Genomic DNA, 144,179 nt, shown 5'->3' with positions numbered 1-144,179 from the left:
TGATCTGCCTGTAGCCTGGAGATAAAAATATTTTTCACCAATATGTTTAGCCAATCCCAAAAGAACAAACACCATGCTTTCCTTGCTATGTGACAGTTGACATGGAAAACACACACACACAATGAAATGAAATGGTCACTTGAGGATGTAATTGTCATTTTTAGCCTATATTTACACTCCAGTGGAAATATGGTCTTGCAGTCTTTTTACTTTACACATGTTGAATATTACGATTTGTAGTAAATTAAGCCGGTAAATATGAGTGCATTATAATTATGTACATACAAATATGGTTGAATAGAGACAAGGGAGGAGTACTGTAGGAGAGCAAGGGAAATGGAATTGTGTTCTGGCTACCCATGAAACTCATTGAATCAACTCTCTTTAAATATGCAAATTTAAGAAATAGTTTGATTGGTTTATCATGCCTTCAATCTGGAAATGAACATACCATTTTAGCTCCTGTGTCAAGGTTATGAAATAGCAACACAACCTCAGTCAGGCGGGAATTTTGAGAAAGCATGTTGAGTACTTGGTAGGCAGCACTCTTTTTTTGCAATTGACCTTCTTTCTTTCCTAAGACATAAAATTTGTAGTGCTGGATAATACGCCTTTGTTTCTCTTTGATTCATTAAGTTTAAAGGAATGTAATACATACTATTCTTACCTATAAGCAAATGTGAAACAACCAAGAACTACTACTCTATGCCTCTTATGAATCATAAATGAGTAGATGTCTACTGAAGTAAGGTCAAGTGTTTCATGGCAATACAAGGATTCAGATGTGAGTGAAGTGGTGCCAGTGTTCTCTTGATATGTGACAAAATCACCATGAATTTAAGAGCTCAAACTACACACACATGCTTCTTACAATTTCCTTGGGCCATAAAACTAGGTAAGCGTAGGTGATATCTTTATATCAGGGTCACACTGTCAGCAATCAAGATATTAGCTGAAGTGGCAACCTTCTCTGGACTCTATTGAAAAGAAATGCCTGCTTTTATCTTTCCTCAAGCAGAATCTGCCTCTTTGCAGCTATAAAAGCTAGGTTCTGATTTATTTGCTGACTGCTGGCTAGGGACCTGCTGAATTCCTAAAAGCCATTATCAATTCCTTGTCATGGAGCTCACACCAGAGGCCCTCAGAAGTAGAAGCATATTTTAAAACCAGAAAGGGGAATCTCCCCATCCAGTCTGCTCACAGGAATACATGTTTAATGTAATGCAGCCCAGAACAAGACATTACCTCACCTTTAACATATAGTGTAGTTAGAAAAACATGGCTGGACCGGTCCACAGTCTGGTCTGGATATGGCTGCAAGGTCCTATGGCATGGATGTGGCCTGGGTCTGGGATGTACCAGAATGGGCTAGACTCCAGCATCTACTGGTACTCATGAGAACCAGGGTGGGTATAGGACAAGCTAGGCTAGGTTTCTGCCTCTGCTGAGCCATGTGTGCTGTGTCTGGGTGTGGACCAGGCTTGGCTAGACTGTAACACCCAACAAAAAGATCCGGACTGGGTTAGGGCTGGTCAGGAAAGGCCATTGTTCCTGCTAGAACAGGAAGTGGACTAAGTAGGGCTGGCCCATGGACCCACTGGTGTGTACAAGATCTGTCCTTGGGAGCAATCCAGATGGAGGAGGTTGGGGAATTCTTCTGTTGGAACATATTCCCTGCAGATGAGTGCAAGAACCAAGACAAGGAGCAGCCCAGACGAACCCAAAATACGGAACCCACTGGCATACATTTGGCACAGGTCGGAGGCCAGGCTGGGTCAATCCATATCCCCCACAGGCAAATCTGAGCACCAGAATGGAGTGTGGATTGGGCCATATTGGGACGCAATACCAGCCAGTCCACATTAAGGCTGGGAGTGGGGGCTGGCAGGGCTTGGCTAGACTTGAGCTGAAATTAGGGGTGGTCTGGGCCTGGCCAGGCTACAGCACCCACCAGCAAATGCCAAAGTGATGTGGGCCATGCCAGACTGGGCCATAGCAGGCAATCAGCACATGTGAAATTCAGGCGCTGGTGGGATGGACTCAGTGGGAAGATGCAGGGGCCTCCCTACTGGGCCACTAATCCCAGTGGTGAGCATGATAGCTAGAGTAGGGGGTAGAGGCAGACCAGGCCAGGCAGGGCCACAACACCTGATGGCCTATATGTGAACTAAATCAGGGAAGAGTCAGGCTGGACTGACTGTACCTTCTAGTACATGCACAAGCCAGTGTCAGTGTGGGTTGGTTGAGCTTTGCCTCAGCATCAGCTGGCAGATGCTGGAACAGGGAACAAATTCTTTTAGGTGCAGGGATGGCTAGACAGATGATGGCACCCACTGGCACCCGTGTGGATTGGATAGGGGGGCTGGTTGCGATGAACTGGACTTCAATGCCCATTGACAGATACCATGGCCAAATGGGATATGGAACAGGCAGGACCAGTCTGCTGCACATACTGCAAACACAAGAACCAGGGTAGAGGGCAGGTCTGGTGGAAGTTATTGTGGTTTGCTCCAACTAGACTTCAGCTCCCAATGGTTTGCATGAAGTATGTGGTAGGCAGGACTGAACTGGACTCCAACACCCATTGGTTTGCACAAAACATGAGGCTAGAAACAGATCTGACCTAGCATTTGCAAATGCCAGTGTGTATGTAAGCTGATTGGGACGACAGTTTGTGCCAGACCTTGTATTGGCAAGCACACACAACAACCAGGTCAGGGATCACTTCAGATGCGTTTTCTTTGGCAATTCCATACCAACTGAACTGCTGATCTCAGAACCCCAACCATGAAGAGGATTGCAGCTTCCACGGTCTGACCGTGGAGTGTGTGTGTCAGAGCTGGGCCTCCTCAGTGACTCAGACAGAGCAGTAGACAGCATTTCCAGATGCACATGGAGGATATTGCACTAGATTGAAGCCTGCAGAGAATACCTGGTACCATGGCAGAGGATGGAGGTCAGAACAAATTGCTCCACTATCCCAGCCTATCATTGGCAGTGAATATCAGGGTTGATAGAGACTCCAAAGTGGACTGTGTCAGCGAGTGGTTCTGGAGAGATTTCATCGTCATTGACATGGTGGGATCACCAGCAATTCAGGACTGTTGAACTATCAAAACCTCTTGAGAACTTCATGAAGTTGCAAATTTCTATTTTGTTTCCTGTTGTGGATTTTGTTTTCTGGCTTTTCATGTAAGAGAATGTAGAGTAACTGTGTAATCAAGACTATCATATCCAAATGTGAGGATAAAATGCAGTATGCATCTCTACTTCCAGCTCAAAGATGGACTCCCAATGAAACTGCTAACTGTATCTTGACAATAGGATGCTGGGGTCTCTGCCATCGTCGTGCCTTCAATGATGGACATATGGCTGTGAATGAAGAACTATACTATAGTAATAATATTGGGGAACTTACTGGGAGCGGGGCTAATGGAAGGAATAACAGAAATCCCAAGGCCTATGGAACTATATAATAAAATGATAATAATAATAATAATAATAAAGAAAATGTGCATCAGGCACCATTGCAAAGCCAATGACATCCCAATCTGAATGGACACACACATGTGTTGACTACATGCAAGCTATGATTATGCTTATACTTTATTGGTCTGAATGTGTCAAGGTGTACAACCTCTTTCTTGCTCTAAATTTCAGGCAGGAGTAGTCAAAATATTCTATGAAGTGACTTTTGAAACTCAATGGAGAGTTTTGCAATGTGTCAGAGTACAAACCGAACACACATAAATCTATAGCTTTTGTATACACAAGCAGTGTTATTGTTGAGAAAGAACTTGTAACATCAGTCCCATTCATAATGGCCACCTGAAATTAAATAGATTAAAATAAATTAAATGGGATCTGTGAAATACATCTAGAAGGAAAATTACAAAACATTTTAAACATAGAAGATATAGTGGCAGGTATAATAGCTCAACTGACTATCCCTCCACCTCCAAGGGCCAGCATTCCATTTGGGTACCAGTTTATGTCCAAGAAGCTGCTCCACTTCCAATCTAACTCTCTGCTTGTGGCCTGGAAAAGAATTGGGAAACATCCAGGAAGGACACAGAACTCCCAACAGACTTGACCAAATGTGATCTTCACCAAGACACATGATCATCAAGCTCTCTTCAATCAAACATACAGAAAAGATCCTTAAATGTGCACGTGAGAAAAAAAAATCAACTGACATTAAACTCATGGGAGACCTCTCACAGGAAACTCTACAGGCTAGAAGAGAATGGAGTGACATATTCCAGATTCTAAAAGAAAAAACTGTCAGCCCAGGATAACATATCCAGCAAAGCTTTCCTTTGTCTTTGAAAATGAAATAAAATTCTTCTACAGTCAAGAAAAGAATATGCCTCTTTCAAATCTGCCCTACAAATGATACTTCAAGATGTTCGCTTCACAGAGAAGAAAAATAGCGCCCATCAAAACCAAAGGCAAATGGCAAGAATATCCCAGCAAAATGACAACAGAAGACTAAATCAATGAGCAACCTGTTGCTAAAAGGACAGGACCAAGTTACTGCCCATTCCTATTAACCCTGAATGTAAATGGCTTAAAGTTATCAATCAAACATGGATTAGTAGACTGGATTAAAAAACAAAACACAACTATTTGTTGCTTACAGTAGACACATTTCACCAATGAAAATCAGTGGAAACTATCTCATGCGTTTTGATTTTTTTGCTAGTTTCATCTCTTCAAAACACTTTCTTCTCATTAAATTCTTCAGTGACTCATAGATCATGCAGAAGCATCATTTTCTTGAAGAAGATTCTTGATTTTCTTTTTCATTTCTTCAGCGACACGTTAGTCATTCATTAGCATGTTACTTAAATTCATGTCACTGTAAACTTCTATTTTACTTCCTGTTGTGGATTTGTATTGTGGCTTTTCATTTAAGGGGATATATAGTAACTGTGTAATGCAGACAATCATTTCCAGATGTGAGGATACAATAGAGTTTGCATCTCTACTTCCAGACAAAGATGAACTCCCAATGAAACTATTTGCTGTATCTTGACCATAGAATGTGGGACTCTCTGCCATTGTCCATACCCACAATGATGAACATATGACTGTGTATGGAGAATTGTGCTGTGGTAATGATATAGGGCAACTAAGTGAGTGAGGAGGGTATTGGGTAGGGCATAAGGGAAAATCCCAGGGTCAATGGAACTGTATCATAAAATTATAATGATAAAAAGAAGTAATAAATAAATAAATATTACCTCAAACGGATGAAGAATATGAACCTATGATCTGACACTATTAATTAGTACAGGCAAACTCAGTAAAACACTAGAGCAAGCAAAGACTTATTGGAAAAGGCAGCAGAAACACAGGTAACAAATAGACAAATAGAAAATTGGAATTACATTTGGCTAAGAAGCATCTGCATTGCCAAGGAAACCATTAACAAAGTTAAGAGGCAAATGAAAAAAATGGGGGGGGAAATGCAGTTTATACCACTGATCTAAATAAAATAAGCAATCTAGTTGAGAACTGGGCAAAGACCATGAAAATAAATTTTAAAAATGGAAATAAAATGGCCAGCAGACTTATGAAAAAATTCTCAAGATCACTAGTCAACAGAGACATGCAAATAAAAACCACAATGAAGTTCCACTTTACACCAGGTAGAGATACAATTACCATCAACCAAAAATCAAAAACCAAAAATCAAAAAACAAAAATGCTGGTAAGAATACACTGCTGATGAAAGTTTAAACTAGTACAAATGTTATAGAAAACATTATGGAGATTATTCCAATTTTAAAAATAAATCTACCAATTGACTGAGCCATTCCACTCCTGGGAATTTACACAAAGGAAATGAATTTAGTATATGAAAGAACATTCATATCCCCATGTTTCTTGAAACTCAGTTCACAGTAGCAAAGATACAGAATCAATACAAACTCCAAAGGCAGATGACTGAATAAAGAAAATCTGGCATATAGACACTATAGAATAAAAACCAACGAAGTTCTGTCTTTTGCAGCAAAATAAAAGTAACTGAAAATCATTTTCTTCATAAAATGGGCCAGTCTCAAAAACATAATCATCTTATGTATTCTCTGATATATGGCAGTCACAATAGGATCTAAAATAAGCATAGCAATGAAACATTCATTTTGAGTTATGATTGTCATTTTTAGCCCTTGCTTATACTTCTGTGACACTGCGAGTCTTATGACTTTGCACTTGTTCAAAGTTATGATTTATAGACAATTAAGCCTACAATGGAGTGAATCAAAATTATACCTTAGCAAAAAATAGATGAAGGGAAAAGAGAAAGAATTAATGATTGAAGAGGGAACAAGAGTTGGGATTGTTTTCTTGAATTCTGCTTATGGAATGTATAAAATTGGTTATTTCTATTAATTACATTCTTCTAAATAAAATATTTTTAATTGCAAGTATCAATCTGATGCTTAACTGTATATTAATCATTCTAACTTTAGGAATTCTCTACCAACTAAGTTGTAGCAATAAAAAAAAAATAGCCAATACAACTGCAACATGGAAAAGTATTTAATTGCTGCTAGTTTAGATATTGAGTTGTGTTTGAAACATTTCCTCTAACCCATCTCCACCAAGAAACAAATAAATGCTTTAAAAAATCAAACACATGTAGAAGCCTGAAAGTTGTAAATTTTAAGAGATTGAAAATCCTTTTTTTATCTTGTATGCATGCTTTACATACCCATAACTATCTATCTCAATGTGTTATTCATCCCTGAAAAAAAAAGACTTAAACCCTATTCCTCAGTAAAGTAGCTGAACAGACCATTTTCAGTGAGAAATCACTCAGTTTTGCCAAGTAGCATCCATTCTATCTACCACCAGTGTGGCCTCATTATCTGAAAGGTCAATAAACATTTCTCTGACCCTATCAATATAACATAACATTTTTGGAGACTTTAAAAGTTATCTTGAGCATTATGATTTCACATTTATTTATTTATGCTTTATTACATGCTTTAATGTAATTTTGGATAATTGCATATTATAGTTGATAAATGTAACATGCTTATTAAAGTAAAAGACATAATCTGAATAGTTTTTAAAATGATATAAAAGGGTTTTGCTGGGGTCTGTGCAGTAGGTGTGGATGGCACAATGTGTGAAGAGAACAGCTCCCCTGGTGGCAGGGCCCTGCGGATTTCTCTCTGATCACCTTAACGCAGTCTCACCCCCTTTTCACATGGACACTCAAGCACCCCGCTAAGAATTCTGTAACCTATTGAGGCATTGTTTGCCCATGTGAGATGGCTTTTACCACCAACGTGAGCTTGAGAGTTAATGTTATTGATCATGTCTTGGTGAATGGGCCTTTAACTGCGCACAGGAGTACAATTAAACCCATTCCATTTCTAGACACCTTATTGTGTGCCAACCCATTGCCCTGAAATCGGGCCCAGACATATAGCATGCCTTCTGGGAAATGGCTGAATAAGAATTTTACAAAGTTAAGAGAGCTGAAACTGCTATGGCAAAAAATATTGTTATCTCAAAGGCTAGCCTGTCTTTGCAATTTTTTGGAGCATAGAAAATGTAATTGTTTTAGCTGCTTTTATAAATTTTAGCTAGAGGAATTAAGGGTGCTTTCATTAAAGAAAAATGCTTTTGATTCTTGTTTCATTGTTTATGGGGTTGTAGAGCCTATAGATATAGGGAGATTTTACATTTGAAACTTTTGTTTTAGATTTTACTTTTTTTCTCTTGTAACCTATTTTCCCATTAAATAATGGGAAAATTGTAGAAACAGACATGTGGTAGGAATGTACTACTGATTAGCAGGCAATCACATGTGCCTTGGCCTTGGAGTTCTGGCTGCCGCTCCATGACTACTGCTAAAGAACGAATAATGGCTTGCTTTGAAGAATATGAATACAGTATTTTACAGAATTATCTTTAGGGGCACCTGCTTAGCCCTGAAGTGCATACGGAATGACCAAATGTCTGTACATGCCCTCTTAGTCTTGAAGTAAAAACTAGAACAGTTAGTTGCTTGTGCAGAAGTTTGTGAGGTGTGTGAGTAAATAAAACGGACAGCTTTTTCTTGAGCTGTTATGAGAACGCACCAAGTGTCAGTTTCTGTGTCTTTCTTTATCGCCGACTCCACACACCCTTCCCAAGCTCCGAACTTGGCTGGAGCTGGACTCTGGCAGGTTTAATATTTGGATAGTACTGCCAAATTATTAAGCTACGAGGGCTTGGAAACAATACCACCCACGGCCATGTGGATAACACATAATTCTTTAGCATTGATTTTTCTCCACTGCCTCACAGAATTGGAGGGCTTGTTTTACAAGTTGATAGGAAAACTACAAGCCAGATATCAAAATTTGTCCCCTGCCTTGCACCAGAACATGACTTTGGTTTTGTTTAATGTTCTTTTCACTTAGAAGAAATCTCAGAATTAGAGAAAAATCATAGCAAAAGTACAATAAATTTCTGTGGATTCTTCATAAGGATTCCTCAAATATTATTCTCTTATAACCTGTGATATAATTATCACAATGGAGAACTTAATGCTAATATAATAGTATTATAACCTAGAAATCTAAAAGGTTTGCAGTTGTTCCACAAACTTTCTATTTCTAATCCAGTCTAGAACCACTCATTGCATTTATGTGTCATGTCTGACTATTTTAATATGTAACAGGTCCTTAGTCTTTCTTCATCTTTCAAGTTACCTTATGGAATTGTCTTCAATATAAATTGATCTGTCATTTTATTATTATGAAATTAACATTATGCATTAGTTATAAATTCTCACAGAAGTAATATTGTGTCTTCCTTAGTACATTCTATCCAGAGCACATCATGACCGTTTGTTCACTTACTGCTTATGCTAACTGTAACCATTCAGTTAAGATTGTGTGTTAACTATCTAGGGTTGTGGTAACAAAGTACCACAGTTGGAGTGACCATAACAACAAAAATGTATGGTCTCAGAATTGTAAAATCAACAAGTCCAAGATCCAAGGTCAGCAGGGCGGGTTCCTTATGACAGACACAAAAATTCCAGTCTGCTGCCCTAGTTTTCAGAGGTTTCCCACCGTTGTTCTTTGGCAACATCCAATCCCTTCCTTCATCTTCACCTCCATTTTCCCGGTGGGTCCACCGATATTTAAATATCCCTATTTTGTAAGTACATCAATCACTCCCAAGTAAAGGAGCACCATAGGATGACTTCATCTTAATCACATGTACACCTAACCTGGTTCTAACTAAGATCCTACTCTGAGATTCTTAGCTGAAAAGTTAAGACTTCAATGTATGTATTGGGAAAGAACATAATTCAACATATACCAAATGATTTATATCTAATTTTTCATCATATAACTACTTCTCTTTTTAAATATGGTGTCTTATGAGAAGATAAATTGAGATAGTCTCGAAATCTTCCTTTTAATTTTATCTGGGACAACAATGTTAGGATCCAGTGATTATCTGCCCGAAGCAATTAGTACAGTGGGAATCATCAAAAGGAAAATTGCTGTTCACTTAATTCTTCTATATTTGAAATTCTATTATAAGAAAAATTTCTCTTTTCATCCATTGATTTTTTTTAAATTATCACTATTGATATGTATGTTCATATTTTATTCAGTGTATTAGAAATGACTGTAAGTAGTATTTATTATGTTACTAACTGGGTCATCACAATCTACTTTGAGTAGATTCTGGCTATTTTCTTCCTTAACATTTTCCAGCAGTTTTGATCACTTCTTATTTCTTTTATAACACAAAATATTGAAAACTAGTTATGTAGTTTACTACTTAGCTCTAAAATCAACCATATACCCAAGAGGTCCTGGTTCCTTTTATTAGAGAGTGATATTTTCACTGTCTATATGGCAATAACCATGCTTGTTGATACCAGAGATTCATTAGCTCTAGTCTTGTCCAACAGACAGAATCAATATGCATTCTGAAGACTCTCCAAAAGTTTATGGAAAAGTGCCTTTAAAATATGTTTATTTTGGTATCAAAAAATTTAAAAGCCACACATTTAAGAAGCCTGGATGAAGTTTATGGAAAACATACATTAGGACAAAAGTATGGATTTTAATTTTTTGCACAAAATAAAATATTTACTTTTTAATTCCATTTTATATTAGCTTTTAAAAGTGCCTTATGCATACACATATACCCACTGTGTTTGTATTTGCAACTTTTAAAATTTATCTTTATATCTAATTGTATTTCAAATATATATAACTGACATAAATTAAATTTTAAACATCACTTTATACTTATAAAATAATCTCAAAATCATATTTCTATATCTACAAGCAAAAAAATATAAATCATATTTTAGAAATATTTTCTTTCATTCTATCTTGTCTAAAAGTGATACTCTTCTTTATGAACTTTCAGATTTTGGAAGCAAAAACTGCCCACATGTTTAGACAGTTCTACCACTTCAAAGAACTCAGTGTTGATTACTTAAGAAACTGGAAGGAGGGTCCAATTGGCCCAATGGCTCAATCGGCTAATTCTCCCCCTTTAAATGCTGGGAACCCATATGAGTCCCAGCTGCTCCACGTCCCATCAAACTCCCTGTTTGTGGCCTGGGAAAGCAGTGGAGGATGACCAGGATAGACCCATGTGGGAGACCCAGAAAAAGCTCTTTGCTCTGGGCTTCGGATGGGCCCAGCTCTGGCCATTGCAGCCACTTAGGAAATAAACCAGAAGATAGAAAATCTTTATGTCTTTCCTTCTCTCTATAAATCTGCTCTTCCAATAAAATCAAATAATTTTTTTAAAAAAAAAAAGAAGAAGAAACAAGAAGAAATAATATCAGCAAAATTGAATCACTGTTTATGTTGACATTCTTAAAAGATAGTCTGCCTTCTATTTAGGACATTCAATTGTGATTTGACTTATATTCTTAGGGAAATTAACTGAACATTGTCAGTAGTGAGAAGTATACAGAGTCACACACTCTAGAAGGAATCTATTCTGAACAGTGTGAGACATCCACCTATGTACCCAAAGAGCATGATTTGTTCGACAAAATTGGTGTTGGGAGTTTGTAATTTCATTCAGAAATTTGAATTTTATACTCACAGAAAGAACAGAAGCAAGTGACTGACAATAATAAATGTTAGCAACAATGCATTTTCACTTTCAAATCCTTCTTAGAGACTAATAAAAATTCATTCTTCGGAAAACAGTAAGCATTTTGTCTGCTTACTTAACTGGTTGTTCTTTTGCTGACAAGATAAAAATATTAATAACCTGGCCTTCATCATCTTTGGAAAAGCAAATGAAGAGGAGTATGCTTGCACTTTGAGAGTTAGTGGGGAGCAGAGGACATTTATTTCTGAAGGAAATGTGCTCAACAGGAATATTGCCAAAGGCAAGAATATACATCGCCCAAAAACCCTAAACCCAAAACTCTCAGGGAAAAGCAACATTTCCTGTATCTGTAAAATAGGCAAGAGCACTTGCTTGCCAGATTTAATATGTTTTTCTTGAGATAAATAAAAATTGATATCGAGAATCAAGTGAGCTTAGTGATACATACTGGTGTCACAGAACTATGACTGTTTTATCTCTTAATTCTATTATATGATGCATTAAAAATAAACAAACCTGAACCCTAAAGATGTATGAACAGATGTCATGAGTGAAATACTGTTGAAATAATGAAGCCAGGCATAAACTGAACTCATATTCAATTTGTAATTTCTACAGAGATGACTGGTGTATGGAAGGGAGTATGTAAGGGACCATCATTATGGCAGAGCAGGTTGACCTGCTGTCTGCAATGCTGGCATTACATAGATATCAGTTCATGTCCCAGCAGCTCCACTTCTGATCCAGGTTCATGCTAATGTGCCTGGGAAAATAGCAGAAGATGGCCCAAGTGTTTGTGATTCTGCCACCCATAGAGGAAACCCAGATGTAGTTTCTGGCATGTGGTTTCAGCCTAGCTTTTGCAGCCATCCAAATAGTGAACCACTGGATGGAATAGTTTTCGCTCATGCTCTCTCCTCTCTGTAACTCTGACGTTAAATAAATGATTTTTTAAAGAAACAGGGAAAATAAATTAATCAGAAGCTTATCAGTCAGGAGACTGAAAAACCACATGGGTTGATCAGTGAGAATGCCAGTTAGGCCAACTGTATCAATTAGCTTCCACTTACAGAAGACAAGATTCTATCTCCCCTGAGAGGCTATGAGACAGGGGCTCTGTCCTTGCTGGCACTTGTTTTTAAAGGAATGGCTTGAGAAAAATACTTCTGAGCTGAGGAAGACACACAGACATCTCAACGAGACAATAAGAACTCAAAATTGTTAAGTAACTCTCATAAAGCGCTAGGAAAAAAGTGGTCAAGCATCTACCTTCAGCTGTTGGGTAGGACATATAATAAAATAATTTGACAGCCTTGAGCTTTCTCAAAAGTTTCTTTATCAAGGACTGAGATCATCCTAGAAGTGTAGATTTGACCTGTTCGAAACTGTATTCGTTTATCTCTTTTGTGTTGGTGAAGGGAGTAGCTAAAATAACTTCTGTAGTCAACCTACAGTCTATAGTACTTATAGGCTCCAGATGACACCTGAAGAAGGGGGCAGCATGGGACTTAAAGGAACCTGGCTAGCCCCCAGCCAAAGAGAGAAGCCAATCAGTAATTACACACACGCTACATTTAGCTACTGGAGGACACTGTGTGTAAAAGAATTTAAATGAATCATCAACTAGATGTCATACACAACCCTACATTACTTTCTATTTAGAATATAGTTCTATTTCTATATATATATATACATATATGTAGTTTATTTCTATTTTTATTCAGAATATAGTTCGCATGTAAAATTTGGACCCATCTATAACACCACTTATTATAGCAAAACCTTCATGAGATAAGCAAGACTTTTAAATTATTTTATATTTATGCAGCCAGAGACTGTGAAATTTACAGACCCCCCACAAATCTGCAACTCAGATATCTTGAGCCGTGAAGTGCTAGAGAAGCAGAGACAATACACCTAGCCCTGGTCCTGAGGGCTCCTAGACCAATGGATTCATCATCAGATTCTGCCAGGGCACTCCTACTCATGAGGTTTTTTTTGTTTATTTTTAAAGACAGAATCCCAAAAACTGGAGGGCAACACCACTAATAATTCGGCCAATGCATGTTGAATTGCAATGAATAATTATTTTACTATAATCAGAATGCCTATTACCAAAAAGGCAAAAGTGAGAATAAGGAATGAAGAAAAAGGGAACTCAGATACACTATTAGTGAGAATATCAATTAGTGTAGCCAACATGAAAAACAATTTAGAAGTCTCCCCCGAATTAGACACATGACTATTATAGGATGCCACAATATCACTTCTGGATAAATATCCAAAGGATATTATCAACATACCCTAAGGGAAATCTACATTTCCATTTCTATTTCAGCACTGTTTATTACAACCAGCTAGACATGGAATCAACCAAGTGTCCATCAATGGATAAATAGACAAAGAATACATGAGGTATCTATGAATATTACTCAGTCATAAAAAAGAATAGAATCGTCATTTGCAGCACTGAAAAGACAAACACTACATGGCTTTGCTCCTTTCTGCAATCTAGAAAAGCTGCCTGCACAGCATCCGAAAGTATGATGGTGGTTACTAGAGGCTGAGGAGGGCATTAGAAGCGACAGAATGTAGAGAGATCAGTACAAAATTACAGTTAGGAGAGACCAGATCTGGTGCCAGTAGTGCAACAATATGATAACAAAGAACAATATTGCATATAAATTTCAAAAATAACTAGGAGATAGGCTTTTGAATGCTCTCACTGTAAGGAATAAGTATCTGAGGGAACAGACATGCTAAGTACTCTGATTTACGTGTGTTTGTTCTGATTTACACCATATTCATGTATCAGAGACTAACACTGTACCTTGTTTTTGTATGGTTATTATCAACTAAAATGATATCCTTAAACACTAAAATTTAATATTCTAAAATTTTTAAGTCTGTGTTTTATTATTTCTACTGAGTCAAACAGAAGTGAGTTACCTTTGTTGCTGCTCGTAATCTGATTTTAATTACTTCCTATGCCTTGCACATTAGGAAAGATTTATCTCAGGCAGTCTCTGAGTGCGCTGGTACACAGCAACCAGCTACAATTTAGGATTATGTCACATCTACCTCACCCACCTCCTGCTCTACTCCAAGCCACTAGCTCTACTTTTAAAATTATGCTCCATTTCTCCAATTAATTCTTGGCTCAGTATTCATAATATGAATTGCAGTTTTATCATACATGTTAATCCCCAGGGCAAACCCATGGCACCCAGCAAAATGCCACACTGGTTCCATTTTTCCAGTCTAATGGTGCCCATCTTGAGTCTAGTTTTCTTGTATATAACTTACTCATTCTATATCAAAAATTCACTTCTAATACTGAATGTGTAATTATGGCCAGTTTTTTCTCAATTTATTTTCGAAAAAAATCCCTGGGGCGTAGAGATGCTTTTTATTATAACTCATGAGGTTGTGGAGAATCCAGTTCTCCGGAGCTGAGATGTTCATCTCCTAGAGAGTATCCTCTGTGTGGGCAATCCACATCACACATGGCTGACTACTTCCTCATGGCCATCAGGAAAGCAGCTTTCCCTTGAGCAAGGGCCAACCCTCTACTTTAAAGAGCTTTCATCTTATTGTCAGATCTGCATAGAGATTCTGCATTCTAGTTAACCAAAATCACCTTCTTTTGTCCCTTTGTTACATCTGTAAGTGCTGCCAGTTTTGCTACCTCCTGTAACTTAGTCATAGGGATGCCATTCAATCTTAATGATAGGTGCTGTCCACAGCGGAGGGGAGGGGATTATACAGGGTGTTAACACAGAATGAGAGAAGAATCACAAGTGCTGTACACTCATCTCATTTTCAGTTTCCCGAATTAGATTCATGTACAATAGAGAACATAATGAGAGCAAGTGCAAATGTTTCTAGACCACAGAATGAATACTTTTTAAAAGCTAGTGAGGTCAAGCTATGATGAAATAATTATTAGATTGATGTGTCTCTATATGACTAATTTGTTTCATTGTGTTTGTTATTTATTCCTCCCAGAAGAACACAACCACATAATCTTTGCACACAGTAAGCCTCCCACTCCGAATTTTAGTCCAAGAAATACCATAAGTAACATTAGAAAAATCTTTGTTTAAAATAAGCACATCTTCTGCTTTATAGTCCTTGAGTCCATGAGTAAACTGTGAATTAATAAAAAGAGAAATGACATTAATTAATCTTAATTCTATTTCTCATCAATTCAAAACTCATCTGTTTTGTATCAGCATTTAGATCTTAAATACAATTTATAGGAAAATTTTATTACAATGTCACTGCCTTTAAAAGGTAAACGGATAGTGTCTCATTAGGTTGCAGTAACACTGCTATCCACTCAATATTTGGCTCCTTATTGCCAATGCCCAATAGCCTATAAACAACGATGTTTTAATAATTGGTAATCTTGACTGCTGGTCTGACAGGCCTTGTTGGATTAAATCTAAGTACATTGACCTAATTTCAAAGATGTTTAGAAAGTATTATTATCATTGATGTTATATTGATTGCATTATTAAGATTGCCTCTGTGAAAGCTCTGCAGAATAAAACTGGATTGAGGACTTAACTTTTGCAATTTGTGATAGCAGGTTAATTATTCTGCTATTAATGAAAAGTGGTTTCTGACTTTCAGGCTACAGCAGGCCAGACATGTCCATTTACTCTGCCATTGCTATGCAGAATTGCCATCCAATTTATCCTGCACAGTCCACCAATGTGGCATCTGTAGAACCTCCATATTCCATTATTGTGGAAAGCTGGCCAGAGCACCAGTGAACAGAAATAACAGTTTCTCGCTAATTCTAAGACTGGTAGGACTTGCATCCTATTCTTTTCTGCTGGGAAAGGAACGTTGTGTAGTTCTGGTTATCTGTATCCCTACAACCCACATTGTGTCTGGTACTCAGAATTATTGGCATCAGCTTGGATCCCCTGGCCCACACACTGAATCATACTTTGCAGTGGAGCAGGATTTCCTTGTGTGCATTAAAAACTGAAATACAGTGTTAGTGTCTCAGGAGGTCCTCGTCCTGCACTGATAATCAGGATTACTATAATTATTAATAATCTGGAACTTTTCTGAGAGTCTGCATGCTTTAAGATAATAAGAACATCCCCAAGAGAGTCATTTCTTAAATGGCTCAACCTTACAGCTGCACAGGAGCAAGTCAGCTTTGAGCTCACTTCTCAGGGTTGGAGATGACGAACACTCCATTCCCCAAGGGACATAAAGGAATAGATTTCCTGTAGATCCTACCTGATTGGGTATCCAACTACATCATTTCTTGCCTTGGTTCCTGCCACTCACATATGAAACCTGAACTGACTGCTTGGCTCCTGACCTCTGTCCAAACTGTTGTAGCCATTTGGGGTGAACTAGCAGTTGAAAAATTCATCTCTTTCTTCTCCCACTCACTTATTCATTCACTCATTCCACCTCTCAAATACGCAAAGAAGTCTTGCAGAAAAGCACAGATGATTGGACTCCATCCACAGAGTTTCTGATTCAGGAGAGGTGCTGAAAATTTTGTGTTCCCAGAAAGTTCCTTGAGGGTGCTGATGTTGCAGAGAGGCGTCACACTTTGAGAATGACTGCTACAGAAATTGACTGCTAGACATTGGGAGGTCTAGTAGTTGAGGAGGCCTGGATTGACAAGTCCACCTTGCAGTCCTCCTTGAGCACGCCGTTGCTCTCAGCAGCACACAGGGAGCACAGGCAGTACACTCAGTCCCCAAAAAAGCTACAGTCAGGGCGCCGTCTGATGCGATGACTCGTCATGCTCCACCCATCTTTATACTGTTAGCTGTTGTCAATTCCCTAGTCTACAAAAAGTCACCAGAAACATTCTAGCAGCAACAAACTCCTTATTACAGATATCAAAGTAAGAAGACCACTTTATCATTTCCCAGTCAAGACTAAATTTGGTGAAACTCAGCCATCTTTTAAAGGACTTTTCATTGCCCGTTTCTTATATTGCATTACATATCTGCAATAACTTACATATTTCCTGCAATTCATGATCAAATGTTGCCAGGGCTACAGTGAAAATGAAGGTGATAACAACTGTCATGGGGAAAAAGATTAATGTGTGTATGCATAGGTCAATCTATTAAAATAATAGAGACGTTACAATTATATTTTATTGTGGAAAGAAATGAATATGGCAAGTTCTCTTCATATTTCTTTGGATGCCTTCTCACATGTACAGTTGAAACATGAACCAATGCATAATTAGAAACACTGCTGTACATGTGGACTGGAATTATTTCAGTCTTTATGCACTAAATTGAATTATGTAATGAAAAGATAAAGGTGCCTACTATGACAGTTTTAATCAGTGTTTTGCAAAAACAGGAAAGATATGAGACATTATTAAACTATGTTACAAGACTTATAAAGGGCTTTGCTTTTAGACTTACTAGTTAACCAAGAGAGCATGCATGTATGGAGAGATAAACCTTAAAAGTTTTTCTTGGGATTTTAAGTCAACCTTTATTATTTGAGCTGTGATCGCCTTCTAGAGTTTTGAAACATCAGGTCTGCATGGATTAGGTAATTCATATGAGTTTCTAACCCAGTCATATCCTATCTTTGTGAAGTATCAGAAATTACTGTCTGTATTAGAAGAGACTAAACTATATTAAGTCACAAAGAAACCACATATCTCAATGGTATGTATAACAAAGTGGTGTTTTTTTCTTCACATTACAATTCAGTTTTGATTGGCTAACACTGAAATAACTGATTCCTAGTGGCTGTAATCACATAGACCACTTCCTAAAGCTTAGCATCTGGAAATGCATTGAACTCAGCTATCTGGACAAACAGGAAGGTGACACACATTCTTCACTATTTGTCTTCACTATTCCCTTGTTGCAGATGAGTTACACAATGCCACATTGGAATGGGGAGAAGCACATGAATATTCTCCGAGCACTGAAAGAATCACCCACCCCCGTAGAACCTCTTCCTTCCCACCCGCTCCAGGGAAAATGCTGAGGGGCCTCAAAGCAGTCTCATGGAATCTCAGATCATAGGCTATTGTGGTCACCACACAAGATGTGTAGCCAGAATTCTCTCTGTGCAAGAGAATTCTAACTCCTGCTTTCCTATTTTTTCTATGCCTTTTCCCACTTCATTACAGAATAGATTAGTTCTGGGTTTTTGAAAAGCCCATGGCCTAGAGAACCTATTCTATATTTCATAACAAGATCTGGAACCCAAGAACAATTTTGGCTAGAATTGCTTTATATCATTTATTCCCCTCATTCCTCTCTTCCTTTATCCTTGTTTTATGTAAATTGCTTTTCAAATCTGTTGCTTCTTATTTGTTCACTGTTTGCTCAATGCTCCAAAGCCAGAGTGCTCGTGTGTGTGTGTGTGTGTGTTTGTGTGTGTGTGTGTGTGTGTGTGTGTGTGGCCAATGAGGAATGAACTGATACAAATGAAGTGCTGGGGGAAAAAAATAGCTACATAAAAGTTCTCTTGCCAAAGTAGAACAATACTCCATGAAAGTATAAAGGCAAGAAAATAATTTTATCACTGAATAGGCATTAAATCAGTACGTGATATGCGTGCCCTCTGCAACCCACTAAATAGATTACAAAAACTGAAAGCAATCAAATCTGCTCCTGTAACCAGGGAAACGTAGCATCTTACACCCATGTTCTCAAGCATTGCTTTGCTAAGTTAATAGTATAGGGAGATATGGAGGAAAAAATGGCATAGTCAAATCTGATATTGTTGATCTAAAATCATGTTGAGACAGTTAGTACTTGGCAGTGAGTGTAAAACTCCATGTGATTATAAAATTGTAGTGGGAATCCCAGGAATAAAAAGGCACACAGAGTTTATAACTAATTTATTCTTTGTTAAATTTTAATAATAGTATTATCTTACAAATGGTACTCAATTAGGATGTGACTCATGAATTACTTGGGGATAGTTGGCTAAATGCAGATGGCTCTCTGCCACAACATAGGATTTCGCAGACACTTCAGGTTATACCAAGAGAGAAGCCAACAAAAGCTTGAAACTTAGTAAGCAGCACTTAGGAGCACTTGGAGTTGTTTTTCTTAAAACCAAAGACTTGTTTAGGTAGAGCTGTTTATTGGTTCACATTGTCATGTGCTGTCAAGAGCTCTTCCTATAAAGCTACTACTCCAGATGCAGAATCTCTTAGCAATGCACAGCTCCTTGTGAATTGCCGCTAAAAGCCACTTCTCACATGGAGCTCTCAGTGATCCACCCTCTGGAACTGTTTTTTCAGTCCTGGTGCTGACTGATGCTTAGTCCAAGTTCTGCACTAGGCTTAATGGGGATTCACAAAACTGTCTGAGCAAACAGGAGAAGGGGACTGCCAGAATGTTGTCTTTTTATTTGTAAAAAGGAAAAAATTTACTTATCTGATACACAATTTTAAGACCATAATGTTTTCCACCTGTCCTTTTCCCTCCCCAACTCCCGTCATCTCTCCTCATTTTCATTTTTTCCATTAAGTTTTACACTGACATACTTTTAATTTTCTTCATAATCACATTTGACCATTCATTACATTTTTTTCAATTCAACAAATAGTAAATAGAAAAGCTACTGCTCTTCAAGAGTATAGACAAGGGATGTAGATAAGCATCAAACCTCAAACTGTCAATTTCGCTCATATGTTTTTAATACTCTGTTAGTTTCACTATGCCAGAAGAATCCTACAGCTTTCCCCTGCTTCAGATTTAATGTGGAATATGGAAAAGAGGAATAAAAAGAAGCGTGCAGTGAAGAAAACACCTAATGTCACACCTGGGCTCCCAAGACCAGAGGAATAAGTTAAAAGAAGGTGCTTAAGAGACAAACGTTTCCACAGAGGCTGAAGAGAGTAAGAGATTACGAGAAGGAGAAAGATTTCAAGAGATGTTGCTGAAGGCTGTGAATGAGATGTTTAATTTTCTTTAGGAGATACAAGTCATGATTTGTTTTCATAAACACATCACCACTGCACACTAACCTATGACCCTAGAACATGATCATGATGTTGTTCTAGAACATCACCGGAGGTGATTTGTTTTCTTATTGTGTGGAATGAAAAGTGACAGTCATTATATTTAACCTGAACACTTATGGACCACGTAGAAGATCTAACTCTTCTAACTTATTCACAAAGTGGAAGAAAGGCAGCTCAAGAAATAAAGACAGAAGAGGTGGGGAAGGTGAGAAGTTAGTTTATTTGGAAATGAAAATTTGTCACAACTCTTTGGATTTGAAATGCTAGAAGTTGGTCAAATATAAAGTAACAAATAGGGATAGTAGTTATAATTGCAATGAACAGGAATTGATGTTTAAAGTTTAAAAGTTAATGTAAAACTTTACATAATTTTAAAACTTACTATACCCATAGGATATATGTACATGTATATGTCACTGAAGTTAAGGCTATCTTCTCTGAAAAATATAAAATATGTGAACATCATGATGTTTCTTATCATCCTTGGTATGTACATGTATTGACATATGTGGTGATTTATATATTATATATGTATGTATAGATGAGATTATGTAAATGAAACAGAGCAATTGGATGTGGGTGGAGCCTTGAGTGGTGTTTAACATTGAGTGGATATAAATTTTTCCTTCCACAACTGAAGAGATCCTAGAAACTGGCATCGCAAAGCCCAAAAGAAAAGAACAGAAGGTGGACAAGGTTAAAAACAACTTGTGTTGGTGAGATGTGTGAACCACAGTTGGGAAGCATTTGGCTTTATTGTACATACCTCTGTGTTCACAGCTGTACCTGAGGTGAACAAAACATATGGCGCTGAAAACTTCCTTCTCCAGAGGATTGCAAATGGAGTTTCCTTCCTAGTGCTTCAGAAAGTTCTGCTTGTCTATCAGCCGGCAGAGTCTGGCTCACAACAGGGAGAACCGAAACCCTTTGTCCAATTCTCATGTCTTTTACTCAAGCCTGTTCCAGAAGAAGTCCTTGAATCAACATCCTCCCTCTTTTCTCAGTGTCTCAGTGTCTTTCCTGCTCTAAAACTTTCTATTTCTGTAATAATGATGCAGAAACTTGCATCTCGCACAAGCACACGTGCTTTGCTCTCAGGCCTCCACCCATGTGGGCCAGAGTAGAGAAAGATAACCTCTCAGGTCATTGTTCTGCTTCTGCTTATCCAGCTCCATCCAGAATATTTTTTATTTTAAGATTTATTTATTTTTATTGAAAGGCAGATATACAGAGAGGAGGAGAGACAGAGATCTTCCGTCAGATGGTTCACTCCCCAAATGACTGCATCTGCCGGAGCTGAGCCAATCCGAGGCCAGGAGCTCTTCCGGGTCTCCCACAGCTTTGGACCGTCCTCGACTGCTTTCCCAGGCTACAAGCAGGGAGCTGGATGGGAAGCAGGGCCTCTGGAATTAGAACCGGCGGCTATATGGGATCCCAGGTGTTTCTAAATTATGAGTGATGATCATCCTTCAAACTTCTGATATTACTTCCTCTACTGACCTGTATTCCAACAGTTTTGAAAAATAACCATCACTCAAAGCTCCAGCATGAACACTACCCTTTTTACTTTTGTTTGTTTTCCCTTTTACCGATATTAGATTTTACATCCCTTTGCTACAATCTTTTTTTTTTTACGTACAGTCCTTATTTTTCTTTTTCTATCATAACTAAATTCATTTAAAAAATTGTGAAATCCAAATAGCTGCCTAGTCCACCATAGCAATACATGGCAATTAAACATAATTAGAGAAAAACACGAAAGTGTGCTTTCTGATCTTTGGTCACAAAGCTCAAGTGGACACCTTGCACTACTTGGCAAGCCTAGTACATTGTTTAAATGACTTTGAACTTTATTTCTGAGATGGTAATTTAAAATCTTGCTTTCTCTTCCCTCTTTTTCTGTTTCACAGTTAGCTGATACTTTATTTTCACTGGACAAAGTACTATTCATCAAACAAAAACTGCATCATTATCCCAGACAAATTTAGCAACCTTCTTATGTTTGAGCATGTTCCTATAAATTCCACCTTCCCTTTAGTTATAATAGGACTGGCTCCTGGTAAATTGGATGAATAAAGGCATGATCAGAGCGTTTAGAAAATCTAGTGGTGTTAACTGCTGTTTCATCAGTGAGGAGATATTTTCCCAAGTTCTCTAAAAAAATCTAGGGGTCAGTCTGAACTCATTCATTATCCTTTACAACTCAAAGATTCAATTAAGAAAAATCTAAAATTAGTAGAGAAAACTACCTGCAGATTTATATCCATGCATTCATTCCTTAGATATGCTAGGACCTGCTTTTGGATTAGTCAGACTTACACCAATACATCTGTCTTATCATCATATTTATCCACTTTTATACAACAACATTTCATATGTATACCAACCTAAGGGAGAATTAAGATGGCAGAATAGGATAAGAACACATTTAAACTGAGAAAATCATGAGCAAGGGTGAGCACAGAGGACACATTCCAGGAAACAGGAGTGGACAGACTGATGGCAAAGGAGCACAAGGAGACTAAGAACACGAGGAAGCAGAAAAGAAAACAATATGGTGCTATAGTGACCAGATACCCCAGTGGCAGTCAGCGAGTGGCAATCTGAGCTCGCCCAGCTGTGGGAGCTCTACCTGCAGAAAAGTAGGAAAGAGAGTTCACTGGGAGCTCAGCAGATAAAGCTAGAGAAAACAACTGCCCATCCTGCTGAACTGCTTCATTCGACCAGGAGCAGAGACAGAGCAGAAGATCCCAAACAGGTGGTGTGGGAAAAGGGTGTTTTTCAAAGCCCAGACTTCAACCAGAGCCCCATCAGGCGCATCAGTGCAATGCACTGGTCTCAGAGGGAAAATAATACCACTTTGGTAGCCTATGGGTCCAAATAAGTCCAGGTGGCGCTTAGATCTCACAACCCGCAACATCAGCACTGCCAACAACCTAGCTATTTATGATCCCTGGTTCTCTCTAATCCTGGGAACTGCTTGGACTGGAAGTGGGAGAAAGGTTGTTCTGACAATAGTGCAACCATGGCATGGGTGAAGAGTGAAGAGTGGTAAGCCAGGAACTGGAGCTTCAAAGACCATGGTGGAAACCTAACACAAGAGCCCAGACCTGAAACTCACTGGAGGGAGTGGCACAAGTGATTGCAAACAAAGAACTGGGCACCAAGTGCAATAAGTAAAGTTGAACTATAGACCTGTGGGTGATACAGCTTAAAAACCTGCACCAAGGAGAAGAATCTGCTAACCAGAAACGCAATTACTAAGAGAAAAAGAAGAGACAATGGCACAATGAATATTACTGAAGATTCCCCTGCAAAAAAGTAAAAGCCTTTGTTAACCTCAGAGTTAACTGACGAATACATCGAGGAAATGGGGGACACAGAATTCAGAAAACTTGTTATAAAGTTTCTTATCAACAATGAAAAGTACATACAGGAGCTCAAGGAATTTAAGCAATATGTCACACAAGAAATAGCAACACTGAAACAAAATCAAGTTGAATTATTTGAACTGAAACCTACAATATAGCAAATTAAAAATACAGTGGAAAGCCTCAACAATAGAATGAATGAGGAAGAGGAAAGAATCTCAACCTTGGGAGATATTTCTTGTCACCATGGGAAAATAATCAAAAATTTGGAAACAGAGCTGGGGAAAGCTAAAAAAAATCAAGAATTAAGACACACTATTAAAAAGCCAAATATAAGAGTTATTGGGGCCCGGCACGGTGGCGCAAGTGGTTAAGGGCCTCACCTTGCACGCCCTGGATCCCATATGGCCGCCGGTTCTATCCCAGCAGCCCCGCTTCCCTTCCAGCTCCCTGCCTGTGGCCTGGGAAAGAAGTCGAGGACGGCCCAAGGCTTTGGGACCCTGCATCCGCGTGGGAGACCCGGAAGAGTCTCCTGGCTTCGGACCAGCATAGCATCGACCGTTGCACTCACTTGGGGAGTGAATCATCGGACGGAAGATCTTCTTCTCTGTCTATCCTCTATGTATATCTGCCTTTCCAATAAAAAAAATAATAATAAAAAATTTTTAAAACTTAAAAAAAAAAGTTACTGGAGTTCCAGGAGGCACAGAAAGAGAAGCTGGTTTTATAGATGTATTCAGTGAAATAATAAAGGAAACTTCCCTAAGATGGAGAAAGCATTGAGACAGTATACATTAATGGTACAGAACTCCCAACAGAATTGAGCAAAAGCAGTTTTCACCATGACACATGATAATCAAGTTTTCATCAATTGAACATAAGGAAATTCTTCATTGACAGTGCAGGTGAGCAGGTCAGGGATCAGTGACAGGCTGCCATACTCCTGCACCGGTGAGCCGACTTGGTGGCATTGTGAGGATTGGGGTTTGGGTATAGGGCTCAGCTAGAGGCATAACTCCAGTGGGCATGTGGAGACCTGGGAGCACACCTCTAGGCAGGGTGAGTGAACCTTGGGATTTTCTCATGTACTTGGTCCTGGGAAAGGTGAAGGGAGGGGAGCGGAGTGCCCCTAGTTAGCATGCTACACTGGCTAGCTGGTGGACTAGCTGAAGAACTTCAATGGGCCTGGATCTTGGATGTGTGGAGGGGTAAGGCACAAGGCCAACACATGAACCAGGAGCTTGGGACTCTGGCAGGCAGGCAGAGTTCCAGATCAGCACACTGGGCTTCTGAAGGCAGGGCTGGAGTGTGTGAGCTGAAGAGTGTGGCTGGTTGAGTTGAAGTAGGCTTCAATGCCCATTGACATGCACAAGTGCTGAATGAAATGTGGGACAGACTGGACCAATCTGCTGTACATACTGGCAAGAATGTGAATCAGGGCTGGGGGTGGGGTTGGTGGGTATTATTGCTGTTTGTGCTGACTAAGCTTCAATTCCCACTGATTTGCATAAAACTGAGTGTGTACAGGACAAGATCAGGTTAGGGTGCAACACCCATTGGTTCGTGTAGAAGACAGAGCTGGAGACAGAACTGACAAAGCAATTGCAATCACCAGCATGTGCATAAGCTGATTGGGACGACAGTTTGTGCCAGACCTTGTATTGGCAAGCACACAAAACAACCAGGTCTGGATCACCTCGGATGCGTTTTCTTTGGCAATTCCATACCAACTGAACTGCTGATCTCAGAACCCCAACCATGAAGAGGATTGCAGCTTCCACGGTCTGACCGTGGAGTGTATGTGTCAGAGCTGGGCCTCCTCAGTGACTCAGACAGAGCAGTGGACAGCATTTCCAGATGCACATGGATGATATAGCAGTACATTGAAGCCTACAGAGGACACCTGGTACCATGGCAGAGGATGGAGGTCAGAACAAATTGCTCAACTATCCCAGCCTATGGTTGGCAGTGAATATCAGGGTTAATGGAGACTCTAAAGTGGACTGTGTCAGCCAGTGGCTCTGGAGAGATCTCATCGTGCTTGGAGTGGCAAGATCAGCAGTAATGCAGAACTGTTGAAACATCAAAAACTGCTTGAACAGGACCCTCAGAGCCTTCCCTACATCAAGTACCCCGGGATAGTTGCGAATCTGTGTGTGAATTCTCCCCCGTCTTCCCACTTCCCCAGATACATGATGGAAAAAAGAGAATGCAGAAACAACAGTCTCACCCACTTTCCTCTTGTCCTTGACCCTTTGCACCCTAAGCAACTATGTAAAAATCATCCAAAATAGCATTTTAATTAATTAATTAATACAATAACCCTCAGGAATATTGTCAGGAAAAAGACTATCAAATGTGTAAGGGGAAAAATGTTGAATGCATTTTAAACCAAATGGCATACATTACAAATAACACTTGAGGGACAGGTGTGGTGGCATATCAGGCTAATCATCCAGTCACAGCATTGTCATCTCATATGAGTGCCAGTTCTAGTCCCACTTCCAATTCAGCTCCCTGCGTACAGCCTGGGAAAGTGGCAGAGTATGATTTGTTCTTTCACCTCTGCACCCACACAGGAGACATGGGAGAGACTCCTGGTTCCTGGCTGGCTTCACACTGGCTCAGTTCTGGCTGTTGCAGCCATTTGGAGAGTAAACTAGTGGATGGAAGATCTCTCTGTGTGTTTCTCCTCTTGTAACTCTGCCTTTCTAATAAAAATAAATAAATCTTTTCTATAAAAATAAAAAATAAATAAAATGTAAAAATTCTTCACCGATTCATAGAACATAAGGTAACGTGATTTTCTTCAAGGAGGTTTTTGATTTTGTTTTCATTTCTTCAACGGCACATTAGTCATTCATTAACATGTTATCTAAATTCATGGCACTTTAAATTTCTATTTTTCTTCCTGTTGTTGTTTTTGTTTTATGGCTTTAATTTAAGGGAATGTATAGTAGCCATGTAATGGAGACTATTGTGCACAGATGCAAGGATACAATGCAGTATGCATCTCTACTTCTAAATCAAAGACAGACTCCTAATGAAACTGTTAAATACATCTTGACAATAGGATGCTGGACTCAGCCATTGTCCATGTCCACAATAATAGACTTATAACTGTCTATGAAGAACGGGGAAGAGAGGATTTGAGGAGGGGGGTCAGGGAAAGCCCAGGTGCTATGGAACTGTATCATAAAATAATAATTTTAATAATAATAATAATGAAAATAATAACCTGAATCTAGTGATATAATATGATCAATATCATGAAATTTTTCAGTATATTTACTCAGAAAAGTACTTGTCGTGCAATTTTTTCTTTCTTCTTACAATTGCTCCATTATTTCTCCCATGATTTTTCATGTCAATTGGATTATTATTTGCAGTACAAGTTTATCCCGTATCATAAAAGGAAACCTGTCCTTGCCTACCCATCTTCTACCAAATACTGCCACATTTCTCTTTAAAGCAGAAAATCAATGATTTTCTTCACTTATCATCTGTACATCTTGTCCATCTATTCAGTCTTGAATTCACTCCAATCAAGATTGTATACACACATTGGCAGTAAAAATACTTTTGTCAATTTAAGTAATAATTGTGGCCTCTGTTTGACAAATGTGCTGATCAGTTCTAAATTATTAAAGTTGATCATTTCATCCAAATTTTAAGTATCCATAAGATAACAACTATTGAGCTTCTTCACTGTCTACACATACTGATTTCACTTGGTTCCATAATTCAAACAAAATGCACACTTTGGAGAATCCCAATTCTATGCCTCTTGCCTTTAAATCTCTTCTGATATTTATACTCTAGCAATCATCTGCCTTTTTGCCTATCTATCCACTTAGATGTCTGTCAACACCTCAAACTTATTCCAAACATTTCCTACACCCCGTAAATGGCATTTCAATTCTTCCAGAGATCCAGTAAAAATCCTTGACCATTGCGTATTCCTCTCTTTCTCTAATACTCCATCAAAAATTACTTCTGTCCATATTTGAAAAATATTCTGAATCCAAACAGCTCCCTACATTTTGACAGTGACCTCTCTGATGTAAACCAGCATCATATCCTGTCAGACTCTTTTTCAGAATCCTGATCTGCCTATACCCATTTATTGCATAATCTCAACTCAGCAACCACAATAATCTTCCTCAATAATCACTTAGAATAAAATGTTCCAATTTTTTCACGATATGGTTCCATGGTCACAGGTATTTCCCCCTCCCCATCCTTCCCATTCCCCCCCCCCGTTTTCTTGCATATTATGTGTTACAATAGTATATTATTTCAGCAAAAACCACAAGTCCAACATTCTGCTGTCTAAGTGTGTCAGGGTGTTGTAGGTGTACACAATGGTAGAAAATCTAGCATTCTATTGTCAAGATATATTTAACAGTTTTACCACTACTGTGATCTTGGAAGCAAAGTGGAATCAGGTCTGGTTAACACTTGGGGAAAAGAATGAAATCTTTTTCTCTCCTTCCTCCCAGTTTCATGGATCTCTGTGTCCCTGACAGAGCACACCATCCTACCTCAGGGATCTGGTACTTTCTTTCATGTTTTCTAACATTGATTCAAAGAGAAGTCTTCAGTGTCGACACTTCTGCATCTTCTCTCTGTTTCTTTGCTTTCTTTTTTGCTTCATACAATTGATCAATATTTGGCATATGCATTTTGTTTGTGTTTCCACTATAAAGTAAATTTTGTGAAGGCAAGAATTCCTTCATTTTGTTCATTACCACAGCTGAAACATCTTAAATAGTGTCTGAGATACAAGGACAGTTCAGACCAGGGATGGTCTCCCAAAAGAAATTGTTGAATTTATCTGGACAATAAGAGGCTGGACTCTATAAATGGTACATGCTCACAATGAAGGAATCATGACTGGATATGAACTGTACTACTGCAACAATGTGGAGGAATACAACATGGGGGGGAGGGCATGCGGAAGGATTGGGGGAATCCAAGAGCCTATGAAACTGGGTCATAAAATGAAATTTTAAAAAAGGCAAAATTAAAACATAAGTTAACTTTGGTACAAACATTTTAAAATACATGCAGATACATAAAATGTATATTCCATTAATTTTCTAATGAACCCTTGAATGCCAGGATTTCAAAATTTATTTTAGCAAATTAATTTTTCACTATTTTAATTTTTTGAACATTTGTGTATTTTTATTGGAAAAGGAGAGTGAGAGAGAAGAATCAAGATGGCAGAATAGGGTGAGGACACGTTTAAATGGATGGAAAACATTTAATCAGGATAAAGCAGAGATTACATATTCCAGGAAATAAAAAAGGACAGAACAACAGCAGAGGGGTATCTGGAGACTGACAGACACAGGAAAGCAGCAGACACAATGGTGTGGTATTGCAGTGACTGATAATCCAGCGGTATTCAACTAACAGCGATCTGAACTCCACCAGCAGCCGGAACTCCACCAGCAACCAGGTGGGAAAGAGACTAACACTGGGAGCTTGGGAGATAAACCCAAAGAACTGTCCATCCTGATGGTCCATTTGATTTGTCCAGAAGCAGAGACAGAGCAGCAGATCCCAGATGAGCATTGTGAGAACAGGGTGGATTTTATAGCCCAGTCAGCCCCCTAGAGCTGAATGGGGCGCCATTTTGCCTAAGGAGGCAAAGGCAAGGGAAAGGACTGAGCATAAGCTGAGCTGGGAGTGAATTCATTTCTGACTCAGTGAACTGCATCAATGTGGCATTCTGCAGGTTCTGCCCAAGACAGGCCTGGGTAGCCATAAGACCTGATGGCCAGCAGATTAAGAACTCTAGTAGTGGTACATCAGGTGCCATTTGTACAGTGCACAATAACTTTAGGACTTCAGGGGACAACAGTGAACTGCACATGTGCTGAGTTCACGAGAACTCACTGAGTTCCGTGGATTGCACTGGTCCTGCAGGAAAATAATACTGGCTGTGCCATCATACTGATCAAAATAGGTCCATGTGGCACCCAGACCTAGTGTCCAACAGGATCCGACAAGATCAGTACCACCAAAACTTAACTAGATAGAATGCCTGGTATCCCTCTGATCCTGGGACCTGCTCCAACCGAAAGTGGGAGAAAGGTTGCAGAGACAATGGTGCAACTTTAGCATAGTATCACAGGAGGTGAATAATGGTGAGCCAGGAGTTGGGGCTACAAACACCACAATGGAAATCTAACATAAGAACCCAGACCTGGAACTCCCTGGAGGGTGTGGCACAATTGGCTGCAAGCAAAGAGCTGTGTACCAACAGTAATAAGTAAAATCGCATTGTAGACCTATGGGTGACACAGCTTGGAGACCTGCCCCAAGAAGAAGACTCTGCTAACAAGAAGAACAATGACCAAAAGCAAAAGAAGAGATAAAAGCACAATGAATATTACTGAAAACTCCCCTGAAAAGGAGCAAAACCCTATGCCAAATTGAGTTCACTGAGGAAGACACCGGGAAAATGGGGGACACAGAATTCAGAAAACTCATTTTAAAGCTTCTGATCAACAATGAGAAGCACATACAAGAGTTCAAAGAATTTAAGGAAGCAATAAAGCAAATCAAAGCTGATACATCAGAAATGAAGAACACAGTAGAGCAAATTAAAAGTACAGTGGACAGTCTCCAAAATAGAATGAAGCAAGCAGAAGAAAGAATCTCAGAATTGGAAGATATTTCCTGTCATCAGAGGGAAGCAAACAAAAAACTGGAAGCAGAGCTGTATCAGGCCAAAAAATGTATTCAAGAATTGAAAGACACTATTAAGAGGCCAAATATAAGAGTTATGGGAGTCCCAGAAGGTGCAGAAAGAGAAGCTGAGTTTGCAAATGTATTTAATGAAATAATCAAGGAAAATTTCCCTAATCTAGAGAAAGAATTGGGAAACAAGATCCAGGAGGGGCACAGAACTCCCAACAGGGTTGAACAAAAGCAATCTTCACCAAGACACATGATTTTCAATCTCTTTCCAATTGAATATAAGAAAAAGATCCTTAAATGTGCACATGAAAAACTGACATATAAAGGAATGCCAATTAAACTCAAAGGATATCTCTCACAGGAAACTCTACAGGCCAGAAGAGAATGGAGTGACATATTCCAGATTCTAAAAGAAAAAACTGTCAGTCCAGGATAACATATCCAGCAAAGCTTTCTTTTGTCTTTGAAAATGAAATAAAATGCTTCCAAGGTAAAGAAAAGCTAAAAGAATATGCCTCTTTCAAACCTGCCCTACAAAGGATACTTCAAGATGTTCTCTTGACAGAGAGGAATGGCAAGTACCAAAACCAAAGGCAAATGGGAAGAACATCAGACAAGATCAGAGAGATTCTTCCATCGGCTGGGTTGCTGGCTAAATGGTCACAATGGCTAGAGCTAGGTAGGACTGACACAAGGAGCCAGGAGCTTCCTGTTAGAAAGCCCTTGACTGTTGTTTGGGTAGTGAGCAAGAAAATAAAAGATGACTCTCTCCTCTCCCCCTCTCCTTCTCAACCTTGTAATAAGTAAATCTCCTATTTAAATTTTTTAAATTCTCTAATGAATCAGTGTGCCAAAGAACTCACTTTTAGTTAGTTCAAAAGCTTTACATATTTAATTTAATATAGACTAATTATAAATAAAATTCTTATTAAAGTTTTGTGAAAGAGATGTTCAAAGGAGATAAGTTCTACCACAGCTCTCAAAAAACAGCTATTTTTAATGTCAGTAATTTTCTTTTCATGAATTTGTCTTAGGATTCTCACCAGGTATAAAATTAACAAAAATGTCAGGCTTGCCAAACTTGATAGATTGTGTTCTAATTGTAGCTTTGTATATTATAGCTTTATTTTGTCTCCTTTCCATCAGAGTCAGTTTTAGAATCACTTAACTTTATATAAAGCAATAAAGCAACGTATGTGACAGACATTAAGCCATGTGAATATTTTCACTCTATAGAGCAATAGAGCCAGTTAGGATCAACAAGGAAGTTAAATTTGACAGACTGCCCAGTTTCAGTTTGTGACATCATCACAGGTGTTATTAGCAACCCAGCTTTTTCATTTCCTAAAATGGTTCTAAGAAATAACTGCTGCTGAATCTGTTCCATTTAAAACAGGTTGACTAAGTCATAATGACATGAAGAACTCAAGACATAGACTGGTCCTAACATAGAATTTTCTAGTTCAAATATTCCTTCTCTTCCAAGTTTTAGGATTCCAACATAAGAATTTTAAGGGACAGATTCAAAATATCTCACTTTGGAACTCGAATATTTCTAGGAAACTGGTTCTGCACTAGGAATCTTTTTTTAAAAAATATCAATTTATAGGTTGCCAATGAATCACAAACCTAGGGGTTTGGTGATTTAGGATTCATGGCATTTTTTTAAGGTCCAAAGAACTCCATTAGCACTGAAAACTGGAACTATTGCTTGTAATTCTTGGTTTTGGTGTGACTGGATTCTCCTAATCTGATCATTTAAAGGTCATGTGTTCTAGTCTCATGGTGTAGTGACAGATCAGATAAATACTTCAACTCTTCTCTCCCTCTACATATTTGTCTCATAGATGTGTGGAATCTTCCCCTTGTGGGTGGGCCACACTTCAAACACCCCGAGCCCCTATTTCTCCATGTGTCCTGCTTTAGCCAGTAGAATTTGACCATATGTGATAGTGCAGAGGCTTGCAAAGTATTGGTGTCATCAGGCCTACCCACTGGCATCTCTATCATAACCTGGAGATCAATACGCTCTGTTTAGCCACACCATCTTATTTGAAGAGCATGTACAGAATCAAGTTAATCCTTCAAAATTCTACCTTCATAGCGTATCCCAGCCAATATCATCTGAGCTAGAAGAACCAAGATCATCTAGTTATGCCTTAGAGCAGGCCACTTCTGTCAGCCTGCAAATATATGAGCAAAATTGTTCATTGAAATGTCATGGTTGTAAGGCAACTCATAGAATCCACTTTAGCCAGGATTCACAGAACTAATAGAAAGCTCACTCGTCAACACAGTGGACACAGCTACAGGGACAACAGGACTCAAATATGTAAATGGCATTTTAAGAAACGTGGTTTATTCCCAGGCAGGTTCTACAGAAGTGACAGGTATCTTCAAATAAGGGGGTCACTAGAAGTTCCAAGTTTGCATTCCACTAGTTGTGCCATGTTAATGGAAAGAAAACACCACTTTATAATGTTTTTGTTAATATAAAGATAGTTGATATTATTTTATTTGATACAATTCTAAAGATGTAACCATATTTGCCTCCATTCCTTCCTCCATCAGCCATGGAATTGTTTGAAAGCAGATTTTATATCCTGCAACTTTGCCAAATTTTCTTATGAGTTCCAAAAATCCCTTAGTGGAGTCTTGCTTCCACTATGTATTGGATCATGTTGCAAACAGGGATAATTTGACTTTCTCTTTTTCCCATTTGTATCCGTTATATTTCCTTTTCTTGTTTAATAAATCTTACTAAATCTTCCAGGACTATATTGAAAAAGTAATAGTGAGAGTGGGTTTCCTCGTCTAGTCCTAGATCTTGAAGTAATTGCTTCCAGCTTTTCCCCATTGATTCAACATATGCAAATCAATAGGTGTGATATATCACATCAACAAACTGAATAAAAACCGCATAATCTGAATAAATACAGAGAAAGTATTTGATAAAATACATCATCTCATAATAAAAACCTTAAATTGGGTGTAGAAGGCAAAACAATCAAGGCAATATATGAAACCACTTTCGAAACAGTTTCAAGAAAAATCCAAATGCGATCATTTTCATTGGATTTAACTGGATCACTTGCCAATTTCAAAAATAATTATTAGAACTCTGATTTACCAAGCAGGGTATCATGTCTATTTGTTAAGCCAGAAAAGCATTGTTATATAGAGGAGGGAAACACAATGTTTCATCAGAAATTCTTGCAGTAGTTGAACAAAGTCAGCATTGTATTCATTGTCATAACTGATAAACAGTTATTTTGTAAGATAGGTAGAAGCTGCAAAACTTTCACTACTTGTCATTCCCTCTGTATATGGACTCAGTTGATACTTTAGGAGATTATAATACAAGGATCTAATTTACAGGAGCCAGTACATAGTCATGTTGTGAAATGTGGAGTAGTTCACATTTACAGTTATTGTTACACAACAATTCTGGAATCCAGGTAGGCATACATCAAGAATTCCTTAAATGGTTTGAAGTTCTGTTTGCTAAGGGTGGTTTTTCATTGAGCTTGGCTTGACCCCTTCGTTCTGGCTCGGAACACTGTGTTATTCTTCATGTGGCAATCACAGATCTGATTATTGTCTCTGCAGTGTTTCCTTTTCCAAAATGCCATACAAATACAATTCTTTTCTATTTCTTTGAGATCAACTTTAACTTTCACATATAAATGAAGACATTTGACATTTGTCTTTCTGTGCCTAGTAAATATTTATCTTTCTATGTATAATAAATGCAAATAAAGCATCTGATAAAATATCCTCTAAAATGATAAAAAAAAAAAACCTTAAACAACTTAGATATAGAGGGAACTTATCTCAACACAATCATGTCATTATACAAAAGCCACAACTTCCAAATACTTTCAAGATAAATCCAAATGCAATTAGTTCCACTGGCCTTACCTGAATCACCGATTTTTAAGTAATTATTAAAACTCGGGTTTACCAGATATCCTGTCTATTCCTTATGCAGAGGAATTATTCCAAACAAGCAAGGTGAACTGAATCATTTTCATTTTGTCATGAGCTTTTTGAAGAACCCTCATTCAGAGATTCAGAGATTGCTGAATCCATCAGCAGTTCTATTTCTAGTTCCTAATTGTTCATATTGTTTTTCACCATCATTGTGCTGATTTGCATTCCTAACAACAATGTATGGGACTTCTCCTTTATCTGCATCATCACCAGAATGCTTTTCTTTGTTATTTTGGTAACAACCATTCTAACTGGTGTGAGATAATACTGTGAATTCAAATTTTCTTGATAGTGATGTTGAGCAATAGTAGTTTTGATACACCAGCTGGTCACTTGTATATTCTCTTTTAGGAAACCTCTATTTAGATCATGGTCTCATCTTATACTCTCTTTTTGTTTATTTGTTTCTTCTTCTTTTGCTGCTGCTACTGCTACCTTGTTTAAATTTTTTTGCATATTCCAGAAATCAATTCATATCCAGGATTGAAAATGTATGAAAATATTTTCTTTCATCTTGTAGGTTGTCTGTGCACTCTGTTGATTGCTTCCATCACATTGGCCACGATTTTTTAATCTGATGCAATACCTTTTATCAATCTTTGGCTTTATTGCTTGTCATTTTGGAGCCACAAAAAAAAAAAAATCCCCAGATGAATTGCATGATGCATTTACCATATACTATTGCTTAGTAGTTTCATAATTCTGGGTCTGACATTGAGTCTTTATTCATTCTGAGTTAACTTTTTTAATACGTTGAAAAACAAATGTTTAATATCTTCTGCACATCCAGTTTGTCCAGCTCTATTGAAAAATTTTCTTTTCTCCAGTGAACAAACATTGTAAAACTCTGTTAAGTATAAAGATGTTGATGGATTTAGTTCTCCTGGGCTACATGTCTCTTTATATGCCAGTGCCACACAATTTTCATTGCTGTCACTTTGTAGAATGTCTGGAGGTCAGTAAAGTAATGTGTCCAGCTTTGTAACTGCTCAGGAGTGCTTTAGCTCTTCAAAGCCCTTTCTGGTTCCAAGTGTATTTTGTGATTGCTTTTCTAGATTTGTGGAAAAAAAAAAGTCCTTGGTATTCTGGCAAAAAATTGCATTGAATCTGTGGAGTAGAGGAAATAGTGGAGATATGTTTAAAATATTAATTAATTCTTCCAATCCACAAAAATGAGGTGGTTTTTCATTTTTGGCATGTTCTTCAATTTCTTTCCTTGGTGTTTTGAAATTTTTACTGTAGCTGTCATTCGCTGTCTTGGTTAAATTTATTACTAAGTATTTTATCATACTGTATTAAATACAAGTGGTGAAAAAGATTATCTTACTGTACTTTTGATCTGAAAGTAAATGATTTTAGCCTTTCCTCATTCTGTGTGAAATAAGATTTGTCATATATAATCTTTATTCTATATAATCTTCATCATATTGAGACACATTCCTTCTATATATAATTTTTAATGTTATATTATGAAGGATGGTGAATTTTATCAAATGTATTCTGCATCTATTGAAATTATTATGTGCTTTTCTTTATTGGTATGGTGTATTATATTTATGTTTTTCATGTGTTTCAAAAGTCAGTTTGATTTCTCCCTTCTTTTCCCTTTCTGGTACATCTATAATGTGAATATTTGCTCAATTAATAAGGACCCATAAGTCTTCATGGCTTTCATACTTCTTCCACATTCTCCTTTTTCTCCTATCTGGTATATTTCAAAAGACCTGTATTCAAACTCAGAAATTCTGAGACTTTCACAGCTGTTTTTTTAGCTTGACTCATTGAATTTCACATTTCCAGGATTTCTTCCCTTTAAAAAAAAACATTTATGGGCCTGACACAGTAGCCTAGCAATTAAAGTCCTCACCTTGCACACCTGGGATCTGATGTGGGTGCCTGTTCTAACCCCTGTGACCCCATTTTCCATCCAGCTCCTGCTTGTGGCCTGGGAAAGCAATTGAGGGTGGCCCAAGGACTTGGGACCCTGCACCTGCATGAGATACCCAGAAGAAACTCCCGGCTCCTGGCTCTTGGTTTCAGATTGGCACAGCTCAGGCCCTTGCAGCCACTTGGGGAGTGACTCAGCAGATGGAAAATCTTCCCTGTCTCTCCTTCTCTCCATATATCTAATTTTCCAATAAAAAATAAAACAAATCTTTAAAAAAATGATAATAACAATAATAAATCTTATGAATTCTTTGCTAGGCAATCGTCAATTCCAATGTATTTTTTATCTGTTGCTAGTTTTTGTATTTCTTTGGAAGCAGAAAATTACTTTGTCTTTTGGGTTTACGTAAATTGGCTTTGTGCATCTTGATTTAATATGTTTGTTGCTTCTACTAATTTTAGAGACTGCCTTGCATAATTTTCCACTGGTAGTGTCCTAGGGTGTTAGGTGCAAATGCCTTGCTGGCTTTGGCTACAGTGGGCACTTCAGTATCATTTCCTCAGTTGTAAGCAATGGTGGTCATGTGTGTATGTATCCCAGTGTACTTACATACAGGTGGAGCAAATTCACTGGCAGATCGGGTGAAGTGTGCCTTGTTGTGAATCTGGGGTGCCTATCCCTTTTCACAGGTCTTATTAGGGTGGGATGATCTTGTAGGATGCCCACCACTTGAGCCCACCAGGGATAGAGGGCTGCACAAGCAACTGCACAAGACCTTCACTGGCTGATCTGCACAGGGAGGTCTTTCCACCTTATTTCTAAGTCCAAGAGTGGCTGTGTAGAGCTCAGCAATTACTTCTCAAAGCTCCCATATATTGAGTTTTTGAGGATAAGTGGCTTTCCTGCTTCCTGTGACCACAGGATGGTATGTAGCCTAGCCAGCTTCTTCTTGGTGACTTCAGACTGCACATTAGGGAGGGCAATCTACCCTTCTCAAAGTCCTCAGATTTAAATGTTAATTTCATCCAAAATGCTGTCACAGAAACATATTTGAACAAATATGTGGATGGCCCATGAACCGATCAAGATGACACTTAAAAAGAACCACCACAAACTTGGATTGACCTTTACATAAAACAAAAATATAACTATTTTTACACTTATTAATAAGTCCTCAATCACATGATGGATACTGTGAGAAAACCATGCTTTAGGATATACTTCTGGAACAACTTGCAAGCACACACACTAATGAGCCTGAGAAAGTAACAGAAGACAGCCCAAGTTCTGGGTCCCCTGCACCCACATGAGAGACCTCAAAGAAGCTACTGTTTCCTGGTTTCAGATTGGCTCAGCTCCAGCCACTAAGGCCATTTGGGAAGTGGTCAACAGGATGGAAGATTTCTTTCTCTATTTGTGCCTCTCAAATAAATGAATCTTTCAACTATATGTAATTATTTACTTTTTTAATTGTTTATTTTTCAATAATAAAGGAAGTACTGAAAATGAGAAAACTGCCATGGGGATTAAGTAATATACAATGATGGCTCTTCTCTTTCCTCAGGGTAAGTCCACCATGAGGGAACTTGGAAACTGGGTTAAAATTCCTAGCTCTGCCCTGCCACTAAAATCTTGAGGCTGGGCAAGTTTGAGAAGGGTTCGGGCCTTGGGGTTGGGCCAGTGTGGCAGCTGTGGGGAGTGCCCCTGCAGGGTCAGACCCAATGCTGGGGACTCAAGCCAAAGACACTGCCACAAGGCAGTGAACGAGTCCTTGGCCTTGGGCGGCCAGTGCACCAAGTGGTGCCAGGCTTTGGCTCCTGACTGCCTGGTGGTGAACTCTGGGGTTTTTAAGATATGTAGTTGCTGCCTGGGTTCACCCATGACTAAGGCCAGTTTTAGTGTAGATGAGAAGTGAATTTTGGGTGATTCCCAGTGACAGGGTCATGAAAGTTTCAAGCATACATGGGGACTGAGACCTGGTGGTTTGGAGGGAAGTATCCAGAAGATAATTTGGGTTAGACAGATTCACCAGCCCAATTAGGAATCCAGAGATGAGCTGTTAGCATAGAATATCACTGATCGCCACACACCAGCCCACACCAAAGCTAAGGATGGGGGCCTCTTTGGCAGTGTTAGGTACCATTACCTAATTGGGTGGTGGAGTGGTGGAGTGGTCACATTTGGCAGGGTCAAGACACTATCCAGCACGTGAGAGAGCTTGGTCTAGGGGTAGACTCTGTGGGGTTGTGTGTGGGCCCAACCCTGTGGAAATATAAGTCCCCTGGTTAGCTTGCAAGCTGGGGTTGCGATGGACTAAGCTAGGCATGACCATGCCACCTGCCATCACTCACAGGTAAAGGAACTCACAACAGTCAGGGCAGGTCAAGGCAGCAGCAACACCTGAATGTGCATCCTAAAACAGAATGTGGGGTAGGCCGGGCTGCCACTGGAAGGGGGTAGAATGGACAGGGCTGAACAAACCTTAACTCACAAGGAACAGCAGAAATCAGGTTGAAGCATAGGTCATGCCAAGTAGGTCCTTGCACCTACTGATCTACATGAGACAGGGATGCTAAGCCACAGCATCCAAGGAGCCAGGACAAGTGAGGGGCTCTGCCAAGCTGAGTCAGAGCAACCACTGGCCTGCAAGTGATCTAAGACTGTGAATAGGCCTGGTTGGGGAGCTAAGGGGATACCCTAGCTGGGTTGAGTTTCCCACCAAGGAGCACATGGGCTGGAATTGAGGCTGCATTCTGATCAGGATACGATTGTAATCTCACTTGGCACAAGTGTGGACTAGGACTGGAAGCACCAAGCCAGGCCAGACTCCAACACCATCTGGTGCTCTGGAGGACCAAGGGAGATATGTGACAGACTAGGCTAGGTCTCAGCCCTTACTGAACCATGTGTGAGCTGTATGGGGGTATGGAAGAGCCGTGGCTGGATTGAAACATCCAACAGTAAGAACCAGATTGGGTTGAAGGCCAGTCAGGAAAAGCCACTGTTCCTGCTAGGACAGGAGGTGAACTGAGTAGGGCTGGCTCATGGACTCACCGGTATGCATGAAATCTGGCACTGGGAGAGTTTCTGATGGAGGAGCCTGGACAACTTCTCTGGCAGGACATAGTACCTGCAAGTAAGCGCAAGAAACACAATAGGGAACAGCCCAGAACAGGCAATGGAAATTATCCCACTGGCATACACGTGGCATGAGTTGGGGCAGACAGGCTGAACCTGTTCGCATCATCCGCTGGTGAATCCAAGCACCAGAACACAGTGTGGGTCGAGCCAGGTTTGGTTGCGGCACATACCAGTACACATTAAGGAATGCCAAGGTGAGATGAGCCATACCAGATGTGATTGCAGTAACCAAACAGCACATGTGATAATCAGGGGGAGGAGGCAAAGCCAACAAGGGAATGTGGGCTCCCCTGCTGGACAACTGCTTCCATTGGAAACTGTGAGTCGGGATGGGGACAGATCAGACTAGACAGGGCTATAACATCTGTGGGCCTCATGTGAGCTAGATAAGGGAAGGGCCACGGTGGGCTGACTGTTCCAACTGGTGCAAGCAAAAATTAGAGTGGGTGAGGTTTGGTTTGGGCTTAGCTGGAGCATTGCTGAAAGAGGCTGGCACTGGGAGCTAATTCTGTCAAGTCAAATGCCAGACCACCTGGAGACTGCATAATCTGGGAGTGGGTGTGGCCTAGAAGGAAAATAGTGGGCACTGCCCTTGGGGTTACCACTCTCATTGGACAGCATGAAAACCAGGACAGGGGCAGGGGTGGCTAGACAGAAAGGCACCTGCCAGTAGGTGTATGGGCAGGATAGTAGAGCTGGTTGGGTTGAACTAGGCTTCAATGTCCATTGACATGTGTGAGAGCTAAATGGGATGTGGGACAGACTGGACAAGCCTGAGGTACATACCGGCAAGTGTGGGAACCAGGGTAGGGGGCAGAACTGCTGGGGGTTGTGGGGAGTCACCCCAACTAGGCTGCAGTTCCAATTGGTTTGCATGAGGACCGAGTATGAAGTGGGTGGACTACAATACCCATTGGTTCATGAGGAAGACAGGGCTAGAAGCCGAACGGACCCAGCAATAGCAAGACCAGCCTGTGCATAAGCTGATTGGTGTGACGGAAGGTGTTGGAGTCTGTACTAGCAAACTCACACAAGAATCACGTCTGGGATCATCTCAGAGGAAGTTTCTTTGGAGATCCCTCCAACTGAACTGCTGATCTTGGAACCCCAACCATGAAGAGACTGTCAGCCAGTGGACTCTGAATAGGTTTCATTGCGATTGGAACTACAAAATTGGCAGCAATCCAGAACTGATAAACTATCAAAACTGTTTGAGCAGGACCTTTGGAGCGTGCCTCCTGTTGGGGATCGGGGATGGGTGGGAGGTTAGGTGGGGCTTTTCCCTTTGTTACTCCCCTAACCCCAGATATAGGGGAAAATGATAGTATTAGTGTGGAAACAATGGTATTACCCACTTTCACCCTGTAGCCCTTGACCCTTTGTACCTTAATCAACTAAGTAAGATTATTAAAAAATAATTTTAAAATAATTTTAAAAACAATTATGGCTCTAAGTCTTTGTGTTCCCCTTCATATTCATTACACTTACAATCTGGCCTTGCAGTGCCTCCTACTGAATAGGCTATCTATCCCTCACTCTTTTAATCTGATTTGATCCTATGATTTTCTATGACCAGTGTAATATAAGAAAATTGACATTCCTAGGTCTGAGTCTATTCTTGTTTTTATTGCTCTCTGTATGCAGATGATCATGAATGCATTTCTCAGCTACCCAAAAAAAAAGAAACACATAGAACAAAGTTGAGCTATTCTGAGCCTCTACTTATATCAGTATATTAGTTTCCTATGGTTTCCTTAACAACATACCACAAATTCACTCGTCTGCAAAACCATTTCACACTTCCAGGGATCAGAAGTTCAACAACAGGATGTCAGCAGATTTGATTCCTCCTGAGTACCACAGGGAAAATCTGTTCCATGACTCCCTGCTAGAATGTGATGGTGTCATGGAAATTTTTGCCATTTCTTGGTTTATAGAAACACCATCTTGATGTCTATTTTAATCTTCATGTGGTGTTTTTTGTTTCTCCTTGTGTGTATGTGTGTGTCCATATTGTCCCCCTTTACAAGTATACACTCGTACTGAGTTAAGTCCACCCGAATTTCTTCGTTATACCTAATTACATGTGCAACAATGTTTTTTCCAAATAACATCATATTCAGAGCTGTTTGGGGATAGGAATCCATCATCTGAAACTTGAAGAGACACAGTCTAATCCATGGCAAACAGCCAAGACTAATCAATAGCAAGCCTAACCCTAAGGATGTGAGCCAGTTCAGTTAAAGGTAGCAGAGCTAACTCGACTAGCGACCCAAACAACAGAGCAGTAACCAGTTATTGTTGGCATTCTCTGTACAGCACCATTATGACAATAAATCACTGATACATTGAACTATGGCCATGATCTTAGATATAAAGGGTTTTTTTTTTCCATTTCTTAATAGGACCAAAATATCTTTTTATACCAAAGAAAGTTTTTCTGAATAAGGCAAAATCCCTTCCTAGATTCCTAAGTAGCCAGGACAAGGTTGATAAAGATCTCTGAGAAACACAGGAAGACCAAGATGAATTTTGACTGACTCCCACAGAGCATGAGTGACGTCATCACCAGAGACTCTCATGGGCATTGGATAGAGCAGCCGAGGACTCATGAGTTCAGGTTTCTTATGAAAGAAACATGGAGGTTTACTTCAGTGATGTGGTACACTGATAAGCAGTATGCTAAAGGGATTTGTTCTGTTCTTGTGACTTCTTTATCCATGTGTGTATTAAAAACTCTTTTAATCATGGTGTTCCTGCAGAAATAAAAATATTCTGCTTCATTTCTCTGCAACCATTTCTAGAGAAAAAGATCAATTTCTCTGAGTATAGAGCTTACCCAATGACAGGCATCATCTCTTTCCAGGAACTACAAACTTGAATTGTAGCCATCACGTTTGAAGGAATTCAGTTTACACATTTATGATAGGAATTGTGCACCAACTTAAAAAAATAGAGGCCAATTTCATAACCACAGATCAATGCCCACCTAGAAAACTCAAGATACTGCTGATATAATCTGACATAATCGTAACCCAGCATCAAGTAATACAATGATTTGGCTGCCCCACCAGAAAAGCCACACTTCCCCATGGAACAGCCACATCCAATGAATCTGGAAAGTTAAATTTAGGTTCTGGCACAGTTAGCCTGTTTCCAGATATAAAAATCAATTTTTTAAAATGTGCTGATTGAAACACACTTCATTGCTTTTGGCAAGGCAAGGCAGGGGTGGATGTGTTTGTTGAAGCTATATTTGCTGATGAAGGATTAGTCATATATTACAGGATTTTGTTTTCCTCCATAATTAGTAATAGCCTCTCTTGGGTCCTGAACAAAAATATAACCATCATGGAACACCAAAGCCAATTGTAAATATTATGATTCATTTGACTTATCAAGAAGGTATACAGAATGTTACTATAATAAAAATACGTTCACCACAACACATTTTCAACTTCAAATTATATTTTAAATGTATTTTATTGTTTTATGATACAGTTCATAGGCTCTGGAATTTTTGTTACCCCTCACCAAGAACTCACCCACTGATTTCCAATACATTATTACAATAGCATGGTTCTTCATAAACAGTTATAAGTCTATCATTTTACTATTTAAACGTAACTTCACATTGTTGGCATGGACAATGGCAGAGGGTCCAACATCCTATTCACAACATATATTCAATGGTTTCATTGGGAGTCCAGCTTTGATTTGAAAGTAGAGATGCACAGATGCACACGGCGTTGTATCTTCACATCTGGATGTGGTAGTTTCTACTACACAGTTGCTATATATCCCATAAATGAAAAGCCATAAAACAAAATCAACAACAGAGAAAAATAGAAAATTTACAACATGAAGTTAAATAACATGCTACTGAAGGACCAATGTGTTACTGAAGAAATGAAAAAGAAAAAGAACCTTCCTGAAGCAAACAATGTTATTATGCTATGCTATTATGTGATCAGTGACAAAATTAACAAGAAAAACAACAATGTTTCTTTGAATGAATGAAAATAAAAATAAAAATATTAAACCCCTGGAGATGTAGCAAAAACAGTATTGAAAAGGTGATTGAGCTTGTATTTTGCATGAAGGTTGCCTTGTATCAGAGAGAATATATGCTATTTGTCTTTTTGGCATTGACTTGTTTCACTGAACATCATGGCCTCTAAACAGGACCATGTGGGTGTAAATGGTACAATTTCATTCTTTTAATCGCTGAGTAGTATTCTATGACGTACCACTGTTCCTTTATCCACTCCTCCTTTGAAGGAAATTTGGGTTGTTTCCATGTCTTTGTGCTGCAGTAAACACAGGATTACAAATTGCTTTTTCAGATGCAGATTTCATTTCTTTTGTATATATTCCCAGGAGTGGGATAGATGGATCAGACCATAGGTCAATTTTCAATTCTCTTAACAATCTCCATATTGCCTTCCATAGTGATTGTACTAGCCTACACTCTCACCAGCAGTGAAGGAAGGACCTTTCTCCACATCCACACCAATAGATGTTGTTTCGTATATAGGTCAGTCTCACTTCGGTTAGGTGGGACCTCAATGCAGTTTTCATTTGTATTTTCCTGACAGCTAGGGAGCCTGAACATTTTTTTGTATGCCTATTAGCCATTTGAATTTATTCTTTTGAAAAAGAAGTCTGCTCACTTTCTTTGCCCATTTCTCCATAGTATTGCTTCTTTTGCCACTACTGAGCTTCTGAAGCTCTTTGTAAATCCTGGATAATAATCCCATATCAGTTGTGTAGCATACGAAGATTTTATCCCATTCTGTTGGTTTCTTCTTCACTTTGTTGATCATTTCCTTTGCTGTTTTAAAGCTTGTTAATTTGATGTAGTCCCAGTTGTTTATTTTGGCTTTGATTTCCTGTGCTTTTGGTGACATTTCTAAGAGGTCTCTCTCAACTCATATATCTTTGAGAGTGCTATCTATGTTTTTCTCTAATAGTCTGATAATAACCTGGGTGTAGATTTAGGTCCTTGATCCATTTAGAGCTGATTTTTTAATAAGGTGACAGGTTAGGGTCTTTCTTCTTGCCTCAATGAGCTGCTATCCAATTATCCCAAAAGCATTTGTTGAAGAGACCAGGCATTTTCCCCGGATTATTTGCCTGAACATGTGTGGGCTCATTTCTATTCCATTTCATTGATCTTCTTCTCTGTTTCTGTACCAGTACCAGACTGTTTTGATGACTACTTCCCTGTAGTATGTCTGGAGGTCTGAAATTGTGATTCTTGCAGTTTTATTTCTGTTCTTCAGGATCCTCTTATGATTCCAGATGAATTTTGGCAATATCATCTTTCCTATTTCTGAGAAGAATGTTGTTGTCCTTTCACTTGGGATCTCATTGAATTTGTATATTACTTTCAGTAAAACTTGACATTTTGATGATGTTGATCCTGCCAATCCAGCAACATGGTAAATTTCATCATTTTTTTATGTCTTCTTCTACTTCCGTTTTAAATGTTTTGTAATTTTTATCAGAGGTCTTCCATATCTTTGATTAGGTTTATTCCAAGATACAAAAGGATCTTCTATACTGCTTTAAAAGAGATAGTACAAGTTCTTTCTTAGCCATGGAGCTATCTGTGTCATTAATTTTGTATCCTGCTACCATGCCATGAGTTCTAATACTCTATTAATTGAATTTTTTGCTTCTCTCATCAGAGAAACATGTCATATGTAAATAGAGATTATTTTAATTCCCCAGTTACAATTTTAATTCCTTTTTTTATTTTTCTTGCTTAATAGCTTAAGCATGGACTTACAATGCCATATTGGAGAGCAGTGGTAAAAGTGTACATCCTTGTCTAGTTCCAGATCTTAGTGGAAAAGCTTGCAGTCTTTCCACATTTAGTATGATGCTTGCAATGGATCTTTTTATATATTGCTTTGATTGTGTTGTAGAATGTTCCTTCTATGCCTATCTTGCTTAAAGTTTTTAGCATGGAAGAATATTACATTTTGTCACATGCCTTCTTTGCACATATTGAGATGATAGTATGGTTTTTATTTTTCAGCTGCTTGATGTGGCTAATCACATTTATTGATGTGTAAGTGGTAAACCATCCCTGCATGCCAGGGATAAATCCCACTTGATTGGGTGTGTGGTCTGCCTTTTGTACTGTTGGATCCTGTTGGTAAGTATTTTGCTGAGGCTCTTTGCATCTATGTTCATCAAGTATAATGGTCTGTAGTTCTCTTTTTCTTTTGTGTCTCTATCTGGCTTTTGTATTAAGGTAATGTTGGCTCCATAGAGTTTTGAAGGATTTCCCCCCTCTATGGTTTGGAATAGCTTGTGAAGGATTGAGGTCAGTTATTCTTGAAACACTTGGTAGAATTTTGCAGTGAAGCCATCTGGTCTGGGGATTTTCTTGGTTAGGAGTGTTTTAATTACAGATTGTATCTCATCCCTGTTTATAGGTTTATTTAGATTATTAATTGCCACATGATTCAATTTTGGTAAATTTTATGTGCCCAAAAATTTATCCATTTCTTCCAGATTTTCTGATTTGCTAGCATATAGTTGCTTGTAGTAGTTCCTAATAATTCTATTAATGTCCAAGATATCTGTTGTTATATTTCCTTTTTCATCTCTGATTCTATTGATTCATATCTTCTCCTTCATTCTTTTGATTAGCTGGGCTAGTTGGATGTCTATATTGTTGATTTCCTCAAAAAAACAGCTTTTTGATTCATTGATCTTATATATTGCTGTTTTGGTCTCTATCTGCTGCATTTCCGCCTATGTTTTGGTTATTTCTTTTTTCTTGTTATTCTCTGGATTGCTTTGCTGTTGTTTTTGTGTCACCTTCAGATGTATGGCTGGCTCACTTGGTGCTTTTCTAACTTTTAACATAAGTACTGATTGAGATGAATTATTCTCTTAACACTGCCTTGATCATGTGCCATATATTTTGATATGTTGTGTTGATTCCTTTATTCATTTCAAGCAAGTTTTTAATTTCCCCTTTGATTTCTTCAACAACTCATTGCTCATTTAGTAGCATATTATTCATTCTCCAGTATTTTACATACCTTCTGGGATGTTATTATTATAAAAATGTGTCATGTTTGACACAACATGTTTTCAATTTAAAAATAGAGTTTAAACAGTTTTTAATTAAAATCTGATGTATAAAATAAAGCTAGGAAAAATTTGAAACTGTTTCTGCATTTACAATATTATAAATCTTATCAAGTGCAACCCAAAGAGAGGAGACAATGTCAACCATAAGATGAAGTCTGAAGAGTCTGAATTATGAACAGCAACAAATTTCTCAAACTTTAGGTGATTAAGAAACTTTCTGGAGTCCATGGTGGTAGAAAATGGAAAGAAAATTTGAAATACTGGCAAAGGAAAGCAGTCTTCATCTTATTTTGGAGAGAAAATGAGATTAAATAAAAGCATAGTAACAGAATCAGAATTATGAACTCAAAGTTTTTTGAGCACTGAATTTCTTCTTGACCAAAGAAACTATACCTCAATACCAACACCTGTTTTATCATGGAGCTTCATTTGTCAGATTCCCCACTGTAGGTCTGTGTTCTTGTCACTGAGGTAGAATGGGCATTCCAGGGTGACCTGATTTAAATTTGCTCAGCAGAATGTCATCAAATCATCATTAGCACACTCCTCACTTTTCCATTGCATTAGAAAAGCACTCCACGCATATCTTAAAACTTGTGTACGTTTACCTTTGATGGCATAAATTAATAGAAAATTAAGGAGAATCAAGATGGCACAATAGGGTAAGGACATATTTAAACAGATGGAGAAGTATAAGCCAGGGTGAAACAGAGAGGGCAGAGTCTAGGAAAAGAGGCAACAGGCCAACAGCAGAAAGGCACCAGCAGACTGATGGACATGGGGAAACAATGAACACAATGGAGCAGTGCTGCAGTGACCAGTCACCCCAGCAGCAGTCAGTGAATGTTAATCTGAGTTCTACTGCCAGCCAGAGCTCCACCAGCAGCCAGATGCAAAAGGCAGTTCACCAGGAACTCAGCAGGTGAACCTGGGTAAAGAACTGCCCATCCTACTGATTTGCTTCATACAAACAGGAGCAGAGACAAATCAGCAGAGTCAAAGCAGATAGCGCAGGAACAGGCAGATTTCATAGCCCAGAACCCCACCGTTGCCAGCCACAATCTGCACCATTTTGTGTAGTAAAGCAAAGGCTGCAGGACTGGAAAGACAACATGAAGTTATGCATGAATTAAATGGGTAATGAACTCATTTCTGGCTCCATTCATTGCACTGATCCCACAGGTAAAACAGTACCAATAAGGCGTCCCATAGGCTACACACAAAATGGGTCAGGGTACCCTCCAGACCTAACAGCCAGCAGATCCAGAACTCCACCAGTGCCTCACCAGGTGCCTTTTTGTACAATGTGGCAAAGGCTACGGGACTTAAGGGACAACAGTGAGCTGCACATGTGCTTAAGCTGGGGAAAAAACCCACTTCCAGCTCAGTGCATTGCACTGGTCTCACAGGGAAAATAATACCGTTTTGACATCCTATGTGTCAAAATAGGTCCGGGACACCCTCAGACCTAATGACCTGCAGGTTCCGCCAAGATCAGCACCACCAACTGAGTTATTTAGGATGCCTGGTGTCTCCCTAATGCTGGGAACTGCTTAAACGGAAAGTGGGAGAAAAGTTATACAGGCAACTGTGCAGCCACAGCACAGCATCACAGGAGATGAAGCGTAGTAGCCAGGAACTTGGGCTTCAAAGACCATGGTGGAAACCTAACACAAGAGCCCAGACCTGAAACTCACTGGGGAGAATGGAACCAGTGATCACAAACAAAGAACTGGTTACCAACCACAATAAGTAAAGTCAAATTGTGAACTTGTGGGTGATACAGCTTAGAAACCTGCCCCAAGTAGAAGAATCTGCTAGCCAGAAATGCAAAGACCAAGAGCAAAAGAAGAAACAGAGGCACATTGAATATTACTGAAGACTCTCCTGTAGAGGAGCAAAAGCCTTTGTGAACCTCAGAGTTAACTGAGGAACACATCAAGCAAATGGGGGATACAAAACTCAGAAAACTCATTATAAATCTTTTTATCAACAATGAGAAGCACATGCAAGAGTTCAAAGAATATGTCATACACGAAATAGCAACACTGAAACAAAATCAAGCAATGTTATTACAAATTAAGGACACAATGGAACAAATTAAAGGTTCAGTGGAAAGCCTCAACAATAGAATGAATGAGGCAGAAGAACAAATCACAGAATTGGACAATATTTCTTGCCACAATGGGGAAAAGCTGAAAGTGGAGCTGGGTCGAGCTTAAAAAGCATTCAAGCATCAAGAGACACTATTAAGAGGCATATAAGAGTTATGGGAGTTCCAGAAGGCACAGAAAGAAAAGCCAAGTTTAAGAAGGTATTCAGTAAAATAATAAAGGAAAACTTCCCTAATCTGGAGAAAGAATTGAGAATCAACATACAGGAGGACCAGAGAATTCCCAATAGGACTGAACCAGAAACAAAATTCTTGTATCTGTTGCTTGCAGAAGATACATCTCACTAACAGAGGTCAGTGGAAATTGTATCTCATGAATTTTGGTGTTTTTGTTTTTATTTTTATTCATTCAAAACAGCTTTTTCTCATATTAAATATTTCACTGACTCATAGGTCATAAGGTAGCACCATTTGCTTTGTGAGGGTTCTTTATTTTCGTTGGCAGGAAAGACACAGAGAAAGATCTTTCATCTTTATTCCCCAAATGACCACAATGGCAGGAACTGAGCACACTGAAGCTGGGAGTCAGGATCTTCTTGTAAGTCTACCCAAGGCTTTGATATGCTACCACTGCCCTCCCAGGCCACAAGCAAGGAGCTGGATGGGAAATGGAGCAGCCAGGACAAAGACACGAACTGGCACAAATATAGAACACTGCCACTTGCAGATTAGCCAATTGAGTCATCACACCAGATTTGAAAGAAAATTATTCTAACATATACTTTGGGAGGAGAGGAAGGGAGAAGACAGAAGACTTGGGGAAAGATTTCAGTGAAAGAATAGAAATCTCCTCACCAACATTTCGTAAGTTTAGCATAAGAAGGAAAATATTCAGTATTGCTTTTATTTTTATCTTATTCCACTTAGTATGATATTTTCCAGTTCTACATGTTTTGCTGTACATAACAAGATTTCATTCTTTCATGCCTGAATAGTAACTCATCGTTTGTTTATAGTACATTTTTCTTTATCCATTCATCTGATGATAAATGCACACTTTGGTTGATTAAGTATCTTGGCTATCATGAAGAAACATGGTAGAATAGATACTTTTTGATAGGATGATTTCTTGTCTTTCGATTAAACCAAGGAGTTGTGACTGCCAGATCATATAGAAATCTTTATGGATTTTAAGAAATATCCATCCCATTTTCTGTAATGACTACATTAATCTACATTTCCATCAATAGAGTTGCCCCTCACCACCAACCCCCAACACACACACACCCTGGTCAGCATCTGTTACTTTGTGTCATTTTTATACCAGCCATTCTAACAAGGTGAGGTGATATATTTCACTGATTTTGATTTGCATTTTCCTGATGTCTACTGATCTTGAGTTTCTTTGTATATTGCTTGGCAATTTGAATTTTTTCTGTTCAGATGTTCAAGAGAGTTTGGTCAAGTTACAAATGCTTCAGGTCCTTTCCCCATGCATTAACCATTTCCTAACTGGGTCACTTTTTTTATTATTATTGGCTACTTTGAGGATGTAATATATTATGCATATTAATTTTTTGTCAGATAGGTTGCCTGCAAATATTTTCTCTCATTCTGTCAGATACCAGTTCGCTCAACTAATTTCTTAATCTGTTTTGCAGAAACTTCTGAGTTTTAAATAATCCTATTTCTATTATTTCATTTTCATTGCCATTACTTCTGGGTCTTATAAAAAATGTTTTCCTTGAAGTGTTTTCTCTGTTCTACAAATTTTATAGTTTCAGGTCTCACATTGAGGGTTTTTTTTTTAATCTAACTTGCTTATTGTAAATGGTGTAAAGGATCTAATTTTAGTCTTCTCCATCTGTATATCCAGTTTTGCCAGAACCATTTATTGAAACACTAATCCTTCTCCAATGTATATTCTCAGCATCTTTGTCAAATACCAGTTGTCAAGGAGCTAGAATTAAGAGTGAAGCTGAGAATCACATCCAAGCAATTTTATGTGGGATGCAATCAACTTAACCAGTGTCTTAATTGCTGGGCTAAGTACCTGTCCCCTATCTAAGTAGAATTAATCAAAATATGCTTCCAATTTTTTTGACTCTTCTTTTGTCAATCTGTCACTTCTCATGCAGTCTTTAAGTCATTTCAACTAATAAAAATAAAATAGAGCAGGTGAAATCTTATAAATTCCTTAATGATGCCAGCTTGATCACCAATATGTCTAGCTATCTTATAGCTTATCAAATCCATATTATCATCATGAAAAGAAGCCATTACCTTCTGAGTGGGACAACTCACACCTATGCCTGCCATCATTTTCCTTCTGCCTTCCTGTTAAGCCATGTATTTCTATTTTTGCAAAGACTCAAGGATTTTCCTAATGCTTTACTTTGCTCATTGTAGGAACAAATTCTCAAAAGTATTCCATATTGCCACCAAAAAAATGTTTCTTTTACATTTTATTTTATGTGAAAAATTGTATTCATCCGGTCTTATGTAAGGAAAGACCTGTCCTGGGGAACTGAATAGCTACTTTCATTGTTCCTCTTACTTCATCCTCAACTTACAAATCCAAAGTTTTTTCCTCTTTGTATCTGTGCCCAAAGAAGCAATTTGTAAAATTATTGACTCAATTTTCCATGTCCATTGTTTACTTACATGGGGCAGGTCTGTGGGGCAAAGGCTGGCTATGACTTGATCCATCAATCGGAAACTTCAATGATTTGATCACTGCACATATAGGGATTGTTATGTCAATGGATAAGAAATTAGATACGATAATTAAAACAGATAACATAACCAGAAGAGGCACAAGTTGTGCTTGATTTGTTCAGAATAAGTCTGATAAATCTGAGTTCTTTCAATTTCAGTGTTTTTTAGCATTGTTTGAAATGACCCCATTAAGTGGAGACCAGTGAGTGGCAGGTGAGTTGCCCTGGGCAAATAGACATAAGGATTTAAAGTAGTTTGTTGAACATTGGCTCAGGAAGCGTGATAGCCCCTTACTAACCTTTCTAGCTACTATATGAAAATCAGGCATTTTAGGAGAAGAGGGCTTTCACTATTAGTGAGGAACAAAGTCAAGGTCCACAAATTTAATTGGAACTTAAAATTCTGATTAAGTAATAAGATGCAGAACCAATTTTTAATTTTTCAGATTGTTGTTATACGATTCAGCCCATAGAAACCTTTTGCCAAGATTTTAGAGTGGGAGTGGGAAACAATGTGCAGAGGGAAAACAATAAATTAGATTAATTAGCCATTGAGTAGAAAAGCATCCAAAAAATACACAAGAATCTGAAAGGTCTAAGCAAACTCTATTTTTGGTTTTGAACAAGTGGTGTTAAACAGATGAGAGTAAGGTGGATGGAGGTCACATCAATTGGAGCAGTCACCATAGCAACAAGATAGGTACTCCTGAGGCAACATCATGAAGAAGAAGGCATACACTAGCCATTCTGTAATTGTTGGGAAATAAAGGATGCCCCAAAGTGGTCAAGAGAAAGGTGACATTGCACAGCATACAAAAACATCCTCAAGGGCTCTAAATGACAAAATAGCAGTTAGCATCAGGCCATGAGTGAAATGACTGAGGTTTTGAAAACATGGCCAATTAATAAAACTGGGATGCGGCGCGATAGCCTAATGCCTAAATCTTCACCTTGCACATGCCAGGATCCCGTATGGGCACCGGTTCACATCCTTGCTGCTCAACTTTCCATCCAGCTCCCTGCTTGGGCCTGGGAAAGCAGTAGAAGATGGCCCAAAGCCTTGGGACTCTTCACCCTCGTGGGAGACCCAGAAGAATCTCCTAGCTTAAGATCAGCTCAGTTCTGGCCATTGTAACCACTTGCGGAGTGAGGCAGCAGATGGAAGAGCTTTCTCTCTGTCTCTCCTTCACTCTATAAATCTGACTTTCCAATAAAAATAAATAAACCTTAAAAAAAGAATTCATACTAACCTTAAAAATGTTGAAATAAGATACAAACAATTCACTTACTTGGGATTATGCAATTATGATGGATAAGAATTTTGTTGTATTGCATTAGATGAGAAAAGAGAAAAACATAATATTATCTGCTTTACCCTTAAGAAGACAATTTATTATTTCAGTGAAATTATAGGCCATTTAACATCTCTCCAATGAAGCTGAAAATGGTATTATACTACGAAGAGCAGAAAAAAGAAACTTCTGAGCTTGTGTTATAACCTCTGATACATTAACCTTGTTGCAACTGCACAACACTTGACTCAAAATTACTTGTAAATAAAATATGTCATAAACCTCGAGTCTTATCTAGGGAACAGAATTATTCATCTTACCTGGGGAACAGAATTAGACCACAAAAATAGATAACAAGAAGAGAAAGCAGGAAAAGGTGCCTTAACCTAGATTTTAACTCCCTATCCAAGCAAAAATAGAAAATATCTGATCTAAGCAAAACCAGATAATAGGATAGAAATGTAATTAGTATCTAATACATGTACCTTTTAAAACTCAGTAGTCAAATTTGCTTGTTATGAGCCTAAAACATACACAGCTTTTCCTCCTTGACTGTTAAATCCCAAACATGAGTTGAAGTGGCATTTGACTCCTTTGGAGTGACAGCATGGTGATATATAGCCCTGGCCTTGAATTGTAGTGCACTGAGCTTTCTGTCACTTATTTATTTCTTGACCCTGGGCAGTTCTCTTAACCTTGATGGGTTTTGTTTTTCCAACTGAAAATATCAATGATATTCTCAAGGTCATTTATGTCAAAGAACTCTGAAATTAGGATCTAAACTAGCTCAGGCAGCCAAGAAAAATAAGCTTGGTCTTACAAGAAGAAATGTTTAACATAAATAATTATGAAAAACAAAGAGTATACAAATTACATAGTATAGGGGCCAGCATTGTGGACAATAGGCTAAACCACTGCTTGTGATGCCAGTATCACGTGTCAGAGCACCAATTTGAGTCCCCGCTGCTCTGTTTCCAATCCAGGTCCCTGCCAAAGTGCCTGAAAATGTACAGAAAAGGGCTCCACCCACAGAGAAGATTAAAATGGAATTCCAAGAGTCTAGCAATGGCCTTGCCTGGTCCTGTAAGGCATTTGGTAAGCACATCAACAAATAAAAGTTATCTCTCTCTCTCTCTCTCTCTCCTTCTCTGGCAGTCTTTCAAATAAATAAAGTTAAAATTCTTTTTTTTTTTAGAAAAATGATATATTATAAATCACTGTATAGAAATGCATTATAATTATAAAGAATAAATACTGAGTAAAGAAAAACAAATATAAAGACTCTGATATATTACATTAGTGGCCCCAGTTCTTCACGCCCCCCTCTCCCCTAGACCAATACAATATATCAAAGCACATGGAAAAGTGAATGTAGCAAAGGTAGTGAGAAATGTTGAGAATATAATTCAGGAGATTGATTTCTACTTAGTCGTGTTGATGATCAAACTCATAATTCTAAGCACTGGGTCAATAAATTTACGTGGAATGTTTTATAAATCAATACAGCCATAGATGCTGAGTCGTTTACTCCTGGAATTTATGGTATTTCACACTGTGATTCTTTCCCTTGGCTCTTTGAATGATCCATGTCCCTTTCATCCCTGAAGGCAAAGAGGCAGACGACTTTAAATCAAATGATGAATTCCATAGTGGATTCAATTAAAAAGAACTCAACACTTCTGATGTAAGAACTCTCTGGACTTACAGATAATAAAGAATATCAGCGTTTTGAGACATACAGCCTGGAAAGCTTTTTAGAGAAAGATAAATAACAGCTGTATTTAAGTAGTTTCACAGCTGCTTTGTTCAAAAACCTAGGGAATGAAATTAAAGCAAATATATTAGATGAAGTAATTTCTAAAAATTCACTGAGGAGAGATCCAAGATAACCAAAAGGAGTTGCCCAGCACCCACCTCATCCACAGAGAAGAATCAATGAATCAATCAATAGCTGCATCTCAAGATAAATGTCCAATGAAGAACACCTTAGAAAGCAGGGATGGCTATGTCAAAAAAGATTAAAGGTGAATAGCCCCATGACCCATGGCAATCCCAATTATAGGGAAAAGGGTCATCAGGGAAGCAGAGTCTGCATGTAAATTGATTATGTGGAAAATCATAGCTATGGAAATAGTGCACAGTCATCATAGACTAGGAACCCATCAGGACACGACTTAGGAGTCAGTCACTATGCTTCAGAGAAGGAAGTCAGCATTGAATTCTCCTTAATCCCCAGACTACAGGCTGTAGTAGAATGATACATCTTAATAAAGGAATGGCAGTTTGAATCCACACTGCTGTAGGAGAAAGAAGCCCCTCATATCTCCATCCCTGGCATTCCAAACACTTTGCCAAACACTTACCAGAATCAATAGTCTCCTTAAAGCAACCAGTTGTAACAGAAAAACAGGGATCTTCATGCCTGGCTCACACAGCACTCTGCACTACAAAGAGTTGGGGATTCAGAACAAAGCCAGGATCTGACTCCTCAGATTCTTAAACAGTAACACCTGCTCCCTCACATTTGGGTTTTTCCTCCCTCCCTATTTCATCCTCTCTTCCTTCCATCCAGGGAATTGCATGCTGCAGTTAGGACCATGCAGGTAAATACCCCACAGTCACATCCAGTCTGCCTGCACTCTCAAACTCTGAATGTGTCCAGTACTTTGTGCACAGCACTAGAGTTAGGAGTGCTTGGGAGTCTCTGAACTCAGTCTTCCCCCATTACCTGTCTATTCCATCCCCAGCATGAGCACTGATCTCATAGCTCTGGTTCCTAACTTAAGTAGTGGCCCTAAACTGGTAAGCCTAGACCATTCACAGCACCAGCAGGAAGTGTCTGTGCACCTTAATCAAGATGCAGCTGGGGACTGTGTGATACACACCACCCCAATGAACATGAAAAACATCCCAGAACCCGATCCTCACCTCTGCCACCACCAACCACAGCAAAATATATAGGGAGACTACACTATGGCATTCAACTAAAACTTGAGCCAAATTAGCTTCACAAACATCCACCTTCAGGAAAAAACCCTCAATATACGACATTACAATCAGTCTACCAAGACTACAAAATAAATGGAGAACTCTAAAACTTACAGGAGGAAAGCACAAGGACGGGAACACTTTTCAGAAACTCTTTCCAACCCCTTTATATAAATAGCAGATACCAGAAGAGAAAGGAATTTCATATTTCAAGTTCTGAGCTAGAACACAATACCATAATAAGTAATGTAATTTGTCAAAATGAAAGATTTTATCACCATAAGAACAAATTTACAAAAGATACTTACAGTATCCTACAGTCAGAACACTGAAAGATAGCTTCCATCACAAAAAAAATCAGGCAGAAGTATAAAACTCACTAGAAAAAGAACAAATGATTTGCAAAACAGAAGAAACTGAAAGGGAAAATCACAACATTGAGCCATTATTTGTCATTCAAAGTTTTGAGTAACAGCCCGGCACAGTGGTCTAGAGGCAAAAGTCCTCGTCTTCAATGTGCTGGGATCACATATGGACACCAGTTCTAATCCCGGCACCCCAGCTTCCCATCCAGCTCCCTGGCTATGGCCTGGGAAAGCAGTCAAGGAAGGCCCAAAGCCTTGGGACCCTGCACCCATGTGGGAGACCCAGAAGAAGCTCTTGGCTCTTAGCTTTGGATTGGCGCATCATCGGCTGTTTTGGTCATTTGGGGAGTGAATTGTTAAACGGAAGATACTCCTCTCTGTCTCTCTTCCTCTCTGTATATCTGACTTTGTGATAAAAATAAATCTTTAAAAACAAAAACAAAAAAAATGTTTTGAGTAACTAAATTTGCTAACTGAAATACATAGACTGGGCCTGGTAGCTTTAGCCTAGTGGCTAAAGTCCTCACCTTGCACTTGCCAGAATCCCATACGGGCACCGGTTTGTATACTTGCTGCTCCACTTCTCATCCAGCTCCCTGTTTGTCACCTAGGAAAACAGTCAAGGACAGCTCAATGCTTTGGGACCCTGCACCCACATGGGAGATCCAGAAGAAACTTCTGGCTTCAGATCAGCTCAGCTGTGGCCATTGGGACCACTTAATGACATCTAATTGATTTCCTAAAAAAGATAAGAAAAATTGTCAAATGAGAAAAGAGAAAATTCAAATAAAATCAGGGATGAAAAGGAAATACTATATATGATACCATAGAAATACAAAAGATCATTAAAAACTACTGTGAACAGGATTGCTTCACCAAATTAGAAATCACAAAAGAAATAGATAAATTTCTAGATGCATCTAACTTAACAAAATTGAACTGTGAAGACATAGAAAACACCAACAGATCAATAACGAGTAATGATTAATAAGACTGAATCAGTAGCTGAAAGTCTTATTCAAAAATCCAGGATTAGGTAGCATCAAAGCCTTACCTGTCTTCTAATCCAACCAACTACCCCTCTTTCAAATGTGTATCAAAGGAAATTACATCAGCACATAAAAGAACATCTGCAGCACTATTTACAAGAGATAAGGCATGGGACCAACCCAAATATCCAAAGATATGGTTGTATGTGTGCACATTTCTGTATATATACACATATATCATGTCAATGCAAAAAGAAAAGCATAAAATACTTTGCTGATGGAGTTGAAGATAATAAGCATTTTTATTCAAAATTAGTCCATAATCTATTTCTTTCCTTCCTATCCAAATCCTGATGCAAATGAATGAACTTGACCAATTCCTTAACAAATATCTAATATCTACTAGTGAAAAATCTCTGCCTATAAAATGCCTTTTAATTGCCTCTGTTTGACGTAAGTAAACCTGTACTTCATGCATTCAGGGAGCACATCTAGCTGAAAGATATATAAACTATGTAATTAATGAAGCATGAGATTTAGGTATTCCAAAATCTTAATGACTCGAAGGAGCAATATTTCCAGTACATTGTTCAGAATTCTGAAACAAAAATGTGTAATACGGACAAAAGAGAGATTTAGGGTAAGTAAATCCTATGGTTCCGGGCTCCTATAGGAGTAACCCATTAATCCATGTTCAATTCTTTCCTATATCCAGTCAGTTATCCTGAATTTTGATGTTGAATGATTTCAAGTTTTATATAAGTCAACTTTGACAACTCAATGAGCTTTTTTAGCTCACAGAGCAACATACACAATAATTAAGTGTAAGTTTCAGCATTTTGCACTCAGAGCATCATGTAAATATGTCTTAATATTCACCAGCTATTTTCTTCCTTGACTCTTTTGGGGATATAACCAATTAAAATTTTACCTTTTCTATTTTATATAACTTTGATAACATATAACATGAAAACATTGATAAAAATGACAACAAAAATCAAATGGAAATGTTCTAGCATATCACAATTTGGCTCTGACAAAAAATCAGTTTGCTCAATACAAATAAAAATGGGGTACTGAAAGTATGATAGTTGTAAAATATAAAATTAACATATGATCTCAATTTTCTCCAAGGTAAATGACATCTCAAATAATGAATTGTGTTTTATTGACAACAAAAGTCAAGGGTAGCAGTAATACATGGAGAAATTTTTGTTTGAAATTGAGAAATTAAAACCAATTTAAACACCAAAGTAATCCAGCTTTTTGATATTCTAGTCCTTTTAAATAAGTTTTAAATAAGTTTTGGAGAAAGACTAAAAGTAATGCAAAAGCATCTCTAAACAGGTAATGAAGAAACCTATTTTATTCCTGACTTAGATGCTAACAAGATGGGTGTACATGAATGGGTTATTACCTTAAAGCGAAATTCCCCAGAAGAAAGCTCTGAGAAATTGTTTAAGAGCAAACAATTTACTACACATGAATTCAGTATGTCTAAGAGTTTGTGGAAATTTGACAAGCAAGAGAAGAAGGCCAATAGGTATGTTAGTATAAAGATTATTGCTTCCAGTGAGCAGAGTCACTGCAGCTGAGACTCGGCGACAATGCATAGAACACTCTAGAACATGCTTTGGAGTTTTCCCACTAGGGATTTAAATGAACTGCAATATGGATTGCCCAGCTCCCTGCATATTTGGTTAAGAGGAAAATGGTGGTATATGTCAAAGACAGCTGTAATGTTTTGGCTGAAATACACATTAAATACTACATGAAGGATAAAAAATAAGTTATACAATTCCCAGATTTCCCAGCCATAGATCTTGCACATGACAATGATTGCTGTGACCCAGCTCTGCATAGCTCATCACTTATCTTGACCTTTGCCATTGGATGCTGCAGCCTGGCAAGGCCCAGCCTGCCCTCAGTTCCAGCTCTTGCTAGTGAGGGCTACAGCCTGGCCCTGCCCGATCCCTGACTCACAGAAACCAGTAGGTGTGATAGCCTAGCCTGGCATGCCCCACATTCCAACTTGGCTCCTGCACTTGCCAGTGAAATAAAATTGACCTGACCTTGCCCGTTCCTCCCTTTCCAAAACCACCCCACACATGCGTGGGCAGGTGGAGCTACCATTGCTGGTCTGATCAACACCCAGTCCCAAATCACATGCTTATCAGCAGGAACAATGGCCCGTCAGAGGAGTTTCCCTAGTTCCCCACCAGACCCACTCTCAGGTGCTGATCTTGCCCATGCCAGTGGGTGCTAGGCCCTTACCCATCCTAGCTACCCCCACCATCTTGCATATGTGTAAGTGGTGAATGTTGTGGCCAGGCCCAGCCTGCACCATATTCTTGGGCATACTACAGGTGCTGCAGCCTGGAACAACCCAACAAAGCCAATCCCAGTACCCATGAGTATCTGGGTGTTCCATGGCCATGCCTTGCTCAGCCTGTCACCACACTTGGCTCCAACCAAATCAGCTGAAAATGCAGATCACAGTGGTTGGCCGACACATACCCCACCGAATCAGCCCCCAGACCCAGTTCTCTTGTGTGGCTAGTGCCATGCCCCAGCCTAACATTACCCATTCCCTGTTTTTACTCTTGTTGGCAAATACTGTGATCCAGCCCTGCCAGGTAGGCCCCCAGCTTTAGCTTTAGTGTGCACGGATGGGTGATATTCAACATTAGTCAATGCTAACTTCCCCAGCTCTGCTATCCCACAAGGATTGGCATTTCAGTTTGAACTGTAAAGGTCCTTGTGTTCCCCCCTCAAATCCCACCTGGCCCCAGCCCTGCTGCCTGGGAACCCACTTCCCGGACTATCCAGCCCCTCCGGCTCCGAGCATCTGGCAGGCTAAGCTCAAGCCTTCATACCCAAGCCCTAACCCTGGGACGAACTGAGTGTCTTTTACTTTTAAACTAGTAATCCATCTTTTCTAACTCATATCTAGAAATACTCCAAGCTGATCAGATTTCAGATATCTAAAATATATGATTTATACTCTATCACGGTACACAAAGTACAGATTGGAAATGTGTATCAGAGAGAGTGCTATATTGCTATTTCTGTAGCTTATGTGACTCATAGTTTAGGCTTTATTTGGAATTACATCATTTCTAGCTAGAAAAATTCAGTCTCTGACACAGGTCTTGCATTCTCCCTGCGCTCAAAGATGTTCTTTCGATTAAGTTCTCTGCTTTGCAATCCATCTCTAGTACCTATAGACAATGGAGAAGTTTTAGAATTGAATCTCAAAGCAAACACAAAACAATCCTTACTTTTGCTTCTTTTCCACCAAAAAAGACTGCTTTTCTCTTTTTAAACAAATAGGGAAACAGAATATACATCATTGCTGCATTTGTTTTTCTTTTCTCACTGCAAGCCTGAGTCACTGGAGTGATTATTATAGCTAACTGTCCAACTTCTAGTAGAGGATCGCACTGAAGTCTCACTGTCAAAGCAGTACGTCCTTATCGATGACAGGAAAATCACATGACTTATTTAAGGCAAATTATGAACATATTCTTCAAGTTTTCTGGAATCACAGTTTTAAGTTTCTTTATTTTATCAATTACATTGATAAAATACACTGATGTCAAAGCCCATCTTTCTCTCAGTGTAACAATTATGACACCTATGCAATTATTCACTAATATCACCAATTATATTTTATCATTTTCCAATTTTTAATTTTTACTCAATACTAAGGAGAAAATGAAATTTCTGAACAGTACTGCAATGCTGCCATACTGAATCACTGACAGGAGATGCCACCAATTCTACAGAGTGAAATAGCAATTTGTGAATTGTGTGTAGAAGTATCACTTGAGTGAGTAAAGAAAGATATTTGCTTATGTTACCAGAAAAGCTCAGTGGGTTCTTTCCTCAGCATAACATAGAAGTAAGAAGCTGAAAACCAATTGCAGACAGAGAAGTTTATTTGCAAAGTGATGACCAGGGAAAAGGGAAGGGAAAAGCACTGAGAGAGAGAGAGAGAGAGAGAGAGAGGAGGTGGGGTACCTTTTGAAAGGAGAGAGATCAAAGGCTTGAGAAAGAGTCTTGGGATTTTAAGCATTCCCTGACCCCTCCTTGTTGGATGGAAGCCTACAGGTAAACGGTTCCCCATTGGTGGTCTCTTAACCAACAGGAAATGCTTGGGCAATACTTATGCCACAATTTTGAAGGTGTGGCCAAGATTTCAGCAGGCTTGGAGGGTCTCAGCTTAGAGGTGCGATTATATAAAACTTCATTACTGGGATTTCACAAAGCTTAAGCACATAAGTAAAATACAAATATCAATACAAGCTAATATAAATATCAATATAAGCTAATACAAATATCAATGTAAGCTAATTATTATTTATATTGTCCATGTTAGCTTAAAAGTACTTTGGGAAAAAAAGGTTTAAAATTAATTGCTGTTGCAATAAAACAGAATCTTGGAATTCTGACTTTTCCACATCAGACAAAACTGAGTCTCCTGAGTTCCTTTGGTGCTGACACATTTCTGGCATGTCTAGAGGGTGAATACAGACATGTCTTACACTGCTGAAAGCATCTGAGTGTTACTCATTCCCTGTCAAGGAGAGTGCTTCTAAATGCTTCTTCCAGTGTTACTGTCCATTCTTGTATTTGCATGGCAGATCTATTTCTCTCTTTGAACATTGTTGCCAGAGCACACAGCCTCCATAATAAATATAAGGTTTGAAATTCTAAGATGATTTACCTCTTAAATTCTGTTAGGATAAGTTAAAGTCATGGTCCTTAGTGAAATTTTCCTTCGAACATATAGAATCTTGGTTGTCCTGTATTACTCTTTCGAAAGACAAATTCCTCCTGCTCACTGTTGTATGTTAAGGATTCAAACATCTTGGGAAGCCAGATGCAGCCCCTACTAAGATGCAAATCCTTCTTCCCTGAATTTCCATCTTTTTTTCACAAAACAGCAAAAAGGTCATGAGGTCTTTTGAGGGAATTTAAAGGACCTGTCTCCCCAAAACTATCTCTGGCAGACTCAAGGTGTCAGTCCCATTTCTTTGAAATTTTATCATGAGGAAGCAAAGAAATGGTGCCTGAGATTCCAATTGATGATAAGAATGGGAAGGAGGCTACCAGTTACACAGTTCGGATGGCCTTGATGTTTTGAGCAAGCTAGACAGTATTAGAATTTGGGCTTGTGATTGTTAGTTGCTATTCTAGTTCCTTTTCAGTTTTCTCTCAAACTTGTTCTTGAAAGAAACCAGTTCTGCCATAATCTTGGGTAGAAGTCCGCCTCCTCCTGCAGCAGGAGGTTTTCATCTTTACTATCTTTGGTAAATTTTGCTTTAATCAGTGAAATTGTCCACATGAAAATTTTTCTTTTATGTTGAGACAAGAGCTGACATTGCTTTCATCTTTCCATGTGAAATTCCCTGGAACAATTGCACCTCAAGATAAGTTTTATCATTTCTCCTTTCATGCTGTGGAAGTTTTTCTGAGTAATGCAAACTGCTTTAGACCAGCTGATAACACATTAAGTCCTTCAACAGCTTCAACAAATCAGAAACAGAAAGAATGTAACAGAAACAACCTAGAACATTCCCAGATTCATATTTGAATTGTCAAATATGGGGTCAGAGTTTCACAACTATGTCCCTCAAGTTGGTTCCATACTTTCCAGAAGACACATCTTCTAGGTAGGACACAAAGATTAATTACTCTTCACTAAGGTGTTGAAGATTTCTCTGCACACCCCTCCTAAAACTGTCCTGCACCTCAATTGTTGACAATTGTCTTGTTAGAGTTATAAGCCAGTTTAGACTACCTGAAAATCTGCCAAGTTCAGCAAAATTATGCTTCAACACTATAAACTGCTAAATACTAAAATGAAAATAGACATGAGACAGCTGAATAGTGCCCTATAGCCATTTTAAGGTGTGTAACAGCCGGTTCTGTGTAGAAACTAAGATTGAAATGTCAATGAGGTAGTCACAGGATGTGGTTAAGAACTTGCACAGTTTTAACAGATTTGTTACTCAAAACCATGTCAATTAATTCCATAATGTTGTAAAATGTTGTTGATGTTATGTTGTGGCTTTAAATTGATCGGGATGATATTCTGCCGGCTCTGCCTTCAGACCAGAGATGGTCTCCCCAAGAAACCATTGAATTTATCTGGACAATAAGATGCTGGACTCTATGCTTGGTATACTCTTACGATGAAAGTGTCTTGACTGAATTTGAAATGTAATACAGCAACAAGGTGGAGAAATCCACCATTGGGGGAGGGTACAGGGAGAGATTGGGTAATCCCAGGACCTATGAAACTGTGTCACATAATGCAGTGCAATTAATAAAAATATATATATTTTAAAAATAGAAGACACATCTTTTCACAAGGTTTCCTTGTTTGTTTGTTTGATTGTTTCTGGAGAATCACCTGCACCATGTTAACCTGGTGGATTTAAATCAAAATCTACCTTCTCCTCTGAAATGTTTTTCTACTAGTAGACAAAATAAATGAATGGAAAAATAAGTGAGCTTGGAGATAAAGGCCATCCCCATCTTGTTCAAGACAAGAAAGGATCCTGGCGCAGTGGCGCAGTGGTTAAGTCCTCGCCTTGCACGCCCGGGATCCCATATGGCCGCCGGTTCTATCCCGGCAGCCCTGCTTCCCTTCCAGCTCCCTGCCTGTGGCCCGGAAAAGCAGTCAAGGACGGCCCAACACCTTAGGACCCTGCACCCGCGTGGGAGACCCGGAAGAGGCTCCTGGCTTCGGATCGGCATAGCATCAGCCGTTGCACTCACTTGGGGAGTGAATCACCGGACGGAAGATCTTCCTCTCTGTCTCTCCTCTCTGTATATCCGCCTTTCCAATAAAAAAAAAATAATAATAATAATAATAAATCTTTAAAAAAAAAAAGACAAGAAAGGATCCACAGAGATCCACCGCATGGTATCTTCATTGTTAGACTCGGGGAGAGTCCAACCCCGTGGAGGGGAGCCGCACAGTCATTGGCAAAACAAGTCAAACGCAGAGGCTGCAATAAGCATGAGGGTTTTATTGAGCATTTGTGAGTGGGCAACAGAGTCTCTGGAGGCACCCAGGACTCTGCGCGCCTCACAAACATTTTGGAACAGTTTTTATAGGGCGAAATCATAAACTCTGCATAACAGTCAGCATTTCTCACTATCAGATTAGATAGCCCGGGGGTCCCTTAACTTTGCATATTTTCCCAACTGTTGACAGTCTGCATTCCTCGTCTTAGGACTAGGTGACCCGGTACTTTCTCACACTTCTTATTTCTCTGTAACTGTCTCACTTTCTTATTTTTTAATTTCTTGCATCGGCCTTGTTGCATTGGCCTTGCTTCCTTATCTTCTCCATTCTTGCAGCTGCCTTGTTCATGTCTGGGAAATTGAAACTTTACTTGTTTCATGAAATGACTTTTCTATACTTATTCTAACATGGCTCTACTCTTGCTCAGCAGAAAGCAATATACAGAAGCAAAATCAAGCGGTTATTCTAAACTCTTACACATGAGGACTTAGTCACAAGAGCATAGTCATGGAAAAAATGCCTGACTTCTACAAATATATCTTTAAAAACATAATCTCTACTAATCCAGAAATAATACAGTTCAGACATTTACTCTGGAAAAAAAACCATGTATGTTATTAATCACAAAACTGTTTGGAAGCTAAATTACTAGCTTCAGTGGAAGTTAGAGAGAAAACTAAAATTAAAAAAAAAACCTTGGTCCTAGGCATTTTCACTTTATTTTTTAAGATGTATTCTCATAATAGACAATGTCATGAAGACTACCTAAAATACATACTGGAGACAATATATCTAGAATTACATTTCCTCAGTGTCTTATTTTAAGGACAAAGATATATAATCCTGTGCTTTAGTTGGCACAATGTATGTTCTAAAAGCATCAGATCTCAAATATTGTGGTCTCAAGACCTTTTTTGCAATTTAAAAGTTAAGAATTCTCAAGACATTGTATTTGTGTCAAGTACATCCATATTAATTTCCACATTAGAAGTTAATAACTGTGGCATTTAGAAACATTTATAAATCATTGAAAAATCATTATATATATTAAACATACTATGCCTATGAATTTTTTGAAAATACTTAATATTTTCCTTACTAATGGACAGTTGGTTTCGTGAATTGCTTTTGCGTCCAATTTACTATGAAGTACTATTTTTAAAAATCTGATCTTATCCAAATACATAGTTGGCCGAAAAGAGAACTCCCGGGCCCTGTGAAAGGGATGTGGGGATACCTCAGGGGCTTCGAGAACATAATGGGTACAACCAGACCAGCTGAAATGCAGAAATCATTTTACTGCTACAAAATAAGAGTGCTTTCCACAGTGTAATTCTAGTAGTCATCTAAAACCCTGGCTAGTGGTGTTGCTGACAACAAAGCTGAAGGCCTTGTTTCGCTTGCATGACAGTGTTAGTCAATTTTGCATCATTTCTTCCCTTTTACTAACATACTTGCCACACAAGCAGAATAACTATCTGCACAAGTGATTTCATGTTTCACGAGTCTTCACAGCAGTTGTGTACCTGTGTCAAGTCAAAAAGGAAAAAAAAAAAGAAAGCACAGAAACAAAGTAGCCCCATTGTGGCCTAATTTGGTCCAATATTTATTGCTTAGGGTCTGGCCTCATGCTTCAAGAACATTTTACGTACGGGTACCGACATGACTTAAGAGAGTGGTAAGGTTTATTCAGAGTGAGGTACATAGACATACCCCGGCCATATTCAGGCAGACTCAGCCCGGAAGGAGAAAAGGGTAAAAAGGCTACTCTGTCCTCAGAGTCCATCTGCAGCATGCAAGAGAGCAAACAGGTACTAAAAAGGTCGAGAGACTGAGTGCTTGAGCAACGAAGGAAGTGAGCAAGCCCTCCTAGCACAGGCTTTGAAGGGGCTTTAAAAGAGCATGGTTATACAACACCCTCCCACCCTGAGCTTCCAGGTAATGACTCACAGGTGGGCAAAAAAGAGTAACAGACTGGAGGGGGGCGGTCCCACTGTGACCTCGAACTAGTTACCTTCCTCAGACCACGTCAGCATCACAAAATGAAAATGAAACGTATAACTTGAGTTGCTAGACAACTTTACAATATTACATGTTGGGGAAAGTGTATTTAGGATGATGATAAAATACTGTGGTAGATTTATGCTGAAGAATAGACATTTTCAGCCCTAATAAAATCACAATAGTCTCCATTATATGATTTTTGCTGAGAGTAATATAATGGATAGCACCAGCCCTGAGAGTTCTTTAGCTGATTTGGAATAAGAAAAAAAATCAAAATATTGACATATGCTCAGAAAACCAAGCTTTAAAAGCCCCATTCATGTGCCCTATTTTTCATGAGAGCTTTCCTTTTTCTCACACTTTTAAATCATTCCCCCCTTGATTTGGAAACATTTTCAATAGCCTTTTCATTTTCAAATGTGAGGCTTATAAAAGATGGAGAAATTACTATATCTTTTATTTGTAAAATAATATACTGCTGAGAAGCGCAACAAATGAATTTGATTATAACACACAATGCATACAATCATGCAATCCAAAATCACATCAACCAAGGACCCCATCAACAGCAGTGGTCCTATAGATTACAATGAAACTGAGAAATCCCTGTCACCTAGTGACATAGCCACCACAATGTTACAAGATAGCACGTGACCCATATGCATCCTGGATCTGTAACTAACCAACATCTTCTCTGCCCTGTAAACATGCCCCCTGAGTCCCATCTTCACACATACACATGCACCAATGTACAAAAATACAACAGAAACGAGGAAGAAGGGAATGGCTTGGGCCTGCTTCCTCTGTGTCTGCTTTTAGTTCTTACTAACTGGGGGTAAGAGCTGTTCTCCATCACTATAATCATAATATAGTCTCTTCAGATTACTCACAGGTAAGCGCATCGGCCTCACGTTGTAAGACACTGCTCTACAAAGTAGGGAATGCTCTTCGGCATTTCCCAGAACCGTGCAGTCACACAGATTCCTGACATTGCCACTTTTATTCCATTTTAACATAGGATATACCTTTTCCAATGTGAATTATACAGAATTTGCATATGATTGACAACTATATGTGTCTGTTACTTCTCAAAATCTTAAATGTATACAAAGTTAACCTCTTGCCTTAAAGCCTTAAGATACCCTCTAAGTTACTAATCTCTCACAGTTCTGACAAAAAAGAAGTATGCCTTATCTTGTCTGTTATTCCTGAGTAAAGGCTAAGAAATTAGCCTCAATAGGCCGTAATATATTTTCTTCAATTACAATTCTGTACCTCACTATATTCAATTCCTTTTTCCTTCTGGTTTTCATTTTGATGCTAAAAAAAAATAGATGTATTGCTTACATATCCATTTTGACTGTTTCAGGAGAACTGAGGTTTTAAAGTGTTGCTATGGTTACACATGAGCCATCCTCTTACATGTTTTGTTTCACGTACTGTATACCAAACAGTGTAAGACTGAAATGTGTCCTTGCAACTCAGGATTTTCCAGTAATGAACATCTGTGTACAAAATGGACCCACTTGCTTACTTTTTCATGTTAACAGAAGTTTGCTATTCTGCAATGCATATGTTAAGCTCTATGTCTTTCAGAAAGCCCTTCCCAGTGACATCTCTTGCCTGGGACCCCTCTCTGGAATTCTTTCTGCTCATAGTTCTCAAGAATGACCATCTTCACAGGGAGTGCCTGACCCAGACCAAGCAACCGGAATTTCTGCTGTGAAACAGGGCAACTTAAATATTTAACAGACACCCCAGAGAGCTTAAGGAAATAAGTTAAGAGTTAAGGAAATATACTTTCCCAGAGTTAAGGAAATATACTTTCTAAACTACATATGTGTTGAATTTCATGATATATTAATTTTTGCTTTGAATAGCAAAAACACTTTCAAGAAATATTATCCATGCAGTTTTAACACGTATGTATACCTCATAACTTCCATCTGTATTGTGAAAGAAAGCATTTCCACGTCCTCAGAAAATCAAATGCATATGCTCAGCTCCCCCGCCCTCAGAGCCTTGTTTTGGTTCTGAGTTCCTCAAAACTCCTGCTTGTTTTCTATCAGTGAATGTGCTGCTGAAATGTTTCCTCCCACTGGTGTTTACGGCAAGAGACACACTCACCATTCCCAAGCAAATGGCTCTAACTTTTTCCATGGCTGATATGAAAAGCTGTTCTTTTCATTCAACATAGAATTTTACTAAGAACCCAACTCATTTTTAGCAGTTATGGTAGATTTCGGTGCAAATTGAATATGACTATATCTCAAAAAATTCTGCCACATCTGCTTTGTTATTCATTTTGAGTGAAAATTACATAGAATATTGAATAAAGGATGATTGCATTTCATGGTGGAAAAGCCCCAAAACTGCCATCAATGTTATTACCAATCTGTGCCTCAATGACTATTGCTACAAAGATGTATGATTATCCAAATAATTGTTGAGATCATCCTATGTTAACCATAATTAATCTTTTAACAGATATTTGAGTATATCCCCTTCAAGTAAATGTGGAACACTGACAAAATTAGACCCTACAGTATTCCAAAAGTCAAATTTCCAGAGATGCAGTGCAGTAGTTCAGAGTATGTTCATATATCACAATGAAATTAAAGTAGGAAAAAACAGAGGAATAAATCTGGAAAATTCCAAAGTATCTGAAAACAGCGTAGAATGTTAAGTAAACCATTAATTAAAGAACTTACAAGACAAAACAGAAAATATTTTGCAAAGAATAAAATGAAACTCAACATACCAAACCATGCAATCTTAGTAAGTAGTGCTTAAACATAAATTTCAAGGGCCCGGCGCGGTGGCGCAAGTGGTTAAGTCCTCGCCTTGCACGCCCGGGATCCCATATGGGCGCCGGTTCTAATCCCGGCAGCCCCGCTTCCCTTCCAGCTCCCTGCCTGTGGCCTGGGAAAGCAGGCGAGGACAGCCCAAAGCTTTGGGAACCTGCACCCGCGTGGGAGACCCGGAAGAGGCTCCTGGCTTCGGATCGGCATAGTATCGGCCCGTTGCGGCTCACTTGGGGAGTGAATCATCGGACGGAAGATCTTCCTCTCTGTCTCTCCTCTCTGTATATCCGCCTTTCCAATAAAAAATAATAAAAATAAATCTTTAAAAAAAAACATAAATTTCAAAACAGGAGGAAATTCTAAAATTAATAACTTTAATCACACTTCATGGAGCTACACAGGGGAGGAAAGTAACCTAAAATAGAAAATTACAAGGAGAAATGAAAGCTGTCAAATAATAAGGAAAACCAAGGAAACTAAATGCTGTTGCTTTCAAAACATTGAAAGAACCAGCATGGTAGTATAACAAAGTAATCTTCCACCTGCAGCATCGGTATCCCATGTACCACCAGTTCACGTCCTGGCTGATCCAGCCCCTGCTTCTGGCTTGGGAAAGAAGCAGCAAGTGACTCAAGTCCTTGGGCCCCTGTATCCACGTGGGAGTACTGGAGGAAGTTCCTGACTCCTGGCTTCATCATCTCAGCTCCAGCCAATTAAAACAGCTGCAGCTCTTAGGAGCCATTTGGGGAATGAACCAGCAGATGGAAGAACTTTCTGTCTCTCTCTGCTTCTCTCTGTATTATGCCTTTCAAAGAAAAACAAATATATCTTTAAAAATTTATTATAATAATGTGCCACTAGTTTGGCCATTTACATAGCATTAACACTGACTGACAAAAAAGTGAAAGGCCAAATAACCCATATCAAAATGTTAAACAACGGACTTTATAATTTAAACTTTTGACATATGAAACTGTGTCACATGATGCAATGTAACTAAAAATAAGAAGAAAAGAAAGAAAAAAAGATTTCCACATTCTGAGAGAAGAAAGAAAAAGACTTGTGTGTTTGTGTGTGTGAGAGAGACCTTCTCTGTGTAAATCTACCTTTCAAATAAAAGCAAATGCATCTTTTAAAAAAATCAAAATAAAAATAAAACTTTCAGCAATTTAGAAAAGAAAGAAGTTTCCTAATTCAGAAAGAAGACATTTATGAATAGTCTACAGTTTCCACCATGTTCAAGGGTGAAAGAATGGATGCTTTCTCTGAAATTGCAGAAGAAAATATACCTGCTCTCAAGACATTTAGTGAACATTGTTATAGAAACCCCAGCTACTGTAAATAGGCCAAAAGAAAAAAAACTAAAGGAATCCATATTGGGATGCCTCCCACACACATCCCAATCAGAAGGGTTTGTGGCTCTGCTATACTACAAATTCCAGCCTTGTGCTAATGAAGACGCAAGAAGGAGGCAGGTTACAGCTCGAGTAGTTGGGTCCTTTGAAACCAAAGTAGGAAACCTGACTTGAGTTCTTGGTCCCCAATTTTAGTATGGCTGTCTTGGCCTTTGTAGACATTTAAGGATATGAATTCTGCAAATAAAAACCCATTGTCATCATGTCTCTTTGACTTCCAAATGGTTTATAAAGGCTGGGAAAAGGAATAATAAAGTAAAACTATTACTAACGTGATACTTATATATCACTTTCCATTAGAATAGCTAATATTGGACCCGGAGCGGTGGCGCAAGTGGTTAAGGTCCTCGCCTTGCACGCCCGGGATCCCATATGGCCGCCGGTTCTATCCCGGCAGCCCCACTTCCCTTCCAGCTCCCTGCCTGTGGCCCAGGAAAACAGTCGAGGACGGCCCAAAGCTTTGGGACCCTGCACCCACGTGGGAGACCCGGAAGAGGCTCCTGGCTTTGGATCGGCTTCAGATCGGCATAGCATTGGCCGTTGTGCTCACTTGGGGAGTGAATCATCGGACGGAAGATCTTCCTCTCTGTATATCCGCCTTTCCAATAAAAAAATAATAAAAATTAATCTTTAAAAAAAGAATAGCTAATATTAAAATCCAGTATTAATGCACAATTGTTCACAAACATGTGGAACAAGTCACCTTTCATGTATTGCACGAGGGTGAGTACAAAATGATATAGTCATCACAGGTAAGTAGGTCCTTAACCATACACTTAACACACTAACAGTTCTAACATTTATGCCAGAAAAATAAAAGCACATATTCACACAAAGACTTCCCTACAAATGTTTATGATAGCTTTATTCATATGGCCATGAAACATAAACAACTTGTTACAACAATTATGTCGAAAGTTCACAGAAAAGATGTAACAGGACTTGGGGTGGGAATGACAGGTTATGGCAGAGCTGTTGATGACTGCCAGGATGTGGACTTCATGCTTAGAGCCCTGAGAATTGGCACAAAACCAGAGAAGTTCTTGACATTCTAGGAGTTTTGAGTGAAAAGTACTCTCAGGGACGATGACATCTTCCAGAATAGGAATGCTGAGTGATTCATCCCTTTTATGTTGTACTCATCACTGGCACATGAAATTGCACAAAAGTCGGTGGAATGAATAATGTGGGGATGAGGTAGAAATCCCTCTGGGGGAAGGATTTGTTCACAGGGAAGGTACATCAGGCTCACCTCTCGAGTCACATTTCTCTCTCTTTTTCTCATTATTTTCAAAATGCCAACTTTCATCACATTTTTTAGAAAATGCAAAACCATTCCTTGCTGCAGAACTTGACCTTTATCGTGTAGCTGCCTCAAACATGTTTCTACAGCAGCTCCTTTCCCACCTGGTGTGGCGCAACACAAAAGCCACATCATCTGCAGACACTGAACAGTGAAAGCTCTCCCTTCAGTAGTACCTGCTGTTCTGTCCCCCTATCAGATTTATTCTCAGCCTGACATTATGCCATCTTTACAGGACTTTATCTCTTTATTGTCTGCATTCATTTGCTTACCCAAAGAATGCAACCATATTAAGAATAAAAATCCTACCTTGTTTACATCTTTAACTAATCTTTCTTGAAAATAGCTTGACACATACTACACATTTGTTGAATAAACACTACACACTTCTAAACAAATTGTGACTCATTAAAAATCAAGATAGTGGGGCCAGCGTTGTGGTGCTGTGGGTTAAGCTACCTCCGTAGATGCCAGCATCCGAGTGCAGACTTGCGTACAGTTGCTCCATTTCTGACTCAGCTCTCTGCTGATATACCTGAAAAAGCAGTGGAAGATGTTCCTAGTAGGAGGAAAGTACCTGGACCTCTGTCATTCATGTGTGAAATCCAAATGGAGTTTCAGACTTCTGGTTTCAGATTGATCCAGCCTCAACTTTTACAAGCCATTTGAGGCAAGAACCTGCAGATGAACAGTCTGTCTGTCTCTCTCTCATTCTCTCTCTCCACCTCTGTAACTGCTTTTTGCATTTTAAGTAAATGCATTTTGAAAAAAAAGAAAAAAAATCCATGCCCATTTGTTTTACTAGAATTTGAAAATTTAAACTGACAAAGTAAGTTATATAGTTTTACCATTAAAATATTTATATAGAAATGTGTCAAAAAATTCATAGAAAATGGAATTAAAATATATTTTTGGTGCCAAAAATATTAAACCTATGCCTAATTTCCTAGTACTATGTGTGTTCTGTGAACCTTCTGAAACCCCTCTAACAAGGTGGAGAGGTTCATACCTTCAACAGAACAGCCAGGATGCGTGTGTTAGCTGTCTTTTCAGGGCTGGCTCTGTTGGGGAATTCTGTAACATCCGCTTCAGTAATGCAGCATTACTATCAGTCCAGTAGGGCAGACAGTGTCTCTTCCCCAGAAGCCCAATCCATTTCTCCTTGGAGTGTCATCATCACCAATTCAGTAATTTGCCAGAGGGTAAGAGCACAATGCTTTTTCATTTTATTTGTCTGAAAAACAGACATACAGAGACAGCTACAAAGAGATCCTCCATTTGCTGCTTCACTAACCAAACACCCACAACATATAGAAGCAGGCCAGGCCAATGCCAGGACTGTGGAACTCCATTCGGGTCTTCCATGTAAGTGGCAAAAACTCGAATATTTGAGCCATCACCTGCAGTTTCCCAGGTTTCTCATTAGTGAGAAGCTGAAACAGAGAGTGAAGCCAGGACTCAAACCCAAATACCTGACACAGGATGCAGGTATCTAATGGTAAACCATCCCAGTTCAAAGCATTATCACCAGAAGAAAGAAGAGTTCTGGGTAGGAAACACAAGAAGTCCTCTAGAGCATCTTCTAGCCCTTTAATTACCATGGAGCATAGCATAATTCAAACCTTCCTCTACGTAAATATTATTTAGCTTTATAATGTTCTGTTATTTCTGATCAGAATGATGAAAATAAAAAATACAGTGGCTGTGACTCTTAATGTTCCTTCTTAGATTATTTCAACAACTTCTAACCACTGGTTGCCACTATACCTGAATGTCTCCACAGACAGGGAAAGTACCAGCCCTGTGAAGCCTTACCACATCCTTTAACAGCCTTGAAATATTAAACTGTGACCCTTTCCTTTGACTGAAACCTGAGAGATAATACTGAAGAAACTCTTGGGACAGCAAGCAGCCGAGCACTAGACTAATGGCTGCTGAGTGGGCTTAGAAGGGGCACCAAGACCATGGCGGTGTACTCTATGAAGTTATGTTCCCTATTTTGGCTTCAACTACTTTAATTTTAAAACTTTAAGCAACCAGTTTTTTCTATTTTTAGACGACACAAGTGGTTTCTTTCCATTTTGGCAACCATGTAAAAAAATACACATTTTATGGGTTACCATGTGCTTTTTAAAATATGTATACATATTCAGTTATTTGAAAGGCAAAGTTACAGAGAGAAAGCTCCATCCACTGGTTTATTTCTTAAAAGGCTACAACAGCTTGGATTGGGGCAGACAAAAATCAGAAGCCTACAACTCCATCCAGGTTTCCCATGTAGGTGGTAGGAGTCCAAGTAATTGAGCCATATTTTTCTGTTTTCCCAGATACATTATCAGAGAGTTGGGTCAGAAGTGCAGCAGCTGGGATTCAAACTGGCTCTCAATTGGGACGCTGGTATGGCAGGCAGTGGCTTAATGTGCTGTGCCATATGCTAGCCCCACAAGTGACATTTTAACAATTAGGTTGACTATTATTTAAAACAAAATTAGGCAGTGATGGGGTGAGAAAGAAACCCTTGCACACTGCAGTGCGAATGCAAATTAGTACAGGTATTGTGGTAAACAGAATGGAAATTCATAAAAAGTTTGTCATAACTTATGGGGAATTTTGCATTATCAAATAAGGACATATTTCTTGTGAAAACTATTTTTCTATCTTCTTACTCAAGCACAGACAACACAATAAAGAAGAAATGTCCCTGGAAATGAATGCTAGAGTGGAAAAATCTGAACTGTAATTGTTGTTACTAAAAAATCAGTATCAACAAGTCTGAGAGTTTAAAATTCCAGATTTGTGTGTGAATTTTAATTCCAGACTTTCATCATTACTATCTAAGAAAAATTCTCTTGCTTCCAACATTGGATGGTGGTTGGATGTGCATTTTGAAATCCACTAGAACACTGTGGTCTTCAAAACATACACTGCCAAACAAACGCAAGGAGTCAATCATTTACTTTTGTTTGTTTGTTTGTTTGTTTCATTATTTATTTATTTTTATATCATTTTATGACACAGTTTTATAGGCTCTGAGATTTCCCCCAGCCCCTCCCCAAGCCATTCCCCCATATTGAATTCCTCCATATTGTTACAGTAGTACAGTTCATAACCAGTCATGATTCCTTCTTTGCAGGCATGGACCATACAGAGAGTCCAGCATCTTATTGTCCAGATAAATTCAACAGTTTCATTGAGAGACCATTCTTAATCCGAGTGCAGAGTTGGCAGAATATACCCTCCAATAAAAAGCCACAACACAAATTCATCAACAGGAAAAAACATGGAAGTTAACAACATCATGAGGTTAATTTACATGGTACTGAGTGACCAATGTATTAGAAAGTGCAAGTTCTTAATCACATCCGGGAACTACTTCACTGACGTCTCAATGTTAGTTTATACATAACCGACTATAAACCTTTTTTTTCTGCCAAGCTAACATGTTTTTGAGTTTAACTTAAATCAGAGTGGCACAGGAACAGTGAAAGGATCAATATTAACATCCATCATATATATAACAGCTGCGTACAAACTTAACATCAAGGTTTCTATGCAGTTACATCTTGTTTAGTATTAACAGTCATAAATTGGTAAAGTATTCCAGGAGAATTTTAAGCCACAATTTAAACTTTGCAGTATATAGTGATTAAGCATGGTTTTACAGAACTTTGCATTTTAACCATTGAAGAATGGAAAAATTTTAGGCAGGTGAGCAGGGAAATCCCCAACAACCTAGTGAGTGAGGAAGAATTTAACTCTACATCCTACCTAATAAAGTCCAGGAGAAGCAAATAGGGAGCCTGATCAGTAAGTACAGGCTAAGCAATTATAGGCTAGTTGGCCTTTTTCCTGACTGTTCCAGACTTTCTATATCTATATCTATGTCTCTGTCTGTCTGAAAAGCCAAATGGGAAGCCCGATCAGTAAGGTACAAGCTGAGTGATTATCAACTAGCTGAACTTTATTAGTCTCTGTCTATCTAAACTAATTTTTAAAAATAATTTTGGGGCCTGGCGCGATGGCACAAGTGGTTAAGGTCCTCGCCTTGCACACCCGTGATCCCATATGGCCGCTGGTTCTATCCCGGCAGCCCCGCTTCCCTTCCAGCTCCCTGCCTGTGGCCCGGGAAAGCAGTCGAGGACGGCCCAAAGCTTTGGGACCCTGCACCCGCGTGGGAGACCCGGAAGAGGCTCCTGGCTTTGGATCGGCATAGTATCGGCTGTTGCCGTCACTTGGGGAGTGAATCATTGGATGGAAGATCTTCCTCTCTGTCTCTCCTCTCTGTATATCCGCCTTTCCAATAAAAAAAAAAATCTTTAAAAAAATAATAATTTTGGGGCTCACAAGCAACCCTGATGGTCAGTGTAAGAGAGGGCTGGGAGCCAAGGCTGGAACTAGATAAGGACCAGAGAAAGCTCCCCTTCTGAGTCAAGAAGGAAATTTGCAACCCTTTTATCTCTGAGTGCCACCCAGGGCTCCTGGCTGTAGTTCCTATGTCACCAGACTCTATGAGATGGTTTTGGGCTGCTACCATCCCATGTGGGAAATCCAATAGGAAAGGACTGACCACAGAGTTCTCAGGCTCAGAGGGCATTTACATTCCCTGTAATCTCCTAGGCAGTTGGGATAGGGTTCTCGGCGTCCATACTGACAATCCTCCACCAAGTATCCATTGCTTCCATGGCGAAAGTACTTGGGAGGCCTCCAGGGTTCTCCGGGACTAGGATACAGACCTCCTCTTATCCTCCTGTTCCACCCTGAGATTCCCTCCTGCTCTGTACACACAACCTCCTTTTAAGAGGGTGTCAGGGTTGTTCCCACCACAAATTTATATGGTTTTTCTAATGTCTAAGGCCATTAAGAATTTGTTATCTATAAATAATAAGTTACACTTAAAGTCTTCCTCAAACAATCTAAGAAGTTGGAGAATTTCTCTGCACTCCTGACCTATAGTGGAACAAGAGGAATATTAAACAAATTTAGTTTTTCAGTTCTTAGAGGCGGTTCCACTGGGGGTTCCATTTTCTCCAGGGGCAGTGTTGTATTCAAGGAAGTTGCTGCACTTCTGAGGTCAGATGAGCCATAAATCAGTTATTAAAATAAATCAATAATTAACAGTCTTCCATAACAGAAATCACAAGGTTTGAATGAGTTCACTGGTGAAAGTTTCTACACATATAAGTGATAAATTATTACACTTCTTACAATCTATGAGAAGATAAAAACATACTGGAAGCCTTCTAACTCATTCAATGTGGCAGGCATCAACCTAACACCAACAGTCAATTACATTACAGGGAAATTACAGACATATTTCTCATGAACATAAGTGCCAAAGCCTTCAGCAAGTGTAGCAAAACAAATGTATTTGCATTTTTTACTTTGTACAACTAAAATAACTATGCACTGCAGTAAATGAGATTTATCCTAATTACAAGTCACTGGTTCTACATTTGAAAATCAACGAATGGGATCTGAGTGCTTGGTTCAGTGCCTAGGACACCCCTGGGGATAACCACATCCCATGTCGGAGTACTTGGGTTACACTCCTGCCTTGAGTCTCAACTCCAGCCTCTGTGAATTGGGCATTTTGGGCGCAACCAGTGACAATTTGAGTAATTGTGTCTCTCTCATTCATGTGGGAGACACAGATTCAGGCGGGGGTGGGGTAGGGTGAGAAGTATCTCTATGCTCCTAAATGTTTAGTGTGAAATACATCAAATTGGTTCACCTTATGTAAATGAGACAATTTAAAATATTTTTTAAAACTCTTAATAATGCAGACTTAGAGAACTTTTTCACTCGATAAAGAATATCAACAAGACTGAACCTACAAGCTAAATTTATACTTAATTGAGAAACTTGAATCTTCCCCTCAAAGATCAAGAAAATGGTAGATTTTTACCTTTTCACAATTGCTTTTTAACACTATTCTGGAAGATTTAGATAACACAACAAAACACTAAAATGAAAAAAATGTATGTTAACAAGATGGAAGGAACAACAAAAGAAATAAAATTCTGTTCACAGATGGTCTGTATAGATGAGCCTAAAGATTGACCAAAAGATTCCTAGAATTAATAAGTGATTACAGTGAATTCATGTGATGATATAAACCCAACCATACAAAAGCCAATAGTATTCCCATATTTACCTGTGATGAACAGTAAGATTTGAAATTAACTGGACAATAAGTTTTACATTAACACTCCTTCTAAAAATGCAATGATTAGAGGAACTACAATACAGTAAGTAGAAGCATATAAAAAAAACAGCAAAATGGTGTTGAAAGAAATTGAATAAATAAATGGGCAACTATTGCATTATGGGTGATAAGAAGATAATGATGCCATGACTTTCCTGAATTTTATCTGTAGTTTTATTGCACTCTTAATTAACACTTTGGCAAATTCTTTACAGGTATCAACAAACTCATTCCAAAACTTACAGAAACAAAAAGACACCTAATAGTCAGTACACAGTGAGCAAGTTGTGTGCCTGCCTGGGCCCAAGAGGCATCTCCCTCCCTAGTGAGTATGCTAGGAGGAGATCTCTTGAGAACAAAGGCGGGCCTAAGCTCCACCTGCCACCAACATCCTGCAGTGAGAGGGACCTAGGGAAGTTCAACCTCAGGGCCTGGGTGCAGAGAGCTTCCAGCAGCCTAACACCTGCTGGGAGTACCCAAGCAAGGTTGGACTCAATTCTTGGGGACCTGGCCACAACCACTGCTGCCACACAGTGAGTCCTAGGCAGCCAGTGTGCCAATTGGCATCAGGCTCTGCCTGCTGGCTACCCAGTGGCAAGATCTGGGGGTTGGAGGTGTGGAATTGCTGCCTAGGTATGTCCATGAGTGAGGCCACTATCCATGTTGGTGCGGAATCAATCCTGGGGGACTCCCAACAACAAGGTAACTTTTCCTTGAAGGTAAGCAAGGGTACTGAGACCTGGTGGATTGAAGGGAAGAGACCAGATGATCTGTATGGGTCAGATTGACACTAGCCCACTTGTGAGTCCTGTGTAGGACTTGTTACCACCAAACAATACTGACCACCACACACACACACCAGTCCATGTGAAAGCTAAGACTGGGGGGTCTGTCTAGCAGGGCTAGATCCTAGTACCTGACAGAATGTTGGATCAGGGAATGGGTCACACTGGGCAGGGCCATGACACTAGCCAGCACACAACAGAACCAGATCCTGGGGTAGATTCGGGGACAGGAGGGTCAACCCTGTGTAAATACAAGTCCCACTGGTTAGCTCAAGAGTTGGGGTGGTGATGGACTAAGCTATGTGTGACTATGGAACCTGCCGTTACTCATGGGTAAAGGGACCCACAACAATGTGGCAGGTCCAGGCTGCAGCACCCGCACATGCATCCTAAAACAGGGTGTGAGGCAGGCCAGATTGCAACATTCACCAGTTCATACAAGGCCAAGATGGAAGGGCAGATTATGCAGGGCACTAGCCTAACAACCACTGGCATCTATGAGATCTGGATCTGGGAGTGGGTCAAGTGGGAAAACTCTGGATACTTCCCTAGTGGGTCATAACTCTCACTGACGATCACTGTTCCAGGCTTGGTCATCAGGCAAGCTGAACAAAGTAGCTCCAACTGTTGGCTAATGTGCAAGTTGGCTAATGGGGGTGGACTGGGCAGAGCTGAGCAAACCTTAGCTCATCAGCAAGAACAGAAATCAGGATGGAGCACAGGTTATGCCAAGATAGGCTCTTACACCTACTGGTTTGCATGCGCCAGGGTTGGGAATAGGCAGAGCAGGGTCAGGTTCTACCGCCCACCAGCAAGAATCAGGAAGAGGATGGGGGGCAGACTGGGCCAGGCCAGGCTGCAGCATCTAAGGCAAAGGCCAAGAGAGCTGAGGGATTATGCCAAGCTAGGTCAGAGCAACCACTGGCACACATGCAATCTATGGCTGGGAACAGGCCCGGTTGGGGAGCAAAGAGGATACCCTTGACTGGGTTGGAATTCCCACTAGTGAGTGCTGGGGGTGGCACAAATTCAAATTCAGCTCCTCCTTTGGCAGCAAATCTATTCTAAAACCTTCTTTCATTTTGGGACGCTAAAAGGAAAAATATCTGCTGCATTAATAATATGCACCTCAGGATAATGTGTTAGAAATAAGATTTTGAATAATACCCCTGGAATTGGAATCATGAATACAAAAATCATTTTTTAAGCTTTCCTTTTCGCAGGGTCATACAAGCATCAATGTGTCAACTTTGAACCTATACGATTACACTTTAATTTCATTAGAAAAAGTAAAAAGGATAGCATTCTTTCAGAGTATTTTTAAGCTACTGCCAAATTCTTCAAGAACTAGATGAAAGAGAACAACTTGAACATGTCTGGAACTCAGGAAGGTACAGGAATAAAATGGATACAGAGAGGTGGGTCCTGGACAAACTTCAGGCCTTATTCTGTAGCCAGCCACTAAGCAGTTCCAGCTGAATATTATCACACATGATCCTCTTACATTTCCATAATTCTGAAATATCATTTTAATATGGTATTGTTCAAATTTCAATCTTGGCAGCCAAATAAATACATCAGGCCCCTCAACCAAGCAAGTAAAGCACAGCTATGGAACAGAGTTATCTCACGAGCCAATAGTTGTGAAGCTGCAAAATCAGCCAACCCACGATTTTACTGTGTGAAGTCAGCACACTACTACCCTGCACTGTCCTTGCATATCCAATTGAATCTGACATTTCCAAAACCTGGCAGAAATCAGATGCACACACTTGAGGGAGACAAACAGCCTTAGCGACTGAGTGGTTCTTCGTTCATTGTTCTTGCGGCAGCTTCAGCTTGAATGCCATCCATCACATCACAGGTTCTAAGTAAATGTTGGGAGTAAATGAGGAAAAACAAACCTGAAGGACAACTTTGGCTACTCTCTTTTCTTCATGCCTACAAATGCCCAAGCAGTTAGACAGCCTGACATTTTGTAAGTAAAAACTTAAGAACTCATTATTTTTCATAATATCGAAAACAGATCTAGTCTATTATTCTGCTGCAACGACTAATAATGACTTTCATAATAAAATGAGAGAGAGAGAGTTAAATTAAGACAATGTCACTTCACTGCTTGCATGTTGGTTAAATCATTCAATAGATTGGCATGTATCAGCATTGTCTGTGTCATTTTGCCTGGAAATACATCACTTTGAGTTATTTTTTTATTTCCCATAACTTACCTTTTCTTAACTACATCATAATTGGAAGTTTTTATTAAATGCTAATAACTACAGCTTTTCAGAAGGGAACTTTGTTCTGTGTGGTGCACTCAAAAGGAAATTATAGAAAAGTGACCCAAATTGTATTTTTAAACAAACTTTTAATTTATCCCCCATGCCATTTGTAGCAGAATAAGGAACAACAAAAAAAAAAAGGATAGAGACACCGAAATTTACAATCAGTTTGAATTATTACAAACAAAAATTACTTTGCAGATATAATCACACTGGGAAAAAAAGCTTTTGAAATGTCATCACTTATTAACAGGGATTTGGCTAGTTGCAAGGAAACATTTGAAAGAAGTGATGTGTAAAATATTCCTTCTTGAGTAAATGTCCTTGTTCCTGGAAAGAATCAATCTTAATTGTCACAGATTTATCATTTTATCAAAGTGCAGCCAGCTAACTTCCCAGTGTGTTTGTTTTTATAACCTTAGTCTTTTAAGATACATTTTGCAGTCTCTAAAAGCACTGAATGCACAAACAAAACGAATGCAACAAGAATAAAGTAAAATCATGAAGAGAAAAAATGATCACCGACTTCTTAAAGGAAATTGACACATATCACTTTCTATTATAGTGTGATAATCATGACAGAATGGTACAATCAAGCAAAAGAAGTTGTTTCTACCCTAAAGTAGCACAAAAGTTGATCGAGCAGGTTTCACACCTCAATTCAGAAAACAAAGCTCTGCCAAAAGAAGTTAGAAAACCACTCCACTGATGCTTGGTCTTTTTGTGTTGTTAGTGTTTAAGAATGAATTCATGGAACCTGAAAACATGTTGAACAATGTCTCAGCCCACGATCTGCAATTTTCAGGCACAAGCAGGAGAGCACCAGTCAACCTTCTTCACACACCCAGTCCCACGAGCCCATAAAAGCCACGAGTGATGGCTCAAACAGCATCCTCAGTGACACCTTTGCATCCTTCAGCGTCTGGGTTGACTTCCAGTGCTCCAAAACTCTCAGCCACTGGAGCACCAAATACCTGGTGCTCATGACCCTCCTCGGTCTCCTCTTGGACTGTGTGTGGCAGGCACTCCTGTTCAGAGTTACTGCGGACATAGCCAGGTAACGTCACATGGCTGTCAGGCTGCCTGGGGATGGGCTTGGAGGCTCTGCCTGCAAGGAGCACTATGTGAGTGCTGGCTGCCATCTGGGACTGGCTGCTGGAGCTGTGAGTCACGGTTGTGAGCACGGAGCCATATCTATGGCTGCCACATGGTGGCATCCTTTTCCAGTCCAGGGATGGGTTCCAACGGCTCCACAGCTTCTTCACCTCAGCCTGAACCTAAACCACAGGAAACACGATGTGCATCAGACAGGATGAAGCAGATCCTGCAACCTTGCCACAGGGATGCCTATCTTGATTTCAATAGTAGCCACAGTCAGTGACTGAGCTTCTTCTTTGAACTTTTTGAATAGTGTGGGGAAATAGAAAAACGTATTTATTAATTATTGTTTGGATGGGTGTGTTGGGTGTTATATTTTTTAAGTGGTGTTGTTTTTGGTGTGTTTTGGTTATGATGAGGGGGGGGGTTGGGGGGGGTGTGGGGTGTGGGTTATATTATTGTTTGTTGGTGACTGGGTGATTTGAGGTTAGGTGGAGTAGTGTATTAAAAAAGAAGATGAAGGAGATGATTGAAATGAATTTTTAATGATAGATTAGTTGATGTGATATGATTTGGGATTAAAAAAAACAAAATTTAATATTGTGTTGAATGTGTATAGCTATGGATGAAATTGTATAATGAGGATTTGGTTAATATTACATATATATGGAAGATGTAGGGCAAATGTAAGAAATAGAGGAGATTTTGAAGTTTATTATGGAGTCATCGGTTATATTTTTTGTGTATGAGTGTGAAAGCTGAAGAGTACTCTCTAGTTGAAATGGTGGCCAGTAAGTGCAATATTAATAGATTATAGATTGGACTGGACGATGTCTCCATTCTCAGTGGAAGGGTGGGACTCTATCCTAGATAACTTTCAGTTAGCAGACACAGTGCCTAATCATGTTCACACTGAATGAGTCTTTGTAATGTTTCACTGTTTTTGACTCTACTAATCCCTCACAACTCCCACCCCATCACTCTTCCTTTAAAATGCCCAGACTATGAGCGCCCGTTGAAAATGGGCTCAGCTCCTTCTCTGACTGTCAAGTGTTACTAAATATGCTCTATTATCACTGCTGTAACATGTAGCAATTTTGACACCAGCTGAAGAGGAAGAAGGTTTGGAAAGTACACAACATGAAACTTAACTGCCATACTCTATTTGTGTATCCACACCAAAAAAGGGAAAAAAAGAGTAAAGAAAGGATCTGGAAGACAGACCAACCAAGACAAATCAGAGGCAATTCTTGTGTAGGTGGAAAGCAAGAAGCGTCAGGATGGGGCCCTTGTTTGTTTCTAATCCTTCTATTGGAGACTCAGTTCTACTGCTGTCATCCCTTTCCAGAAGAGACTTAGATGAATGGGAAGCAGGGGAACCCTGGAAAGCTAGTATCACCTGAAACATCTAACTTCTGTTCTTCTGACTTGCTTGCCCCACCAACAAATAAGGTAAAAGCAAATACAGAGGTAAATCATGGAATTAATGAACTACTCATTAATTGAAACTGTCTCTGCAGGGTCTGAAAAATGCCAATACAACCAAACTCGAATGTGGATGTCATCTGGGTCACTGAGGGTTACAAGTGTCTTGCATTTAAGGGACTAGTAATAAGTTTAAAATTGGAGAAAAGAGAGGAGCCGTCTTATCCAACAGCAAGACGAGCTAAAAGAATGTTAAAGATATCATACAATGAGGTTACTTCTCTTCAGTCAAACCCTAAAAGAACTGACACCATCTTATCATTTAAAAATTATAAAAATATTTGAATGGTTTTGGCACAGGACAACTTATACTTGATTTCTTATAACAAGTGAAACAATAAAAATCTCAGTATTGACTGAAATAGCAGTTCACTGTCCAAGCAATTATTAACTCATATTCTACTAAAATATGTTTAACATCAGAGCTTATAACCAACATTTAAAAGTGCTGGGCTACAAAGACTAATTCTTGCTCCATCAAGATAATTTATGATTATCCCTTTCCATTCTGTCTTGTAACTCCTGGAAATCCTCTAAAGAGATACAGGTCACATTGTGATGGCCATTGATACCTGCTATGGTTTGGATGTGACCTCAGTGCTTACATGTTGGAAGCTTAATCTCCAATGCAATCATGTTAAGAGGTGGATCCTAACGGGTGATGCTAACATCGTGAGGGCTTCACTCTCATGAATGGGTTAAGGCCAATTATAAGCGACTTAAGGTTGTGGACTTAATCCTTTCATTTCCTCCTTTCCTTCAAATGCTCCCCATCCTTCTTGTCTTTTACCATGGGGGTGACGTGACTTCATCAGGTGTGGGTTCATCAACTTTGAACTCCCCATCTTCCGGAACTGTAATAAATAAATTCCTGTTCTTGATAAAGTATGTAATTTCAGGTGTTCTGTTACAGTGGCATGAAGCTGACTAATACACTGCTAACTTAGAGCTAGACTGCAGGGTGTCCAGGGTCCCTTCTGGCACACCTACCTCGCCATTGCAGTAGCAGTAGATGATTGACACAAAGAAACCCTGCAGAACCAAAAAAGAAGGTTAATCCAATTGCAACTCACGTGCTTGCACTCAAGTGTCTAAATATATGACTTAAAAAGCTATTTCTATTATATTAGATTTGATATTAGCACTCAATGATCACATACCTTCCATCCTCTATTTGGTGAAAGATACTTATACACAAACTTTTAATGTTAAAAACTATGGACATATAATAGTACAGGATAAGAACACAAAAAATAATGTTCATCTAAAAATAGTATTGAATGGATAGAACATGCTGCTGCGTGTGTGTCTATCCCTGTTTTGAAATAAGAGGCATGGAAAAAATACAAACAAATATTCATATGAGAAAAAATAAGACAATAAGGTTTATGCATATAAATAAGTGATGGTAATAAGAACTTTGGAGTGGATATATTAGATATGGACCTTATCAAAGACTCTTAAGCTGGTTAGAGTGTTAGAATGACAAAGGCAAGAAGTCAGCTCTGTGAATACCGGTGGGGAGACAGCATTCCAGGCTAGGGAGACAAGAAGGGTCGGCTTCTGAGACTGCAAGGTCTAGAGAAACAGCAAATGTAGAAGAAACCAGACAGTGAAAACTTAGGAGGTAATTTGGAGCATGGATGAGTCATGCAGGTTGCTCTGCACATGGAGTTGTGTAGGCCAGAAGCCAGCATTTGGGTTTTATTCTGAGAGCAATAGAAAACTTTTGGATGTGTTCAGCAAGTAAAAGACATAAGCAGATCGCTATTGTTAAGATTATTTAGATTGCCATGTTAAGTTTTAAGGCAGCAGAAAGAAAGAAAAGACAGCAAATGAGTGAGCAAAGAATAATCCACATGGGAAATGACAGCATATCACACTTCCAAATGAGATACATCAGTGACAGCAACCTCTTCCTCTTTGTGCCTCCCTTCCCTTTTCATTCCTTTTCCATGCCAACACCTTTTTCATTCTCATTTATTTTCTAATCTATTTATTTTCAGAGGTCTCTACTCATAAGGTGTTATATATTTAACAACAGTGAGCCTCCTTATCTTGCTGCCAAGATTTGTGTGTGAAACAGCTCCAGAATCACTCTTGCTGTACTCCAGGGATTAACCTAAGTACTATGAGACAGAAAAGCACAGTATCCTACAATTTTACCCTTTCATGATGCAAGAAAGACAGGTGCATCAAAGCCAGAGAGAGGAAAAGAGGGGAAAAGTTGCCAGGGACAGTGTAGAGGATGCAAGTCACAAGAATCAGGCAACAAGGCAGCACTTCTTACCTGGAAGGAGTTGAAGAAGAGCTCACAGTGCATGCGGATCTCCCAGCCAAGCCCAGTGAAGGAGTGTGGCAGGCAAATGAACACGATGTAGTGCACTCCAAAAACCAAGACAAGCACTAGCGTTGACTTGGCGAGTTTCCTGCAGATAAGAACAAACCTTTTCATTAATAACCTAGCATGCCATTCAGAACCAACAGTGTGTGGAGAAAACAGAAACAGCTGGGCTGATAGCGATGACTGCCCCAGCTCTCTCTGGTCCCAACACTTCTGCTAGCTTTTCATCCTCCCCACCTCTGTCACTACTTCAGGTGGTTTCTTCTTATCATGAGTATTCCCCAAATGTTCTCTATCATATTTATTTTGCTTGCTTAATGTACAATATTTAATAAATTGGAAATGCTTTGATTTCTTGTCTCAAAACTTGAACTTCTGGTGAAACTTAAAAAAGCATTAGCTCCATCTGTGTTGATGGCCTTTCTTTTCATAGACAGCATTTTAAAATAAGCTGCTTCTTATTTCTTATTTCTTGTGTCTTAATTCTTCATTTATCATTGATGATTATTCCTAGGGACATGTTACACTTTCTTTGAGCTACATCTGACTTAGTCCTCTTGTCTCTCTGGCTATTCCCTGTCAAATATTCTATCTCAAAATGCCTATGGTTCTATTTTATAGTTTTGATTTTTTGCAAGATGGTTTGACATAATTTCCCTTATCTGCCTCTTCATAAAAATTTTCTTGTGCATATGGAGAAATCTTGAGTTTTCTCAAATGATAATGTGGTAGTTAACTTTAGATGTCTGTGTGGCAGGGCTAAGGAATCCCTAGAGAAGTGGCAAAGTATTATTTCTTGGTATATCAGCCTTATTTTCAGAGGAGACCGTTTCCTCTGTAAGGGAACTGAGTGAAGAACACTCATTCTCAATGTGGCCAGAAATTGTCCAATGTAATGGGGGGGGTGGATTTATGAGAAGATGATGGAGAGGAAAGATGAATTAACTCTCCTACAGTTGGAGTACCCTACTCCCTTGGTCAGGCAGCCCCTTAGATTCTCAGTACTTCACTTCAGAGTTACATTGGCATCCCTGGTTTTCATAATCACATCAGCTAATCCCTCTAAATGCCCACCCCCCCATACACCCATATGTATCGATGAATATACATCTGTGTCTTTTTATTTGGTCTCTCAAGAACCTCGGCTAATGCATTTGGCTTACTCTAAGTGACTGCCAATATCCCACGTCCTCCTATTTCCACCATCATTAATGTTCACTCAGTGAGCATACGCAGGACCAGGAATTCACTTATTATGGCATAATTCACAGATTATGGCAATAACAGTAGGATGTGCCACTTTCATGATTGTTGTTTAACTTTCATTTTATCTGCAAATTCTCTTCTTTGTCTTTCTGACAAAGTAAGCCAAAAATCACAAGAACTTAGAAGTGAAACCCTCCCTAGTCCAATTTTAAGATCACAGGCCCAATGGCATCCCAACTGGAAGAGTCCAAAATGGGACCTACAGAAACTTTGAAATACCAAGTGTGTTTTAAGTCATTAAGTTTGTGGCAATTCATTTTACAGACATAACTAGTTAAAACATTCAAGCAAATCATTTTATGGTTGTTGACTTTTGTTTTAAAGGTTTTTTGGGGTTTTTTTTTTTGCGTGTGAGGGAAGTTTTTTCATGTGTATGGTTATCTAAGAAATTGCAAAAAAACAAAAAAGTGGCTTGTTTCTTATTTCTAAAATATCTCTCTTGTTCAAAATAATTTATGCCATGAGTTCATCATGACCTTCTTTTCTTGCTGGTCTCCTCCAGCTGCTTTATCTGTTGATTTTTCTTTTTGTAAACAATCTATTAGGTGACTTGAGATCACACTGAAATAAATCTACAACTCAGCTCAGCTTCTATACCTGATGTTAAAGCCAGGTGTGAATCACGATTTAGTCATCTTGCCTATAAAGTTAGGGACTAGCGCCTGGAATTCTCTAAGAGCCCTGAGAGTCTATGGCTTTACTAGACAAAATTTCCATCATATATACAATTTCCTGCTTCAACCCTCAATCCAACTCCTACATGATGAGATGCCTAATTTAAACATCTGGGGTTTGTCATCGGCTCCATGCCATCTCCCTTTGCGTGTCTTACCTTCCAATAGTGTCTAAGCCATCTGCTCCTCTTGGCACAAAGCCGAATACTTTGCTTCACAAAGTTTGCCCTGTAGTCTTTTGGCTTTTCCTGGCACTGCTACAAGTTGTTCAACCTTATATCCTAACTTAACTACAGTCCACTCATTTTGGAAGTTCTGTCTTAAGCCTGAGGGTTTTGTTTTGGTTTTCCGTGTGTTGCGGGGGGGGGGGGGGGGAGGGTGGATAAACAGATTCAATATAGTTCAAAAATACAGTTCCAAGAGCATATAAATTGGAACCAACAAGATGGTTCAATTGGTTACTCCTCTGCCTTCAAGTACTGGAATCCAATAGGGTCCAAGCTGTTCCACTTCCCAACCAGCTCTCTATGTGTAGCCTAAGAAATCAGAGAGGGGTCTGAGCCTTGGGACCATATACCCACATAGAAGACCTGGAGAAGACTCCTGGCTCCTGGCTTCTGATCAGCTTAAGTTACTGCAGCCATTTGTGAATGAACCAGTAGACATAAGATCTTTTTCTCTGTCTCTCCCTCTCTCTGTAACTTTATCTTTCCAATAAAAAATAAATCTTCTTTTAAAAATGTAATGACTCACCCTTTCTCCTTCCTTTCTTCCCTTCTTTCATTCTTTCTTAATCACTTTGGGAGGTAGCAAATGGTGACTCATGTGCTTGAGTCCAAGTTTCCAGCTTCTGAATTGCGGCCTAGTGTAGCCCCAGCTGTTGCACGCATCTGAGGAATAAGCCTCAGTGTGTGAGTGTGTGTTTTGTATATGTGTTTTTTCTCTCTGTTCTTCCCTTCCTCCTTCCCTCTCAACTGAACTAATCCATATCCATTTCAATATTGGACATTTGTGTATAATTGGCTCTTGACTACTATTTAGAATTTCTAAAATGATCACTATAAGAAATGGCCACACCGTTAAAACATTTTGATAGAGATTACAAACATTCAACTTTCTCTTTTCTTCATACAAGAATAAGTAATGAATCCCCTTAAATCTGTGCATTTGAAATTAAAATAATTATAATGGGTAGGTACCAACTTGAAAGTTAGAGACAATACAGCACATTCACTTTCTTCACTTTGTAGTAATGTGTTTCATTTTCAGTTAAATGGTTTTACAAAAAAGATAAAATTTTCCAAGATCATCAACTAATTATTTGGGGGGTTAATTTTATTTATTAGAAAATACAAATATGCTCAGAACATATTTTTAGATATATATTAAATTTCAGCACATTGTGAAGGTTTTACATTTTTAAATTTTTTAAAAAAAAACTTATTTTTCTAATAAGCCACAAAATTCAACTCAACACAAATATTTATGCTTAGTCTTGCACAGACACTTCAGACAGTTCATATCTCCCAATAGACATTAAGATTTGTTCCTTAAATAATAACCAAAATGCTTCCTTTGATGCGTGCTTGTTTTTGGAATTACCTGTACTGCTTTCTCATGTCATGCCCAAGTGCATTGGTCTCCCAAAACTTGGTAGCCAAGATTCTAACTGTGTTCAGAAACAGAATAAAATTCAGCTGAAAGAAAAGGTAATATCACAAAATAGTTAGCCTGCAGAATGTTTATAAAAACCTACATACATTGAACTTACTTGTATTCAAAGATTGATCATTGCTCATTTCATAAATGTGGATGTAACGCACTGATACTAGAAGGATAGAGATTCTGGTTTTGCCTTCATAAAAACACACAAAAGTTTTACAAGCTCCAACAGCCCCGGAAATCAGAAATATCACAGGGTAATACGAAGAGCCACAAGAATTTCCAAACCAAGGCTCAAAGGAAATCTCATGGAAAACAATCAGTAAAAAAGAATAATTATTGTAGAAATTAATTATTGACTTATTAAAATGAACTAATTTCCAGAATCTTTTTATTTTTATTAAAAGAAATAACAAAGTCATTTAGGAGAAAGTATTGTTTCCCGTTAATGTATGAAAATCGCTGGGAATAGTATATCAAGGTTTAAGGCAAAAGAAAAATGTTGTATAAGAAATGGTCCCCAGCTTAGGCAACTGAATTGAATTTTTTTTTTTGCTAGTCCCATATCTCTCTTTTATTCTTATCATCTTTTTATGATACAGTTCCATAGGCTCCTGGGATTACTTTAATCCCCTCCCCAATTTTCCCCCACCCACCCACTTCCTCTATATCATTACAATAGTACAATTACTTATACGCAGTCACATGTCCATCATTGCGGGCATGGACAATGCCAGGGACCCCAGCATTCTATTGTCAAGATACGGTAAACAGTTTCATTGGGAGTTCATCTTTGATGTGGAAGTAGAGATGCATGCTGCATTGTTTCCAGTACAGTTACGATACATACAGAAACATCATTTTCTTCAGGAAGGTTCTTGATTTTCTTTTTGATTTCTTCAGTGACACATTAGTCATTCAGTAGCATGTTATTTAACTTCATGGTGTTGTTAATTTGGTTTTTTTTTCTTCCTGTTGTGGATTTTGTATTGTGGCTTTTCATTTAAAGGAATGTATAGTAATTGTGTAATGAGACTATAATATCCAGATGTGAGGAAACCTCAGTGAGGGAGGAGGGAATTGGGGAGAGAATAAGAGAAATCTCAGGGACTATGGAACTGTATCATAAAATTATAATAATATAAAGAAACAAATTTTTATATATACAAATATATAAAATATATTATATAATATATAATATATATTACAAATATATATATTTGTAATAAAATTTGTATATTTGTATATATATTTGTAATTTTTAAAATTCTTTATTTATATATAAGTAGTATACATTGTTATATATAAATTATATATTATAATTATATGTTTTATATAATATATAATACAGATATTTTATACATTTGTATTTTATATGTTTATTTATATTTATGTAATATATAATTTATATTTATAAGTTTGTATATATTTATGTATTTATATATCTATATGTAAATATATTTATATGTTTATAAATATTTATATTTTATGTTTTATATAAATATATATGAAAATGTTTATATATTATTTATATAAAATTATTATATATCATTTATATATAAATAATATATTTGTATATATATATGTATTTTTTTCACAACAAAATGAAAAAAGAATCTAAACCATAGCCAAGTTTTAAAAGCAATGTTGGGTATAGCAAACAATGGATCTGACAGAACAGGAAGTAGATTCATCAATTTAAGGTATTTGAGAGTCCTCCCAAACTGAGGAAAAGAACTAAGATTTGTATAATGAAGGATAAAATGATTACACAGAGGGTTGTAACCAACCACCACCAAACACATTACCTCTCTTCAAGTAGAAAAGATAATGGTAAGCAGAGTCAGCAAATGAAATCATACCAGAAAACAAGTCATTAAAAAAAGACCCAAGCCTACAGATGGGGTCATGGCAATATACACCAACAGGAGGCATTTGATGAGATGGTACCAATATTATTTGAACTATATTTTTTATTTGAGGATGAAAGAGGTAGAAAAAGAGGCAGGAGAGTGAGCAAGAGAAGGCTCCCATTGGATAGTTTACCCTCCCAAATACCCCCAACATCCTGCTAGGGCTGAGTTAGGCTGGGCTGCAGGTGCAAATCTGAAGCTCAGTCTAGGTCTCCTACCTAGTGCATCCAGGGCCCAAGTGAGTTATCACCTATTGATCAAAGTTCAAAATGACACGAAGAGTCAGGAATTAAAATTAGGAGTCAAATCCCCTTAATCTGATACAGAACACAGGCATCTTAATTGCCAGATTAAAGATTCAGTCATTTATTGTTATTTTTTAAAGAGTCTAAAAAACAAGTTCAAGAGAGATCATGTAGAGAAATATCGCATGTTTCATGCAACTTTCTTGAGTGAAAAAATTTGCTTGAAGTTCTGTTTCAAGCAAACTACAAGGAAAAGAAAAAGTTTTAAGAGAGAGAGAAGTGGGATAAAATGATCGTTAGAACCATTACAGCCAATAAACATACAGTGAATTTTCTGTAAGATCTTTTTTTTAAGTAGGACAAAAATAGAAGTGAAATTCTTTCTCAGAGATTTAGGGGGCAGATGTATGATCCAGTATTAAAGACACAGTTTAGAATATGCACATCTCATTTCAAGAGTACTGGGTCTAAGTCTTAGCCTCACTATCTATTCCAGCATCCTGCTAATGAGCCACATGGAAGACAGCAGATGATGGCTCAAAGCCTGAATTGAGCTCCATTCGACGGGTCATTGCAAATAGTGAACCAGCTGATACAAGTTTCTCTCTCTCTCTCTCATAGATAGATAGATAGATTTATCTGGCATGAACCATACACCAAACCATGAGGTTGGCTTGCACCCAGGAACTCTGGTTCCTCAGGCCCTCCTACCTCTGAGACTGCTTTTGGAGATTCCTATGCCAGGTTCCTACTCCTCCATCTGTCCACTTACTCAGCCTCACCAGCTCAGTGCATTGTCAGGCATAAGTCTGAATGTCTTCTCAGAAGTTGTGCCTGATGCTCATCCCCTACCAGATCATTTGTATTTAAATTTGTGCCTCAATGATTATGCTTAATCATTGTGAAGAGAAACCAGGGTGTTTCTCCTCTGCCTCCCATTTGCATGGTCTCACAAGGCCTGAGATGTTCTTGCTGCCTAATCAGAATGTAATAAGTGAATGACAGTGTAAATGACCCAATGAGAGATGCACATGCTAAACACTACTGATATTGTGATTAAGTTAGACTATCCCCTTTGGCATAGAATTTTCACTTCTAGGTAAGTCTCATAATAGATACAATCAGAAAAAGAAGTCTGCCTTTAGGTAGAGGAAGCTGACTGTGATTAAATATCTGTAAAACTACCCTCTCTCTTGCAATTCCCATCTATGCCTAGGATATTATTATTATATTAGGTCCTACAATTCTGAAATCACTGGTTCCTTCTGGGTCTATACTGAAATCTGTAGTTACCTTGAAAATTGATTTATTTTAGTATGACTTTTCTGACCATACATTACAATTCTTCACACGTTCAAATTTAGGTTACCTTGTATATCACTTAGAAATTTTGAGCACATTTGATCATCCAAAGATAAATAGATGTCCTACTAACAGAACCTATACTGTTAGAATGAAATAAGCAGCCCAATGTGAGTTTAAATTTTTGAGTATATAATTTTGTGATAGCACACATGAAATACAAGACCAAACTCCTATAATGTAAAAGCAGGACACAGCTTCTCATCTGTATCCCTTAGTGCAAGGTGTTTTGCCTAACCTTTATCAAAGGGAATTCTCTGAATTGAGGGAGTGATAAATATGGCCAACACAACCACCAGACTCAAGAGCCAATAGCTAAAACTCATGACCGATATTGTCACGGTTTGTTTGGTAGGATACCAGATACAAGCAGGGAAACCCCAAGCCTGAGACAGAAGGTAATAACTTGGTTGTAACCCCACCTTCCTACTACTAGACCAACTAAGCCCACCCAGCCATCAAAAATTCCCTAAAAAGCACATCACCATTCAACCAAAAGAAAGTCACAAGCACCACTGACCAACCAGGAGCCTGGACATGAGCTGAAGAAGCATCTCTCAGCCCCAGTTCCAACCTGTAAGACTCTTCACCTCTAATTCCTTGGGAGAACAGGAACTAAGAAATACTTGTCTGCCTCATTGTTTCACGCTTTGCAATGAATACCTACTTTTCTACCATCCCAGTGTCAATCAGCAAGCAGACTCAGGGTTGTAATTCCAACTGATTGTTCAGTAACATATCTACTCACATAAGGCCATATCACGCACAATACAAGATTTTTGGGTTAAAAAAAAAACTTTACCCTAAAGTTAATATATTCTCTGAAATTACAATTGTCAAATAGATGGAAAAAATATTCTGTAAATTCAAGAAATAGCTAGGTATGTTGTGGAATGGACATGCAAAGGACATAGTGGGGGGAAATGCAGGTAATAGCTCTTCTTTGTTGTTCTAACCATATGACTATTACCTGCATGAGCTACCATTTCCTTCCCTAGAAAATGAAAAGCATTCTGAAGTTCTATAATTTACTTGTTTTGTGTTCTCAGTTCCCTAGAATATCAATTATGCATGCAGGTCTAGCTTTTTCAACAAATATTAACTGACTGGCTACTATGTGCCAGGAAATTCACTTAATACTAGGAATAAAAACTGGAAAAAAATAAATTATTCTTATACAATAAACCTTGTAATTTAGTGAGCAAGATGAACAAACTGCCAAAAATGTTATACAGCATGGTGATATTCAGAAGAAAAATCTCACTGTGCTCTGGGAACTGGAATAGGTGATAATTTAGACTGAGGAGAGGGCCTTAAAGAGTTACAAAGAACTTAGAATAGTAATGTTCTACAGGCTGAAAGGATGTGGAGGGTGAGGACAGAAAGAAGTTGCATATTTGGTTCCAAAATACAATGAGATGTAAGTGAATTTCACAGGCCCATAATGCAGTGGCCTCCTATAGTTCTCAACAATGCAGTATTACTATATGAAAAAGCTGAAAGGGAGGGTCTGGAAGACTTCCATCATAAGAAAAAAAAATAAGGACATGGAGAGACTAGTTTCCTGGTTCAGTCAGTTCATGCTGTACATATGGGTTGAAATATCAGAAAGTAGTTCATAAAAACATACAAACATTGCATGTGAACCAAACACTATTCACAGATCCAGATTTCCTAAAAGTCATATGAAAATACAACAAATCCCAAATATCTGCAGCAATCTTAAACAATAAAAAACAATGCCAAGACATAATAATACTAAATGTCAATATATATTACAGGACAGTAACAATCAAAACAGTCAATCAAGTAGGGAAAAGTGAATCTCCACGCAAACGGATAAGACAGAACCCCTACTTTCCAACAGCAAAATAAAAATCCAGTTAATAAATAAGCAAAGGACATGAACTCACATTCCTCAAAGGATGAGACATAAATAGCCAAAAGATACATGAACAGCACCACCAGGTATCAATGAAATGCAGGAGATTAGTATATATATATACATATATATATATATATATGTATATATATATTTATATATATACATATATATATAGAGAGAGAGAGATACATATATATATATATATATATATAGAGAGAGAGAGAGAGAGAGAGAGAGAGAGAGAGAGATTCACTTCATTAAACCTAGAATGCCTATCGTCCAAAATTTTAAAAATTATAAACATTGGGAAGTACTTATATACTGTTCGTAGAAATGTAAACTAGTACATGCATTATACTAGGTAGTGGAGATTGCTCAGAAACACGACAACAAATCCACTATATGATCCAATCACTTCACTCTTCAGAATTTACCCAAAATAAATGAAATCAGCATAGGAAAGAGTTATCTCTCTCCCATGTTTACCACTGCTGAATTCACAATAGCTAATACATGGCCTCAACCCACCAACTGTCCATCAACTGATGACTTGATAAAGGAAATGTGCTATATATACATTACAAATATTACTCAATCATTTTTTTAAATGAACTCAGGTCTTTTGCAACAAAAGAATGAATTTGGAAACAATAATGTTTAGTGAATCAAGCCAGTCCAAGAAAGACACATATCATATACTTCCCCTGATTTGGGGTAATTAATATGCAAAGCACAAAATATGTATATATATATATATATATATAAGCAAACTTGACATTTTGAGATTTGGTTATTACTTAGAGATCTTGTCTATACTCTTGAGAAACAGTGATTTCTCTACTACTTGTTGAATTCTTTAGTTGGTGGAGTTAGTTTTGTGATTATTAACTGAAAGTATTTCACAGCAAAAATGGAAACAAAAAATATAAGAAAGGAAAAAGAAGAGACAATGGGAGTGTGGGCTAGAAGGGAGGACAGGGTGGAAAATGACCATTATGCTCTTAAGTGTGCATATATGAAATATGTTCACTTCAAGTAAACTTAAAGATGCAGTTAAAATTTTAATTAGTATAAAATGCCAATACTATCCAAAGAAATATACAGATACAATGTAATCCCTATCAAAATCTCAACTGCACATTTCACAGTTAAAAAATTCTAAAATTCGTATTTTTGTTATTTAATGCACTTAACATCTGGGTGACATATTTCAAATAGTAAACAAAGTTTTAGAATGAATCATACTATAATTCTTTCCCAGAAAGTCATTTGTTGTTCTCCTGCTATTCCATATTTCTTACTCATCGCCATGAACTAAACATTAAAAGGAGATACAACACAGCAGTTGGAAAAGGAATGATATTTTACCTTTGAACTCCCTATACACAAATTTTCACAGGTATATTTAAGACTAGAAATTAACTCCATGTAGTAGCAGATCAACAAAAGGAAACATGCTTTTGACATAGATCCCAATGTTCATAAAACAGTATAATCTGTAGCCCCAACTCTCCCAACAGTTATTGCTGTTTGTGTTAAACTCTCAAACCTATTGTAGAATAAATTAAACAAACATACACACTTTCTCTGTTTTAAAAGGAGTTTGGTTACTTTCTTGAAAACTACACAAACTTTTAAACTTACCCCAATTGCTGCTAGAATGGGGGCTTGATAAATCCACTTGTCTTCAGCAGTAAGCTCCCAGCACCTGAAACATGAAAAGGAACTTTCATGAATAGACTGGCAAAGCAAATAGGCAATGAGGACTAGGCAGCATTTTAAGTTTTACCAAAATTTGCAGCCCCAAGTTTTGCAAGGAACAAACAAATAAAAACCTGATCTTAAAACATGCAAACAAGTGAAAAAAAAAAAACACACATAAATGGGTTCTGGTTAGTCTCCATGCTTGTAGATCTCTCTTGTGTGAATAGTATATCATAAATATTGGTGAATAACTTTTTTTCAGTGAATTGTTGTTTGTAAGCGAAAAGATGTAAATAGCTAACATGTCTGGTGAATAAATGAAAATCATACAATAGAAAAATAACAACTGCAAAAGACTACGAATGAACTGACAAAAGTATTTGCAATACATTGTCAAGTGAAAAGAGCAGGTTATAAAACAATTTGCACAGTAAGCCCATTTTTATGAAAATATGCCTGTTTTGTAAAGTAAAAAGACATTTGTCAAAATATTAACATTGGTTATTTCAATACAATAGGATGACAGTTGATTCTGCTCAACTACCCATCACTATTTTTCCTATTTGCAGTTGTATAATGAACAGGGAGTAGGAGGAGGGAAATTATTACCTACAGTAGCCAAAACACACCCTGGAAGTCTCCTGGGAAAGTCAGAGGGGGCTGCTTCTGCCTTATGAATCAAAGTGCCCTTCAAAGACGTCAAACATCTTTTTAGACAAAATACACTATAGTAACTTGAGGTGTTAAAATTTTAAAAAACTACCTTGAGTTAATTGTCACCAAAAAGAATGGATGAGAAAATACTAATCCTTATTTTTTGACTAAATGTAAATTCATTATCTAAATACAGCTTATTGCAAAGATAAAGACAGCACATGAAGTCCTGGCTCCCACTTCACGCTGTGAATAGCATTCACTCTGTTCTCATTCTCATTCAGTCACCATGCAAAAGGTTTGTACATATACTGATGCTAGCGTTCATTGGTTACCACAGTACAATAAGAAACTTGACATTTGAATAAAAAAGGTAAAATAAGGACATTTGCCATCAGATGACAAAATCTCTCTTCTGGAAGACAATACATTAATACTTGAGGTATGCTTTGAAAAAAAATCATATACCAAATGAAAGGGGAACCATTTTTAGGGTTTTTGAATGCTAACACCAGAATAATGTAGCTAGAAAACAAAGCTAGTCTTAACAAAATATCTAACAAATAAAACTATGTTAACAGTCCTAATGAACAATGTTAACACTGATAACACACACTGAGTTTTAGTAGGGCTGATAATAATTTCTTCAGCAGTCACGATTTTTCCATTGTATTTTTGGATAGTGTTATTTTTGAATGTTTTCCCAAAAGTTAATTTTAATAAATATAGAAAATGCTTTAAAAAAATCAAGCTGGGTTATGATATGACATAACATATTACATACAGCCAAGACAAACTCAAATTTATAATACAGGCAGTTTGAATTTAAAATTAATTCTACCCTTATATTTCATTAAGAGGGTAAACTTCATCAATTAACACAGTTGCTTACTTGAATTACAAAGAACTATGCTTCAATATGAAATAAAGAAACTGACTACACATCTCTCACCATAACACATCACAACATAAAACACAGATAGGAGTCACAGACAGCAACAATGTCTCATATAAAAATATTTTAGTATCTTTAAAATCCAAATTTTTCATTACATTCATGAAAGAAGACTAAGAAGATTTTCAGATCAGAATTGGTGCTTTTTACTTTTACTTTTTAACATATTTTTTACTTTTTAACATATTTTACTTTTTAAACTTTTAATTTATACTTCTTTTAATTGGCAAGTATTTTGTTTTGTTAATATGGAGTAGATTTCATTTCTAAAAAGATAAATATATTTCTCTTATTTTCTTTCTTTTAAAAAGATATTTATTTAATTACTTCATGACACAATTTTATAGGTTTTGGGAACTCCCTTCCCTCCTCCCCAAATCTCCAATCTCCACTGATTTCCCCCATATCACTACAATAGTCTAGTCCTTCACAATCAGTCATAAGTCCATCATTCTGCTATTTTAGTGTAGCCTGGCATTGTAGGTGTGGACAGTGGCAGAAAGTCCAGTATCCTACTGTCAAGATTCATTTAACAGTTTCTTTGGAAGTCCAACTTTGGAAGTAGAGATGCACACTGCATTGTATCTTCAAATCTGTATGTGATAGTCTCTACTACACAGTTATTATACATCCCCTTAAATGGTAGTGTAAAATTCTTAACCATTTTTGACAAGATATGAGTGCTCGCTTCAGCAGCACATATACTAAAATTGGAATGACAAGATATGAAAAAAAACTTGTCAAAATATACTTGCAGCAGTACTGATATGCACAGACATTTCTTTGTGCTTTTTGCTTTTCCTTTTTTAATTTTTTTTCTCCCACATGGAAGGGAGAACATGTGGTATTTCTCTTTCTGTGTTTGGTTTATCTCACTCAACATGACATCCTCCAGTTACATCCATTTTTAAGGAAATAGTAGAATTTATTGCTTTTTATACTTTAATAGTATTCTACTATGTACACCCAACACATTTTCAACCATTCATCTAGTAATGGACACCTTGATCAACTCCGTATTTTAGTTATTGTGACTGTGCTGCAATAAACATGATGATGTAGGTACCTGTTTAACACCATAAGTTCATGTCATTTGGGTACACACCCTGTGGGATTGCTGGTTCATATAGCAAGCCTATTTCAGTTTCTTTTTTTTTAAGAAATCTACATACTGTTTTCCACAGTAGTTGCACAAAATTACATTCCTACCAATAGCATATAAGTGTTCCCTCTCTCCACATCCGCACCAGAACTTGCTACTGACTTTTGAATAACAGCTATTTTAATAAGGGTTCAGGTGACTTCTCACTATGGTTTTGATTTACATTTATCTGGTGGCTAGTGATGCTGAGCATTTTTTTCACACACTTTGAGACATCTGTATTTCTTCTTTTGAGAATTGTCTATCAAGATCTTTTGCCCATTTCTTCACTGGATTGACTTTTTTTAGTTGTTGTTTTTTTTTTTTTTTTAAGTTACTGGCATATGCTGGATACTAATCTTTTGTTACATATGCAACTCGTATATATATTTTCCCCATTTGGGGGGAACATCTCCTCATTCTACTGACCATTTCCTTTGCTGTGTAAAAGCTTCTCACTTTGACATGAACCATTTGTTTAGTTCTCTTGTAGGCTGTACTTTGAGGGGCTTGTTCAGCAAGAGATCACCTACAGCAATGTCTTGGAATGCTTCTACATTTTCTTCTAACAACATCACAGTCTTAGATCTTAAGGTTTTTGACTGAAAAAGATTTGATTGTTATTGAAGGTGAGAAGTGTGGATCTAAATTTATTTTTCGTGCATATACATGTTGCTTTTCCAGCACCATTTGCTGAAAAAGTTCTTATTCCAATGTATGTCTGAGCACTTTTATTGAAACTTAGTTGATCAAATGGATTCATTTGATCTATTGAATTAATTTATTTATATTAATCTATTCAATTGATTTATGTCTTTCTTCCTACACATGTCTGCTGTTTTAATCACAACAGCTTTGTGTAATTGGAAGTCCAGTATTGTGATGGTTCCAGCTTGATTTCCTTGGGATTACTTTTTGATCACTTGGGTCTTTCGTGATCACACATGATTTTTGGACTGTTTTTTCTAATTCTGTAAAGAATATCATGGCATTGGGGGCCCGGCGCGGTGGCGCAAGTGGTTAAAGGTCCTCGCCTTGCACGCCCGGGATCCCATATGGGCGCCGGTTCTAATCCCGGCAGCCCCGCTTCCCTTCCAGCTCCCTGCCTGTGGCCTGGGAAAGCAGTGGAGGACAGCCCAAAGCTTTGGGAACCTGCACCCGCGTGGGAGACCCGGAAGAGGCTCCTGGCTTCGGATCGGCATAGTATCGGCCCGTTGCGCTCACTTGGGGAGTGAATCATCGGACGGAAGATCTTCCTCTCTGTCTCTCCTCTCTGTATATCCGCCTTTCCAATGAAAAATAATAAAAATAAATCTTTAAAAAAAAAAAAAAGAATATCATGGCATTTTAATTATACTGAATTTGTAAATTGCTCTCGGAAATTTCAACATTTTCAACATTTCAACATTCAACAATTGTGTATTTCTTACATGTCTTCTGCTTATCTCCCACTGTAACTAAAAGTTAAATTCCATATGAGTGGAAATTATTATTGCCTCTGTGCTATGATATGTTACCATTACCAAGAACCTAAAATAGTATGCAGGTCATCAATAAACACTGGATTGAAATCACAGAAATTGGATACAGGTAAATCTGACCCAGCCTCACTCAGCCTGGGTTCATTCAATGAAGGTCTCACACTAGAATTAATAGCACAGAGTGGATTAAAAAATTACTTCCACTCAAAACATCAATGTACATCTTTCAAATCAAAATACATAATGAAAGCCTCAAACTGTATTCTCCTTAAGCCTGACTGTGGCAACAATAAATGGCATAAGGAAATTTAAAGAGGACAATAATAATTATTAAATACTAAACGGCAAACTTATCAAGAAACTATTTATATTAATAAGAAAATAATATAAAAATGCTATTCTATTCATAAAGGTAAAATGTTTAATGAAAAAATCTACTTTTTAACAATGGAAATTATTTTGAGTATTTTATGCTTTCAATTTTTGTTTTATAGTATGATCAAAGGCTTCATGTTCCACCAGATAAAGAAATCAACAAATAAAAAGTACAAAGATCGTCACTGAGCAGGAAAACAGCCATGTATTATGAACAACAATCAAATGAAAGATGTTCAACATCAATCAGGTAAAGTAATTTTAAAATACAAAATCATTAACACTATATAACTACATCTTTTTAAAGTTCAATTTTTATGTATAGGTAGTTAGTCCCATTTTCAAAGTCATAGTACATAAAAATATAGATGTTACTCCTGTCTATCTCTGCCCTACCTTACATATAAAATACCTTTTGTTAACTTATCATATGGAGAAATCTACCCAGATTCCTATGCCACAGCCTAATCTTGTTCAGCAAAAACTGAAATCTGTCAATGAACTTGCAATCTGAGCAAAATGGAAATCTGAAACATAGAAATTTACACTCACGTTATTGGCTATCGCTAGCATTACATACAGGCTTCTATTGTTCACATTATTCAGTCATACAGGAAAGATAAGATAGCACTACTGAGTTGTGCAGAGTGTGGGCCAAATGCCCTGATAAAGCTTTCAGCCATGACATGGGACTTCAGAATATATTTATGTTATAATCGTGTCAAAAATGTAAACAAAATAACTAAAAGGGCTTTCACTGTAAGGAAGGTGTCATATGTACTTGTGAATATAAATTTTACACTGATATCTGAGTTACAAGGCTTCCATAAGCTTTCTTCTCAGTTTCTGACACTTGGTAATATCTTCATAATCTTCTTTCTTCGCATCAGTGACATATCATCTTGCTGTCACTTATACCCCAGAATTCAATTATACACTTCCAGCTCTGCAAAATGCATTTGGAAATAGGTCAAAAATCATTCAGCTCAAAAAAAAAAATGAAAAACTTAATTTCAATTGTGGTCAGTGTCTATGTTTCAAATTTTCTCTTTGATATGGAAAGGCAACTTTAGATTTCAGACTTCTCAAAGAAAAGGCTATGAACCCTTATTTTTAATGAAGTCCCCTATGTCCCAGTTCACACTATTTTTGTTTTGTAGCCCAGCAATCACCCTTTGCTCACATTTTTAAAATGTAATTTGGCGTTCTAATAAATGCAGTTCTGAATGGTAGAGCATGAGGCACAAAGGCCTGATGAGAAAGCAGGGCTTTCTGTAGCGTGGTTGCTGTGTCCTGCCTGAGGGAACCAGTGAGTGCCATCAATACCACATTCTACACCTCACAAACAGGAGCAGAGGGGCAGAGAGAACCTGCAGGCGTCCTAGGTGTGTCACAGAGCGTATTCTCTTGGTCCTCTCCCCTGCAGACCGACCTTTCCTGCTGAATGTTGAAGTAAAACATAGCAAAGGAGTTAGAGATATTCCATCTCACTGGCATTTCTGAGTGAGGAACGGAGACGGCAATTAGGGTATCTCATAAGGTGTTTTTGGTTTTGTAAGTAACAAAAAAAAAAGGAAACAAAACACTCATATTTCATTTTTCCAACAGGAACTATTCGATTGCCTTATTTAAATAGCATTCTTAATAGAATGGTTGAACTGGAGGAGACTTCCTTTGAACTTTCAAGAGTTCGGGATGTCTTTTCAAACTGGGCCTGATCTCCTCACCTCTAGATCAGAGTGTGATGAGCAAGATGCAGAGTAAATCAGGAATCTAGCTTTGGCAAACTAGTAAAAAGTGTAAAAGTAATGCAAAAATCATAAATATGGATCCTGTCTGTTCTTTAGAGATACTCAGAGTCTGTTCTTGTCACATGAACTTCATGATATGTAAGTCAGATTACATCCAAGGAAACACTCAAAACTTTCTGTCCATAGAAGCTGAACTTTATGAGAAAATAAAGACACAATTTTTAAATGTCAGATGTGTAGTAATACTACTTAGTTTATTTGCAAAAAATGCACATAAAATGATTCCATCTGGGCCTGGTACTGTGCCATAGTAAGCTAAGTGGCTACCTGCAGTGGCCTGCATCCTCGTAGGGGAATGAGTTCAAGTTCCAGATTTCTACTTTTGATCCAATGTCTTGGCCCAGGAAAAAACAGATGATAGTCCTGGTGCTTCAGCTCCTGCCACTCACAAGGAAGACCCAGATGGAGGCCCCGGCTCCTCACTCCTAGCACCATCACAGTCATTTGCAGATGAAGCAGCAAATACAATATCACTCTCTCCCTTACTCTCTCTTTCTTCCTTTCCCTCTAAGTTTGCCTTTCAAATAAACAAACAAATCATTTTATTGTGGTTTTTTTTTTAAAGAAATTACTCTCTCACCCTTTTATTCCACACTAAAATTCAGGATTTTACTCTGAGTAAGGTTATGAAGCAAATGAAATCATTTTCAGTGCAGTTCACTGTTTTAGAACAATATTTAATATCTATTATATTTTCAATGCATGTGTTTAACATACTCTGCTTCACAAAAATAAACTTATATTTCTTACTTTCAGTGGAAAGAGATGATTATTGCCTTAAGACAGTCATGATCTTTAAAAAAGAAAACAAGTAATGAAAACTAAATCTCTAAGTCGGTATAAAGTACATTTCAAATATAGTTGCTTTCTGTACTAAGGCCCAGAGTATCTGTTAAGCACATGGATGAGTCAAAATTCTGCTCCAGGCCAGCTATATGCCATGAGACCGTGTCCTGGTATCACTTAATCTAACTGTATTTGACTCTAAAATAGACCAAACAGTGCCTTAGGTCCCACCATTTCCAGAATTTCAGAGCCAATTTCACATCTCAAATACGCTTTTTGGAGTCCTGATTAGTTAGCACTCCTTTACTTTCCAGTAATCAAAAGGATGTGCTTGAAGTTTTCCCTGAGATTTCAACACCTGTATGCAAATATGGACACAGCAATATGACGTCCATAGCATTGCCCCTCCCTGTAAAGAAATCCAAATGACCTAACTGGACAAAAGCATTAAGAATGCAAATCTGTTCTGTATTGGAACTCAGGGGATCTGATGAAAAGAGAGCTGTGAGGCAGGTAGCAGGAGAACTGGGAAGCAAGTAGCAGGAGAGTTGCAGCTAAAGGCAGTGACCCTGGAAAGCTTGGACCCTGGAAAGCTTTTGTGAGGAAGAGCACGTATGGAGTAAGGAGCTGAGATGGTACGATGTTTTTTTCCAGTGCATTTTCCTGTCTAAATACCATGACATACATGTACGTGTAATTTTATTGTCTGAACAATAAAAAATGAACAGTAGACAACATTGTATATATGCAGTACAAATACACATGCATGAGCTCATATCTCAACAAAAAATGTGATTCGTTAAAAAATCCATGGTACACAATAAACCATTTCTGATGAAAGAACAGAAAGAACTAGCTACAGCTAGGTGGGGGAAGAACAACAATCTAGACAAAGTAAGAAGCTATCTTGATAGCATGTGCATTGTCCACTGTACATTTCTGATTATTAGATTAAAAATGTATATATTATTCACTTCTTATAAGCTGCCTGATTTTCTCTTGATATGCATGTGTTACTGTCATTTTCCCATTAAATTGTTGTAAAAGGGATTTATTTTCCATTCTTCTCCACAGACAATAAAAATGCCATTTATCTCAATATAACATTTCAGCTTCCCACAACTATTTATTGAGTCCCTTCACTGACCTTCCTGAAAGTACATCCTTAGACACAACTGCTCTGGCACTGGGTTCATAGGGTTCCTGGGAGGTCACATTCACTTACTATACAGATAACTTCAAAAGTACCTGGAATATGCTCATGAGCAATTTTTATTATTACTTTCTTCCAATATTCTCATGTCTTAGTAAAGGATTTAAGAAACATGCACATTTGCTGTCATTATCACTAAACAAAGACCACGTATCGAACACAGTCTCATCGGGATCTAGAAGGGCTTAGCCTCATTTTCTAATTGTAAGCTCTAATTGAACAAAACCAGGGCTCCATCAACCTTGACTTAAGTCTCCATCAAGACTTGACTTAAAATGTCGAAAGACAGAATTCATGGAAGCATGAGTTCTCCCTTTTTATGAAATAACACAGAAAATGAGGAGGGGGTTAAATCAAATATTATCTACAATGTAAACTCATGAAACAATTGAAGAAATTATACATTTATGTGAATATTTAGCACTTATTACTGGTATAGTCCAATCTCTGTTCTATGTGTTTTATGTTTTATCTCATTTAACCTAACAGCCCTGTGAAGAGTAGTACCGGCACTATCAGTATCTGATAGACGAGAAGATGGGGAGTCAGAGCGATTCTATCACAGAACTGAGAAGTGGCAGTCTGTTGGCCACCTGTGCCTGAGGTCCTCCTCCTCACGCTCCCACTTAGCGCCTCTTCTGCTGGGCACTCTGCTACACATATCACTGTCATGTATACATTATTATGTCTATTATATAAGTAAGAAACTGACATTAAAAAAGAGATCACGTCTTTCCTGTGATCCCAAAACTAGCATCATCTAGGTTGAGATTTTGCACTCAAAGTTTTAAAATCTAAAAAGTTCTTTGGCATCACCAATATCATTGCCTTGTCTTTTTAAATGCTACAAGAGGCTAATAAACTGCCATTAGAAGTGAATTCCACCTGTACTACATACGTTTTTTGGTATTTTAAAATATTCAGCTCTACTTTTAGAAGACAAAAGAATAAACGGAATGGATAAAACCCATATTTTACATTAAATATGGGTAAGTGATAAATAATTACAACACATGTACATTAACCATAGATACTAAAGATGTATGAGGTAACTGAACATGAAACAATCATGATGTATTAAATATGCAAGAGACACAAAATACCCCTGGTATTACAGAGGAAGTGCTCAACCTTTATAAAACTCATCCCGGGTGGGTCTCAAGACGGGCGTCTCATGCCTGGATCCCGGACAGCCACCATGTGAGCATATGGTGAGCTGTTCCCGGGCAGCCAGTGCGCCATTTTGTGTCAGGCTCCGCCTGCTGGCCGCACGGCCAAGGAGCTCTGTGGATTTGGTTCTTTGAGTCACTGCTTAATTAGCTCCAGGTTGAACCCAGTGTGCTTCTTGGACCTGTACAGGCAGTAACTCTTCCTTTGTAAAACTTGTAATCACTGAACAATGCCGACCATCAAACACCAGTCCATGCAGAAGCTACGGCTTGGGGCTTGTCCTGCAAAAGTAGCTCCAACAGCTGGCTAATGTGTCAACTGGTAATGGAACAGAGTAGATCAGGCAGGACTGAGCAAACCTTAGCCCACAAGTAAAACTAGAAACCAGGAGGGAGCAGAGGTCATGCCGAGCTAGGCTCTTGTACCTACTGGTCTGCAGGAGCCAGGGACGCTAAGCCGCAGTGTCTAAGGCAGAGTTCGGGACAGGGGAGGGGCTGTGCCAAGTTGAGTCAGAGCATCCACTGGCAGGCAAGTGATCTATGGCTGGGAACAGACCCAGTTGGGGAGCAAAGGGGACAACCCTAGCTGGGCTGAGGTTCCCACCAAGGGGTGCGTGGCCTGGAAGGGGGGCTGCGTTCTGATCTGGAAACGGTTGTAGTCTCCCTTGGCACAAGTGTGGACTGGAATTGGATGCACCGAACCGGGCTGGACCCCAACACCCCCTGGTGTCCTGGAGGACCAGGGCAGATGTGCAATGGACTAGACAAGGTCTCAAACCCCTACTGAGCCATGTGTGAGCCATACGTGGGTATGGACAAACCATGGCTGGGCTGGAACATCCAACAGCAAGAACCAGATTGGGTGGAAGGCCAGTCAGGAAAAGCCACAGTTCCTGCTATGACAGGAGGTGGACTGAGTAGGGTTGGCTCATGGACCCACTGGTAAGTGTGAAACCTGGCATTGGGAGAGGTTCTGATGGAGGAGCCTGGGCAACTCCTCTTGCAGGACACAGACCCTGCAGGTAAGCGCAAGAAACATGATAGGAAACAGCCCAGAAAAGGCCATGGAAAGCTACACACTGGCATACACTTGGCAGACGTGGGGGCAAGACCAGGCTGAATCTGTCCACGTCATCCACTGGCAAATCCAGGCACCAGTGTGGGTCGACCCAGGGTCGGTCGCAACAAAGACTAGTGCAAAATATGGAATGCCGAGGTGAGGTTGCCTGTACTGGAAGGGACCGCAGCACCCAACCAACCTGAGAACAGGAAAGGAAGTGGACAAAGCCAGCAGGGGAATAAGGGAGGGTTCCTTTGCTGGACAGCTACTTCCGTAGGAGAGCATAGGCTGGGATGGGGGCAGACCAGACTAGGCAGAGCTACAACACCTGTGCCTCATGTGGACTAGATCAGGAAAAAGCCGGGCTGAGCGGATTATTCCTACTGGTGCAAACAAAATTAAAGTGGGTGAGGGTTGTTTGGGCTTAGCCACAGCATCAGCTGGAATCTGGGTGTGGGAGAGGCCTGGGAGGGAAATAGTGGGCTCATCCCTCTTGGGTTACTACTTCCACAGGAGGACATAAAACTAAGACAGTGGCTTGGGTGGAATGGGGTGTGGGACAGACTGGATTACTGCTACACTTACTGGTAAACCAGGGTAGGGGGCGGGCCTGGTGGGGGTTATTGTGGGTTGCTCCAACTAGGCTGCAGCTCCAACTGGTTTATGTGAGAGCCAAGTATGTGCTGGGCAGAAGCAGGCTGGACTGCAACACCCATTGGTTTGAGTGGAAGTCGGGAGTGAAAACAGAACCAACCCAGCAATTGCAACCACCAGCTGATTGGGGCGATGGATGGTGCCGGGCCCTGTACTTGTTAGCACATACAAGAAATTTCTTTGGAGATCTTCCTAATCTAAATGCTGGACTCAGAACCCTAACGAAGAAAAGAGAGAAGACAGAACAGGTCAACCAACCATCTCAGCTATGATGGACTATGTCAATCAGTGGATTTTTCAAAGACCGCATAGTGCTTGGAGTGGCAAGATTGACAGCGATTCATAACTGTTGCAATATCAAAACCACTTGAGCAAGAACCTCAGAGCATGCCCTACATCCGGGACCTGGGGAGGGTGGGAAATTGGGTGGGCCTTCCCCCTTAATACCCCCCTTTAAACATGAAGGGAACAATATGGAAAACATACTAGTATTATCCACTTTCCTGTAGCTCTTGAACCTTCTTACCCTAATTAACTATGTAAAGAACGTCAAAATAAAAATTCATAATAAAAATTAAAAAAAAACTCATCCCATGTTCTATGCTCAAGGAATGCAAATAAAACTCTGAACTGTTCAGCAGGATAGCTAGGAAGCTACAGCCATGGCTTGCATACCAGCCCCTACATCTCCCTGAAACAGCAAGCGTGTGTCATTGGCCTAGGGTGCTTTAGCTCTGGGGGTTCTACCTGGCGAACCTCACCTCTTATTTGCATAACTGCTATATTAGGGAGAAAGATGATTTGGCAGAGAGAAAGAACAAGTATAAATGCTGCTCATCTCAGCAGTCAGCGTGTTCATCTCACCTGCTTGCCCCATCCTACGTGTTCTTCTTTCCTTACGTCTTTACCTTTGTTTCTCTCCACATGCTGTAAATCCATCTCACACACCATGGAGCTCCAACATCCACATGTGGCACATGAGCCGCTGTGGTCTGTGAGCTCGTGGAGGCTCCCACAGTGTCCAGGTTACTTTCCACATCACTCCCTGAAGGACAGTGGCATCCAGAACAGCAGTGTGGCTTTCAAACAGGAAGTCGGAGGACATCTCAGGTTCTCTCTTCACTCCTACACTTTTTTCCACTCACCTTGCATCAGCCAGGGTGGCTCGCTCCACAGCCCATGCTGCCACAAATACTGCTGGAAACCCTGTAATCAGAAAGGGATTCAGACAACACATTTATGTTAAGATGATTTTTTTTTGTCTCTTATTCGCTATCTCTGGGTATGATATTAGCAGATGAGGGAGAAAAACAGACATGGAAATGTTGGTAAAAGTGCATGAAATAATTTTCATTTTTTCAATTTAAGACCGAGAAAATTCATGCTATTTGTCCCTGGAAGTCCGTAGATAAAGAAAGAAAAGAAAGACTAACCCAATTTTCATTGAGAGACTTGGGTCAAGCAGAAGATTCAAGTTCCTCAGAACAGAAATAGGCAGTGACAGGTACAAGTGACTCTTGCCATACCAGACAGAAGCTGATACAAGTTGTTGCTTCAAAGGATAAGATTTTTTTTTTCAGTCTAAAAAAATGGAAGGCTTAGGGAGTCTGCCCAGCAACTTAGAAAATCAGGAACTCTTAACAATTGAACCTCCTCACTGATGCTTTATACATCTCGAAAATGACGTATTTCCCTGCATTAGTAGCTTAATATAAATAGATCACTATGTTAGTTTGATGATTTTAGTATCATAAGTGATAAGCACATTTGGGCTTGTAACAACATTTTCATTGCACAGGCTTTCCACTAGTTCTTTACTCCACGGTAAATTTCATATTATACCTAATTTAATTTTGACAATAAAAAGGAAAAATAAGCCATAATTTTATAAAACAATGCAATAGAAGATTGCAAGATTTAATAGATGACTTTTCATTTAATTGTTTTCGTGACGCAAGTTGAAATAATAGAGATATGTGGAATACAATAAAAATACTTCAGAACTGGGAAGTACCATGCAAAGAAAGAATGAATTTAATAATCTACTTTAGGAAAGCTTGATCAAGCATAATCAAAAATTCTTCACATTTTAAAAACACATTTATGACTTTTCAGATATTGTTTTTTGGCAAAAAAAAGTGAACAGAGAAATAGGTTCAGATGAAGAAAATGCTCACAAAACAATGAAAATATGATGAGATCCTTAACAGAGAGTCATTTTGGCCTCCTCGGTTAAAAGGCCATCCAGCTCATCTAATTCAGCCTCAAATGATCTGGCTAACTGTTCAATTTCATGAATCTGTATTCTATATTTATTTCTTGTTTTTTTAACTTTTTTAATATGACGTTTCCACATTCTAGTAAATTTTGTCACAAACTGACCTAAATCTATTTAATCTTTTAATTTTTTATTGAAAGGCAGATTTACAGACACAAGCAAAGACAATAAAAAAGATCTTCTGTCCCATTTGGTGGTTCACTCCCAAAATGACCATAGCACCTGGAACTGAACCAATCCAAAGCCAGGAGCCAGAAGCTTCTTCAGTTTCCCACAAGGTACAGGGGCCCAAGGATTTGGATCTTCCTCCTCTGCTTTCCTCAGTCATTAGCAGAGAGCTGAAACAGGAGTGAAGCACTTGGGACATGAACAGGAGCAGCCAGGACATGAACTGATACCCACATGGGATGCAGATGCTTGCAAGATTAGAGTCAATTGAGCCATCACTCTGGTCCCAATTCTTGTTATTTCTTAAGAAAATCTTGTTTGTTCTCTCATCTACCCAATCATTAATCCATCCATCCACCCATTTATCCATGAAGCATGTATTAAGAGTTCACCTCTATATCCAGGATTATTGTTGTCTCGGAAGATGAAACACTCAGAAAATAGACCATACTCTTGTTTACCTGAAACTCAGACTGAAGTGAACAAGGTAAAGGCGACGATCCCTGTAGTTCTACCTACTTCCATGAAGAAAATGATCGATACTATGTAATGAGGAGAGCATGGCTGCTTCCACTTTTCACAGGATGACCAAAAAAGGCCTGACATAGCCCCCTTGGCTATTCTGTCTTGGTGAAAAGTTTTCCTCTGTTTCTTTATAATCACCTAATCAAATCAAACAGTTCCTGGATGAAATTCTATACATTCTTGTCTACTGGCACTTGAGTTGCAGTTTAGTTTTACATTTTGCCAAATGTCTTGTATCAGACTGTGTGTATGAATGAAATTATTTTTCTCATCCCAAAGAATGCTATTCACAAAAACAGAGATCATCACGAAGGAAAACGGAAATCACCATTTTTGTGATTTTTTTAAATTTTGTTCATCAGCATCCCATTATTACATAATCTAGAATACATACAAAGAAAAATATTTAAAATTTAAAATGCTTAAATTCAAATATTAAATAATTTTAATAGAAACATAAGTGTTATTCAATATTTACATTCACTAGAAACAGCTATTTTCGTAAGACACATCGGTGTGAATGAGTCTCGTGAGCATTTGGCTCAGTAGTTAAGGTACCACTTGGGATGCCTCATCCATATCTGGGTAGCAAGATTTCAGCCCTGGCTCTGCTTCCAATTTCAACTTCCTGCTAATGTGCATCATGAGAAGCAGCAGGTGATAGCTCAGATAGTTGGGTCCCTGCCTCTATTTGGGATACCCAGATGGAACTCTGGGCTTCCAGCTTTAGCCTGGCCTAGCCCTGGCTGTTGCAGACACCTGAGAGAGTGAACTCGCAGGTGTAAACGTCTTCTCTCCCTCTCTCCCATTCAAATACATAAAAGCTAATTGATGATATTTTTAACCTGATACATAGCATTAAAATAAGGAAACAGGTCTACGGCCATATCACCCTGAACGTGCCCGATCTCGACTGATCTCAGAATAGGGAAACAAATAAATTAACATTTAAAAAAAATCTGACTCATACTTCTTGGCAGGGAACTAAGGTTTGGATGTGTTGCCCCCTCCCCCAAAGGTTCATGTAACAGAAGTTCAGTCCCCAGCATGTTCGTATTGGCAGGTAGTGGAATCCTTGAAGAGACAGGGCTTAATGAATTGTGAGTGTAACATTAATGGAATCTCATGGGAGTAGGCTAGGTCTTGAGGAAAATGCGTTGTTGTAAAGCTGGTTGACCTTGTCAGCTCAGTCTCACAGCACTTCCCTTGTCATGTAATCTCTCATGTACACGCTTCCACCATGTGAAGTTACCTGCCACCACAACCTCACAAAACATCCATGTTCCCAGACCTCCAGAAATTGAAGCCAAACAAACCTATTTTTCTTGCTACTCAGCTTCAAGAATTTGATCATAGCAACACAAAATGTTCTCAAACGGAGACTTTCACACATATAACTGTTCTAACAGATGTTCAAAAAAATGTTTGCCAGATTGAGACCATGTTATAACAGGAATAATAATAAAACTGGAAGTTAATGCCTTCTTCTGATTACTTTCAAAAACACAAGATATGAAAACAATCTATTTGAGAATCTGAAAAGAGAGATGTGACTATGCAATATTACCTAGAGGTACTTTTACATGATAATATAAACATACTGGTACCCCATCTAACAGCTGAAAATTGAGGGTACTCGCTTATATAGAAGCAAATTATCACATTAGATAAGGACAAAGAAATAAAGCTGACACCTTTTAGGAGTATAACATAAACACAGGGGAAAATTTTTGGTTGAAAGAAAAAACTCAAATTAATAAAATGTTTGAAAAGTGTCGTTGACTAAGGAGACCATCCCATCAGTATCTGTATTCATTCTTTTATGCATCTGTTTTGTGATAAAAATTATAATACAGTCATTTCAAACATTTGTTTCTAATAAAGGCAAAACATCTATTCCTCTTCATTTTGCAATTTCCTTTTCTTCCAGTTTACAGTTAAGAGGCATGAAAATCAGGGTAAATAATGCAATGGCAGACAATACTCCAACGCAAGTAGTGTTTTTCTGAGCTTTTATCTAGCTGAAGAGACCTCAAAATTACAAGAGTGTGGTCCCCAGAGTAACAACGGAATTCAAGCAAGGTCTTTCCTCAGCTGAAACCAATAAATCGCATCACTAGAAGAAATATGAAACCAGTCCTTTACGAGTTACTCTTTCAAGGATTCTGCTATATCCAACTATAATGTTTCTGATTATTTTGAAAATGAGTTTGTAAAATCAAATACAAAAGACAATATTTTTAAAATAGAGTTCCAGTACAGAAATAAGAGAAAAACTACTTACTAATCAAACAGATTTCACTATGGCTTTTCTGAAACTGTTTAGGAGCAGAGAAATAGTCCTAAAGAATCTTTTCTGCAACTTTTAAAGAAAAAATATTATTTTAAAAAACAAAATCAAGCCTCTAGTCTTACAATGCTAAATTAAAATAACTCTCTTTGCACCCTTCCTATATATAGGAAGCAGCTCATCAGAAAAAAAAAAAGACCTAATTTCAGCAATATTATTCTCATTATATATGCCCCAGACTAGAATATCTTTTTTTTTCAAATCATGAAGTGGCAGTGATAGTCAGCAGGCAGACTAGCTTTAAAACTGGAACTCCATAAGTCCTGGGTCATTGCTGTTTAAGGCTGGCTAACCAAGCATGAAAATGCACACAAAATGCTTTCACAGTGAGTACCCGCGGAAATCCCACTTGCTCTCATTTATGCTTTAAACTATTCAATAAAATGGAAATTTCAAGATAATTTATATCAATTGTAGTTCACTCTTGTGCCAAAAATTTTTGAGTCAAATAAGTGAGTTTTTAAGCAAAGTAAGAAATTCATGAAGCATGGAAGCTCATTAGAATCCTGGCTGCTTATTACTCACCTTTTCACAAAAAGATGTGGAAACTAATTTGAGTTTGAGTAAACTTTTTGCTTTAAGAAGGGATTGACTGAGTGATACACACCCAGTAAAGAGTTAGAGGACTGTATGAGTTAGCTATCAGTACGACCAGTAAGTAAAGAGAAGAAAAGGCTGATTACCAATGTGATAAGCAATGTAGAAACCAAAATAAATAAATAAAATATATTTCAGATACTTATATTAACTCCTGAACTTTTTAGAAGACTTAAAAGAAAAGGTTTTAAAAATGTATTTATTTTATTATTGCATGACAGACTTCCATTCCCTCTCCCCGACCTGTCAACCCTCACTGATTTCCCCCATATCATTACAATAGTTCAGTCCTTCACAGTCAGCTGAAAGTCCATCATTCCGCTATCCCGGCATTGTAGGCATGGACAGAGTTCAGCATTCTATTATCAAGATACATTCAACAGTTTTATTGGGAGTCCAGCTTTGATCTGGAAGAAGAGATGCGCATTGCATTGTATCTTCACATCTGTATGTGATAGTCTCCACTACACAGTCACTGTACATGCCCTTAAATGAAAAGCCAAAAAGCAAAATCAACAGCAGAGAGAAAACTAGAAAAATGTACAATGCCATGAAAATTAAATAACATGCTAATGAATGAGCAATGTGCAGCTGAAGAAATAAAAACAAAATCAAAGACCTTCCTGAAGCAAACAATACTATTGTGTGACCTATGCGCAAGTGAGAAGAAAAATAAAATCTTTTATTTGAATGAAAATAAAAACAAAAGACTCAAACCCCCTGGGATGTAGCAAAAAACAATATTGAAAGGGTTATTGATCCTGTATTTTGCATAAAGGTTGCTCTGTATCAGAGAAAGCATATGCTATTTGTCCTTTTGGGATTGACTTGTTTCACTGAACATAATGACCTCTAGGCAGAAATATTTGGTTGCAATTGATAGAATTCCATTCTTTTTAATGGCTGAGTAATATTCCACGGAATAGAAATACCACATTTTCTTTATCCGCTCCTTTTTGGATGTTCATTTGGATTGTTTCCATGTCTTTGCTAATATAGATTGTGCTGCTGTATTTATAGGATTATTGATCCCCTTCTCATATGCATATTTCATTTATTTTGGATATATTTCCAAGGATAGCTGGGTAATATGGCAGGTCAATTTTTAGTCTCTTAGCACTCTACACTTATTTATTGGAAAGAGAGAACGAAAGAGAAAACACTCTATAGTTTGCTCCCAAAATGCCTTTCTTGAAACAGCCAGGAATGAGTCTAGCTGTAGCCAAGAAATAGGTCCCCCCTTAGGTGGCAGGGACCCAATTACTTGGTCATTGCTTGTATTTCCTAGGATATGAATTAACGAAAAGCAGAAGTCAGAAGCTGGAAGCAGGTATCAAGTCCAGGTTCTCAGGCCTAGCGTCACCCACATAAATTACACCACATGCCACATGAACACTTCACATGAGAAACCTGGCTGGTTCACTTTGATCCAGCCCTCTGACAAAATGGCTGGGAAAGCAGAAAAGACAGACTTGGTACTTGGATAACTGACAGGCACAGGGGAGACCCAGATGGAGTTCAAGGCTCTTGATTTTGACCTGGCTCAGCCCTGAAAATCACAGCTGTTTGAAAAGCAAACCAGCAGATGGGAAAATTTCACTGTCTCTCCATCTCTTGGTAATTCTAGGTAATTCTATCCTATATGTATGTATATATATATATGTAATTCTATCCTATATATATTTTTAAGATAAAATGTATGTATATATTTTTTAAAGATAAAATATATGTATATATATCTTATCTTAAAAACATGTACTCCGATATGATTTACAAACATCTTAATCACTACATCAAACATTGACTTTCACCTGCATAACTGAAATTTTTTCCAACAAATCTAAGAAACTTTAGGAATTGCTGCATGTGGGTACACAGAAATAATTTTCAAATGAAGACAAACTATTGAAAACTTGTGAAGGAAATTTCTAAAATGGCCTTAGAAATAATTTTTATGAATTGCTAGCCAAAGATAAGGGACAGCCCTAAAACTTGAGATGCCTTCAGAAATAACACTATGTTTTTAGCAATTAATATTTCAAAAGGAAGTGCTGCAATAAATTTTCACTTGGTATTCTTAAGGGTTAATAATTAGCTACTAGGAAATTAATATTTCTTCACATTTTCAAGTGTTAAAGTAAAACAGGCACTGGAAAATCCTTATTCTTGAAGGGGAAAAAACTTCAAAGTCAGTACTTTTTTTCGTATTGAGAACTTAATAGTTTAAATATGAAAATAGCAACTGAGATCTGTGAGTTAGCTTTCAGAAATCTCTTAATTTTAATCACACACAAGTTTTAATTTCCCTTAAATTTGAACAAATAAACAGCATCCTCGTCTCCTTATCAATTGAGTTCGGGTTGGATCCAATAATCACTCCTAGATGAATAAGTGATTTTTAAATGCAAGCTGAACACATTTTTATAATTATTTATAGACAACATAATTTGAATGATCGCCTTCTGAAAGAAACGCTAAATCCACATTAGTTCCTAATTTGCATTTGTTAAATATAGTTAACTTGATTATATTAATTTTTTTCTAGCATTCGCCTCATCTGTCTTAGGAATATAAATCAAAGACACATTACTATCGTGTCAAATTTCAAAAATGAAAATTTATAGAATGAACTTATGTCAAGGCAGAACACTGACTTAGGACAACAAGAGTAGCTGGGAATGTGCACAGCTAGCAATATATTTTCTATGATTTCCTCCAATAATTTAGCCAAAATGCTAACCTACACTTGAAATCATTGCTGCCAATGAGAGAACTACAAAATCATTCTGAATTATTTCACCTAGGAACAATGAAAGAGAAAGACGGTGGAATAAACATAAAATGGAGAGGTGGGTGGTTTCAAAAAAATGGTGGGAGAAATGCCAGGCTTGAAAGTAAGCCCTTAAGTTTCACAGTAATTGAAAGGAAAGGTGATAAGGTGCCTTACCCCATCCTATTAAGATGAAGCCCCACAGGTATCTGCTGTCTGAAAAGAATGCCACGAAGATGAGACTGTGCAGGTAGAGACCTTCCACCAGGATCCAATAGTAGTTTGTAGCCAAGAAGTAAATAAACATTACAACAGCAATCTTGCAACCAATCTGTTTTAAATAAACAGAAGTGGATTGTATTAGAATTGTACAGGCTGCCCACATTAGACCATTACAAAAAGAGTTCTTCAGTTTATTTATAATCACTATATTATATTAAAAAAAAAAATGTCTTCTGTTTGCTGGAAGGCCAACATTCCAGGGAGAGATCAGACGTTATTTTAACATGGCTTTTTAAACACAACAGTTTCAATTTCATTCCTAAAATAAAATGTTTTCCTTCAGAAATTAAGAACAAAATCACTTTTTAACTTTTTACCTTTTTAAAAATAATACATGAGCATCAGATGAAATTTTAAAAGCATGAGAAAATAGTACTTACTTTTCTACAATGCATTTATTTATTCTGATCTTTTAAATGTAAATATTGCTTAAAATGACCAAAAAAAAAGGTAATAACAAAACCACAAACATCTAACAGGTCTTATAAATCTGTGGATTGTGGAGGAGCTTTGAGGATCTAAGCTGGCTCATCTCAGCCAGACTTACTCTCAGAGACCACTTCACCTGACACACTGGCACCTTACTTCCTTCTGCTGAAAAGGAAAACACCAAGGCCAGTCCAGAATCAGAAACAGCAGAAACTGCAAAATCACAGTGAACAGGCATAGCTATGGGCAAGGTACTGACCCATACAATCGAATCAGTAACTCATCCACTTATCCCACTTTGTGACCTAATGAACTAAATGGTTGTGTGATTCTACCTACAACCACCAAGACATTTAAGAGCAAGATAGATTACTACAGAATACTATGTTGGAACAAAATTTCGTATCCATGTCGAAGAACTCAGTTCTATGGGCCTTTACATCCCAGGTTTCTTATGTTTGTTGATGGGTTTTTCATTTTTGAAAGCAATGAGCTACGACCATTTTTACAGAACATGCATTCCATGCCATTCCAGCCATGTGCTTTCTATAGTGTCCTTTCCAAAACATTTTGGAAGACCCAAGCACTTTCAACAATTAAAATGATGCATGATTAGACATGAGAGGAGTGAATAGAGGTATAGATATGAGTATACAGATTGTCAGTCTGATTCATTTAGTTAGGAGATAAGACAACCCATAGCAAGTTAACAAACATTCAGTGGATTGCAAATTTTTACTTATTCATAACATCGTACAAATCAGCAGTGAGCAACAATGGTGAAAATACTTACATACTGTGACTTGTCCACAGATGGTGCCTCAACGGAATTTTGTAGACCGTCCTGCATCAGCAGAGACTTCAGCTCCTTGACACCTATGTGAGCGTGGACCACTTTATCCTTGACAAAGATGCTGGTGGCTCTCATCATGAATGACACAAATAAGTGCATGTGGATATAGTTCCTAGTGCAATGCAAGCGTCTGTGGGGAGAAATATTCACTAACTGGATCTGGGCAAAATTAGAAATAGGGACAGACTGTAAGCACAAAGACCTCCCCAAAAAGAAAGTATGATAAACCCAGACAAAAACAGAAGCTCATTATTAGATGTTTCCAAAAAAGAAAAACATCTGAAACTAAAAAGTAACTTTTGGAGAATTAAATTCACATATATCCTGATCTTCTGTCATGTTCATCCAGATGTTGCAGTGTTAATAGTAAATATCAGTACAGATGATACTATCTATTAAAGTGATAAATGATTCATAAGAGTCACCTTGAAAAAGGATAAGCATTATTGAAACCTGAACTCCCAATTTTTCAACATATTCTGTATGAGGAAAAGATACTCTAGAATGACATGAATTTCCTAAGAATAAACAAGTTTATTTTTAACTTAAGCTTACAACTACAAAGGAATGCTAGACACAAGATAAGCCAAAAACACACTTAAATTAGATATAATTAAATTCTTGCACAGAAATTTATAAATAAATAAAAATTATATTTTATATTAATGAAAATCACACATTATGAAAATGATTATATTTCCTTGTCAAAAGGTCTGAAACCACCATTTATTAATCATAAGAAAGCCAAACCCAAATGCCCAACTTTTCTGTTCAATAAATACAGTAATATTGCTTTTCTTCTAGAAAGGACAAAGTAGGCAAATATAAGGGAATAAGATATATTAATCCATTAATATATTTTTTACTCTTAGTTATTATAATACACTTATATTCTCTTATTTTAAAATCACTCTTATTTTTAAGAGTGATACTAGATCAAGTATATACCATGATTAATATTTTCAACTTTCTATAATATATAAAATTTTATAATATAAAAATGGCATACAAGCCAGCAAATTCACATATATACTTCACAGGGTAATCAGAACCCAGATGAAGAAAAATAATATCCACTGCCAAAATCCACCCTCACGTCTCATTCCAGTCACTGGATTACCAAAGGGAGCATCAAGAAGAAGCCCTCCCATGTCCACCTTTTATAAAAATGGAACCAACTACTATGTTTTCTTTTGTGTCTAGATTGAATTTCATAATACGGGGGACAGTCTTAGTGAGAACATGCTGAAGTAAGACATCTGGGAAATGGCTGGATCAGTATATATTATGGGCATATGTTTATATCCACCATGCCCGGACAGCTCTCATTCACCAATTCCTTACAATGAAGCCATATACAGTCAGATAGGCTATCATGTATACGTGACATTTTCTATGAATGGAGCTATCACAGGATGTAAGCAGACTTTACTGTCCTAATAAAGGAATACCTCATTTTGTGAAATAGAAAAAAGTTTCTGAAATTTTTTTATGTTTTGTTATCAAGGATAGAAATGACAAGAAAGTATATAAAATGTGTAAAGAATACGTAAATACTATGATGAGTTATGGAAACCAAGTAAGTTTTACTTATTCTATCCTGCTTAATTTTCACGTAGCTTTGTTTCAGAACCAGGTGTGATTTAATTGAACCAGCTCTCTATGAGAAGCCAGATGATATAGGTTCTATCACCAGCTCAACCACCTGTCTGACTTTGTGATCTCAGACACAGAGCCTCAAGCACCTGTGCCAAGCCAACCTCTCAGGGCTGTTTTGAGGAAACCTTCTCCACTCCTCCAAATCTGACCATGGGGCTCTTCTACACAAAAGTAAAAATGCATTAGCTGTTATCCTTATGTGGCAAAATTCAAAGGACTTGATGAGGGTTTACAAGACCTTGTGCTGCAAAATCTAATTCCTTCCTGGCATCAAATGCTGCATATGTGTGGGCCTCTCCTATGTTCCCTAAGTGGTCTGCTTCTTTACACTTGTGAATCTCTGCACATCCTCCCATGCTCTACAGTGGAACATATTACTCAATACTGGTTCAAATTTCAGTTGCTCTAGGATGCTCATCCTCTCTCCCCTCCCCTTTCTTTCCTCTCCTACTCAGGGTTAGACTATTATCTTGGTGCTCCCCAAATCTTTCATACAAACACAGTATAATGTGTACATTGCATAATGTAATCATGCAATGGTTCACCCTCTTCTCTGGCCTAGAGCATAAATTATCTTAAACTTCAATGACACGTGAAAAAAAGGTCTGTTGCATGGAAAAATTTTTTGCGTTAATATTGAATCATTACAGAAATCCTAAATTCCCAAATTTTCTTTGCTTTTTCTTATTCTAAACACAGGTTTCTATCACTCTTCACTATTCTCTTATTATGATTTTATTTATGCCTGAATGTGAATTGAAAATTCACTTCATCTAAAAGACTTTCCCTCTCATTTTTCTCCTGTCTAAATTAATATACACCATTTGCATTCCACTTTCCATGAGCTTTTTATAGTGCTTTTGCACTTAGTGCAGAGCTGTTATCGTAGAGTCTTTAAACTTTTAACCAAAACAAAACAACTGAGTTAATCAGAAAAATTGTCAGTCAATATAATCAAAATCTGTACCTGGAAAAAATATTTGGGGCAGACACAGAGGAGATCCCCTCCATCTCTGTGGGTAGAAATGGAACATGTCGCCTCCTGAAAACAGTCCGTGGGGGCACCTTACCTGAAGTAACCAATGAGGAGAACAGCCACCACCAAGGAACCCAAGGAGATAGAATAGCCAACAGTGTACACAACATAGAGGCGCTCAAAGAATTCTTCCTATAGAGAAGAGACAAGAAAATATAATACATTAAAACACTGCTTTACCAGGAAACTGGTATAAGCCAACGTTATTTGGGGAAAATCATTTCTTCTTTAACTTTTTTCTTTGTTTCTTTCAATTCTTCTTTTAATGTACCTTGTTAGTATACAACAATTTTCTTGGAAAATACTGATCATCCTAGCATTCTTTTTTTTTTTTCATTTTATGACACGGTTCCATAGGCTCTGGGATTCCCCCAACCCCTCCCCAAGCCTTCCCCCTATATTAATTTCCTCCATATTGTTACAGTAGTATAGCTCATAACCAGTCATAATTCCATCATTGTGGGCATGGACCATGTAGGGAGTCCAGCATCGTATTGTCCAGATAAATTTAACACTTTCATTGGGACACCATCCTTGGTCTGAAAGTAGAGCTGGCAAAATATCATCCCCTCCAATGAAGAGCCACAACACGAATTCAACAACAGGAAAAAACATGGAAATTTACAACATCATGAAGTTAATTGGCATGGTATTGAGATCTCTTTTAACTTTTAAAACGGCAACTTATATGCAGTAAGATTTAGAGATTTTGATTTACTAGTTTAGTGGGTTTTGACAAGCCATTTTCATTTCTGCCCCTTGCCAACAACAAAATGGTCCACCTTCTACCTCCAAGTAACCACTGCTCCAATCCCTGTCACCCAGAGTTAGCTTTATTTGTTCATGAACCATATATACTCCTTGATTGTTCTTAGCCTTCTTAGCGTTACATGGTATATGCCCTTTTCTCCACACAGTGTTTCTCTTTTCATCAATATTGTTACCTGCATTAATGGTTAATTCCTTTTTTAATTTTTTGATGTTAAAATTCTTTTAGATTCGTGGAAAATACAGTAGGAAAAGTCTCATGTATTCATCACCCAGTATCCTCCATTAGTTGTATCTTACATAATTAAACCATCAAAAGCAGGTATCTGACATCCGTGTAATGTGTATATTTATAGTCCTGTGTCATCTTATTACATATGTACAGTTTTAGAATGCCCACTGTAACCGTGTTGCAGAACAAACCCACCAGCACAAAGGCCACCCTTGTGCTGTCACTTCACAGACACACCCACCCTCCTACTCCCCACCATCTGGGCTGACAATCCTTACTTTGTTTCCTTCTTTGTCATTGTGTTCTTTCATAACATTGTATTAGTTACGCAGTATGAGACCTTTAGAGATTGCCTTGCTTACTTAGAGTAATGTACCCAAGATCCATCCAAATTGTCACACATAGCTCTGTTATGCTGATAAATAGTACTCCATGGTACATCTGCATATTACATGGTATATTTGAGCTCTTTTAAAAATACTTATTTGTTTGCAACTCAGAGTTGCAGAGAGAGGGAGAGACAAGGAGCTCACCATCTTCTGATTCATTCTCCACAAGCCTCAACAGCTAGACCAGGCTGGAGTCAGGAGCCAGGAGCTTGTTCCTAGTGTTCAGGGTGGTAGAAACTCAAGCACTTGGGTCATCTACTGCCTTTCCCATTACCAAGGAGCCAGATTAGAAAAGGAGCAGCCAGCATTCGAACGAGCACCCACTTGGATACTGGCAACGCAAGCAGCCGTTTTACTGGCTATACCACAACTCTTTGACCCCTGAAGCAGGCTTCTTGTAGATAGCATTAACTTGGGTCAAAAATAACTCACATCTATTGATTCAATCCCCAAATGCCCACAACATTCAGAGCAGGATTGTGCCAAAGCCAGGAGCTACAATCTTGATTCAGGTCTTCAAAGAAGGGATGCAGGGAGCTCAGTTACTTGAGCCACAAGCTCTGCCTCTTGGGGTCTGCACTAACAGGAAGCTGGAGTCAGAAGCAAAGTGAGATAGTAAACACAGACACTCTGACACAGGACAGCAGCATCTCACCTGCTGGCCTAAACGCCTGCTCCCAGGCCATTGACTTGTAATATCACAGTGACATATTAAAGCAATGTCCATCTTCTCACTTTTAAATTTATCATCCTATTTTTTTTTTTACTTATCTGGTTTATTTTTCCCTCTATCCTGTTTTATGAGTCATTTTTTTAGAATTCCATTTTATTGCATCTTTGTATTCTGTTCCTAATGATTGCTATGACGTTAGGGTTAGGATAATATGGAAATGGATTGATGAATTTTCACCTTTCTTCTTTTTTTCTATTAAACTTACCTCTAAACTCTAACTTCTTATTTACCCACAATTTTTCATTCAATGTATTTTCAGATTTATTGAGTCTGAAGTTCTGTCATTTGACATGTAATTTCTTATTATGAATTGCCCATACATTTCATTTTAATTTCTTTCCAATTAAGCCATTTGTAGCGAGAGTTATAATCTTTTACTTAAATGTTGAAATTCATTCACACTTGTTTTGGTGAACTTTTAGTGCGTACCTTAAAGGAATATGAACATTGCATTGTTTATTATGGTAATCTATTCTTTTTGCCTTTAATTTCACATAATCTGATACCACTATATATTATCTCACAGGTCTCAGATTATTCTGATTTTGTCATTTATGTTTCCTCTTAATACTTCAGTCAGATCATTTCCATTGGCTTTTTGTCAAGTTTATCAACCTTTTATCACACTAGGTCTAGAACATCAAATGAATTCTTCATTTTTTATTTTGCAGTCTTAAATTTCTGAATTTTCCTTTGAATCTCAAAAAATTTATTGACTTACATATCTACTCTTGTTTTTTTGTGTTTAAAGGATGGATGGAAATCTCAAATTCACTGGTTCACTTTCCAAATGTCTGCAATGACCCATTGGGAGAGGTCAAATTTAGAAACCTCAACGTGGCTCTTCCCCATGGTGGAGGGTCTCAAGTCCTTGAACTACAACCCACTGCCTCCAAAGTGCAGATTATTAGGAAACTAGAACTAGGAGTGAATCTAGGACTCAGATCCAGGCATGCCAACATGGGCTGTCTAAGCGGCAGTTTTCCAAACTAAGAACCCAGTGTGCGTTCAAGCCAAGCCATAGCGCTGGCAACTTCTGAGGCTTCACTTTGCCCTTCAGCGCCGAATCTCCAGGGATATGGTGCCATTCTCAGCTAACCCCACTTGCTTAGAGGAAGACTCTCAGTGACTGACAGATCTTTCCTCCTGTCACTTTGTCAGCCGGCAGCCTTTCACTCAAAGACTTGTGCCTCTCTGGGGATTTCTCTTTCCCTGGCAGGTGGGCTGCGGAAGTTACACACCTGGTGAGGCCCCTGTGTGCCTCAGGGAGAAACGCCTCCCTGTTCCTTTGCTCCGCCCCTTGCCTTCAGCTAACCGGGGTCTTCCTTCTGAATGCCTCTGCTCACCAAGTCCCAGCCTTTGCTCCACTGTCTCCATGAGCCCCCCAAAGGCTGCAGGGACCTCACCGCGGCCAGGACTTAATCATTCAGTTTAAAGGCTTCCCTTCTTTCTTTTTATCCCCTTCTGCGATCTGGTTGCTCACCTAATGCTAGGAACCCAGGGAGAAGTGCGTGGGTTTCTTCTCCCATTGGAAAGGTTTGTTCATTTCTGGGATTGAGTTCATTGAAATTTCACAGCCACCTTGCATTTGTCAGGACTGAAGGCACACGTTTTTTATAAATTATTGACTTTATCTCTTACACAACGTATTATTATGCCTGCATACATTCTGACTAGAAGCAGAACACTTTACTGCTTATTAAATGTTTTAAGTGTGGTTGAAGACATATTATTTCTATTAACTTTATCACTTATCTTTAAATTTTCCATAGGAAATACTTGGATAATGTTTAAAATAGAAGAAGAGGAAAAGAAAACCTGCTAACATCTCAGTCACCGAAAGGAAACAATGTTGGCATCTCATGTATTTCTTTTCAGTCTGTTTCTGTGCATCAGTTTCTATTATTATAAGTATCTGCATTCTAAATTTATATGCAAATTTATTAACTGATTGTTTTTTCAGTTAACAATATGACAAATGAAACTCTCAAGATTGCAAGTTATTTATTAAAAATGCATGTTTGACCTCACCTCATCAGTTATTTATTGAAAATTTAAATTCTTCAAAATAATCATTGCAATAATTAACTGTTAAATGACATTTTTTTCATTCATTTACCTCACTCCAAATCTTTTCTCACTATTCAGCTTAGATTAAGACAGAAGCACACTGCCTCCTCAAATGTTTTGAAAATACATTGAAAAACTACCATCTAAAAGTAGCCAGCTTATTTATGAATAATGTTATACAATAATTTCTATGGTATGATACTGGTTTTTTTAAAATATTTATTTTATCTTTATTGGAAAGGCAGATATACAGAGAGGAGAGACAGAGAGGAAGATCTTCTGTCCGATGATTCACTCCCCAAGTGAGCACAACGGCCGATGCTATGCCGATCCGAAGCCAGGAGCCTCTTCCGGGTCTCCCACAAGGGTGCAGGGTCCCAAAGCTTTGGGTGTCCTCGACTGCTTTCCCGGACCACAGGCAGGGAGCTGGATGGGAAGTGGAGCTGCTGGGATTAGAACCGGTGCCCATATGGGATCCCAGGCGTACAAAGAGAGGACTTTAACCACTACGCTATCATGCCGGGCCCTAATTAACTTTTGCATAATTTTCACAAATACATTTTGGGTATATTATCCATCTTCAGTTGTTTAGATTCTTCAAATACAGGATTATGAGTGTTTATAAGATTAGCATGAATAAAGACATGATTTAATTTAATGACCAACTAAAAGCTTTGAAAACTTGAATTTGTCATTTTAAAATATTTTAATTATTTGAAAGGCAGAGAGTCAGACAGACAAACAGAAAAGAGACAGGAAAGAGTGCCTACCTTTCCATCCCTACATGCCTACAACAGCAAGGAACCAACGGAAACTCTCTAACTGGGAACTCAAAACTGGTCTCCATGCAGGTGGCAAAAGCACAAATCATGTAAGCCATCAGGTATCAGCCCTGCCTCAAGCAGTCTGCAATAGCAGGAAGCTCCTCAGGTGCAGATCCCAGTGTCCAACCAAAGCCTTCCATATGAGACGCAAGGATCTAAGCACTAGGTTAAACACCCACCTTGCATTCATCAGGACTGAAGGCACACAGGAAGAGCATCAGAGGATATACCAAGTATCAGTGAATGTTTGCTACTGCCAATGAGCTAAAGATTATTTCTGAAGCATCTAAATGTAAAATGCACAGTCCTTCAGGAACATGAAATGAGACAAGATGCAGCAATTCATGGGTCACTAAATTTATAAAATCATTGAGCATGTTGCAGATTAGTTATTGTGATTTTCTATGCTTGTAATACAATATAATGAAAATATAACATAAAATGTAAATATAACATAATACATGTATTTACAAATATCTCAGCCAAGTAGCTCATCTAAAGAAAATACCAACACGTTTCAGATACATTTGAAAGAGTCCAACATTGCTTTTATCTTTAATGACCTCTGTGCCACAGAATGAAAGCATTTTTCAATAATGATTGATAACCAACAATCACATAAAACATTATTCTATTTTCCCTTAAGGTTCACAAATAAAAAAATTTCATTACCTTTCCAGTGCTGATATCTGACTGCATAAAGCGAAGGCAGTCTGAATAATTAGACCATGTTTTATTTAAGCTATGAACAAAATCCCATGTTCCATTGCGGTTACAGTGTCGGAAAGCAACGCCTGTAAAGACATAAAAAATATTTACATTACTCAGCTCCTTTGGAATCCATTACAACAACAAAAAAGCCAAGTACATTTCTGTTTCACATTAATCATTGCAGAACAATTCATTACCTTTATGATTGAAGTCAAAAATATATGAAGGGCAAGGGACAGCTAATATTTTCCCCACTGTTCCTCTGGGCCAGCAAATGAGTCCATCCCATTCAGGAAAACAATTGCCTTCTGACAAGGAAAGAAAAAAGAATAAAAAGCAAATAAACTTTAAAAAAAAAAAAAAAACAGCCAGAAGCATTACAAATGCATTCAAAATGCAAAATTTCAGGTCATTACCTATGCCAAAATACAAAGCAAATTGTTAATCTGTCAAGCTAGAATGGAACAGTTAGATAACATGCAAATGTCTCAAAATTTTCTACCAGGCCTGTAGGAGTATTTTACTAGCATAAATTTCAAGAATTCATTTTTGCCAAAATATTAGTTATGATGATCATAACAAAGCGTATTTAAGAAACATTGGAAATGAACTTCTATAGATAAAGTCTTCCCATTATTGTCATTGTAGTTCTCTTTTTATCCAAGATATTTTTCAGTTGTTGTTTTTAAAAAAAAAAAAAACACAGATGACACTTCACAGATAAGCCTCAAAATGAAGTTCTTTCCACCAGTAATTTTAATAATTTCTCTGGGTCCTGTGTACATTTCAAGCATAATTATCACAAGCTCTACCCTCGTCAAGATGAATACACATTCCCACCACTTCTTACATCTTCCACTGCCACAAAGACAGTCCACATCAAACAGAGTGTGGGTCATGACAAAAGCAGTGCACAACACGGAATGCCAAGGTGAGGTTGCCTGTGCCAGATGTGACCGCAGCACCCAACCAGCACACGTGAGAACCAGGAAGGGAGGGGGCAGAACCGGCATGGGAATAAAGGGTGGTTCCCTTGCTAGACAGCTACTCCCACTGGAGAGCATGAGCTGGGATGGGGGTAGACCAGACTAGGCAGGGCTATAATACCTTTGGGCCTCATGTGGACTAGATCAGGGAAAAACCAGACTGGGCTGATTATTCCTACTGGTGCCAACAAAATTAGAGTGGGTCAGGGTTGTTTGGGCTTAGCCGCAGCATCAGCTGGCAGAAACTGCCACTGGGGGGCTAGTTCTGTCAGGTTAAACCACAGACCCACTTGGAGAGTGCATAATCTGGGAGTGGGAGTGTCCTGGGAGGGAAATAGTGGGCTCCTCCCTCTTGGGTTACCACCCCCAACGGGAGGGCAGGAAAACTAGGACAGGGGCTGGAGTGGCTAGACAGAGAGACACGCAACAACATCTGATGGAACAAGGTTTTAATACCCATTGGCATGTATGAGAGCAGAAGGGGATGTGGGACAGACACACATACTGGTAAACCAGGGTAGGGGGCGGGCCTGGTGGGGGTTATTGTGGGTCACTATCACTAGGCTGCAGCTCCGACTGGTTTATGTGAGGGCCAAGTATGTGCTGGGCAGAACCAGGCTGGACTGCAACACCCATTGGTTCCAGAGGAAGACAGGGATGGAAACAGAACCAACCTAGCAACTGCAACCACCAGCTGATCGGGGCGATGGACTGTGCCGGGCCCTGTGCTTGCTAGCACATACAAGAATCTGGTCTGGGAACACGTCAGACAAAGTTTCTTTGGGAATCCCCTCAATCGAGCTTCCGAACTCTGAACCCTAACCATGAAAAGACAGAGAACAGAACAAGTCAATCAACCACCTCAGGTATATGTTGGCAGTGAAAATACTTGGCAGAGACTCTATGATGGACTATGTCAATCAGTAGATTCTCCAACGACCTAATTGTGCTTGGAGTGGTGAGAGTGGCAGCAATTCAGAACTGTTGAACTATCAAAACCACTTGAGCAAGACCCTCAGAGCATGCCCCACATCCAGGACCTGGGGTTGGTGGGGTCTGGGTGAGGCTTCTCCCTTAAAATCCCCTTTTACATCAGATATACTAAGGAAACAATACAGAACTAATTATCTTGCTCATCTTCCTGTAGTGCTTGAATCTTTTTACCCTAATTATGTCAAGATTGTCAAAAAAATAAATAAATATTTTTTAAAAATTTTTAAATGGGGAGAACAGAAATGAATGGGGTACTTAGCAAGCTCATGCTTGTATTCTACATTGTCTTCTCATTATATAGTATGTTATGGCTGAAAAAAATTTCATTGCAATAATTTCATGTAAAAGCATGAAATGTTAGATGTTTAAAAAAAAAAAAAAAGACAATCCACATCATCTCACATCCATCATCCTGGATTACTGCAATCGTCTCCAGCTGGACTTCCTCACTCTACTCTTGATCCCATAGGACAGTTCTCTGGATGGCTTGAAACCAGCCCAATTCTCTCCACCACTTTTGCCATAGTTCTCAAGAATAACTCTGGGTGTGCTGGGAATACAACATCCAGACTGAACACCCTGGGCTCTGTTCCATTCCCTCCCAGCAAAGGTGTCTTTGCTAGTTTGTCCCAGTGAGTCTCCTGTTCCCCAAGGCAGATAATCCAGTGTCTGTTCTTTGGCAAGCTTCACATACGGTGCAGGTAGGGCATGTGCAGTCAACATTCCATCCACTCTAGGCAGCATTCTGATCCTTGGCAGACCCAACTTGCAATGGTTCCTGACGTTCACTTGCCCTATACAGCCCCAATAAACCCATTTTATTTAATCTGTTGTATACTTAACTGTACTCTGCACCATTGGACTCAGACTTAAGTCTGTAACTATGCATTATGAACAAGGTTCAAATCCTCATTTCCTTTATTTTCAGCACCATAGCTCCAAATCCTCCCCAACTTACTTTGTGCAAAAGACTGATCTCCAGAGTGTCTGAAGACAACACACTCTGCTACCTTCCCCATCTTGCTGATCTTAGCTTCTGTGTGGTTCTTGCCCCCAGCCAGGACTCTGCCTGCCCTTCCTTGGCATCAGCGCCTTTTCCCCGAGACAGCACCAAGGCTTATGCCCTTCCTTCTTTTAATGTTCACTCACATAAACTTTTTCATAAAATTTTTCCATTAAAATAGCATTCTGAAACACTACCTATCCTGTTCCTTTTCCTGCTATATTTTCATCTGAGTTGTATCATCTTCTAGGATTAAGTGTTTTGGGAATCCAGCATGCTGACAGATGACAGCAAGCAAGGAGACTGCTGTGGGGACTTGAACACATTTGCATGCAGGCCCTGGGAAGATGGGTAGGGACTACCCCACCGGAAGACTGGGCTCAGAAACCCATGCACTTGCAGACAGGGGAGCTGTCGATTACTCAGGGAAGAAGGTATGAGTATGTGTGGGAGAAGTGCTAAGGAAGCACATCACAGGTGAGGAATGACTAATGAGGGACTCCCACCAACCCTGTACTTGCAGGTAAACAAGGGGGCTGAGACCAGGTAGTTTGGAAGAGGAAAACCAGAGGAACTTTATGAGTCATACCAATGTACCTGGCAACATGAAGGACCTGAGCTGGATTAGTTAGCACCAGCCACCATAGGTTATACAAGAGCCCAACTGGGAGGCATCATGGACCAATTTGCTGTACACACTGGCACATGCAGGAACCAGAGCTGGAGGTGGGCCTGGTGGGGTTATATGGGGTCACCCTAATTATGCTATAGTTCTCGCTGTGTGACCAAGGGCCAGCTCTGTGGCACACTGGGTTGGGCTTGGCCACAGCACCCTTCAGTTTGCATAGGACATGGGACTGAGGCCAGAACTGACTAGGCAAATATACTCACCAGTGCATACATAGGCTTATGTAGTTGATGGACTGAACAAGAACCTGTACTGGCTGACACATACAAGTTAAATCTGGGGTCACCATTGGTGAGGTTTCTTGGAGGGGAGAGAGTGGTTCCCTAATTGGACCACTAGAGTCAAAACTACAGCCACAGGGAAAATCATATGATTTGTGGTCCTATCTTAGAACGCATGTATTGGGATTGTGCCTTCTCAACTGCTGATGTCCATGCAGTGGAGAGTCTGCCCAGGTGCATAAGGGGGACATGACTGCCCATTTAGGCCTGCAAAGGATGTCAAGTGCCACATAAGAAGATGGAGAGTAGAGTAAGTTGGACAACTCTCCTGGCAACTTTGGCAGCAAGGGTCTGAGTGAGTGGATGCACTGAGGTGGACTCTGTCAAAGGACATTGGAAAGATTTTCTCAACTGTGAAGCAATGAGATTAACAGCATTTCAGAAATATCAAAATCACTCAAGCAATACCATCAGAACATTCTTCTCCACATTGGGGTTTCTAAGATAACCATCAAGTGGACATCCCCAATACCTGATGTAGTTTGGCAGCTACAAGCAATCCCCTCCCTTTCCTTCCCCTACTCCCACCCTAGATACACGGAGAAAAGAGAAGAAATGGAAAGCTAGAAGCACTTGTCTCACCCATGCCTTGGCCCTCCTCACCCTAATCAGTGGTCCTCATGGGCATGCATCCTTTTCAACTATGAGATGACATCAACAACAAAATACTGTTAATTCACATATAATTTTTTTAAAACAAGAATAATTGATTTGGGGTTGGCACCATGCCCTCATAGGCTAATCCTTCAGGCTAATCCTTCACTTGCAGCACCAGCATGCCACATGAGTGCTGGTTCATGTTCCCGCTGCTCCACTTTCCCTCTAACTCCCTGCTTATGCCCTGGGAAAGGAGCAAAGGATGGCACAAGTCCCTGGGACTCTGTACCCCCAATAGGAGACCTGAAAGAAGATTCTGGATAATGGCTTTGGATGGGCTCAGCTCTGATCATTGTGGCCATTTAGGGATTAAATATATATATATCTCTCTGTCTCCTCTCTAGCTCTGTCTTTCAAAAAAAAAAAAAGTGTTTTTAAAAGTATTGTTTTGTTAAGCCCAAAGACGTGAGAATAATGTTGAGCATGGTTTTTTTTTTTTCTGTTTACTTTATCTCTCATTTTAGCCACATTCCTGGAACAAAAACTAGCACTCAGCTGGGGCGTCACATAATTTTCAATGTCAATACTTCACTCTTCAAGACTCCTTTCCACCAGCCACATATTTTCTTCCAGGAAAAGAGCTTAGTAGCCATGTCTTACCCCAACTCTCCAAAGACAGATGCTTACAATAAGTGCTGTATTTGTTTTCCATTGCTACAAGAAAAAGATTTTTTTAATACCACAAACTTAACAGCTCAAATTTATCTTCTCAGCATTTCTCTAGTTCAGAAGTCTGGTGGTCTTGGCTGTAGGTTTACTTGCAGGCTCTCAGGTCCACAACAAGGGGCTAAGCAGGGTTCCTCCCCTTTTTTGGAGGTTCTGGTGGGGGAGAATCCACTTCATTGCTCATTCAGGTTATTGGCAGAGTCAGTTCCTTGCAGCTGTGGAACTGGGGCTCACACTTGCTTTCCGGCTACTGATCATCAGCAGGAAGTCATTCACAACTTCTAGAAGTCTCTAACACTCCTCAATTCATGGCCACTACTAGCCTGAAGTAGCTAAGTCAAGTGCACCAAGTGCAGTCCTTTTCACAGATGAAATCCTCCTCTCGCCGTCCTTTGTGACCACAGCCTCTGACCAACTCTTAGAGCCTTTGAATTCTACTCTCAAAGATGCAGGTGCTTACACTGGACCCACCAGACAACCCAGAACAACTCCCCAGTTTAAGTTCCATAATCTTAATATTATCTGCTAAATCTCCTTTTTATTATTTTTTTAACTTTTTAATTGACACATAAAAATTGAACATATCCTGGGAGTCTCAGCATGCACAAATAGAACACCTGCTTTTAGGGCATAGACATCTCTGAAGAGCCAGCATTCTGGGCCTGGCATGGTGGCCTAGCAGCTAAAATCCTCACCTTGGACGCACTGGGATCCCACATGGTCACCAGTTCTAATCCCAGTGGCCCTGCTTTCCATCCAGCTCCATGCTTGTGGCCTGGGAAAGCAGTCGAGGACGGCCCAAAGCTTTGGGACCCTGCACCCACATGGGAGACCTGAAAGAGCTCCTGGCTTCCGGCTTCGGATCGGCACAGTACTGGCCGTTGTGGTCGCTTGGGGAGAGAATCATCTGACAGACGATCTTTCTGTCTGTCTCTCCTTCTCTCTGTATATCTGACTTTGCAATAAAAATAAATAAATCTTAAAAAAAAAAAAAAGACCCAGCATTCTGCCACCACAAGTACTATCCTTAGTAACTCTCAAATTTCTTAGTGACTGATGACACTAAACATGACTCAGGGTGTTTTTCTAGGCAGTATGTAAGACTTGAAGTATTTTGTTGGGCTTTGAATACTCCGCATAACAGAGCCACACAACTACTAATCTCTATGGAAAAGAATTCGCCAAAAACCTGAAATTAACCTCTAAGTGTCTATCATATCACAAGGAAATAACTATTTGATTTTCTCTGTGGCTTGCTGGGACACTTGATCAAAAAATGTCTACCCTCACATGCACTAGTCTCACACACAAGAATGTGTTCTGAGAAGCAGTCCCACTACGCTCCACACTTTGCGTATCTGAGACAACACAAGGACTTACCACAGTGGCTCCTGCTGCAGGTGCACAGCCTCCCCTACCTCACTGTCCTCTATTCCTATTCGTTTATTTTCCTTCTCATTTATACAGAGTGCAATAATTGGTGTTTCCCAAGAACTTGGCCTAGACAAAGGTCCATGTATTGAAAGCAATCCATACAATTTCCTATCGATTTACTTTGTCATTAATAAGTCATATGCCTTTGCACATCTGGATTGGACAAACCAACACTGCACATGCACCCAGGAAATACTGCACCATCTGCATAAACTGGACCTGAACATATAACTGCAACCCCACTAAAATACATGCTGCAATGTTCTGTGCTATTTCCTGCAACAGCTGGTCACATGATGCAATGAAGTCTGCATAATAGATGAGAATCCAGCAAACAGTGTATTCTATAATTACTCAGTTTTAAGACTTTCACAGAGTTGAACTGGCACTATGATACAGTGGCATGAGCTGCAAATTCCAATGCCATCTTCTTGTTTTGGAGTGTTCAAGTTCCAACAGTCTGCTCTTGATTCAGCTCCTGGAATAATGGCAGAATAAGAACTGATAATGTAACTGGGAAAATAGCAGAATATGGACTGAATACTTGAATTCCTGCCAATCCATGAGGAAGACGCAACAGAGTTCTGAGCTCCTGGCTTTGTTCTATTTTTTGTTTTGTTTTTGGCTTTGGTTTTTTTTTTTTTTTGGTTTGTTTTTTTGCAACCATATAGGGAGTGAACCAGTGAATGCAAAACCTCTCTCTCTCCCTTTGTTTAGTTTTATGTTTTCCCCACTTCCCCCTCTTTCTCTGTCGTTCTGTCTTTTAACTAAGAAAGTAATCTCTTTTTAAAAATGTTACAGGAAAGATTTTTTTCTCATGCAATAAACAGGACCTTTTCTATAACTCCCTGCAAAAATGCCTTACACATACACATGCAGACATGAACCTCCCACCAGAAAAACACTGCACACTTAAAATTATATTTGTGTGGATCTTACTGGTTCTCTGGTGGCTCTTTCACAAAGAGAATGACAATATGAACAAAAGGTTGAAAAGGTTGGGAAAACCATGATCTCACACTTAAAACACAGAGATATTAATTAGCATCTTCTCTTTGGCCACCATGTCGGTAAGTACTTCACTATTTAGCAAGAAACTAATTGACTAATGATTCACCAATCTCTCTTTAATAAATTAATGCCACTAACAATAATCCTGTAGTTCTTTGTGTATGCTAAGACAAAGTAATTGCTAGATGTAGCTCTCTAAACCACTCATTTACTAAGAATAATATGAAGTCTACAGAACAATTAAGATACTCAAAAGCAAATACAACCATATTTTTAAGGGAAGTTACGACCAATAATATTTTGGATTTTTAAATGTTAGGCAAGTTTTATACCTAAGTATTTTTCTTTATATTTTCCTTTCTTTCATAAACACCGGGGAAATTTTTATGTTATATTTATTATACTTTTTTTCAGAAATAACACATAGCACTATACCCCCACAACATAGAATTGACAATTAGTAATGTTTTATAACTTTTATTTCCTCTAATTTATAATTTGCTATCATTTAAAAGTAAATTGTAGACAACACCTCACTCCGAAATACTGTGACATGTATCTTTCAATTTTAAAATGAAATTTCTTCAAATAGCTATTGAATTCAGATGGTCATGCAGGTTTTTACAATTTAAAAGTGAATTGATTTTATATATTAGCAGACATTTCCATCGAAAGGTAGATCAAAACTCAACTACCGAAGTTCTAGGATGGCGAAATAGGGTAAGGACACATTTAAACAGACTAAGAAAGATTTAATCAGGATGAAGCGGAGAGGACATATTCCAGGAAATAAGAGAGGACAGAACAGCAGAGGTGTACCTGGAGACTGGCAGACACAGGAAAGCAGCAGACACAATGGTGTGGTGTTTCAGTGACTGATACTCCAGCATGGTAATCAACTCCACCAGCAACCAGGTGAGAAGGGACTATCACTAGGAGCTTGGGAGGTGAACCCAGACAAATAACTGTCCATCCTGCTGGTTCATTTGATTTGACCAGGAACAGACACAGAGCAGCAGATCCCAGACGGGCAGTGTGAAAACAGAGTGCATTCCATAGGCCAGTCAGCCCCCTAGAGCGGAATTGGGTGCCATTTTGCCTAAGAAGGCAAAGGCAAGGAAAAGGACTGAGCATAAACTGACCTGGGAGTGAACTCATTTCTGACTCAGTGAACTGCATATATGTGGCATTCTACAGGTTCCACCCAGGGCAGGTCTGAGTAGCGCTCGGATCTGATGGCCAACAGATCAAGAACTGTAGTGGTGGTACATCAGGCACCATTTTGTACAGTGCGGAAATAGCTTTAGAACTTCAGGGGACAACATGCTGAGGTCCCGCAGGAAAATAATACCAACTGTGGCATCGTATGGGTCAACATATGTCCATGTGGCACCCAGACCTACGTCCAATAAGTTCCAGCAACATCAGCACCACCAACAACCTTACTGTATAGGACACCTGATATCTTTCTAATCCAGGTAACTGCTCCAACTGAAAGTGGGAGAAAGGTTGCAGAGACAAATGTGCAGCCCCAGCACTACAACACAGGAGGTGGAGACTGCTGAGCCAAGAGCTGGCGCTATAGAGACAATGGTGGAAATGTAACATAAGAACCCAGACCTGGAACTCCCTGGAGGAAATGGCACAATTGGCTGCAAGCAAACAGTTGTGTGCCAATGACAATAAGTAAAATCGCATTGTAGACCTATGGGGGCACAGCTTAGAAACCTGGCCCAAGAAGAAGACTCTGCTAACCAGAAGTACAATGACCAAGAACAAAAGAAGAGACAAAGGCATCGTGAATATTACTGAAAACTCGTCTGCAAATGAGAAAAACTCTATGCCAAACTCAGAGTTAACTGAGGAAGACACCGGGAAAATGGGGGACACAGAATTCAGAAAACTCATTTTAAAGCTTCTGATCAACACTGAGAAGCACATACAAGAGTTCAAAGAATTTAAAGAAGCAATAAAGCAAATCAAGGCTGATACATCAGAAATGAAGAACACAGTAGAGCAAATTACAAGTACAGTGGAGAGTCTCCAAAATAGAATGAAGCAAGCAGAAGAAAGAATCTCAGAATTGGAAGATATTTCCTGTCACCAGGGGCAAGCAAACAAAAAGCTGGAAGCAGAACTGGATCAGGCCAAAAAAAAAAAAAATTATTCAAGAATTGAAAGACACTATTAAGAGGCCAAATATAAAAGTTATGGGAGTCCCAGAAGGTGCAGAAAGAGAAGCTGAGTTTGCAAATGTATTTAATGAAATAATCAAGAAAAATTTCCCTAATCTAGAGAAAGAATTGGGAAACAAGATCCAGGAGGGGCACAGAACTCCCAACAGGATTGATCAAAAGCAATCTTCACCAAGACACATGATCATCAAGCTCTCTTCAATTGAACACGTGCACATGAAAAAACTCAATTGACATATAAAGGAATGCCAATTAAAACTCACAGGAGATCTCTCACAGGAAACTCTACAGGCAAGAAGAGAACGGTGTGACATATTCCAGACACTAAAAGAAAAAAATTGTCGGCTTAGGTTAATATACCCAGCAAAGCTTTCTTTTGTCTTTGAAAATGAAATAAAATTCTTCCACAGTAAAGAAAAGCTAAAAGAAGTCGCCTCTTTCAAACTGGCTATACAAATGATACTTCAAGATGTTATCTTGACAGAGAAGAGGAATAACACCTACCAAAACAAAAGGCAAATGCAAAGAACATCCCAGTAAAACGACAACAGAAAACTAGACCAATGATCAACCCCTTCCTAAAATGACAGGACCAAAGTACCACCCTTGTATATTTAACTCTGAATGTAAGTGGATTAAGCTCAAACATAATAGATTAATAGACTAGATTAAAAAATAAAACCCATACGTTTATTGTCTGTAGGAGGCACGCTTCAACAAAGTCAGCGAAAAGTATTTTGCATGGGTTTTGTTTTTCTGTTGGTTTCATCTCTTCAAAACACTTTCTTCCAATTAAATCATTCAGCGGCATCATTTTCTTCAAGAAGGTTCTTGATTTTCACTTCTTCAGCTACATGTTAGTCATTTAATAACATGTTGTTTAACTTCTTGGTGTTGTTAATTTCTTTTTTCTCCCGGATGTTGATTTTATTTTGTGGCTCTTCATTTAAGGTGATGTCTAGTAGCTGTGTAATGGAGACTGTCATATCTATTAACTTGTCATTTAACTTCATGGCATTGTAAATTTCTATTTTTCTTTCTATTGCTGATTTTGTATGATGAGTTTTTATTTGATGGGATGTACAGTAGTTGTGTAATGGAGACTGTCATTTCTAATAACATGTCATTTAACTTCATGGCATTGTAAATTTCTATTTTTCTTTCTATTGTTGATTTTGTATCAAGACTTTTCATTTGAGGGGATGCACAGTAACTGTGAAATGGAGACTAACATCCAGATATGAGAATGCAGTATGGTATGCAATTCTGCTTCCAGACAAAGATGGACTTAGAATGAAACTGTTTACTATATCTTGACAATAGGATGCTGGGCTCTCTGCCATTGTCCATGCCAGCAATGATGGACATATGACTGAGTATGAAGAACTATATGTTAGTAATAATATAGAGGAACTATGTGGGGGGGGAGGGAATTGGAGAGGGGATAAGGGAATATGGAACTGTATCATAAAATGATAGCAATAATAATAAAATGGAAAAAAACTCAACTGCCCCTAATTCAATTTGTATGGAGAAGGATGTCAAAGCAAGTATTTTATTTCTTTAGGTAGTTCCCCATCTATATATTTCATATGATTCATGCCTCATGACTCAGATGAGTTTATATTTCACTGATTTATTCTTTTACATACCATTCACATAATGATGACACATTCACACTTACCACTGCCCATGCTATTCCCTCTACGGGAGCAGTCTTTCAGCTTCCATGTCTAATTTGCCTTTGATTTGAAGATGAAATAATTAGCCTTCCAGGAAGCCTTTCCTGATCGTTCCCTGATTAATCCAAATGCTTTCAAGATTGCCTTGGTTTGAAGATCTCTGCTAAAATTACACAGCATCCTGAAAGATATCATGTTCCCTTTCAAACCCTTCAACCACACAGGCCAAGGCTGGAATCTTATTGTTTGTCAGTGTTTACTACAGAAACAAAACTTTGTAGGTGCCTGAAAACATTGGCTGAACTGTTAAAAGCACATTGAAGGGGTTAGACCAGATAATCACCAAGAAAATCTTCCAGCTCAAAATTTCTTCTATTTCTTTGTTTAATTATATAGAGATTTTTTTAGTCTTTCACCATACAGTTCCATGGGCACAGGGATTCCCCTTCCACCCTTGCAGTCACATTTCCACCGCTATTTTCCACCATATTATTACAATAGTATAATTCTTCAGCAACAGTCATAAGTCCAACATTCTGTTATCTAAGTGTACTATGGCATTGTAGGTGTGGACAATGGTAGAAAGTCTAGTATCCTATTGTCAAGATATACTTAACAGCTTTATTGGGAGTCCTTTAATTGGGGAGTGGAGATACATACTGCAACATATCTTCACTTCCAGATGTGCTAAGAATTCATCGAGCCTTCCAAGGTAACAGTCCTTACCAATCGCTTCTACTACACTGTTCCCTGTTAGATGTGCATGTCAGTGACAACAGGGTCAGTGTTCCCTTTTTTGTTGACTTATTTATTTATTTGAAAAGCAAAATAAGAGAAATAAACAGAGGGAGTCTTTCCTTGCTACTTCACTCCCCAAGTATCCATAGCAGTCAAGGATAGGTCAGCCCAAACCCGGGAGCCAGGAACAGCAGGTGGACCTCCCAAAAGGTTTGGAGGAAGCAAAGTAATTCAATCATCAGCTGTTGCCTCTCAAGTGCAGGAAGCTGGATCAGAAGCGGAGCAGCCTGGCTGGAATCATTTCAAAATCCTTGTTTGTTACAGGCATCTTTCTTTAAAGGTAGCATTGTGATTTCTTTTGAAGACACTAACATACAAAAACTCCCTCTTAATTCAAGACACTCACCAAGGCTGGTTTAATACAAAATCTCACTTAAAACATGAATTATCTAACCAAAAGGTAAAGGAAAAAAAAAAGAAATGTGAGGCCAAAAATTATTCCATAGAGACAGCAATGACTATATTTGGAACTTATTTTATAGAGTTTTACTATCCTATTGGCTTATTTGGGGGTGTAATGACTATCTAGTTTGAAGTTTATATCTGCATGTGTATGTGTATGGGATGGCTTTGTAGGGAGCTGGAAAATGGTCCTGTTTAGAGCAAGATATGCGCCGATGCTTGCTGTGTTGAGGAATTAGATGAAAGACCCCTTTGTGAGATTAGTATTCCCAACAGATGACCCCCTCCTCAGCAGATAAGAAACAAAACCATCTTCAGAAAGAAACTAGCATGTTTCATTCTGAGAAACATTTAGTGTAGGATAAGGAATGTAGGGGGAAACAATTAGTCTCTAAAGCTTTGTAATCACAAGCCCACAATCATGTCTGAATCAAATTAGTTCAAGGTACACTTAGGTTAAAAGTTCCTCCAGGCACCTTCCATATTTAAACACAATTTGTAAAACAGTAAATAAACAAAAGTTGCATTTCAGGAAGAAAAAAATTATAATACCAAATGTAAGATAGAACTAAAATCCTATATATAAGTACTATATAATTTGGAAGCAAATAAAGTATCTCAATTAAAGTAATGCAAATATATTACTTGTAAGAAGAAAGTTATTGATACTTTAAATATTAGAAAAAATACCAGGGTAACAACTAAAATGAACTAAATATATATTCTCCAAGTCAGTAGAAAAGAATGGAAAAAATGGAATAAAATCAGAAGTCACAATCAATGCAAAAGAAAGTTGGGGTAGGAACAAGCACAGCATTCTATCTGGGCACCGGTTCTAATCCTGGCTACTCCACTTCCCTTCCAGCCCCCTCTTGTGGCCTGGGAAAGCAGTGGAGGATGACCTTGAGACCCTGCACCCATGTGGAAGACCTGCTTGGCTCCTGGCTTTGGATTAATTCAGCTGCAACCTTTGCAGTCACTGGGATAGTGAATCAACTGATGGAAGATCTTCCTCTGTCTCTCCTCTCTGTGAATCTGCCTTTCCAGTAAAAATAAATAAATCTTTTTAAAAACAGTTGGGATAAAGGAAGTAGGGAGATAAGTGAGAGAATCTGGTAAAACTAGAAACCCAGACAAGACTGTAGAACTGAATTTATCATGTGTATGCCGATAATCACAACAATGTAATTGGGCTCTCCTCTTCAGTTAACAAGGATTAGCATTAATTAGAAAAAGAGGTTCACATGTGTCCTATTTATAAAATATGCTCCGAGATCATAAGTATACAGGAAGGTTTCTTCAAAAGGATGAGGAAATATTAGGTGTCATTTTTCACTCACTATAGGGTTTTAATTTTGCAAGATAAAAAATTTCTGGGGAGTAATTGCACAACAATACAAATACTTTTGAAACTATTGAACAGCACACTTAAAATGGATGGAATACTAAATTTATTGTTGTATGCACTCACCATAATTAGAACATTTTTTACTTATTTTTTTATTTTTATATTTTATTGTTTTATGATACTGTTCCATAGGCTCTGGAATTTCCCTTTGTCTCCTTCCTAAGTCCCGTCCCCTTACCCCTCTAATTTCCGCCATATAATTACAAAAATAAGTCCTTTATAAACAGTCGTAAGTTTATAATTTGAGCATTTTAAAGGAGAAACATGGACGTAGCACAATAGCCTAGGTTGCCTTGCAACCGCCAGGATACTAAATAGATGCCAGTTCATGTTCCCCTCCACTTCCCTTTCAGCTCCTTGTTTGTGACCTGAGCATGGCCCAAAGCCTTAAGACCCTGCATCTGCATGGGAGATCTGGAAGAAAGTTCTGGTTCCTGGCTACAGATCAGGTCAGCTCCTTCCGCTATGGCCACTTGGGGAGTGAACCAAAAGAAGGAAGATCTTTCTGTCTCTCCTCTCTGTAAAATCTGCCTTTCCTGTAAAAATAAATAAATCTTCAATAAAGAGAATCATGCAAAGCAAATACCAAATGGAGGAGAAAAAATGTGTTGTTCATTAAATGTTGCTGTCAATGTGATAATTTTATATCAGACATTTTTAATATTTAAAGCAAGGGCATCCATCTGATCAATAAAGAAGTATGTTTCCTATTGGTGAAAGCCTTAATTCACAAAAAAAAATACATTCCTAAACTTTTATAAACAATAACTTATTTTCAAAAAACACAAAGAAAAAAATGCTGCTTCAATGAGAAACTAAAATATCATGTTCGGATCCTTTAAGATATTTATAACTGAAGATAGGATAGTTAAAGCACATTAAAAGAATCACTATGATTACAATGCATATGGACCCCATAACTAATAAGCCTAATCAAGTACATACCATAAAAACAAAACACTGTCATACATTCCTTTAAAGACCTAGTAAACATTTATCAAATTTGATACAATGTAAGCCATTCTTGGTAACTTAAAAACTGAGTAGCATGCAAGCCACATTCTCTGATTATAACCAATCTGATAAATCAATCACAATGCATTTCATATGTACAGTATAATATGAAACATATCAAACTGCATATTTTATTTCAGGAATAAAAATTTTAAAATAATGCTGTCTTTAGTTAATTGAGAATTTGGGGGAATTCAATAGATATTAACCCCTTCCCTTTGGAAATAATTGAAAATTGCATAAAGTTTCAGACAAGGGAATAAAATCATGATTTAATTAACAAAGAAGTTTCTTGAGAAACATTACTTGGATGTGTATAAATGGACTGACTTAGCACTGCTCTGAATTGCTCTTAAAGCACTGCTCTTAAAGCTGCTGGCAATAAAGGCAGGGCCCCTTCTTCCAAGGACACTGCATGGTACAGTGCTAACCAACATACATGGTCTCTGCAGGCAGATGGATCCCAAAGCAAGGCTGAGGCTGATATGCCTAGGCTTAGCTGATGTTCCCAAACTCACTTCCAAGTCACTGCTTTCATGGGGAGGCAAAAACAAGGAGGTAACGAGATGAAAAGCATGTTCTGATTTGATTATTGTGTGTAGCCCTTGTCGACTTTCCTGTTTAAAATTGGTCTTTCTACTGTTTTTTCTTTTTGTCAAATGCTTTATGTAGATGAGCTTTAAGTCTGTGATCACAGGTAAATTGAAAGTAGGCTATCAAAAAAACAAAAAGAACAATAGGAAAAAAGGAGAAAAGGAAGGAATGCTGGAGATAAACAAAGTCATCCTCTTAGAATTATAATTTGAAACACATTAATCTGTTCTGCTTATATTTATAAACAAAATATAAAATTCTTAAAAAGAGATGGAAAGAGTGCTATTCTGTGAAACATCCCTCTCCAAGGAAACATGGACTGACAGATAAGCACTTCTCTAACACTAAACAGGGACAGCAATCTGCAATGTTTCAAAACATTATGATGAGGAACACAGGAGAACAGAAAAATTCCCTTTCACACCTTTACCTCCTTCCTGGAGCTGTGCTGTGATGTTGCGTTCACACTGTACTTTGGCTTTCATCATAAGCACAATCTGCTCCTCGATCGTAACAGTGCCAGAGGAATCCAGCTGTACAAATGAGCAAACCACAAGCAGGTTCAGCATCATGTCGAAGTCATGACATAAGCCTTCATTATTTCATCTCCCAATCTTTTAAAATAAACTTTGATACTATGTTATTTGGAGTAGTCCTTTATCTGAATCAAAATTCCATTTCCATCCATGTATAAGATCTTAAAGCAATCACTCATGTACCAGAACAGTGTAAAAAAAAAATCCATGCTAGAAATGTGCGGAAATGTTCACCGTAGTTAGTTTTTTAAAAACTTAAAAAAAAAACCTGGAATGTTATGGAGACCAATATTTTGTTAATTTTTTTTAAAACAGTCAAAGCACATAGAGAAATGAATTAAAACACTGCATTTACATGTTCCATAAAACTACCAATGAAATGTGGGGGGAGAGGAGGAACCACTCAATATCTTTTTTTTACTTTTTAAAATTTTTATATTTTAAAATTTAAAATATAAAGGAAACAAATTTCATGTATTTTAGATAAACTGTTTTAAGATCATGATAATACTTGCCACCTTCCCTTCTCTTTTTTTCTTTACTTTTTTCGAAATTTTAAAGGCGCTCATTAACTGTTTTTGGTGGTCCATGTATTCTATTTCTCTTTTTTCATTTATTATTATTATTATTCCATGATAGTTTTATAAGCATAGGGATCCCCTCCTTCACCTTCACTTCCTCCCTCCACGTTCTATCAACTACACACCAGTTTCTTCTATGTTATTACAAGAGTATAGTTCTTCAATAATAGTCGCAAGTCCAATATTCTAATATTTAAATGTGTCATGACAATGTATATACTGTCAATGATGGAAAACCTGGTATCATATTGACAAGGTATATTTAATAGTTTCATTGGGAGCCCTCCTTTTATTTGGGAATAGAGATGCATACTGCAACTTATCTTCACTTTTATTTGGCAAGGTAGGAGGATACAAAATTAATTAACACAAATTGAATGCACTAGAATACACAAATAACTCCATGGCTGAGAAAGAAAAAATATCAATTTCTTTTAAAATAGCATATAATATCCTTAAGTAACTTGGAATAAACCTAACCAAAGATATGGAAGGCCTCTGATGAAAATTATAAAACATTAAAAAATGAAATAGCAGACAGCAAAAGGTGGAGAAATTTACCATGTTTCTGGATTGGCAGGACCAACCTCAACAAAATGTCAAAATTCATCTGGAAACAAGAGGTTCACTAATAGTCAATGCTATCCTGGACAATAAAAATAAAGCTTGAACAATCACAACTCAGACCTCAAGACACTGGTAATCAAAACAGTCTGTTACATAAGCAAATAAGATCAATGGAACAGAATAGAAACCCTAGAAGGGAGCCCACACATGTACAGTCAACCAGTCTTCGACAACAGAACTGAAAATAACCAATGGAAAAAGTTGGGCTTTTCAACAAATACTGTTGGGACAATTGGATATCAGCCTGCAGAAGTAAGAAAAAAGATCCTCATCTGTTAACTTCATTTAAAAAATTAACTCTAAACCTGCACCCAGAAAGTCAAATTGTTAGAAGAAAATAGAAGAAGCATTCCATAAGATATAAGAATT

At 38.5% G+C, this 144,179-nt stretch overlaps 1 protein-coding gene across 1 annotated transcript; it reads right to left on the bottom strand.

Annotated features, from left to right (window-relative positions):
- Positions 1-81,328: 81,328 nt before the first annotated feature.
- Positions 81,329-142,638, bottom strand: PTH2R (parathyroid hormone 2 receptor). Its single transcript, XM_040984394.1, has 12 exons — positions 142,497-142,638; positions 126,452-126,562; positions 126,216-126,337; positions 120,562-120,659; positions 117,773-117,962; positions 116,446-116,599; positions 108,726-108,786; positions 96,222-96,285; positions 89,113-89,207; positions 85,517-85,655; positions 84,217-84,258; positions 81,329-81,920 (listed from the first exon to the last, which is right to left on the bottom strand). The coding sequence occupies exons 1-12, from the start codon at positions 142,636-142,638 to the stop codon at positions 81,525-81,527; spliced, it is 1,614 nt and encodes a 537-aa protein (XP_040840328.1). The 3' UTR covers positions 81,329-81,524.
- Positions 142,639-144,179: the final 1,541 nt, after the last annotated feature.

This window comes from Ochotona curzoniae, unplaced genomic scaffold, assembly GCF_017591425.1.
Source record: "Ochotona curzoniae isolate NIBS_2020 unplaced genomic scaffold, NIBS_Ocur_1.0 contig_4148, whole genome shotgun sequence".
NCBI classification, from domain to species: domain Eukaryota; kingdom Metazoa; phylum Chordata; class Mammalia; order Lagomorpha; family Ochotonidae; genus Ochotona; species Ochotona curzoniae.
The sequence above is the reverse complement of the archived record's forward strand: the minus strand, read 5'-3'. Positions and strand labels throughout refer to the sequence as shown.

What these genes read in the sequence shown, in the direction of transcription:
- PTH2R (XM_040984394.1), bottom strand. Translation starts at nt 142,638, where the DNA reads ATGATGCTGAACCTGCTTGTGGTTTGCTCATTTGTACAGCTGGATTCC. An exon ending in CTCCTCATTGGTTACTTCAG is followed by an intron (nt 117,963 to 120,561) that starts GTAAGGTGCCCC and finishes TTCTCCCCACAG; the next exon opens with ACGCTTGCATTGCACTAGGA. An exon ending in CCATTCTAGCAGCAATTGGG is followed by an intron (nt 89,208 to 96,221) that starts GTAAGTTTAAAA and finishes CTTTTCTTTCAG; the next exon opens with CTGAATTTTATTCTGTTTCT.